The sequence below is a fragment of the Amblyomma maculatum genome, chromosome 11 (assembly GCF_055883805.1).
Source record: "Amblyomma maculatum isolate TAMU_Amacu chromosome 11, ASM5588380v1, whole genome shotgun sequence".
Taxonomy (NCBI): Eukaryota; Metazoa; Arthropoda; class Arachnida; order Ixodida; family Ixodidae; genus Amblyomma; species Amblyomma maculatum.
In genome coordinates, this window is record NC_139354.1 from 147,530,023 (window position 1) to 147,674,201 (window position 144,179).

General features: G+C 45.9%; 1 protein-coding gene across 1 annotated transcript; it reads left to right on the forward strand.

Moving 5' to 3' along the window:
* Window positions 1-53,360: 53,360 nt before the first annotated feature.
* On the forward strand, window positions 53,361-96,603 carry LOC146175141 (boophilin-H2-like). Its single transcript, XM_084584584.1, has 4 exons — window positions 53,361-53,477; window positions 74,752-74,907; window positions 80,058-80,225; window positions 96,333-96,603. The coding sequence occupies exons 1-4, from the start codon at window positions 53,408-53,410 to the stop codon at window positions 96,539-96,541; spliced, it is 603 nt and encodes a 200-aa protein (XP_084440710.1). The 5' UTR covers window positions 53,361-53,407; the 3' UTR covers window positions 96,542-96,603.
* Window positions 96,604-144,179: the final 47,576 nt, after the last annotated feature.

The following is a 144,179-nucleotide window of genomic DNA, read 5'->3' on the forward strand; positions in this document are numbered from 1 at the left end:
TGATAAATGTGGTGTTAATAATAAAAAAAAAAAACGACACCAAAACCAGCCTCTGCAATCATCCGTCATAGCCGATGCCGCTTTCATGCGTTAAACCCGGGCCAATGTGCATTTCTTTTCTTCTTTTTTTTGTTGTTGTTGAAGGCTTCTACGTGCATCCGTAAAAGTTTAGTGCAGCACATTTTGCTTTAGAGAAATGCTCGAATGTTTGAGAAACATATCCCCTGCACCTAATTGTCACAATAAATATTACATAATACACCTAGATTAATGTACTTTACTGGTAGCCTATTACAATCATTATAATCCCTTTTCGTCCAAGTGCTGTCTTCCGAGCAAACTTGTCGTTTCTGACAAGGGGAGTAAAACAGCTTCATGGGGCTTAAATATCAGTGTTTAGTTCAGGAATAAATACATCTTTATAGTCGCATGATAAGATGACCTCCATTTCTTTCGGAATAGTTTTATATCTGGCATCTGTTTTGGAAGCAACCCTAATATTTTACTTCGCATAAGATTTAGTCACTGTTAAATAATTAGTGATAAAGAAATTTTCAGCCTGTAAAATTGCTTCCCAGAAAATGACAGTGCCCATGCGCAGTTTATAACGATGTCTTCGCAGCGAGTAATTCGTTAGCTTGCACTTTAACGTTACTGAAAATTAATCGCTGATTATTGTAAATTCTGTCAAGTGTGTAAAAGTTCTCTCACACGGTGAAATTTATTGGCATTGCAAAACAAAATAATTACACTACTAATTTACCGTTATATATTAACATCACACACATCAGAAATCCCTTATACTTTTCTTGGTTTCAGGAAATCATATACAGGTAGTGGCGCATGCAGTAATACATTATCACATTCTTTGACAGTGGTCGCAAAAAGCATCTCGGCAAATTCAATCCACTCAGCGCTGTACACGTGAACAATCAGCTTTCCTGTGCGGCGAGGTTTCCTGTAGAGTGTCGGCGTGATCTCATTTTTGGGGAATACTTGTGCGTGGTTGTCTGGCACAGAGTTGATGTGCACTCAGTCTAAAGCAACTCGCCATGCAGTGCGCTGCCAGTGCTACATTTAAACATTTAACCTGCTTAATCCTCGAGTAAAGTGCGATATAAGGAACTAGGCTTTCTCGATTCGATCTAAAGTATAGCAGGTATCTGCGTGGGCTTGACACTAAATTCGCCGGTCTCACTCGCATGAGACACGCGCAAACTGTTTAAAAGTCGATAAGAAAAACAAAGCTGTCATTAGTCAGGCACAAGCATTAGGCGAGTGAGCGCGGTACAGCGCAAGAAACGGGCAAAGTAAATCTGTAAGTCTCTTTGTTTTCTTAAAATCCGCTGTTCTGCTGCATTGGCGGAATCCTTGGATCTTTTTCTGCAATATTGCAGAAATACTGCAGAAGACACGCTTTCATCGCCAAACAAACCCGCCTTAAACTCAAAAGCAGACCTACGAAGCGTGCGTTTCTGGGGGCGCCGCCGGCTGCCGATCCACACTACCGGAGTGACGGTGGCGCCACCTCTAGGTCGATCTCGCGGCCAATAGGCTGCTGTTGGCGTCTCTGCGCGAGCGGTTGCTTTTAAAGCGAAAACCTTTAATGCCTTATCGTTGTCGACAGAAGGCTGTCAGCATAGGTATGATGCTTTCCAGAACGAGAGTTAAAATAAATAATTAACTATGTCTTAAGCTATTCCTTACCATTCCTTAAACTATTGCTTAGATCCACGCTTAGCGCTTTAATAACTGCGTCATGCCCCGGATCGTGAAGCGCTCTTCATAATTCCCCTTGTCTACCGTGAGGATCATAGCGTGATTACGAGATTGACAACTGCGCCTGGTGGGGATGGTGGTGGTGAAAACTTTTATTGAATCTTGAGCCTTATTGATTGTTTTGATGGGTTGGTTCGATATTGCGTAGGGTGGCCGGGAGTTTGTGGCTCTCAGCGACTCTTAGAGCCCAGCCCACCAGCTCCTCTTATGCAGCTGGGTTCGAGCTGGACACCGCGATCTCCCATCGCTCTGTCTGTTAGTTGCGAATTGCGGGGTAGCTGGAGCTCAGAGCACATGTAGAGGATGTGATGTGTCTGCTTTGGGTGCCCCGCAGAGGGGGCATACAGGGGAGAAAAGGCGGGGGTGGATATGGGCAAGGTGTGCTGGAGATAGGAAGGTACGGGCCTGCAGCTGGTGCCAGGTCACCTGCTCAAGTTTAGATAGTGATTGGTGTGGGGGCGGATACTGGAGTCGTTGCTCCCTGTAGTGGAGAGTAATTTCGTTATAGGTAACCAGGCGTTCGCGTGCACTGCCTGTGTCTGTAGCTGGCCCTGCTCAGTTGACGTGCGCTCGAGCTGTGTTGTGGGCAGCTTCATTCGCAGGGTTGCCCGCATGAGCAGGTACCCATAGGAGTTCAACAGATCTGGTCAGGAGTTGGATAGAATTGATAATTTTGAAAAAAAGCGTGTGAATCCTGCCTCGTGCGAAATTGCGGATTGCTGTTTTGGGTCACTAAAGATTAGTGTGGCAGTGGTTGAGGTGATTGCCAATGCAATTGCAGCTTCTTCTGCCTCTAGCGAGGATGCAGCTTTAACCGAACCAGAAACTATATGGTGAAGTGTGTTGGAAACCACGCTCAAGGCATAGGCTTGATGAGTAGCATATTCTGCAGCATCCACATAGACTGCACTGGTATCAGCGTGGTATTGTTTGTGCAGCGCCGCGGCTCTAACTTCTCGCCGAGCTAGGTGATGGACCGGGTGGACGTTTTTCGGGAGTGGATGAATTGTTAAAAGATATTGAATTTCTCTCGGGGTTGAGTGCATGTGTCTGTGGGAGCTTATAGGGTTGAGGCGTAAAGACGAGAGAATATGCTTCCCTGTAGTGGTGGATGATAGGCATTCAACCTATGATGTGCGGGTGGCTTCGCTAAGCTCATCTAGGGTATTGTGAACCCCCATTAGAAGGAGACAGGCATTCGACGTGTGTCTGGGTAGATTTAGGGCCGTTTTATAGGCTTACCTGATTAGTGAATTTACTTTTTCTTCCTCCACCGTGGAAAGAAACAAATATCGAAGAGAGCACACCACTCGACTCACCACGAGCGCTTGTGTAAGACGGCGGAGGTCGTTCTCCCTCATCCCCCGGTGACGGTTCGCAATCCGTCTAATTAGTCTCATGGTCTGGTGGACTGTGTTTCTGAGCCTAGTAATAGTGGCAGTATTCTTGCCGTTGTTTTGAACAATGATGCCCAGTATACGCACCTTATCAACCTCAGGGACTTGTTGGTCGTCAATTTTGACTCTAATATTAGGCGGTGGACCCATGTCTGTGCGGCACCTTGAAGGACGCAAGAGCAACAGTTCTTATTTACTCGCTGAGCAGGTGAGGCCCACCGCCGCAGCATGCGCCGCGACGATGTCCGCCGCAGCCTGGAGGGTTTCTTCTATTTGACCGACATTACCCGTTGATGTCCAAAGAGTAATGTCATCCGCGTAGAATGAATGGGAGACGTGAGGGATAACTGTCAGTGCTTTGGCAATAAAAATGAGCATAATATTTAAAAGAGATGGAGGGTGGACTGAACCCTGAGGTGTACCTCTGCTACCTAGTTGTAAGTTTGGTGAAGATAGTGAACCGAATGTTAGTTCTGCCGTTCGGTTGCGAAGGAAGGCCGCAACATAGTAGTGTGTCCTTCCTCCCAATGAAATATCCGAGAGAGCATACATAATGGCCGAATGGTGAACATTGTCAAACGCCTTGGTGAGATCCAAGGCCAAGATGGCCCTGGTGCGCTTAGCGTTCCTGGGGTGTAGAATCTCTTCCGAGATCTGTAACATAACGTCTTGAGTGGAGCGGTGGCTGCGGAATCCAATAATAGACTGCGAGAATAGGTCTTTCTCTTGCATGTGTACCTGCAAGCGGGCCAGAACCACATGTTCAAGAAGTTTCCCTAAGCAGGATGTTAAAAAAGATTGGTCGGAGATTTTTGAGATCCAAAGGTTTTCCTGGTTTACCGATGAAGATGATTTTCGCATGTGTCCATTGCGCTGGGGCCATTACATTTTGCCAGCACTCCTTGAAAAGGTCTGTAATGGCCTGTATGAAGTTCTCATCCAGGTTCCTGAATATTTTGTTAGTAATTTTGTTTGCCCCAGGTGCTGATGTCGTTCTGAGCTTGTGCATGGCTGCCCGTACTTTCCATGGCTAAATGTATTCTTCCAATGTGGGGTTCGGGTTGCCGCGGTAGTCAGGTAGTGGAGTGCGAGTAGTGGCAGATAGGTATTGGTCTTTTAAGGCTTCGAGAAGGGCGTCATCTTGTTGGAGAATTTTTTAGAGGACTAGACACATTTTTCCGCTGGTTGTTCTTGGTGTGATCTGGATCTAGTAGAGAACGGAGAAATATAGTCAGGCTGATGGTGATGATGATGAAGACTGCAGGTAACAATTGTGATTGGCTCTGCTGTCGTCATTTCAATTTATGCGTGTCCATGTATCTTTCAAACCGAGATTTCCGCACATGCGGTTGCATAGCTGACCTCACTGCTGGCGTGTAACTGTCCTGCATAGGCTTCAGTTTCTTTTGCGAATGTTGCGATGCGAATCTTGAGTGTTCTGTTACGTTTGTTCGCTAAGCATCGTTTTTGCAAACAACTGCGCCTTTAAGGGGGGCGCAATGTACCGGCACGACAGGGCATGACGTCAGTAGGCGAGTCATGCATATACGACTCTTATCTGGTGGTGGCACCAGTTTTCTACTTTGTCTATATTTTTTACTATTTCTGTGTAATTTAATAGACGTTCGTCCATGTTCTGGCAATCAGGCGGCTCCACGGTTACCCGGAAGTAGAGATCTCGGGCTAACTCGTGTGCCACCTCGTTACAAGGAACAGGCGCGTGCGCTGGAGCCCATTGTAAGCTGACTTTTCTATTCAGCTGTTTTCCGATCAGGATTCGCACCGCTTCTGTGCGATTCTGCCCTTGGCGTAATTGTAGATGGCTGTTTTGTTCTCACTAATTATGAATTTTGCTTCCGTTCCTAAGCATGCGAGCGCTATCGCAACTTCTTCAGCTGTTTCGGAGTTGCGGCTTCTGATAGTGGCTGCCGATACTGGGGCGCCTCGGCCGTCCACTACCGAGGCTACCGCTGCACCCGACTTCCCACTCGCCGCATCAACATATGCAACTGCCTTGCTGTCCAGTAGTTCGAAGCGCTTTTTGAGTGCTTCTGCTTTCTTTTGCCTCCTTTCCTCGTTGTATATGGGGTGCAACAACAAAGAGGCGACCGCACGGCGGCGTCAACAGGCAGGGAATTACATGCACCCGGTCTGAGCCTAGCACGTCCAGAAGGATAAGCGACAAGACGATAAAGGCAAGCAATGTGGGGAGAGAGGGACCCTAAACCACGTAATTTGGCAATGCGCTAGCTCCCCAGGCGCTAAGACTCGTAGAGTCTTAGTACATAGTAGAGAAGTTTGGGAAACCCTTCTGCGAAGTGAGAACACAACTCTTCAGAAGCAAGCCATCCGCATGGCGGAAGAGGCCGCAATGAATAAAGACCACTTTGCCTTCCTCTAATCGCGAAGGTCCCGGCCCCCGTCCCCTAGGCCTTCGTGCCGGCTGTGGTGAGCTGGGGGCATCCATTCTAGTGGAAATAAAAGTTGTTCACACACACACACATGCATATACGAAGCTGAATCAGAAGTATGGGTGAGGTGGTGAAGGGTGGTAGTTTCTGGCCCTACGGGGCTGGGACGGTAGGTCAACGCCGCTTGCGGCGGGAGCTAGCCAGCCACCGAATTTTTATTTGTTGTAGGCCATCCTTGCACCCGCCTCCTCTTAGGTGGTGGACCATGGCTGTTGCAGCGCGTCTTTCTCTCCCTCTTCTTTTTCTTTCTTCGGTACTTCCTCTCTTCTGTCCGCATGAGGCAGCGGAGGTTTTTTTCCTTCTTCGGTACTTTCTCTCCTGTCCGCATGAGGCAGTGGAGCTAGCTGAGCAGCCCCGCCGGGTGGTGCAGTGGTAAGACACCGGTCTACTGTGCCGGAGTGCCCGGGTTCGAACCCGACCTCAGCGGCTGCGTTTTGATGGAGGTGAAACGAAGAGGCGTCCGTGTGTTGTGCGATGTCAGCGCACATTAAAGATCCCCAGGTGGTCGAAATTACTCCATAGCCCTCCACTACGGCTCCTCTTTCTCTCTTTCCACCTTCACTCCCATCTTCCTCCCTTCCCTTACGGCGCGGTTTCGGTGTCCACAGAAAACAAGTGAGACAGTTACCGCGCCTTTCCCTTCCTACAAATAAACCAGTAATAAACCAGGTGGCTCAGCAGCACCGTCGGGGGGAGGAGGTGGTAAAGAGTGGCAGTTCCCGGCCCTACGGGGCTGGGACGGTAGGTCAACGCCGCTTGAGGCGGGGGCTAGCCAGCCACTGAATTTTTATCTGTTGTAGGCCGTCATTGCACCCGCCACTGCTTCGATGGTGGACGACGGCTGTTGCGGCGCGCGTCTTTCTCTCCATCGTCTTTTAGAGCGGAGCTCTTTGAGGGTGAAGGATGGGACGGTAGGTCAACGCCGCTTGCGGCGGGGGCTAGCCAGCCACTGAATTTTTATCTGTTGTAGTCTGTCATTGCACCCGCCACCTCTTGGGTGGTGGACGACGGCAGTTGCGGCGCGCGTCTTTCTCTCACTCTACTTTTTCTTCTCTACTTTCTCTCTTCTGTCCGCACGTAGCAGCGGAGGTGGCTCAGCTACAGAGCCAGTTGCAGGCCCGGGCATTTTCTTTTTCTTCCTACAGCCACAACAAGAACCGCCGGGTGGTGCAGTACGTGATAAGACGCCCGACTGCTGTGCGGGGTATCCGGGCTCGAACCCGACCTCGACGGCTGAATTTCTATGGAGGCAGAAATGTACTCCCCTTATGGGGCTAGGACAGGTGGGTCGCGCCGCTTGAGCCGGGGACAGACCTGCCACCGGATTTTTCTGTTGTAGGCCGTCATTGCACCCGCCACCATTTCGGTGGTGGACGACGGCCGTTGCGGCGCGTGTCTTGTATTCCTTCTTCCTTTTCTTTCTCTATTTTCTTCTCTGTCTGCAAGAGGCAGCGGAGGTGGCTCAACTACAGAGCCAGTAGCAGCCAGTAGGCCCATGCATTTTCTCTTCCTTCTTCCTACAGCCTCAACAACCACAACAGGTGAAACGATCCGTGGGCTGTGCGATGTCAGCGCACGTTAAAGATCCCCAGGTTGTCGAAATTTCTCCGTAGCCTTCCACTAAGGTTCCTCTTTCTCTCTTTCCACTTTGACGGCAACCTTCCTCGGTTCCCTTACGGCGCAGTTGAGGTGCCAACAGAAAAGTGAGACACCGTGCCTTTTTCCTTCCTATAAATCAATCAATCAATCAGGTGGCTCAGCAACAGAGCCAGTATCAGACCCGTGCATTTCCATTTCCTTCTTCATGCAGCCACAACAACCGCTGGAAGTCCGATCCAGGCGTCCGGGCGGCGCCTTTCATTTGCCGCTTCCTCGAACGGCGCAACACACCTCAAACAAGCAGACTCAGATGTGTAAGAGGTGTTAATACAGCAGGCATCAGCTGCGTTTAAACAGATTTACAGGATAGAAACTTTGGAGGACGCTTAAGCTTCGCCTTCAAGAGTGGAACGCGATAGCGTTATTGCACCTCGTTCGCGCCGTCCACTCATTCACTCGGTATGCTCTTGAGTCACACAAAGACATAGTTTTCGTACTCAACACTTCTAAGTGCACTGTACAACGTTTTTCTAATCATTTGTTCAAACAAGTGCTTCTCACAATCTACATTATCGCACTGTGTTGTGCACACTACAACGTTTCTTGCTCCCGCGTTCCTTTAGCGTTCACACGCACTGAGTATGTCGGTCAGTCACACATCGCAGGGGACGCTTTCCCAGCAGAAGCGCTACGGCGCAGCGATCACGTCAGAGGCGTCCGGCATCAGACGCTGCACCTAGCAATCGCGCTGTGACCGGAAAGAGGAGCCGCGTTGCCTAAACACCACTGTTCGAGTGACGCACGCTGCATGTTGGAAGGGGAGAGAGCGAGAAAACCTAATAAACGCAAGGGTATTGGGACATCCTCGCACCGGTACCCTCGCGGCCCGAAGGGGAGAAGCGGGTGAGCGAAGATAGTGATTTAAAGAAAGGAAAGACGCTTGATTCTACAACCCGTGATGGTGCACGGCGAAACATCAGGGGCGAGTGGCGCGCCACGTGTCGGGGCAGCGCCACACATTGCGAGGAGGGGTTCTTCTGTGTTTGCCGCAAGATGGCTCTGGATGTGCGCAGAGCGCAGAAGAAATGTAGCGGAAACGTACTTCGCTACTCGTGTAACTGCGACTTCTGTAAGTAACATGCTCATAATTACCGATATACACCGCAGTATAACGTTCTACGGCACGTTTCTAAGGCAACACCGCATTCACTAGAAGCGCTTTTGTACCGCTTTCAAGCATCGAACTAGTGTGGCGCAGTGGTTAGGGCGCTCGACCACTGTTGCAAAGGACGCGGGATCGAATCCAGGTCATGGCGGCCGCTTTTCGGTGGAGGCGAAAACAAGGCGCCCGTGTGCTGTGCGATGTCAGTGCACGTTAAAGAACCCCAGGTGGTTGAAATTTCCGGAGTCCTCCGCTACGGCGTCTCTCATAGCATGAGTCGCTTTGGGACGTTAAACCCCACAAACTAAACCAAACCAACTCGTGGCTGAGTGGGAGTCTTGGAAATCAAACTAGCGCTAGTTTGATTTCCAAGATGATTTACCAATTAGCCCGTTCTTCCACTCTTGCGAGTAGGAGTCCACTTCCGGTCGCCACAGCGTACGGACGTGTAATGACGTGCTCCGCAGGAGCGGCTTCAGCGGCCATGTCTGGCCGCGGTAACAGGGCTATGGAACAGGATATTGACTACCAGGTTGTTCTGCCAAGTCTTCCAACAGGCTGTTCTGTGTTAAACACAGTTTTTTGCACGCGGATATCAGGGCCTGCCGTACCGGGTGGAAGATTTCTGAGACGCGTTGGCTCATTATTCGCTGCTCCCTGACGTTATCGCCATGGGGGCGTATCGCATGAGCCACGTCTGGGCCATCACCCTGAAAGACGCGGATGCTGTGAAGAAGATTGCTGGAGTGGGTGAGTTGTGTGTGAAGCAACGTCGCTGCCTCGTTATTGATCCGGCCAACCAGGATGTGAGGTTGAAGCTCCACTGGTTGCTTCACAACGTTCCGGATGAAGATGTGCGTGGGGCCTTCGCGCCGTATGGAAAGGTCTCCGAAGTGGCCAGGGAGCGCTGCCGCGCGTGCATGGCATATCGGATAAGGGTTCAACTACCAGGATTGTCACCTTGAAGATGAAAGTTGGGGGCAAACTGGACGACTTGCCGCACCAGCTGAACGTCGGCGGTGAGTTTTCGCTCTTCGTAGTACCTGGAAGGCCTGCGTTATGTCTCCGGTGTCGAAGTACCGGCCACATTCGCCGAGAGTGTAAGGTTTCGCGTTGTGGTGGATGCCGTCGTTTTGGCCACGAAGAAGGGCAGTGTTCTCGTAGCTACGCGAGCATCGCTGGTCCTTTGAACAGCGAAGATTCTTCCGAGCGTCTGATGGATGAGCCGGACGCGGAAGAGGCAGCCAAAACAACCGGGCCACCGGCAAGGAATGATGAACCGGTGTTGACCCCTTTGACAAAGAGGAGGACGTCCAGGGCCGTTGCGACAGCGGATTCTGCACCAGTGGAGAATGGTTCCCAACTGGACGCAAGTAACAGCGTGGCGGACGCCAGAGAACCTGTGCTCGAAAGCCAAGGCACCGCGGAATCTCCCAACTCTGACGTTATGGACTTCAGCGCAGGAGTAAGCGGCCTACCCGTTGGGAAGCGGCCCCATGATGAGAGCGCCTGTGACGATCTGCAGCCTGGTGGTGGCAGGGACGAGCCGCCATCGAAAGCAACGGGGGTTCGACGTTCGACGTTGAAGCTTCGGCCGAACGTTTTGTCCGAGACGCGGCAAGCGGGGAAACCGCCTCAGTAGTTTGGACGGGACCTAATGCATGTGAGTGCAGGTGGTGCGTCAGCCGTCATAGCCTGTTTTTGGCTTTGGCTCTTTGACTGTGTTTATTGAAGGTGCGGTGGTCAGGCACGCCTCAGTGCGCATTCAGACATCCCGTTGGGAGGCCGGATACGAGCGCGTACGCTTCGGAACCTCGGACAAGCAAGACACATGGACGATTGAGGTAGGTATCACATGGATCGGGCGCCTTTTTCTCTAGACGCATGGCAATTAAGCTAGATGTCCTATTACGTGTAGCAACATTGAATGTTAGAGGGCTTGGAGCCCGGAGGCGGCAATGCCAGTTGAATCGCCTGCTGCTAGATAATGAAATAAACTTACTAGCCGTTCAAGAGTCTAAGATAGAATCTCAGGACCATGCTGACCGCATGGTGTCTGTTTTCCATGCAAACTTTGATGTGTGTGTTTGTCACTCTGTGAGGGCATCAGGCGGATGCCTTCTTTTCATTCGCAATACCTTGGGTATAAGCGTACACTGCGTATTTGCATGCGAAAGTGGCCGACGCTTGGTTGTTGACTTTTTGTTCTCAAATTTATTTTGGCGTGCTGTCTGTATTTACGCCCCCAATGTTGAAAGTGATCGTCAAAACATATTTTATTCAGTCGAGCCGTACTTGAAATGTGACAAAATTTTGCTTGTATTGGGCGATTTTAACTGTGTGTGTGCTGCTACTGATCGAGTGAAGATTAGATCAGTGAAAGACAAGAGCGCTGAACTGTTGAATGTATTTGTGTGTGACTATTGCTTGGAAGACATTGGAAATGTGTTTTCTTCTGGAACCCGTCCGAAATACACGCACTTTCAACGCGATAGCCATGCGAGACTAGACAGGCTGTATGTATCTATTGAACTTGTTCCAATTTGTACCGACTATAATGTAAAACCTATTTCGTTTAGTGACCATTGCCTTATTAGTGCGACTTTTGGAATGAAGGATAAGAAATCTGTTTTCAACTGGCATCTATGGAAACTGAACGAGAAAATTTTGGAGGATGAAGAGTTTGTTAAGGCAATCACGAACGATTTGGAATATTTGCTTAAGGGGCATGAAGAATGCCATGCAGATAAATGGGAAAGACTTAAAGAGCAGGTAAAGATAAAAGCAATAGAAAGGAGCAGTGTTATTCGGTACAAACAGAAAGAAACAGAAAAGGAACTTCATGGACAACTTGAGTGCCTGTTGTGCATGGAAAGCTGTGCGCCAGGAAAGTTCCCTAAGCAAATAAGAGATGTGAAAGCTCATTTAGAAAGAATCGACGCTGAGAAGTACAGAGCCGCGGTTATACGCGCAAGAAGCGATAAACTGTGGGCTGGCGAGGCGCTGACAAAGCGAGCGCTATCAGATGAAAAAAGGTACGTTTGCCAGAAGGAAATCAGGCAAATAAGACATGAAGGGCAGATTACGAACGATGCTAAAGATATAAAGTGTGCGATTCCGAAACATTTTGCTGAGCTTCTGAGTAATACGCGCGAACATAGTGAAGGGTTTCCAATAGAATATTTACGGCTAATGCCAACGTTGGATGATCGTGTGAAAGAGAGCCTTGAAATGCCTATTACAATGCAAGAGATAGAAAAGGCCACAGATGACCTCCCATGTGGGAAAGCCCCTGGACCAGATGTGTTGAGCGCCTTCTTTTACAAAGCATTTAAAAACCATGTTTCCAGCCTTATGGTGGAAGTAATAAGAGAAACCTACGAACGCAAACAAGTGCCATCATTTACTACTTCACACATCGTACTTATTCCAATAAGTGATGATCCAGAGAAACGCCTGTTGGTGAAGTCTTATAGGCCAATAAGCCTGACAAATGTTGATTACAAAATCTTTATGAAGGTTTTAGCGAAGAGATTGCAGAGTGTAATAGCCAAATTAGTCGGTCCGCACCAAACGTGCGGCATAAAAGGTCGCAGCGTCGCCACAAATATACATGTGTCACGAACCGTACTGGAATGTGTAGACACGCTTGGAAGTCAGGTTGCCATGATTCAGCTGGATTTGGAAAAAGCGTTCTATCGCGTATCGCACGATATCCTTTTCTCCATTCTAGAGGAAGCATTGTAACCTGGGCTCGGTAATCGTCGAGGGAGTGAGAATGGCGTACGCAAACTGCTCGACGCGTATTATAGTGAATGGCAATCTCACTGACAGTTTCGCAGTGCGTTCTTCGGTGAGGCAAGGATGCCCACTCTCTCCTCTGCTTCTTGCAGCCTATCTCGAGCCATTATGCTTGACCATTCTCAATAATGAATGCATCTCGGGTTTCAAGCTTCAGTCGGCGCATGTGAAGCTATTTGCATACGCGGATGACATTGCAGTATTTTGTAAAAACAGAGAGAGCATTTGTGAAGTGGTTAACTTTGTTGAAAAGTTTTGTGACCAGACTGGATGTCGGGTTAACTGGGAAAAAAGCTCAGGATTTTGGCACGGCTTATGGGATGCTGAACCGGCTTCTTTCTCCCGATTGCAATGGTCTTCCTTGCCAATGCAGTATCTGGGTGTGCCCCTATAATGTTATCGCGATCCTAGCTTACACTTGAAGGAAGAAACAAATAGAGTGCGAGAGAAAGCGGAAGCATGGCAGGGAAGGCAACTGTCAATCTTTTCACGCGCGTTCATTTGCAATGTTTTTTTTATTTCAAAGATATGGTATGTAATGAATGTTCTATGTGCGTCACGAACTGCCATTCAAAAAATTCATCGTGTGTTTGCGGTTTTTCTTTGGACTTCGACCTGGGAAAAGACGAGGCGAACGAATTTATTTATTTCTTTAAAAAGCGGAGGAGTCGGTTTGATTCATTTGTTTCTGCGCCAAGTGGTATCGCGCTTTTTTTTCTTCGCGACCAAAATGACGCCTTTTTAAGAACAGTCATGCAAGTGCGGCTGCAAAGGCTGTTACCCGGATTTGTTGTCTCCTCAAGTGAAAACATGCGTGGTGCTGTCACAGGATATCTGCGCGAGGTAGTTCTCTCTTACATGTTGTTAGAAGTGCGTTTTTCCCTTGAATATTTGTGGAGTGTTGGCAAGAAAAAGCTTTATAAGGACCTAGTGGAAATCATGATGCCGGCACCTTTGTATCGGGAGCCTTACCGTGGAGGCCAAGTGCAGGATATTTTAAAACGAGTGAAGAGGATGCCAGTTCGACCGGCTGCCAAAACGTTCTTTATTAAGTTGCACTCGCACACTCTACCCGTCAAAACCTGGCTTCACGAAAAAGGAATCTATGTCCCTCGGACGACAAACTGCCAGCTTTGCAATAAGACAGAGACAATTGAACACATATTCTTAGACTGCTGGGGTGCAGTATTTGATTGGGACGTGCTACAAAGAACAATTAAAAAAGAGCTGCCACTTAACCCTTATGGCATCCGGTTTTTACCGGTGGAGAACGAAGACGTACCCTATGATTTATTAATGCTTCTGGGCCTCCACAGCTTGTTTAAAACACGAATGCAAGTAAGGCATGAAGATATTAACAATCGCAGTGTGCGTGAACATTTTGTTGAAAGTGCTGTTTATCTACGGGAATGTATCTGTGCGCTCCCTGACCCCCCACAGGGGGCAGAAGTTCTGGATGACCTGGTAAAATTAAAGAAATTTTAACCTCACACGCGCCAGCTCAAGGGCAGCTGAACTGTTTTAATAGGTGTGACAATTTGTTGTTCATGTAACTTCGGAAATAAAGAAAAAAAAATTGTGGCTGAGTGGTAGCGTCTCCGTCTCACACTCCGGAGACCCTGGTTCGATTCCCACCCAGCCCATCTTGGAAGTTGCTTTTATTTATGAAGTGCATGCCGGGATTTATCGCTCACGGCCAACGCCGCCGACGCCGACGACACCGGCTTTTCGGCGACACGAGCTCTTTAACGCTACCGCGTTAAAAGGCGCAGAAACTGTTACGATTCTCCGCGGACACATGTACCACGGCGTAAAAGTAGGCAGCAAGGTGGGAATAAAAGAATACAAGGAGATAGAATTGTAGTTGAGGGCTGCGATCCACCATGCTCTAATGGCTTTTTCCTCATCGCACTTGTGTGTGTTCTGCTTTTGCGGCATTCTGATTGGCCGAGGCGGGATGCGTCCCTGCAATCTACAATGGCACAATTGAACACGCTCCAAGGAACGCCCCCCGACAGGCGCGATGGTGTACAGTGCAAACGCACACATGATGGAGAAAATACTGGGCTTCCCTTTGCTGTAAACCAATTTTAATTATATGTAGCCCTGCAACGAAGGCCGACAAGAGGCTACCGATGGGAGGCAAATTATAGGATAGGAATGCTATGCTTTCACAGACCCTCTAATTTTAAGGCAAAAAGCCTTTAATGGCTCATAATATCGTGGACAAAGTGTGTCCCACTTTTGCGCCTGCTGTTGCGTGGCGTTGCTTGGCGCGCGTTCAAGTGTGGGATTGCAGATGGCAGGAACGCTAGGCAAGATGACACTTCTGGAGGAAAGGCACATTATCTGTCTCACTTTCTTCATCAAGTATGCGTTTCGATGGTACCCATTGTTCCTGTCGCGTGGCGTTCATTGGCGCGCGCTCAAGTGTGGGATTGCAGATGGCAGGATCGCTAGTAATTATAATAATAATAATTGGTTCACAGGAAGGGAAAGGCGCAGTATCTGTCACACTTATTCTGTGGTCACCTGAACCGCGCCGTAAGGGAAGGGATGAAGGTGGGAGTGAAAGTGGAAAGAGAGAAAGGGGAGCCGTAGTGGAGGGCTACGGAATAATTTCGACCACCTGGGATCTTTAACGTGCGCTGACATCCAGCTGAGTTGCTTCAAAACCTCAACCATGACGCTGTTAACATTCTGCATACATTATGTCAGAAGATTTGGACAACCCTGCAGTGGCCACAGGATTGGAGGAGGTCAGTTTACATCCCCATTCCAAAGAAAGGCAGTGCCAAGGATTGTTCCAACTACCGCACGATCGCGCTTATTTCGCATGCTAGCAAGGTGATGTTGAAAATCCTCCAAGGTAGGCTGCAGCAGTATGTGGATCGGGAGCTTCCGGACGTGCAAGCTGGGTTTCGCAAGGGCAGAGGAACTAGAGACCAAGTTGCCAACCTTCGCTGGATCATGGAAAAAGCAAGAGAGTTCCAGAAACCCATCTACTTCTGCTTTATTGATTATGCGAAAGCGTTTGACTGCGTAGATCACAGCAGATTGTGGCAAGCTCTCCAAGAGATGGGAGTTCCAATTCACCTCATCTGTCTCCTCAGGAACCTGTATGAAGGGCAAGAGGCCACAGTCAGAACTGGGCATGGTCTTACTGATTGGTTTCCGATTGAGAAAGGAGTGAGGCAAGGCTGCATACTGTCGCCCTGCCTATTTAACCTATATGCAGAGTGCATCATGAGGAAGGTCGGTCTGGACGAGTCTTCAGCTGGAGTGAAGATTGCTGGAAAACGTATCAACAACCTTAGATATGCGGATGATACCACTTTAATTGCAGAAAGTGAAGCGGAACTCAAGAGACTTCTGATGCGCGTACAAGAAGAGAGTGAGAAGTTTGGGCTTAAACTGAACATTAAAAAGACAAAGATCATGGCGTCTTGCCCTATCAAGTCCTGGAGCATCAAGGGACAAGAAGTGGAAGCAGTGACAGATTTTCTCTTCTTGGGCTCCAAGATTACCTCGGAAGGAGACTGCAGCCATGAAATTAGGAGACGCCTGCTTCTGGGAAAGAGAGCAATGGTTAGCCTTGACCGCCTAGTAAAGAGCAGAGACATTAGTCTGCCAACCAAGATCCGTATAACTCGTGCTATGGTCTTTCCAGTTGTGATGTATGGATGCGAGAGTTGGACTGTGAAAAAGGCTGACCGCCGAAGAATTGACGCGTTTGAATTGTGGTGCTGGCGAAGACTCTTGAGAGTTCCTTGGACTGCCAGAAGATCAAATCAGTCAATATTGTCGACCATAAACCCTGACTGCTCATTGGAGGGTCAAATTCTAAAGTTAAAGCTCAGCTACTTTGGTCATCTGATGAGAAGAGAGGAGTCGCTGGAGAAAGATTTGATGTTGGGAAAGGTTGAGGGTTGCCGGAGAAGGGGTAGGCAGCGAACGCGATGGTTAGATGGCATCCTCGAGGCACTGCAGATGAAGTTATGTGATGTTAGGAAGATAATGAGAGACCGGAAAGCGTGGCGTGACATGGTCAATAGGGTCACGAAGAGTCGGACACGACTGAACGACTGAACTGAACTGACATCGCACAGCACACGGACGCCACTTCGTTTCGCCTCCATCGAAACACAGCCGCCGTGGTCGGGTTCGAACCCGGGAACTCCGGACAGTAGTCGGGCGTCTTACCACTGCACCACCCCGGCGGGGCAAGGATCGCTAGACAAGATGCAACGTCTGGCGGAAAAGCGCAGTATCTCACACTTTCTCCGACAAGTGTGAGTTTGGATGGTGCATCATCACTCCTATCGCCTGGCGTTCCTTGGCGCGCGTTCAAGTGTGGGATTGCAGATGGCAGGAACGCTAGACAGGATGACACTTCTGGAGTTAAAGTTAAATTTGTTCACAGGAAGGGAAAGGCGCAGTAACTGTCACACTTGCTCTGTGGACACCCGAACCGCGCCGTAAGGGAAGGGAGGAAGTTGGGAGTGAAAGTGGAAAGAGAGAAAGAGGAGCCGTAGTGGAGGGCTACTGAGTAATTTCGACCACCTTGGGGATCTTTAGCGTGCGCTGACATCGCACAGCACACGAACGCCACTTCGTTTCGCCTCCAGGAAAGACGCAGTATCTGTAACACTTTCTCCCAGTGTGCGTTTGTACTGTACGCCATCGCTCTTCTCGCATGGCGTTCCTTGGCGCGCTTTCGTGTGGGATTGGAAAAGGCAGGAATGCTAGACAAAATGAGACCTCTGTAGGAAAGACGCAATAACTGTCACACTTTCTCCGACAAGTGTGCGTTTGTATGGTACTCCATGGCTCCTACCGCATGGCGTTCCTTGCCGCGCGTTCAAGTGCGGGATTGCACGCGGCAGGAACGCCAGACAACATGACACTTTTCAGGCTTTGCGCCTTTCATTACTTTAGTTGCTAAATCCCTCGTAATTGCAAGGCGAAAGCCTTTAAAGGCTTATACTGTCGTGGGCAAAGTGTGTCCCTCTTTTGCGACGGCTGTAGCGTGGCGTTCCTTGGCGCGCGTTCGTGTGGGATTGCAGATGGCCGGTACGCTAAAGATGATGCGACTTATGGAAGAAAGGCGCAGTATTTGTCACACTTTCTCCAAGTATGCGTTTGGATGGTACACCATCGCTCCTGGCGCGTAGCGTTTCTTGGCGCGCGTTCAAGTGTGGGATTTCAGGTAGCAGGAACGCTAGACAAGATGAGACTTCAGGATGAAAGGCGCAGTATCTCTTACACTTTCTCCAAGTGTGCGTTTGAATGGTACGCCATCGCTCCTGTTCCGTGCCATTCTTTGGCGCGCGTTCAAGTGTGGGATTGCAGATGGCAGGAACGCTAGACAAGATGGGACTTCACAGGCTTTCGCCTTTCACTACTTTAGTCGCTAAATTCCCTGGTAATTTTTTGGTACTTCCAGTGCACTATTGGGTTACCCATTCCAGTTGAGGCAGGTCTGGCTGATGTAAGCATTGGGAAATTACAGGCATAGACATCCGTATATGCATCAGATGTGCGCAGAATGCGAAGAAGAGGAAAAGCAACAATCACACAGCAATCAAACAAGCGCAGCCACTGTAAACGTGGGATACAGCGGACAATATTAAACACTGCAGTTAGGGTATGGACGAGCGGGCAGACAACAGAAAATATAGATAATGTAATTGGCCCAGCGCGTTACATTCTGCTGCAAGGCAATCCGTTCAAGGAATGCTGTTCTTTGGCCTCCTCGCGAAGTTATTGGGCGTTTAAAAAAAATAAACTTGATGCCTTGTATGTTAATTTCCACGTACTCGCCAAATCGGTACCGGCACTCCTCCGTTCGTAGAGCCGATGCTTGCGTTCCACACCTATACAATATGAGCCAATAAACGGTAACAAAACTGAATGCGTTGACATAGCCCTTTTCTCATTTAATGGAAAACTATTTACTTGCAATAAATATTGGTGTTGCATTTTTTCAACTTACACCCAGGGGCCTCGGTGTGTACCACTTGAACACTAAAATGTAGACTAACGACTACTAGAGTGCGGAGAAAAATTTCAGTGGCTGTGATACGACAATATTTGCACAATTCATAGAGAATGTTTTAACTTCTAAAAAAATCTGGTTGGTTGGTTTGGTTGGTTTGTGGGGTTTAACTTCCCAAAGCAACTCAGGCTATGAGAGACGCCGTAGTGGAGGACCGGAAATTTCGACCACCTGGGGTTCTTTAACGTGCAATGACATCGCACAGCACACGGGTGCCTTGCTTTTCGCCTCCATCGAAAAGCTGCCGCCGAGGCCGGGATTCGATGCCGCGTCCTTGGGAGCAGTAGTCGAGCGCCGTAACCACTGCGCCACCCCGGCGGGGGGTATATAATTAAAAGCAATATCCGGTGCCAGTATTGACTTGCAAAAATTACAGAAAGGAATATTTGTTTTCATCTGCACTTTGTGTGTGATGAGAACAAGTCAAGGACGCTCTTTTCGTTCAGCTAAAGAGGATGAATTGTTTGGCTAGCTTAATTTGCCGCTCATTCTGTCCAGCTTTGCGTTCCTATGGAGTTAACATAACTGTTTTCTCGACATTGTCCGAATATTTGAAAATTTCGGAACTCATCCGAACTCTTACTGTCTTCAGCAAGATAAATTCAAATCAACATTATTCAGCATTTTTGTCTCTCCTAATGAACAGAAAAGAAATGGTAGGATAGGAGCAAAAAAAGCTACAAATGCAGGAGCTTGACGAGGTTCCTACCCATGAATCACATGGTCAACAGACTGCCATGATCTTACATACGCAAACACACACGCACACGCATATATATATATATATATATATATATATATATATATATATATATATATATATATATATATATATATATATATATATATATATATATATATATATATATATATATTGTTACGAAGTGGCATGGCAAGCGATCAAATACGGCGACACAACAGAACGACGTACGACATGACGAAGAAAGATGCTTTTAATGGCCAGCGGGCCTGGCGCTAGCGCTCGGCCCCGCGCCTCTGCCCGCTTCGTCATCTTCGTGGCAATATATATATATATATAAGAAAACAATTATGGAAACGAATGTAAAATATAGGCAGGTGTTATGCCTAAAATAATTTTGATCTAAGCAATACTCATGTATCTGTATTACCTCGTCACGGACTATGCTATACATTTTTCGAATACATTTCAACAGTGAGAAAACGCAGGAAACATATTACACACGTAAACAAAACTCGCTCCAGCAGCTCCAAAAAACCAGATGAAATCGAGTGTGCAGTTTACGTTCGAGTGTGCAGCAGGAAAGTAGATGATGACAAAAGGTACATAGGCAATACAAAAGCGATTGGTGTCTGAGAAATTAACATAATTAAACAATATGTCTTCTAGAATAACATATTTCTGCCAGTTGTATTTACTAAGCTTATTTATATCAATATGTTTTTGCAGGAAATTCAAACAAACAGGCATTTAGTATTGCAGCATATATCGGCTCTGATTAGTTTGGGAAGAGGTTATAGACCAGTATTATCTGCTTCTGAATATGTAGGGTACTTCTAAAGGCTGCTAAGAATGACATAAGGTGAGGAAAGCATCGTGGTTAGTTTTAGCAATGTGATTATTTTTGTGTATGCGGTGTATGGGAGTGAATTAAACGAAGAAAAACGTTCTCTTGTATGACCGTCATATGAGCATTCGCTACATGTCGAATTGCTTTCTTTTGCAATAGCAATAAATTGGCAAATTTCGATTGAGTTTTGTCCGTTCATACAAGACTGAAGTAGTTAATATGGGGAGAAAAAACTGAATTATAAAGAATTAACCTGATTTTAGTCGGAAGCATTATTCTAAACACACACAGCACGCCACACCTTCTTGCCAGGTTTCCTCCATCGCGTTCCACGTGGGCATTCCAATTTAGATGTTGACTGAAGGTCACTCCCAACGTTTATATTCCCTAACTACTGTTATTTGTTCGGAACCAAGTTTTATGCTAACATCTCGGCTAATAACGTTCTCTATAGCAGTAAATAACGTAGCTTTTGTCTTGGCAACGATAATTTGTAAACTATTTATTTGAGTCCATTGAAAGAGTTTTGCGACTGTAACAATTTCAAAATCAATGCGTTCTTCGATGCTAGATGATTGGAAAATCCTTGTGTCGTCTGCATAAATGATGTAAGTGTGCTGGTGTTTAATATACCATTTACACAAATATATATTTATATAAGTAATAAATTAAACTGATTTGAGTATGCTGCCTTGCGGCACACCTGAAGTGACATTTAATAAGAGTCACCTTCGTTATTCACGACGCTTTGTTTATGATGGTTTAATAATGACTATAGAAGGTTACTAGAAACTCCACGAAACCCATAATGCTCTAATTTTGTAAACAAAATTTCAAGTTCAATTTTGCGAATGCTTTTAAGAAATCGATCAGAATACCTAAGACCAATTTGTTGTCTTCAAACCTTATATGTATTGTTTTCTTCTTTGTCAAAAAAGCTGAGTCAGTGGACTTGCCTCGACGGAACCCAAATTGCTGTGCAGATAAGAGATTGTGCTTATCAGAGAAACATGTGATTCGCTTGCATATTATTTTCTCTAGTCCTTTCGAAAGAACAGGTAACACGGAAAGCGGTCGATAATTTGAAAAAAAAATTTTTTCGTCTGTTTTATACATAACTCCTACTCTAGCACACTGCATAATATCTGAAAAGGTACTAGTGTGTAAGTACGTATTGTAAATCTGACAAAGAGTTTGAGTCAGCAGGTCTAAGACGTATTTAACGAATTTAATTCAAGATCATCAATGTCTTGGGCATTACTATTTATTAAGAACATAAATATAGAGTTAATTTCTTCATCAGCTGCCGGCTAAAAAAGGCAGATTTAGGATTGGGTGCACATAAATATTTTTTAATTGCAGCGCTTTATTGTATTGGTGTTCACTAGGAGAGATTTGTGGAATATTTATTAAATTCGTCCGCAAGGTCTCTTCCTTTTAGTGTTTTATCATTTACTATATGTTGAAGTGCTTGACTGTTTCGAGTACCAGCGTGCAATAGTTTGCTAAGTTTGCTCCATAGAACATCAGTCTGACTAGCTGAATTGTTAAATAATTTTACAAAATACGCGTTTTGGTTTTACGCAAAGTAGTTGTGACAGAATTTCTTTATTTTTTGAAAGCTGAGAGGTCATCCAAGCTCCTTGTCTTCACGAACTTTGCGTAAATATGTGTTCCTTTCTTTTAATTATTTTAAACCACTCATCTGTCATTCAAGGTTTGTGTAACGTTTTAGATTTGTTGTTCATAATTTTTAACCTAAAACATTTGTGATAGCTTGACTTCAATAATGACAGAAAGATTTCATACACTTGCTGAGCAGCTTTTCACGTAAACCCTGGCTTAAACTTGAAATTGCTTATTTCTTTCCTGAACACGTCTAGGGTCCTGGAATTTATATCTTACAGTGTAAGCTTCGGAGTGGTTAACCTTTTCTGTAATAAATACATTGCATCCGCAGATCATGTATACAGGAAACTGATCACTTTGTCCCGTAATTATTCTGCCCGACTTACCACAGTCACTCATATTATGAGTCACAAATAATTCTAGAAGGCTCTCTGAATGATCGATCATTCGTGTAGGCTCTGTTATGACATTGCCACAACATAAAGAATTAAGCAAATTTCAAATTAACGTAAGGCAGCAGTGTTATTCAACAGATTATTGTTACAGTCGCCACCTATAATAGTTTGCAGCTTATTTGTAATTGTAAAATTTAAAAGGGTTTGTAAAAAATATCTAAGATATCTTTTTGTGTTACCATTAAGTGGTCGGTAAATGACAGCAAACAACATATTTTCAGTTAGAGTCCTTATAACCTCGTAATCAGCATTAATTTCAGAAAATGTCTGACAGCAGCACATGCAAACTGTCTTGATACCAGCTTTAGTACACCACCACCACCACGTCGGTGGGATCTGTTTAGAAAAGAATCACCTATCCTGGGAGATTCAAAACATCAGCTGTAGAAAAATACCGCGTTTCGGTTATCATAATACCTTGAAACTTGAAACGGAATTCGGCAAGAAATATAACCTGTTCGTCGCTTTTCTTTCGAGCCGTTTAGGCTGGAAAGAAAAGCCTTGACATTAAAAGTAAAAGGCTCTGAGTTATTTTACGCCACGTTGTGTCGTCTTTTATCGTCATGAAAGTAAATTCCTGGCGATATTTCTTTAGTTTTATGGCCAGAATATTCAACTACAAATGTTTATTTGCTGTCATGTCCACAGTTCGGGTTAATCGTTTCTCATTATATTGGTGAAACTACGAATATCTTACAAATTGTCGCGTAAAATACAACCCTCGCATTGGAGTCTGAGGCGTGGATCAAGATGCAGTAATATGGTTCGACAGTTTAAAAAGGCCTCATGTGAACCACGGGGACCACTGCAGACTTTTAGGACGTCAGGGCTCTGGTTGTTCATGAGGACATCATAGTTGAGGTCACCAACGTGTCGAAGAACACAACACTGACTGAAATAACGGCACAAGAGTTTTTCACAATGCCTGTGTCTTCTAATAGGGTGCCAAACCCAGACAAGGTCACCTAATATTCTGCAATCCGTCACTGAAGGTTGTAGTGTTATGCATCTAGGTCTTGCTTTCTGGATTCGCACCCTAGCAATTTGGCGGGCTTCTTCGGCGCATTGTAGAAAAAAGGCGACATCCTCATTTGGACTTTTGTCAGGATGAATTAGCATGGCTTCGAGCGTGGTTGTGACTTCTCGTCCTTAGACTAGGCTGAACGGTGTCATGTTGGTCGTTTCTTGAAGGCCGGTATTATACACAAGGGTTATGTAAGATAAGACTTCGTCTCATGTCGTGCATGTCTGCAATGGTTTTGTTTAGACGGTCTAGACAGTCTAGACAAACGTCGTGACAGCTGTCACGACGTTTGTTAGGTGTGGTATGAAATCGTCCAGTGGTGGTTGATGCTTATAGCATATGTTCTACACTGCTGTGAACTTTCTTTCCCTTGCCGTTACTTCTATTGCTAATTTCATCCCTGAAAAAGCATGTTTAACTCTGTATACGTAATTCTAAGCGTTTATATCGATTGTTTCTTCACTAATGTTGTTGACAGCTAGATTTTTAACTGCGGTCTACTAACCATTTTGTGTATTCCTGGTTCTGAGCCTATAAACGCCTTCTTCTTGTTGTTTCAAATGGACACGTCTTCGTCTCATTCTCCACATTTTCTTATCGGCTACGTTATTGAAGGACCACCTCCCTTTTTGTCATTTCCCGGTGATGACCTCAGGTGATTACCGAGCGCGTGATAATTAACTGGCGTCCGCGAGCATGACGTTCCATGCAAAGGGAACATGGCAAATGGAGAGAGAGACGTTTTGAGTCTTAATATAGTGCTTCTGTAGAGTTGAGGAGTGTTGTGCGTGAACAGAAATTCTTGTGGCGCGCTTCTATGTGAGCTGTTGAAAGCATTTACGTAGATAGAAGCATGGATTTGAAAACGTTGATCGCGATGGGTAGCCAGAGCTTGGCCTAGGTGGAACTGAGTTTAAGAAATGGGTAGAGCATAAGCAGCGTGAGGAGCGAGCATTTCCTAGGCTGGCAGCGGAGGAGGAGCGTTCGACCGCAAAGGAAGCCGACGAACATCAGATTGAGATTATGTGCTTAAGAATAAAGTACCAGCAACTAGACAAGAAGACCTAAGAGAAGAACGGAAGCCAGTAAAAGGGTGGACGGAACCTAAACGCAAATACGAAACCTAAACGCAAATAAACTCCTTGTCCAATTTGGTGAAAAGAAAGGACGATTTATACGCATAAATATGACGCTTTTAAAGCCTTGCGAAAAGCCAGAAGTGGCCAGAGAGCCAGTGGTCGACGGTTCTGCTACGTGTTCGAGTGGGGAAGCACTCGGCGTTCACGGGCGTTTGCCACCTGGGGGTGCATTCGACTACGCCACGGTTGAAACGGCCCTTTTAAAGAGGTTCCGTTTTGCGGCGGACGGCTTCCGAGAAAAATTCGATCGCGGGAAACCGGCAGATGGAGAACCCGCAGCTTAGTACTCAGCGCATCACAGCCACTATTTTGAACTTTGGAACGAGCTGTCAGCTACGAAAACAGAATTCAAAGACCTGTGAAAGCTACTGATTAGAGGAAAAAGTTTCTGCGTGGATGTCCCACATTCCTACATGGAGCTGTACCTGAAGTAAAAAAAGGCGAAATAGCTGGAAGAGCTGCTGGATTTAGCTTATCCAGGATAGGCTGGATAAGTTCTGCAGAAACGGCACCTCCTCTGTAATCAGAAGACCTCGTGCGCAAAAGCGCAGGAGAATTATAAGAACGGAAAATGTTTGAAATTTAGGGGCAGTAGAACGAGGAAGAGCAGCGGTTCCCGCGTAGCGGGTGAAGTAGTAGCTATAATGAATCTACCTGTTCCCACAGATAGAGGTAGGGTACAGTTCGAATAAGTCCATTTCGATTAGTTGAAAATGTATGAACTGTGCTGTAATAGATTTTAAATGACCGGCTGGCTTCACAGCCGGCACCTTTCGGCGCTCGCAATCACAGCAAATTCGAGCATAATGCGCCACATAAGGCGACAGCAGAGGCCAGCAGTACCGTCCTTTAATTCTGGATACCATCAGAGTAGCTCCCAAGTGGCCGACTGCGGGTTCGTCGTGGCAGGCATGAACGTTCGTCCCGAAAGTTTACAGGTGCAACAAGTAGGTGTTGGCCACTGTTGGCAATAAATGTTTCCTTGACAAGAACGCTGTCACGTAGACACAGAGAAGACAAAGTGCGACGAAAAGATTTAGGTATCATGCTGCTGGCGCCTTGTACAAATTTATGTGGTGGATATCGGGATCGTTGCGTTGGCCATCGGCAAAATTGGCTGAATTGATCGCATTCAGGAATGCATCATCGTCAATAGTGGCTAAAACATCTAGTTGCATAGGAGCATGAGACAACCAATCCGCATCTAAATGCTTACGACCTGACTTGTACAACACAGTGATGTCATACTCTTGATGTTGTGGGCTACAGGTTGTGAGGAGCTCCACCTTTGAGGGTTGAAAAGCAGAAAGCGAACGATTATCACATAACTTTGAGGGGTGTGCAGCATAGGTATGGCCGGAACATCGAAATAGGCCACACAATTCCTTTTTAAAGGCACAGTATATTGCACGGCGTTGGACAAAGCCCGGCTACCCTCGACATTCACATGTTGTCTTTACTGTACGTGTACTAGGACGGTATCCAAATCGAAATTGATAGCATCGGTGTGCACTTCAGTATAGGTGCTTTCATCGAATTATGTCAGAACTGGAGGTGATTGAAGGCGAAGTTGAATCTTTATAGAGAGAGAAACCTTTATTATCGGGAGTAGTCTTACTTGGTCTTAGTGGAAGAGCCAAGTGGCCGTTAGCTGGTGGCTTGCGGCGACAGTTTCAGCGCGGTTTACGGCGCCCAATTGTATATCGGGGCTCGCGTTACGCAGCTCTTCTTCCCAGAATTCAAGTGCGGGAGCTTCTATGAGAGCCTTGGGAGGCGGGTCCTCTGAGAAATCCCACAGTATATAATTAAGGTCGGCTTATTCTCCGCATGTAGTGCATGATAAGCTTATGCTGCCCGAAAATCTGTGTGAGTAAACCGCAAGGTTGGGGAAGGAGTTGGTTTGTAGTTTTCTCCAAAAAATTTTTTGTTGTCTTGTTAGTGATTTGTGTGGTGGTGGGTATAGTCTCCTGGAGAGTTCGAAGTATTGTGTAAGGTCGCTGTCTGTGAGCAATCCTTCCATTTCAAGTTCCTCGGCATTAGGTCTCACCGCTCGGCGGACAAAATCTCAAGCGTGTCGATGAGCAGTTTGATTGCCTCGATTCCCCGAGTGGGCAGGTGTCCATACGAGATCTATCTCTCTGTCGAGTCTGTTATCCGCGAGGATGTTTCTGGCAGTATTTTATATTCTGCCACGCGAGAAGTTACGTATGGCAGTCTTTTAATCAGCGACAATTAAGTCCGCATCTGTTGTAGCGATGGCTAAAGCGATTGTGGCTTCTTTCGCCTGTTGCGAGTAGCGAACTTTGACCGAAGCGGCTGATACGCATTTACTGACTTTACTGTACTGCCTAATTACACAGATGACAAAGGCACCTTAAGCCATACTGTAGTCCGAGGCGTCGGTATACACCACCCTATCGTGATTTCGGTATTCTCTGTTTAGGGCCCTAGCTCTAGCTTTCCTCCTGCCTTCATGGAAGGAGGGATGAATGGTTTTGGGCAATGGTTTTGAGATAATGTTGTCGCGCACTCCTCTTGGTAGTGGCCTTGGTGGGTTGGCTAGTGGTTCGGCAATAATTTCCATGTGGTTGAGAATTTGTCTGCCTGCTTTAGAGTTCGTTAGTCTTCGTAGCTGTGCTCTCTTATGTTCTGTGATCAGCTCCTCTACAGTGTTGTGTATCCCAAGTTCGAGAAGTGTTTCGGTTGAAGTGTTTCCGGGTAGACCTAACCCAACCTTGTAGGTGCTTCTAATAAGTCTGTCTGAATTCTCTTTGTCCGATTGAATGAGAATGCTTTCATTTGCAGCTCACCTCTTGAGAAACGCACATGCGCATTACTAAGAGGTGTAAGAGGGGCGGGTATTGCCGAGAAGATTTCACAAAACATCCGTAATACGCACATAATCTAAGAAAGCAGCGAAAGTCTCTGTTCTTGTGGAGTCAGAAACATCGTTATGGCACCTGTGTGTTCAGGATCCGGCAAAACTCCTGTCAGGTTCGCAAATTGTCTTAAGAACTTCACCTGTTCTCAATTAAAACGGCATTTCTCTGCTTTCAGAGTGAGGCCTGATGACTGAGTAGGTTCTAGTTCCGCGTTTAGGTGACGAAGGCGCTTCTCTAAATTCAGAGCATATCAAAGTATACAAAGTATACTTTGATATGCTCGTCAAAGTATACAAGGGAAGTCGTCCATTTCAGATATGCAAGAACGGTGTCTATGAGTCGACGGGCATGACTTGGAAGTAGCAGAGTCTGCCGGGCGTGAAAAAAGCACTATGTTACAAAAGTATGATGATCACTTATCACCAACCAAATTATTTATTAGAACCCGACGTTTCGGGAGCAACTTGGTCCCTTCCTCAGGGGCGACTAACATTCGAGGCCCGCAGTAACAGGCAACCGCCTACGCTTCCCCTTTCTCAACACGTGGAAAAGTACAATTGTTTCAAGTACCCAACCAGGCGGAATTCCGCCGAAGATTTTCGTGTTCAAGCACTATGTTCGCGGTCCTCTCAGCGGCATCTATTTCCCAGTATCCATACTTGAGATACATGGATAAGAAGTACCTTGCGTTGCACAGGCGATCTGTTGCATCGTCGATTCTGGGAAAGGGGTAGCTGCCATTTTCAAAGAAATCAAATGCCTTGGCAACTGCTATGCCTCTTTCTATAGTCATTTTCCGTTTGGTCTCGGCGACATCTTCAGTTGCTTGCAATGGTTGGGAATTCAGTCGCCATAATACTCGAACGTGGAGGCACACTCGCATGACCATGAATAATGGAAAGCGTAGCGGGGAGTCTGCAATTGGTTTCGATGGCATCCTCAATTGAAAATATTACCGAATGATTTTGCAATTCAATAAGAGCGCCACTTTTTGTTAGAATGTTTAAACCGAAAATGACGTCATGGAAACACTGGGTCAGCACGACGAACACTGCCAGTAAGGTTTGCCCTTGCACAGTAATCCCCGATGTGCACATTCCCTTGGCATAATAATATTTATCTGAATCAGCGACACTACTGTCGACTAGAGCATGCAATCGAGAGCTGTGCCATCGACGGAGATCTATAAGTCGGCAGTTTGTTTCATCAGGTGGCGGCAGTTTCGAAGCGTCCCATTCGGAGATCTGAAGGAGGGGTAGATTGGAGTCGGTGTCGTGATTACGTTGAGGATCGGTGCATCGTAATTTCCGCCGGCTTCCATGTGCGATGAATTGTGGTGTGCGGCGAAGAACTGCCATGCGGCTGTGGAGGAGCTTGGGATTTTGGTGCTTGCGCAGCCGCAGCTACAAAGGCTGCTACATCTACTTTTTCCTGCTTGGACTTTGAGGTTGCTCGTGGTGCCCAGGAGAGCTGTACTGGCAACGCAACAACGCTCAGAAGCGGCTTGGGCGTCGGTTGCATACGAAATGTAGTCATAAACGGCGCGTAAGTGCTGTCCAGGCAACCGACGACGGGCCTAAACCGGAAACCCACGGAGGTCGAGTTTCCTGTATCGGCAGCAGCGACAGATGTGTCAAGCTTCCCCGCTATCATAGCAAAACGGCTGGTGGTCTGATGTTCACCAGAAATTCGTACTTCGAAAGCGGCGGTGGCGTACGTTTGGCTGGAAAGACACACAAGTGTCTTGGGCGCGTCGCTCGTAGCGTGGTGTCGAAGGCGGCAAGTACCGGCTGGTCAGTCAGTTCAGTTCAGGCGTTCAGTCGTGTCCGACTCTTCGTGACCCTATGGACCATGTCACGCCACGCTTTCCGGTCTCTCACTATCTTCTTAACATCACATAGCTTCATCTGCAATGCCTCGAGAATGCCATCTAACCATCGCGTTCGCTGCCTACCCCTTCTCCGGCGACCCTCAACCTTTCCCAACATCAAATCTTTCTCCAGCGACTCCTCTCTTCTCATCAGATGACCAAAATAGCTGAGCTTTAACTTTAGAATTTGACCCTCCAATGAGCAGTCAGGGTTTATGGTCCACAATATCGACTGATTTGATCTTCTGGCAGTCCAAGGAACTCTTAAGAGTCTTCGCCAGCACCACAATTCAAACGCGTCAATTCTTCGGCGGTCAGCCTTTTTCACAGTCCAACTCTCGCATCCATACATCACAACTGGAAAGACCATAGCACGGGTTATACGGATCTTGGTTGGCAGACTAATGTCTCTGCTCTTTACTAGGCGGTCAAGGCTAACCATTGCTCTCTTTCCCAGAAGCAGGCGTCTCCTAATTTCATGGCTGCAGTCTCCTTCCGAGGTAATCTTGGCGCCCAACAACAGAAAGTCTGTCACAGCTTCCACTTCTTGTCCATTGATGCTCCAGGACTTGATAGGGCAAGACGCCATGATCTTCGTCTTTTTAATGTTTAGTTTAAGCCCAAACTTCTCACTCTCTTCTTCTACGCGCATCAGAAGTCTCTTGAGTTCCACTTCACTTTCTGCCATTAAAGTGGTATCATCCGCATATCTAAGTTGTTGATACGTTTTCCAGCAATCTTCACTCCAGCTGAAGACTCGTCCAGACCGGCCTTCCTCATGATGCACTCTGCATATAGGTTAAATAGGCAGGGCGACAGTATGCAGCCTTGCCTCACCCCTTTCTCAATCGGAAACCAATCAGTAAGACCATGCCCAGTTCTGACTGTGGCCTCTTGTCCATCATACAGGTTCCTGGGGAGACAGATGAGGTGAATTGGAACTCCCCTCTCTTGGAGAGCTTGCCACAATCTGCTGTGATCTACGCAGTCAAACGCTTTCGCATAATCAATAAAGCAGAAGTAAATGGGTTTCTGGAACCGGCTGGTGACAGCGGCGTAACTCATGTTGTGGGGTGATGGTGTAGCTGCAACTGATGCGTGCACGCCCAGCCCCCGCTGTACTTCGACCTTTGGCTGCCATGTGACCTGTATCTTCCGGGAAGATCACCCGCATCGTAACCCGCAACGAGTCTACGGAGAAATTCATGCCTTCACTGATCGCCAACATGGACACAGTAGTGCGCTTGTACTGCCGGGCGTGCATGTCAAGTGCCTTTTCAATGGTGGTCGCTTCACTAATGAATTCACCTATTGTAACTGGTCTACTTCGCAGTAGGCCAGCAAACAACACTATATTACACCTTTCATCATAAGGCATACGTGGAGTGCTCTACAAATGAAAGCATTTCAAGAGCTTCAACGTCTCCTGCCGTAACCTAGAGTTTGGCTCATTTGGATAAAAACACCGACACCGAAGTGCAAATCAATTCTACCAATGTCGATTTGCATGCTGTCCTTTTACAGACTGAGTAAAAACATGTGAATCATTGACGTCAGTGTCGACTGGTGTGGTGATGTCTGCGCCATCGACGGAGACCTATAAGTTGGCAGTTTGTTGCAGCGGGCGGCGGCAGTTTCGAGGCGTCCGTTTTCGGCTTCGAAGCTCAGAGCGAGTGATGAATCGGCGGTTGGCGTCGTGGTTACGTTGATGATCGGCTGGTGATATCGAAACAACGGCGGTTGCAGTTTGGCTGGTGTGTTTTGGACACGTGAGGGTTGGGTCCTGGGCTTCGGTCGCGGCTTGTATGAGCGCGCGGTGCATGAAAGTCGCACCCAGCAGCTCCAGCAAATGTCGCTTAAACAGGGACTATCGCAGCTGATCCGAGGGAGGGCTTAGGGTGCAGTAAGAGTCTGTATCCAGAGAGCTTCGTTTGAAGCGAAAGTTTCAAAAGCGGACCGCATTACGCTTTACCATCGCAGACTAGTTTTTCATCTGCAAGTGACCTTGACAAATAATAAGCTTTTCCTTTCTTAGAAGCCAGTTTACAGTGTAAGCGAAACTTAAATACGCTAGGTGTAGCAGGTATCCGTGTGACACAAATTTGACCTTCAAGTGACCTTAACCTAATAAGTAGTGGGTGTCCACAATTTCGTGGCATTCGGATAACTGTACACTGTGCCTTCCTTTCCCCAAAACCTAACGTAAACGAAGAGGCACGCCTCGCCGAGGTGATACAGTTGTAAGGCGCCCGACTACTGTGCCGGAGGACCTGGGTTTGATTGCGACCGCGGCGGCTGCGTCTCGATGGAGGCAAAACGAAGAGGCGTCCATGTGCCGTTGATGTCAGCGCACGTTAAAGATCCACAGGTGGTCGAAATTACTCCGTAGCCCTCCTCCACGGCTCCTCTTTCTGTCTTTTCCCTTTCCTTACGGCACAGAAACAGAAACAAGTGACAGATACTGCGCCTTTCCCTTACTGTGCACCACCTAATATTATTATTGTCATAACCGGAGAGGCAGCCCTTATTTGTGCAATGACCATGCACGTTAAAGGGCCAGAGGTGGCCAAATTATTCCGAAACCTTCCACTACGCAACTACATTCTCACCGTTTACACTCCATCTTCCGTCTCTCAAGTCTGAGATATGCTGCACCTTCCCTTTATTATACACCATTGCAAAATATAAAAGAAAAATATGGAAACATGATCTTGACCTGGGTAGGCGCAAATCACTCCAATTCAAATGATGATGCTCATTGCGTTGCGCAAAACCCAATTTAAATAAAAATTGAGAAAGCCTCAAATTTAAAGGCGGGTGTTTAAAGTGACTCTCTGCAACATTCACAGCTCTCACTCTATCAGTCTATAGATTCAAGCCATGCTTAACCCCCCCCCCCCCTAATTCATTCTCACGATTCTGGACGTCATCTTCAGCGTTTGCTACAATAATAAAAAATGGAAGCACAGCATCAGCATAAATATTGTGATAGGGGTGCATATTTCACTTGCATGCACCTATTTCTTTTTTGAAGGAAATACGTTTCTCTATCTTATGATGGATGGTACGGTATGCACCCTAAACCCGAACTTTTAGGTAAAATTTTATTCCATTCTTTGTCTCTAAAATTCTCTCTACAATGTTAAGGAGAAGATATATTTGGTGCGCTTTTAGTCAGTGTTATTACATGTTATATCCTTATCCCCTGCTTAGTGTATGCTAGTAATTTGAAGTTTCCAGATTTTGTATAACAATTTGAGTTTTGTTCTTTTCATAATAGATTTCCTTGCGATTCTACCGCATTATTCTTCATTATATATAAATTAATCTCGGATGAAAAAATTGCTTTAAGCCTGGAGTTACACGAGAGCAATCAGCATGGTTACGCTTAGGTTCGGCTTGAATGTAAAGCACATGGTAATTTACTCTATGCTTTCAGCTTTATTTATGCCGTACGAGAACGACTTCACGTATGAACACCACTTGCCTCTCATCGTTGACCTTTCTCACTCGGGTGTAGAAGACTTCTAGTGGTATGTCATTGCCTCTAGCTCGAACTCCGGAGCACACCGCCGTCACAAATTCTAAAATAACCTTCCATCCTATCAACTGGCTGTTGTCGTTCGCCTCTAAGAACTATCGAGTAGTCTGTCTTCTTATTCCTCTCTTTTTTTTCTATTTATATATATATTTTTTTTCTTTCTTTTCCTTTTTGCTTATCTCTCTTCTTTCTCTTTTTCCTCGCTCTTCGGGCAGCCGCGGAGAGGCACTTGCAGGCACGAAAAGGCACGGTGAAACGGCGAGATGGTGGCAAATGTAGATCTGGCTATAACATAAACTTCATTTACAGTTATGTTATTCCATCTTTCTCGCTGATAGCGCCAATGAGTTTATCAGCTTTCTTTTTTCGAATGATTTCGTAAGTCCAGTTCGGTGTTTTTCCTTATGCTTCTACTAAATTAATTATTTTTATGCAACACCTCCTATTTTGCGTTTCTTTCTATAGCACTTTCCACTTCACCTCTCTTCCCTCCACTTCCTTATTTGTTTATTTTATATCCTATCTCAAACTCCCTCCTGATCTAGCCCCGATTTTTGGATGACAATTTAGGATTATAGAAAGGAAGGGATTATAAGAAGCAGGCGGTGCACAGTGAACGTGCCATCGGAAGAATTCAGGTCGTTTTCCCTCCACACTGAGCGGAAAATGTGTATGATAGCGAGACACGCTGATGTGGATGGTAGCTAAACGAAGGATTGAAAACGTTATTACGTAAAATTGGTTTGTATTGCGCAAAGCGAGAACACTCGTGGATTAATTTTGATTTTCTAGCTAATCTAGATCTGCCTTTATTTGCAGTGTTGCATTAGTCTCTGCAGCAGTTTTATGTGCTATTCTGTTGTCATTGGGATATTCAGCTAGCTTTGATAACACGAAAGCCCCATTGGCAATACATCCGACGTTAACAGCCGGCCACTTTAATATGGCCCATTAAGGTTGACGTCACTGCACAGGATAAGAGTGCATTTGCAATCATGAAGGGTGAAATCCAAAGCAACAAACCAGAAATTATTGTTCCACCACAGGCATGACTCAAGAATACACACATTAGAACTTAGCAAGGCTAATCGCAATAAATGCACTGTACAGTGAAGTGCAGTCACAGTACGAGTGCTATGCATGGTCTTGAACGTCTGTGTAACACCTCTGTATAACAAGTAGCATGATCTGAACAACTTATATTTCGTTCCAAAGCAACGAACTGTAACGTGATAAGTCTCTACAAGCATTACACAATATCATGGAGCTGTTTTTGACTGGCGGCCAGAGCTCTGAAGAAACAGTTTGGCGCAGCAATTAGAGCACTTTAAATCGTAAAGATATGGTGAAAGTTCATAATGTCAAGAAAACCTGTATGTAAAGTTCATGGCGCCAGGTGGCGCGCCAGCGCTTTGAAGGAAAAGTGGAGAGCGTTCTGTTCAAGACGTATGTGGTACTCGGCTTCATTACGTGCAATCAGTCTTTTCACAACTTTTCTGCACAATGAATATCCTTGATACCAATATTCACTTTCTGATTTCCCGTAGAGTTTGTGATACTTCTGTTTTTCATCAAGTAGTGCCTCAAATCGCGCGAAAAACCGGCAAAGAAATCTACACTTCTTAGATTTACGGCGTGGCAAAATTTTTAATTATACCCTGTACAACTGATGTAAGTAGCTCAACGCCGGTGTTTACATCCCCAATCTCAAGCAATTTTGACTAGTCGTAGGCCTGAAGATCATTGTACAGCCTAAGGTAAGGTATGGTATCATAATTGACTCCCATCTAAAGTTGCGAAAAGGTGTTGACGCGATTGTCTTAGTGCGTGTCAAGCGTCTCATTGTGATCCGTAGAACTGCAAGTGAGCAATGGGGAACCATCCTTCTTTAATGGTCAAACGTCATGAGGCGCTGGTGATCAGTCGCATAATGAACGAATAACATTTAATTTCCCCCTCGGCACTACAGGCTTGAACATCTCGAAGTTTTCAGTAGAAAGGGCCTAAGAAGTGCTATTGGAGTTCCTCAGGCAGCAGCGAACAATGCAGTACTTCATGAGTCACTATAAAAAGCTCTTAGACATGTCACTTCACAGAGACTACTAATGAAACTTTTCGCCTCGGAGACACGGTAGCTGGGAAATCCCTTCTTCAGCGGATCCGCAAGAGATCTGAGCCTAGAGCCTACTTGGCAGTTAATACATTTAATTCTCTACGCTTTATTGTTTGAAACCAAAGGAAACGATTGAAACTACCCTGGTCATTTTCGACCCTCGATTCCATGGTCGCGATTCCCCATGCGAGTGCCAAGCGCAGTTCTCCTTTCGCGGCAACGCGTTCGCGCGTACTTGAATATTTGAAAAGATAGTATGCCCGCCGTCTTCACATTTTTGCTGATGGTTCTGTAGACAAGGTCATAAAATCTAGAATAATTGCTTTTTATATTTCTTCTTTAGACAATACATGGTCTGCACGCTTTACTGAAGTAGTATCCACCACAGCGCACGAAAGGGTTGCTTTTGAGGTGGCTTTAGGGAAGCCATGGTCTTGTCCGGCTGGACATATCCTATCAAATTCAAAATCTTCCCTTCAAAGGTTAGAACGCGGGTTCCCTACTGATGCCTTGTTTATAAGCTCTTAACGCTTGGTTCAGATTTTGCAAAGTAGAGGCTTTACCTTCCCGTTACAATAGGTACCCTCAAACATAGGCGACAGAGGCAATCAGGTGGCAGTGTCGCCCATATAACACTGTCAGGTACTTCCTCAAAAAAGAGTCCTGAAGATAAAGTCTTCAGAGAAACGGTACACAATCATTTCAGTACCCTGTGGAGTGCTCTCTACAAGCCACGTGTGACTGAGGGACGGAGAAGATATCAGGCCACTCTACTAGATCGAATTCGCGTCGGCTCTGCACGTACATTTGCCTGGATTCATAAGACGGGCCGCTATGTTTTATATGCGGTATGTGCTGGGATATAGAACGTTGTTTTATGTGATGTCCTGAGTACAACGCTGAAAGGTGTGTGATGCTCGCTTTCTTCAAGAAGGCAGTTGAACTTGGCTCTGCACTTCAAGACGTTGTCTCCCGAGTGGGCATCAGACACGCAGAAGCGAGTCTTCACGCCATCTGTGACAATTTCTGCAAGACACTCACCTTGATGCTAGATGGTGACAGCTGGAATGGGCTAAGTTCTGTGAGGAAATGTGTGCGTAGATGTAAGTGGACTACGTCGTACTGTCAGTGACTGTGTGTACAGATGGTAGCAGCTAAAATGGACTGGGCTTTACTGTGAGCGAATGTGTGATGGTGACTTTTAGAGTGGACTATGTTGCACTGTAAGGGAGTGTGTGCATAGACGGCGACTGCTGGAGTGGAATATGCACTATTATAAGTGACTGCGCATAGTGGTGCAGGGGTCACATATATTAGAACTTTTTAACAGATAAGGGACGCTGCGTTGGAGCAATTGCCGCCGATTAAGCCAGGGTAATACCACCTGTATCATACAACAACTCAGCTCGCCTAGCGCAATACCGTATCCTGATTCTTACGAGGGCTTTTCATATTCGTGGTACTTGTGATGGGTGGAGTTTGCTGGCTTTGGCGAGCTCTCATTATTAAAACCGGTAATTTAAGGCTTGAGCTGCTGTAGCTTCGCGTTTTGAGGCGTTCTCCCACGTAGTGATTGGCCCGTGCCGCGCGGACACAGAAGGATGGTGGTTCGAGTCATGGTTGTGACCGGATTACACATCTTTATCTTCTTATTTGATTGTATAGAAAACTGGGCGAGTTGGATTGGATTTATCTTAAAGCAGCGCGAAACACACAGGAGACGACAAAGCACTTGTGTCGTCTCCTGTTCTTTTAGTTTTTTGTTTCGCGCTGCTTTAGGATTATTTGACTGTTTTATAAGCCAGACGACGCGACCTTGCAGGAAAGAAGCCAACAGTCGGCGAGGCCAAGGAAAGCATTGCGGATTGTACTTTATGCCTTTTTTTTTAATTTTTACTTCGATAATCACATAAATTAGTAATGTAATCTGTTCAGGGGACAGATATTTAAACGCAAAGTAGAAGAAAAAACAACGTGCCGATGATGGGAACCTGACCCACGACCTCCGAATATCGGAAACATGAAATTAATTGAAACATTGAAACATGAAATTGAGATTTTCGCCTTAATCTTAAAGAAGGCTCAATCTTCGCCACAGGATTAGACGCGATCGCACCTTTATCGGTGTCTTTTCTTTCTGAAAATACTTATATTTTGATTAGGTTGTGTGGGGGAAGGCAAGCCTCTGTATTGTTTTGCAGTGGATACCTACGTTTATCTGAGATAGATACGTGTTCGATGAGGATACCTATCACCAAAGTGACTTGAATTATATAACTAGCAGGACGATTTAAACTGAAATCAGGTTGCTATTTATTTAGCATAACCCTAGAGTTCTTTATGGCGCTATAGAGGGAAGTGGGTATAAAACATAGAAAAACTTTTTATAACTGGAATTAATGAAGCAGAACTACATATAAAGTATGGCTCCTTAGTATATATTGTTAGCGTTTGCGGGCAAGCAAAACAGCACCATTTATAGAATGTCTCACAATTATACAGCATTAGCTGTGACATTCTTGAACAATTGGTTGTCATTGGTGATGGCCGTCGAGGAAGGATGGTGATTCCCCTCATTCAATGTGCGCGGTAGAAATGACTGAAAGAAAGTGTTTGTTGTGCAAAAAGGAAAGCCGAGCACACCAACAGCATTCAACGCTGAAATTTCGATGAATGCAACCACACCAAATCCCAATAAGGCTCTTGTTAGCAAAAGTCAGTTTTGTACAGCTTATCTATTGTCTGGTTTTTGCCCGAAAAAGAAGCAATTTTTTCTAGGGAGCACGTTTAATATCAGATATATGCATTTGAACTAAATGAAATGGCATGGCATAAAATATTTATTGTTACCGTTTCGGGTGTGTGACGCATTTTCGCTTTAAAACATACTATGTCTTCAGAATAAAACAAGTTAAATTACTTTGGCCATGTTAACAATAGCTTTATTTTTTCGAAGTACACTGCATAACAATCGTGGATCGATCAACTCATTCAACTTGTAAGATAATGTCAAGCTCGCTCCGTTTCATCAAAAAAAAAACAATCTGCCATGGACACAGTGCGACGGCAGAATGCCTACAGCTTTTGGTTTCTTGCGTTTTAGCGAAGGCGTTTTCTGCTTCTTTCACCTTCAGCAGCGGGCCCGTACAAAGAGGAAACAATGCTGCACAGAGAATAGCCACATTCATATGGCTGTCTGGTAGAGCCTGTATGGCCTTTGTATTACAACATTATACGTACTCCCTTGAAAACGCAGCGTAACGGATTTCTGTAAAAATAGCCGAGTGACGTTTTCTAGAGGCAAATATGCATAAAGGACTGTTTTTCAAACAATTCAGAAGGAAACAATGGATATCACTATTTCTGGAGCTTATAGTGGTGATGCGAGAGCCTTATACGTTATTAAATAAAAAATTATTCTTCCATTGCGCATTTCTAAAGAAAAGCAGCTTCAAAAGATGTGCTTGACTAAACCTGATCAAAGCACCATTCAGGTATAATGGATAAATAAGGCAGCTAAATATTTTACCTAGAGATTGTAATTTCTGAACATCTTTTCCATACTATGGTCTCCTAAAACAAATCTGAGAGGAATAAATATTTCCGTCACCATGTAGCGAATATATGCTTTCCAACAATGCTGCGTATTTCGAAACAAATGCACTATATGCACTTCTGAGAATAAAATAACTTTTCACTCTGTAGTTTTTAGGCCTTGTTTTGCAGAAAATCCACCTTTGTCGGTTATACCGCGTGTTGGTGTGGCAAGCAAAGCGTCAGAGCACGCCGCAAGGAGATGGTAGATGGCAGGCGAGGTAGACAGGCACTCTGAATTCACTTAAGACCGGGTAGCTGGGAAGATTTAAAGCTCTGCGACCTCTTTTTAGAAGAGAAGGTTAGATAAGAATCAAGCCCTTCGGGTTCATGTGATTGTGTGACAGGCACAGTGCTCCAAGTAACCCAGCTATATTCTTAGGCTTTGCTTAAGTGCGGTCTTAGATCTATATTACGAGGTCTTGCAGATAAGGAATAGCCTATGACCAGCATGCGTACAATTCTGAGTGCGATATTTAAATAAAAATTGAAAGATAATGTAATCAACGAGCTCTTAGATACACATATGGGAGAGCGATCTTCAACGCGACCAAATGACCGGCGCATATTTGGGTATTTAAAGGTCACCACCAGGCATGCAATATGGCGGGCAACTTGATGATCACAGCTGCCTCACAGCTCCCACGAACCCATTTTTCAAAGGTTTTCTTGCTTGCTATGAAATGCCTGCGCGTTTCTTATATAAACGTCGCAAATGTACCGCACCACATGCGCACCGTATGGAAGGCGACGGCAATTATGTACCCCGCTACTCGACGAAACCGAAAGTGTTTGAAGAAAGTAAAGAATGCAAAAGCCGGATACGTGGAGTATCTCAGCGTAGGCAGTGTCAGTCGAGCGGTAGTATGATGTTGAGCTCGTCCTATTTTATTTCATGATAATTGCAATTACCTTGTGGGGCTCCGCAGCCCCTTTAGGTGTTGTAAACCGCGAGCGCGTCTTTCTATTTGTATTTTTTGCACGGGCAGCGCGAGTGCGCATGAGCAAGCAGATAATCGTGGGGAGGGCGTGATGTTAGCGGCGACAGACGAGGGTAGATAAGCGCGTCAGAAGCGAGGCGCGGGGCCTTTTTTGCCCCGGCGGAGAGGCCGGGGCGGGGCAACCGGCGAGCGTCATGGGTCAGCAGGGTGTGCACGGACGACTGAAAGAAGATCGCCGACGCGACGATGGAAGCAGTGCTTGCAGGAACAGCCTAGGCGTATTCCTGTGAGTTGCTGTACCGCGAGGAGCAATGTTTCTTGTGCCACCGTTAGCGCTTTGGTCCCATTGCTCGTTTTATTCTCTCCGCAGTGTGTTTGGTTTCGCCGCGATAAGACCCTGGCATTCTTCCCGCTTTCCGCTGGTGTTCAATTGTCGCGCTCATGAACAGCCTGTTCTCAGCGCCGTAGCGCCTTATGTTTCTTTGTTTTGCTTTTTTGTTTATCCGCAATAAGCCGGTGTTTTTAAGAGACTGGATTTCTCACTTGCGCACACGCCACAAGATAGGAAATGCTCTGCAGGATCGGAACCTGTCTGTTGGGTTCCAACAAAGAAGGTTGATTCGCTGTTTTCAGTCACGAAAAGTTCAAGTTTTGCGCCTGTGTGTATCCCCTTTCTTGTCCCCGTTTGGTGTGTGTGTTTGTGTGCGCAACAGGTTCCATAAGACACGAAGTAACTTTGATCATAATATCGCTGGTAAATTAGTTGAAAAATGCTTTACCCACACCGGAAATACAAAGAGAACAGAAAGCTCAGGTTTATCATCACTATCTCTCCGTCGTCGCACTTCAAGCCTTTCTTTATTTCATAAAATATTCAACAGTCCCACGCGGGCCGCCCCTTATATTCTTCCCACAGCACGCATATCACCCCGCACCAGTCATCGCCTGCACGTCGCCCGTCCATTGTCACGCACCTTTTCGAATTCCTTTTTTCCCCGCGCAGCTGCAGACTGGAACGGCCTTTCAGGTGACATCGCTGTTATCACCTGCTCATCAAAGTTCTTTGAAAGTGTAAAAAAATACGTGCAATAACAATTTTTTTATAATGTTTCCTACCCCTTATGTAACACCCCTTCCTGGGGCCTTTAGGGAAATAAAATGAACTGAAATGAAAGCAGAAAGCCGTCGTCACTCGCTGCCGCTACAACCGATCATTACGGAGACAGCAACGCGTTTGCGTCAGTTTGTGAAACGGGAATAACGCTGGTGAGTAACGATCAAAGAGGTGTAGTTGAGCGGCAACTACGACTTTCACTGCAGAATTTCGCTATTTGTATTTGCTTGCTTGATTTCTTTCCTTTTTTTAAGACGTGACTGGCACTGCATAAAGTTGCTGGCTGGTGGCATGAACTGCTCTTACTGATCGATATTTTTGTGATGTCACGAGACCGCACGTTATGGTCTAAAGCGCAGGCTTTAAACATCTGGGCAAGAGATTTGCGATGTGGATCAAACCTACTCAAATCAATGAGTATCGAGTCAGTGTCGTTAATATTATGACGTGTTGACATAGTGTACGGCTTGGTTGAAGCGGCGCTTCATACCTCTGTGTGTGGTCTTTCGCATAACTTGATCTAATACGGCTCCATGTCAAACGCTCACATATAGAACGAAATTTAAGAGATCTCCTGCCTAATATATAGAGCAGATACTACGGGATAGCCCCGCTCTTTCGAACATGCTTCGAGATGAATCGCTGGGCGCCGACCGGCCAGCGCATGTCCTGGACGATGGGCCGGAGCGCGAAGAGCTGAGAGTATAAAATGAAAGACCACAGCACGCCCGAAGCAGTGTGCTCTGGGAAGATTCAGTCGTCCGGGCTTCTATTGTGGCAGCTCAATCTGGGCCCTTATTTTTTCACCGAGACCGCGATCAACTCATCATTTCTTCTGTTTTATGGGCGCCGCTACCGATGAACTCTGTGAATACGGCGCCTCATAGAACAGCAAAGCCATGAATATTCCTTTTTGCAACAGACTCGTCGGGTAATTTGAATAGTGTTTTCGCCTTTGCTTAACCTTGATCTGGCTTATTAATTTACCCTGTGTTTTCTGCGCAACTCTTGCCCCTACTTATTATATCTGGAATACTTGCTTTGTTATCTTTATGGCCTTCTTTTATGGCAGTGATTGTTCACTGTCGTTTTCCCTCGTGTCGTTATCGAGTGGTATTTATTACTGTCGTGTCGTGGTGTTTTGTTTTTGTTGTATTATTAATATGCAGTTTAATTTCGACTACTTGCTGTAAATATTTATTTGCGTTCAAAAATGACTATTTGAACTTATTCCTCAATCACACACTGACTCACATAGTTCATGGGTTGTCCGGCCTAACTTTTAACTGTGTTCTCGAACCCCATACAGGGACGACGGGTCACCCTAAACTAGTTGCTGCGCCTGTGTTGACAGTAAAAGCGCGGTTTGTGGTATAATTGGCATCCGCGACAGAACTGGTCAACCAAGTATTGGCGAGAGAGAGAGGAGTAGGTGCAATATTTGAGGGTGTTTTCTAGCAATGCACAACACCTCCCGTCTTAGATGGCTACAGCAGAATTAAAACGACTTGCTGTCTATACGGCCTAACTTTTGGCTTTAAGGGTCAAGAGCTGCTTTAATGGGTTGACCACGAGGGAGCCCGTCGCAAAGAGGAACGCAGTGAGAAACGTACGCGATGGAAAGAGGAGGCAGAACAACAGTCTAAACTGCGGGCGGAGATAAAGAAAAGGAGTTACTGATGTTCCGGCGAGACCTACGGAATAGTCCCGCAACTGATGCTAATACTACAGGAGAGAAAAGGTTAAAAACGGGGAGGCTCAAGTTGCTCGTTCAGAAAGCATAAGACCGCACAAGCTGATGCCGGTTTTAATGGCAGGGGCGACTTTGACGCTTACCTCATGCATTTCGAGCCCGTCGCTGAGAGTCAGAGTTGGCCTCGCGACCAGAGGGCTGCAACCCTTAGTTTGTCTTTGAGCGGCGAAGCGGTCAGCGTTTTTAGTCGCATATCTGCGTCCGAGTACTTGGGCTACATTAAGCTCCGGCAGGCACTCATGGTTCACTTCCTTATAGCGGAGGAAGGGGAAGGGTTAAATAAATTTAGGTCTGCTGAGCGGCGAAGCCATCAGCGTTTTTAGTCGCATGTCTGCGTCCGAGTATTTGGGCTACATTAAGCTCCGGCAGGCACTCATGGTTCACAAAAAGCACGTTATGGTCTAAAGCACCTGTGTTAAATATTCTGGGCAGGACATTTGCGATGGGGATCAAACCCACTCAAATCATTGGTATCGAGTCAGTGTCGTCACTATTGTGACGTGTTGACACAGTGTACGGCTTGGTTAAAACGGTGTTTCATACCTCTGCGTGGTGGTCTTACATACCTTAACCTATTACGACACCTTGTTAATGAGCATTTGCCGCAAGATATCTAAATGCACTTTTAAGAAACGGAATGCCAGTATCCCTTATTCCAATTTGGCATCCGGTTATAATCACCTCTTTTTCTGGTTTTGCACCGTGCAACTTTTATTGGAACCGAGATTCCAACACGCTCAAAATAAGGTAGATTAGCAATTAGGTCCCGCGAAAACTACTGCTCGAGGTCATGGGTTCGACTCTCACCATCGGCTCGTTGTTTTTCCTTCCTGTTTCGCACTAAATATTCTTTATCCCGATAATTACCAGAAGCAAACACCAACAACAAACCATAAAAAAAAATCCCAATGTTTGCCTAGGACCCAAAAACAGTCAGCTTCTTTAAAAAAACAACTATAATAACGAGCCCCTCATTTACCTTGCAATTATCTGCATAATATTTTGCGAGGGTCTCGGTTCTGGCAGTCTGGGAGTCGAAAAGGCAGCATAAGTGGGTTCTCGCACTGCTACCGCGCTCCCTAATGATCACATGCGCGGTATAACTGGATGAACCACATCCGCCGATAAGGACGAGGGTGGCGCTGGTGATATTCTTCATCCCGATAATCACCATAAGACTAATAATTGTCCAATACCAAAAACAAAACATGAAAAAAAAAAACGATCCACAACGTTTGCCTTGGACTCGTACACTGCCAGATTCTTAAAAAAATCTACAATAATGAACCACCCTTTCCGTTTCAATTGTCGGCATAATAGCTTTCGAGGGCTCGGTTCTGTCAGTCTGGAGGTCGAAAAAGCAGCATAAGTGGGTTCTCGCCCAGCCGTCGCCTTCTCTAATGATCACGTGCTACGTGACTCTCGCGGTATATTTGAATGTGCCACTTTTGCCGCTAGAGACGAGGGTGCGGCTGTTGAACGATCACAGTTTTCGGTTAATCAACATAAATACCCAAGCAAGCGGAAGGTCGGACAGCCATCAATGTAGTTCAGTTGGAAGAGCACTGGACGCGATATTCGGAGGTCCTTCTGCAGTCTCGCTGATTCGCCACGCCTGACGCTCCGCAGCGAATTCATCCTGAGCGGCTGGATCCATCTGGGTTTACTGAATTAACACACCTCTACAATGGGTGGAAGTGCTTGGTACGATCCCATCCACCCTTGAACTCAGAAGCCGAACAACTTAGTCAGGCACAGAAAGAGAATGTTCGGCAATTATTTCGGCCATCAGAAAATTTCGTCCCTTTGTGTATGGCCGACCGTTTGGTCATGACCGATCAACACGCTTTGGGCTGGCTGGCCTCTCTGAAAGATCCATCCGGTCGCCTTGCTCGCTGGGTTCTCCGTCTCCAGGAGTATGGCATTCATGTCATTTATCGATCAGGCAGGAAGCATACGGCCACGGATGCTTTTTCCCGCTCGCCATTGTCTAGTGATACCTCGTCTGGCCATGTCTGTACTTACGATTTGTCGACTCTTGCCACTGACGACATGGCTACCTTGCAGCGGAGTGCCCCTTGGATCAATGCACTTTTAGATTTTCTTTCACGTCCTACTCCCAGTCATTCATTCAAAGCACTCGTCCGGCAAGCCCACCACTTCTCCATTCGTGACGGTCTTCTCTATCGCCTCAATTATTTGCTTGATGGACGGAAGTGGCTTCTAGTCATCCTGCGTCCTTTCCGCGCCGACATTTGTGCTGCGTACCATGGTGACCCATACTGTGAACACGGTGGCGTAGTTTACTGCGGTTTTACTGGCGTGGAATGTACCGCTTTGTACGACATTTCGTGCGCGCATGCGAATCTTTTCAACGCCAAAAAACGCCTCAGAAGTGCCCTATTTTGTTGCAACCTGTCCTGCTCGTTGGATTGACCGCGTTAGCATAGATCCCTTTGTTCCGCTTCCTACTACTCCCGCTGGAAACCGGTGGATTATCCTGGCTGTAGACCACCTTACTCGCTACACTGAAACATCCCCGTTACCTTCTGCCTCCGCAAGAGACGTTGCTTTGTTTTTTCTCAACAACTTGATTCTTCGCCACAGGACTCCGAAGGAACTACTCAGTGACCGCGGACGCGTTTTCTTGTACGACGCTTTTGAGGCCCTACTGAACGAATGCCGCATCATTCACCGCACCGCTACTTTTTACCACCCTCAGACAAATGGCCTGACAGAACGCTTCAACGGTACTCTGAGTGACATGCTGGCCATGTACGTCAACGACGCTCATTCCAACTGAGACCAGGTTCTTCCCTTCGTAACCTACGCGTACAACACTGCCATACAGACCACCACTGGATTCTCTCCCTTCTTTCTTCTTTACGGGCGCGAGCTAACCTGCACAATGGACGCGCTTTTTCCCTACCGCCCTGATGTCTCCGAATCGGAATGGAATGGAATGGAATATGGAATGAAATATAGGAGCATGCCCTTTGAAAAGGGGTGGTAGCAGTTGCTATCATGCTCAATTTCCTCCTTATATCTTAATAATTGTTTTAGATTGATTAACTATACCATCATTATGTTTATTGAATTTTTGTTTCTACATTACTAGCATTATGACACTTCTCTGCCTTTAAACCACCAATCTTCCAGTCGCTTTTTGCTAGCTTCCGCCGCAGGTTTATGCACCCGGCCAATGGTATCTCTAAATTCTAGAGCTTCAGGAAGAGCGACCGCGCCTGCATCGACTTCGGGATGGATACCATTAATTCGAGTATAATATGGTCAATTGTTTCTGTGGAGTTACCACATGCTACAGATGCATCATCTTCATTGTTGAATTTCTTTTTGTAGCTGCGTGGTCAGAAGGCACCCTGATCTAGCTTCAAAAAGTAGGGCACTGCCTCTTGAATTATCAAAGAAAGCTTCCTTCATGATCTGCCTTTTCCACTTTCGGTAAATTCCACACTCTGTTTCTTTTCCATCGAATTTATCCATTTTTTATCTTCTGTGTTTTTCACCTTTTGCTTAGCACTCCTTATTTCTTCGTCCTTGTGACCAGCATTTTTACTGGTTAGTTTCCTAGTTCTTCTCCATTCTGAGCCAACGCTTTTTGTATAGGTATTTAAATACCTTAGCTGCCCATCTGTTACTGTCACTTTCCTCAGGCGTTCCTGATGTAATATTTTGCTCTGAGATTCCCGTACTTCGAAAGGTGCCCAGCCCATATCTCCCTGTAGCGCCTCATTTGTGGTATTGCGGTGGGCGCCTAGTGCTAATCGTCCGAAGGCTCTGATTTATTTCTACTGTACCTCTGATTTAAGCCCAATACCGTATTTCCGAAAGTCAGCCCAGGCACCACAATTTCTTTCCAAATACCACTTAAAACCTCACACCTGTTGTAGCCCCACAATGCCCTATGCTTCATTATCCCGGAATTTTTTCGTCCTTTTGCCTTAAGTGATTGCTCATGCTTTTCAATGTATGCCAACCCTTCGTTTACCCATACCCCGAGATATTTATATTCTGCTTCTCTGGGTATTCCATGGCATTGTATTTTAAGACCGTGATCTGTTGACCTGTTGAAAATCATCACACCCGACCTAACTGCGCTGAAACTGAAGCCTTGAGCGTCCCCTTCGTCTCCGCAATACTTAACAAGAGTGTTTGCAATTCTTCTTGACTCTAAACTGGCAGCACATTATCGTCTGCATACATCAAACCGGGGAGGCGCTGCTCTACCGCCGTTTCGCCTAATCTATATGACACGTTAAAACCTAGGCTACTTTCTTGTGTCCACCGTTCCAGGTTTATCACATAAAGCATTACCAACAGCGATGATACAAGACAACCTCATCTTTTAATCCTTTGTATACCTTGACAGTTTTCGTACTTCTTATCCCGTCCCATATAATTTCTATTTTGTTATCCCGGTATATTTCCTGTAGGAACTCTGTTATCTCCATAACCGATACCTTCTTTTAATATGTTCCACAGGTGGTCCCTGTTTACGTTTTCGTACGCCACGTTTATGTCCAGGAACGCCAAATACAAAGGTATATTTTCCGCTCAAGATATTTCGTTGCATTGGGTAGGCATGAACAGGCTACCATCTAAGCGCCTACCATTTCTAAAGCCGTTCTGAAGTTCTCCGAATATCTTGTTACTTTCTACCCATGTTTGAATCGGCGCCTCTCTCAGACACCGCCCAGTACACAGAAGAATGCCGTCAGCTCGCTCGTTCGCTTACAACAGAAAACCAGTGGCAACAAGAACAGCACCGCGACACCGGCGAGGTTTCTTCATAAGCACCTAATTCTTTGGTGTGGCTCTGGGTCTCTGCCACAACCGCCGGCCTTTCAAAGAAGCTTTTTGCTCGATATTACGGTCCATACCGAGTCCTCTAACAAACACCTCCTGTCAACTACGTAGCTGAGCCCGTTACGCCCTATGCGGACTTGCGCCGTCGTGGACGCGAAATAGTTCATGTGAACCGAATAAACCTCTACTACCATCCGTCTCTCCTTTCGACTCCATAAGTTGCCAGGATGGCTCCTTCTCTACCCGGGGGAAAATGTAGTGTGATAATCTTTGTCATCATACCCACTAACATGCATCGCGTGCTGGCGCATTCGAGGACGAAGTTGCTCGCTGTCTTGCTGATTCACTACTCCTGACGCTCCGCTGCGAGTTTATCCTGAACGGCTGGATCCATCTGAGTTTACTGAATAAACACACCCCTACAATATATATATATATATATATATATATATATATATATATATATATATATATCAGGCTTTATGGCAGACCTGAAGCCTTGGTCGCACACTGCAGCCAAACACACTCCGCGATGACGATGGGTATCTACAAGAGGGAGCAGTATGAAGATGAAGCAGCACGTTCAGCCGTGTGGAAGATGAAGCGCCACACAGTGCTCACACTATATATATATATATATATATATATATATATACATATATATATATATATATATATATATATATATATATATATATATATATCAGTTCAGTTCAGGCGTTCAGTCGTGTCCGACTCTTCGTGACCCTATGGACCATGTCACGCCACGCTTTCCGGTCTCTATCTTCTTAACATCACATAGCTTCATCTGCAATGCCTCGAGAATGCCATCTAACCATCGCGTTCGCTGCCTACCCCTTCTCCGGCGACCCTCAACCTTTCCCAACATCAAATCTTTCTCCAGCGACTCCTCTCTTCTCATCAGATGACCAAAGTAGCTGAGCTTTAACTTTAGAATTTGACCCTCCAATGAGCAGTCAGGGTTCATGGTCGACAATATCGACTGATTTGATCTTCTGGCAGTCCAAGAAACTCTTAAGAGTCTTCGCCAGCACCACAATTCAAACGCGTCAATTCTTCGGCGGTCAGCCTTTTTCACAGTCCAACTCTCGCATCCATACATCACAACTGGAAAGACCATAGCACGGGTTATACGGATCTTGGTTGACAGACTAATGTCTCTGCTCTTTACTAGGCGGTCAAGGCTAACCATTGCTCTCTTTCCCAGAAGCAGGCTTCTCCTAATTTCATGGCTGCAGTCTCCTTCCGAGGTAATCTTGGCGCCCAAGAACAGAAAATCTGTCACAGCTTCCACTTCTTGTCCATTGATGCTCCAGGACTTGATAGGGCAAGACGCCATGATCTTCGTCTTTTTAATGTTCAGTTTAAGCCCAAACTTCTCACTCTCGTCTTGTATGCGCATCAGAAGTCTCTTGAGATCCAATTCAATTTCTGCCATTAAAGCGGTATCATCCGCATATCTAAGGTTGTTGATGCGTTTTCCAGCGATCTTCACTCCAGCTGAAGACTCGTCCAGACCGGCCTTCCTCATGACGCACTCTGCATATAGGTTAAATAGGCAGGGCGACAGTATGCAGCCTTGCCTCACCCCTTTCTCAATCGGAAACCAATCAGTAAGACCATGCCCAGTTCTGACTGTGGCCTCTTGCCCTTCATAAAGGTTCCTGAGGAGACAGATGAGGTGAATTGGAACTCCCATCTCTTGGAGAGCTTGCCACAATCTGCTGTGATCTACGCAGTCAAACGCTTTCGCATAATCAATAAAGCAGAAGTAAATGGGTTTCTGGAACTCTCTTGCTTTTTCCATGATCCAGCGAAGGTTGGCAATTTGGTCTCTAGTTCCTCTGCCCTTGCGAAACCCAGCTTGCTCGTCCGGAAGCTCCCGATCCACATACTGCTGCAGCCTACCTTGCAGGATTTTTAACATCACCTTGCTAGCATGCGAAATAAGCGCGATCGTGCGGTAGCTGGAACAATCTTTGGCACTGCCTTTCTTTGGAATGGGGATGTAAACTGACCTCTTCCAATCCTGTGGCCACTGCAGGGTTGTCCAAATCTTTTGACATAATGTATGCAATGTGTTAACAGCGTCGTGGTTGAGGTTTTGAAGCAACTCAGCTGGAATACCATCAATTCCGCTAGCTTTGTTCTTAGCAAGGCTGGCTAAGGCCCATTCAACTTCACTCTTCAGGATGCCCGGCTCGAGATCAGTAATCACAACCGTCCTATGTTGGGTTTGCACATCCGCGTCCTTCTTGTACAGTTCTTCTGTGTATTCCTGCCACCTCTTCTTTATCTCTGAGGCTTCAGTGAGGTCCTTGCCTCGTTTGTGTTTTATCACGCCCAGCTTAGCACAGAAGCTTCCTTTGATATCTTTGTCTTATACAGAGCTCTTGTGTTCCTTAATTTGCTGTTGTCCTCAACTGCTTGACATTGTATGTTCAAGAAGGCATTCTTATCTCTCCTTGCTATTTTCTGAAAATCCGCATTGAGAACCTTGTATCTTTCTCTTTCCCCCATACCTTTTGCCATCCTCCTTTCCTCAGCGATTTGCAAAGCCTCTTCAGATAACCAGTTTGCTTTTTTGCATTTCTTTTGCTTTGGAACTACCTTAGTAGCAACTTCTTGTATTATATCACGAACATCAGTCCACATCTCTTCGGGCTCTTTGTCTTCTAGATCTAATTCTTGAAATCGATTGCTCACTTCCACAGCATATTCTAATGGAATCTGATCCAGATCATACCTGAAAGGCCTTCTAGTTTTCTGCGTTTTCCTCAATCGAAGCTTAATTTTGGCAACAAGAAGCTGATGATCGGTGCCACAATCGGCTCCAGGCCTTGTTTTTACTGCTTGTATAGCGCTTCTCCATCTCTGCCGGCAAATAATATAATCGATCTGATTCCTGTACAGACCGTCCGGTGAAATCCATGTGTACAGGCGCCTCTTGTACTGTTGAAAATGAGTATTCGCTATGGTCAGGTTGTTTTCTTGACAGAACTCTACTAGCCTCTGCCCAGCTTCATTTGGCTCACCAAGACCGAACTTGCCTGTAATTCCGGATATTTCTTCACTCCCGACCTTAGCATTCCAGTCTCCTATGAGAAAAACGACGTCTGATGATGGGGTGCGGTCTAAAAGGCATTGTAGGTCCACATAAAATCTCTCAACGTCAGCATCTTCAGCAGCAGTGGTCGGTGCATAGACTTGGATAACTGTTATTTTGTTAGGGTGACCTTGGATCCGAAGTGAAATCATTCGGTCGTTTTTGGGGTTGTACCCTAGCACTGCTTTGCCCATTCTTCTGTTTACTATGAGAGCGACCCCATTCCTTCTCTTGGATTCGTGCCCACAATAAAAGACATAATGGTCGCCGGAGTTAAATTCTCCCATTCCGGTCCACTTGAGCTCGCTGATACCCAAGATATCAATGTTCAATCTGTCCATTTCCCGCTTGACGATATCCAGTTTACCTTGCGTCATAGATCTTATATTCCATGTTGCTATGTGATATACCTCCTTGCAACATCGGACTTTCCGGTCGCTTCCCGACACATCCACAACTGAGCGTCCTTTTGGCTTTAGCCCAGCCGCTTCATTCGTCCTGGAGCTACTAGGAATCGCCCTTTGTTCATCCCCAGTAACATGTGGGACGCCTTCCAACCTGGGGGGCTCATTTTCCGGCGCCATATCGATAATGGTATTGTGACAGGCCATAGGGTTTTCTTGGCAGGAAATACTGGAGTGGGTTGCCATTACCTTCTCCAGTAAATCACATTTTGTCAGAACTCTCTGCCGTGACCTGTCTATCTTGGGTGGCCCTACACAGCAGAGCTCACGACTTCATCGAGTTTCGCAAGCCCCTCCGCCACGACAAGGCAGGGATCCATGAAGGGGATATATATATATATATATATATATATATATATATATTACACAAAGCCAGAGAAAGAGAAAAAGAGGTGCAGGCGCGGTGCGGTTGAGGTGTGGGCCTCGCCGCCAGGTTATTTCTTTTTTCTAGGGACTCTCGATAACATTGGTCCTTCCAAGAGCTCTTCTTTGGGGACCACTTTTGTTTCCACCTTTCCTGTTAAGTAAATACCGTTTTTTATGCATTACCGAGGTTTAAATTTCTGAATACTAAAGCAGCGCAAAGAAACGTTCTGGTGCTTTAATATTTATTTGCGTTTTACTGCTTGCAGTCTTTTAAAAATTTACGGGAGTCGCATACCTGCGGCCAATGTATGCGACTTATGCAGAACGGCAAAATACACACATTTTTGAGCTGATGTATATTACGACGGATAAAAGCAGATAGCAATTTTTCAATTTAGGTGGCAATTATCTGTTATATTTCAAGAATTGTAAGCACCAGACGTTATTTAATTTTTAAACAAAATGCGTAATGAATTTTGTTTTCACATTATTATTGGTCAGTTTGTTTCTTTTTCAATATTTGATAATATAGAAGAGTTTTGATTCCAGGTTCGCGATGATACGACAATCAGAAGCAATGTTTTACAAGTTTTCAATGTCCGGCAGCTATTCTAGGACGTCATACCTGTGACGTTCGATATGTAGAACCTCTCCCGTGTAGGACGTCGTACTCTGACGTTCGATATGTAGAACCCTATTGTCGTATTTTCGAATGGGAAAAATTAAAATCTCGGTTAGCTCGATGTTGTGGTACGAGCATTAGTGCTCGCGAAAGCCGGACGCTGTGAGGCTTTCTCCCTTTTTCGTCGTTTGTGCGCACCCGTACTGTAGTTCTTCAATGTGATGGCAGGCACCCAATGTTCGCACTGTTCATCTTCGGTGTTGAAGTGGTTAATTTCGCTGTATATTCCTCTCTTACAATGGGGCACGAAAATGTTTTATGCCCTGGCTAAATATTTGACTGACAGTAAGCTTTATCTCGTGAGCAGCGACCTCATTTCTGTTATATTCGCCTAGAGAGACGCACTGACAATTTTCGGGTCGCTTTTTCAGCATATCTCAGAAACGCACTGCTGCAGACAAGCTGCTAGAACTATATGAAAATGTCGTTCAGTTTCCCTTCATTGCTTAGTTTAAATACCTGTATAGCTTGGCCCTGTGTCCCGTTCCAGTCAATTCTCCTGACGGCTACGCAATAAACGCAGTTCTACGCGCATTAGCGGTACTACTCAATCTTTCATCTGCACTGTCTTTGGCCGTATCACTGGGGCATGATCTTCTTAGAGTTATCGTTTTTGTAGCTAACCACGCCACATTTCGAGACACTTTTGGCCGACCGATACTCACAGAGATACCATTTATCGAAATAACGCAGGGTTGTGGCTTTCGGCTGATTCCTTTCATTTGTAGAGCTGATTTTGTTTGCTTGTGCAGTTTACGTTTCTGGTTTTTCACTATACTTTCCAGCGTTAACTTTTGATCTAACTTTATTTCTGAATTTTTTTTAAGCTCTTATTTCGTTTCCATGTCAGTGCGTTTCGTTAGTGCATAAATCTTATGTTACATTTCCGTGTGTATAAGTATACTCTTGTCGCTCTCCTTAGTCTACGCTGCGAGGTGGGGCCTGCAAGGTATTATGAGCAAATAAAAGCGAAGAAAGAAAAAAATTACAAAACGAAAATGCAATAGAATGGGCGACAACATACGTCTTCCACATAAAGGGGATGCTCACTACATTTACCTCCCGTCCTGAGTAGAGATGACCCTTCGAAATTGTCTTAGTTAATCATTAGATTTAATACGCGCACTTTGTATTCGGCCTGTTTGTAACTGCATAAATTAAACTGCAGATCTGTAAACGGTAAAGAAGGTTACTTTGTTTATATAGTGAAATGCATAGAAGTGTTTATTGACGTGTAGGTACCAGCACCCCTTTCGTTAAAAAGCCAAAACAGTGCAACGGACAAACATCGAAGCTCGAAAACCGAACAGGAATGTTTGGCTATAGTGATGAAGGGCCCCTATCTCTGAAAAACGTTCGTGACACATACGGCTCATTCCGTTTAGCAATTAAAAAAATTTAGACAAAACCATGCGATTATATGATCCTTTGAAACGAATGTACAAACACGACACAGACGCAAAGTAAACACTACAGGCAGCAGTTGTTTGAAGTTGGCGCTATCTATTTCATTATAGTTTCGCACGTTGCTTTTTTTTTGTAATGCCGCCCGGAGAAAATCTCATGGCGTTCTTTAATTCCATACATAATACATGTACTATTAAATTGCCGTGCGCTTTGGTGGCAGACGTTACAGAATTATTTTTAACTGAATGACTTAAAATGAACGCAACTAATGACTCTTGCGCTACAAGCAAGTTTTCCTGGGGAGCTTTAATATATTAGCGGTGAGCGCATTGCATTGAATTTTAGAAGTGCCCTGATTTTGTTGAAAGGAGGAGGACTTGCAGAGCAGTGGACAAAGACAGAGAAACCTTTTGTATTTGGGCCAAGCATGATCATTTTTGTCGTTCAATAAAACACAAAGCAAGCAGTGTAGCTGACGTTTTTATTGTCCCAGACTGCAAGCTTACGACTGCAGTTTCAATGCAACATGAAAAAAAATTTATATGGATATTTAAGCTTTTTCTTGAAATTCACTTGACGTACGTTACCATATTCGTAGAACGCATAAGGCTTATATAAATTGTTCCTTAAACTGACATCTAGCCCAGAGCAGCTAAAGCAACATGCAATTTCTTTTCCTTCTCGGTGTCTTGCATTTTGGTCTCTCGGGAGCCCAAGGAGAATTTCCGGACGGTAAGCGTCTGTTATTAGTGTCCTAATTTGAATTCATCTTGATACGTTTTAGCCAATCTCAACTATTTTATCTGATAGAAGCCCATATTTTGATGGCGGAACGGGTCTATACTGCTCCATTGGATTCGCCTTTATAAAATAAGAAATAAGGAGGCATAAAAGCAGGCCCTGGCCCACACTTACTCAGAATTCGCGTATAGCTGCATGAGCGTGTCCTGCTTGGCACTGTGTAGGTAGCGCTACGTACTCCTCATATTACGTACCAATAAACTCCAACCTTAACAAAGGCATATTGGTCTACATGAGGCTGCCAAACTGGTAGAATAAAGACCACAGGTGCAAACTCCTTGTTACGAAACATGACAATTTAACGTGCCATAAGGAAATTGAAACATCGCAGCTTAAATAATCATCATCATCGTTATCAAGCTTATTGTACACAAAAATATAAGACGTTCATTTTGAAGGAGGCCTCTGGATCCTTAGCCAGTGGCTAGTTTCGGATACATCACAAACATGCTGTATATTTAGGAGGCTGATTAAGGCGGCAACATAATATCACCACTACAGTAGCTGAAGGAGGTGTACTGCTCTGATAGCATGTGTATTTTTAGAAAAGATACAATATTCCAGGGGGACCTAATTCTGATTGGGATGGCGTTTCAAAGCGGTGACAAATGCTATGGCTCTACGTCCGTATGCACTGTGTGTTTTACGTTGTGATTTGTGAGGTTTAACTTCCCAAAGCGACTAAGGCTATGAGAGATGCCGTGTGTTTTACGTAAATTGAAGTTGCTCTTTTGAGCGTGTCTACTGTGTGACTTGAAAGAAGTTTCAGAAAGCCGAAAAACTATTGGGTATTTCTGCGATTATAATTCTGTTTAGCAAAAGCACTGCTTTAAAATCGCGAAATCCACCAAAGGCATTCACGTTCAGGTCTCTGAAGAGTGTTTCTGATAATGAGGGCCAATGAGCCCTACGAGGTGCGTTGAGTAAGTGATGTTTCCTTGACCTAAGGGGGGACACGGCTCTTTGGCACCGAAAATCAGCCTGAAAATCGGATTTTCAATTTTTTCATTTTCGTATTCCTCGCACCATTCAGCATCTGCACGCAAATTTTCATCCTTATACCCCGCGTATTTATGAAGTTATAGCGATTAAAAAATGCAGTACCACACCCACTGCCCTTTAAATTGTGGACAAACGACACCCAATTTCGATCGCCCGGCGCATGAGAACTACGCGCTCCACCGCGGCGATTTTGGTCTCGTTCGAAAGCGCGCGCTTTCGGCTTATTTTTTCTTTCGGAAAGCAACCCTGTGCGCTCCGCCTTCCCCATAAAAAACAAACAAAAAGATAGCATGCAGCGCGCGCTACTATTGGCCGGTTAAGGCACGTGATCAAAATGGCGTCGTTTGGTTGGTTCCGGCAAGCTAGCCCTGAAATGCGGACTCCCAGTGACGCCATTTTGTCTTTCTGCCGACCACGCTAGTGCAACGCGAGAGTCATGCCAGGCGCGAAGAAGTACCGCTCTTTGCACAAGTTCGGGCGAAAGCAACCAAAGAAACGCGTTAAGAATGCGACTTCGTTGCATACTGTGCAAGAAGCAAGTGCCAGTGCTGCGGGATTGTGTGACGATCACGTTGCGGGCGGCGACGCTTCTCCGATTCCGCTGGACAACGGCGCCGTTCTTCGTGCCGACTGCAGTCGTGTACGTATTGATACCGCGCCTGTCACTAACAGTGACATAACTCAAGTGAGTGCCCGTGAGCAGGCTACGCTTGATAGACTGGTATCGACGCCGGCGACGGCACGAAAGACCGCGCTGTTCGCCGATGCAAGTGGTGCGTCCGCAGAGTCAGATGCGGACGGAACAGCCTCCTATGCGGTAATTGACCTCAGCATTGTGAATATCCTTCTGGATGCCGTGCGGTGCAAAACGTGTCGTGGATGCGTGCGTTTAATTACCAGCGACCGGAGCTATGGCCTCGCCGTAAAACTGATCGTGCTGTGCGACAACTGCGGTGAGATTGCGGCCGAGTGGAACTCGCGGAGGGTTGACGGCGAGAAAAGGTGCAATCCTTTTGAGCTGAATATTCTGGCTAGTCGAGCAATGCTGTCGACCGGTAACGGCCAGACAGCAATGAACGATATCTTTTCGGCGATGGGGTTGTCGCGGCGCGGAATGCACAACAAGACGTTTCAACGGCATCTGAAGAACACACTGCAACCCGCTGCTACCCGAGCCGCCACGACCGCTATGGCACAAGCCGCGCAGGCAGTGGCGAAGGTCTACGATGACTTGTGTTTTGGGCATAGGGGGAACATTGCCGTGTGCTACGACGGCACATGGATGACGCGCGGACACTCATCACATATAGGCGTCGGTGCCGTGGTGGAACTCTTCACTGGTTACGTGCTTGATTATGTGGTGTTGTCAAACTTTTGTCTGGGCTGCGAAATTGGTCCCAAGCCAAACACTGACGGCTACGAACTTTGGAAATCACGCCACCAGTGCCAAAAAAACACCAACTCCAAGGCTGGTCAAATGGAAGTAGAGGCTGGCAAAATTCTGTTTGAAAGATCTCTGCAGCGCCACAACATGCGCTACACAACTATGCTATGCGATGGGGACAGTCGCACGTTCAGTGCTCTTAAAGATGCTGCAATCTATGGCTACATTGAAATAGTCAAAGAGGACTGCATAAATCACGTGCACAAGCGTATGGGAGCAGCTTTGCGCAACCTCTTGCAGAGACACAAGGGTGCAGGGAAGCAAAGTCTTGGTGGCAGAGGAAGGCTGACAGCTGATCTAGTTGACAAGCTGGCAATATATTATGGCCGAGCGCTTCGATCAAATGTAGGTGATGTGGATGCCATGCAGCGAGCTGTGATGGCGACATATTACCACATCACATCTACTGATGACTGCCCCAAACACAGTTTGTGTCCTACCGGTGAGAAGTCATGGTGCCGCCACAACGCTGCAAAGGCTAAAGAGGAGCCTGCACCAAAGCACAATTACAGTCTGCCAAGAGATGTGGCTGATGCTCTTTTGCCTGTTTATAGTCGTTTATCAGAGAAGAGCCTGCTGCAGAGGTGCATTCGGGGGAAGACCCAGAACTCGAACGAAAGCTTCCACTCGGTCATCTGGACCTTGATCCACAAAGAGCGGCACTCATCACTGTTTGCTGTGGAAGCAGCCACAGCAGAAGCTGTGCTGCGCTTCAATGCCGGCTGCAAACATACAGCAGCAGCAATTCTGCAAGAATGCAGTACAAATGTGACAGCAACTGGGTCCAGGAGAGCTGAAGAAAAGGACTTGCACTGTAGCGTACGTTCTGCAAAGAAGCGGGCGGCTTCGCTTGGCGTTGCTAAAACAGAAAAAAGAAAACACCGCGACAGCATGCACCCCGACTATGCTCCTGGTGCATTTTAATAGCATGAGGTCTTTGGGGTTGCCCTTCCTGATTAAATGCCGTGAGGCTTGAGTGCTTCCGACAATCCCCCAATTTTGGTAGTGTTGCATTTTTTAAAGATCAATATCTCTGGTCCTGTTCTTGCTATTGCTTTAAAAATTTTTTTTCTAGAAAGGGAATCCTGCGAGTCTCATGAAACCAAGGTAAATGCAGTGACGACAAAAGAAAATTTGCTGAGAAGGTTATGTTGTCTTCGGTACCCAAATGGAATTTTCCTTTCAAGCGTTTCCTATTGCGTAACTTTGGCTCAAATTGGCATAGGCCATTAATTTTCGCTTCAGATCACTTTCCACCTGTTTCTGATCTTGTTGACATATCAATCATTGACATAATTTACACCTACATGCTGTGAAGTGTTTTTCCTCGTTTTCTCAAAACTGCAATTTTGAGGGTGCTGCAATTTTGGAGGAGAGATATCTCTTAGTCTATTTGTGCTATAGCTCTCATTCTTGTCTTGTTAGAAAGAGAAAACCTTCGACAGTGCCGTAGGACAAAAATATGTACAGTTATTATGCGGCAACATTTACCGAATTAATTATCAATCTTAGGTGCCAACCTGGGCTTTTATTCATAAAAGTTTGACTTATTGTAACTTTGGTTCAAATTCTTCTACCACGTTAATTCATGACTAGCGGCACTCTATGATCCTTCTAGATCACTCTGGCAGGGCTATTCTCCTCATGCCATAAAGTGTTTAGTAATTAACTCACCTCCAAACGAAGAACATGAATTAGGGATTATTTTGAAAGCTATTTCATCTACAAGAAAACTAATCAGATATTTGAAATCAGCATGCAAAAGTACATTAATGGTGCAAGTTTCAGTCAGATCCACCCATAAATAAGGAAAAAAGTTTTAAGAGGGGTGTCCCCCCTTAATAGAGCATGTGAGATGCCAATGACGTACACTGAAATAGACCACACGTAACGTATCAATGCTTAAATGCTTGCTATTTTAATTAAGGTGGCGCATTCAAGGGTTAATTTTTACAGTGTTTCTATGTGAGCAGCACAGTTGAGATAGTCAACGAAGCTTACTTCTAAGTACTTGTAGTCTTTTACCTTCTTAAGGGGCATTCCTTCAACCTCCAGGACACATGTTCTAAGTCCCTGTCTTCCGCTAGAACAAAACCTATAAAATTAGTTTTTTTTTTGGTGTTAAGTAAAAGCTTGTTTATTCTTAACGGCAGCACTGTAGTCTACAGTTCATTATTTGCGATTTTCTCTCTTTGTGTTCTTAGGAAATTGGAGTAGTCGTTTATAAATACGAAAAACAAGTATAAGACCGAGGATGGAGCCATGCGGCACTCCAATTGTAACTTTGCCTAGTGAAGACTGCTAACCAATAATTTCGACTTATTGAGCACGATATCTTAGGTAACTTCTAAAATGCTTTGAGCGTTTTTTCAACAAGGTATAACTAGTACCAGCATCACAGAACCAGGGTTAGCAAACCTGCCATGACAATCCGAATTTATGTTTTGTTTCAAGGATGAGTCACTTTGTCTTTCTCGACCGGGGAAAAATAAAGCGTGAGGGCATGGCTATTCTCATCCAAATGTAGAAGGTGCTCATCACTTAAAAGTGTAACGCAATATTTGTTTTTGTGTTGCCTGTGTGGTGGTTTTCACTTAACTTCTGCAATTAGTGGGATTACGGGAACTCCGTAACTATTGTGGGTGCTCTAAATTTGTTTCCTCACCTGAATGGTGCAAACGCGGAAAGGCATGTGGTGCCTTGTATGCAGAGAAAAGTGCCAGAGAAAGCAGGTTGTAACGTCATATATATATAGCATTTGAGCGTGAGTGCAGCGGTAGTGCTTAAGGTCACCGAAAGGAAAATGTAGCTATGAATGTGGAGCGCTCTGATGCGAAGCCTTGAACTTAAGTGTAGACACTTCGTTGTAGAAGCCTTTCTAGGCACGACAACTGCTCTAATTCGGGTGCATGCTTTGTCCTTCTCTCATATGGCCTACGACCAAATAATAAAGTAGACATTTCATTTTGCTCGCTTCTTTTAATTGTATCATACCTCCTAAACGCTGCTACAATTTCTGACGATAAAATGGCGCCAGGATTTGACCTCTAATGAAGAAATGCTTTAGCTAGCCACCTAGATAAATGCCGTGGCAGTATTGTATCCCCGATTGCGTGAACATGTACAAAAAATATTAATGTCCACTCTTTTCTGCTGGATGTCAGTGCTTGGCCCTGGCTAAATTCAACATTTACTTCGGCCGATTGGCTCAAATTTTGATGTCGAGCTTATTCGGCTATAGGAAATATGATGGCTGCTTCTGAATGTTGCTTGGGCCAATCCTAGTTTGGCTCTGCCTACCTCCACAATTTTACCGCAGCCGATATATGCCAAAAGCGATATTCGCCGCAAATCGACTACAGCGAACATGACGGCGGCCTCCAAATTTGGTCTCGCCCAAAGAAACGTTTGGCCCGGGCCACTACAAATTTTTACCTCGCTGATCTGGTTTTTACTCGTAATATATTGTGTGCAAAATATCTTTATTAAACAATTTACGCAACCATGCAAAGCACGTGTCTTTCCGGATTCTAAGTAACTAAGATGTAACGCTCGATATTCAAGTTTGAGGGCGTCGAAGCAGTACTGAAAATTTTCGGTACCAAAGTCTCAGGTAACTGCGCTGCTAGGCCTGTTTGAAGAGCTTCGTTTGCTGATATGAAACGAATTTCTGCAACTCGGTCTGAGGAATGTGTCAGCAAATACACGAAGTGAAAGCGAACGAAGAGCTCTTTATATCTTCTCTTTCCCTTCCCTATGCCAGGTAAAATTCATCATTGCGAAATCTCGCTCTATTTCTAGCTCCTCGTTAAGAAATGTGAAACTTAAATTGTTGCCAGCACCAGTAGCAACTTGCTTTTAACGATGTGTTGACAGTAAGTAGTCACAGAGACTTGTTCCTTCAGTGTAGTAGCGAGCGTGGTGTACGGGGCGACGGAGTGTCTTACGAAGGGCGTCTTACATGTTCCTCCGTCTTTGTCCTTGTCCGGCTATGCGCTGCAAAACTATACATTATGTCCGTTCTGTTTCCTTTTTTAAATTATTACAAACCATTTGCTGTGACATCAATCTAAACTTCTGAAAATTACTCAGTGTTGGCAGCAGACACCGATTGCCACTACCAAAGCAAACTGTTTATCGATGCAACTTTGGGAACCATAGTAAATATTGCTTGGTGATGATGGTCGCTCCGCTACTCTCGTATATTCACTCGCAGATCGCGCATAATTTTTGGCTGTCGTTTAGGCTAATAAAAGAAGAATTTTGGCAGACAACTTTCCCGGATGCAGAGCTTTGATTTCATATTCAGTATCTTCCAGTTTTTAACATTATTGCCTCAGTTAAATTCTTAGTTTGGCAATTGAGTGGAATTACAGGAGAGAACATTAGTCAGTAAGAAGTACGAAAGAGTCATGCGACCGTGCGTCCGAAATCTATCATGGGTCCCCAAAATTTCTATTACTCTGCTCTAAATAATTACACTTTCCCAATATGAATGTCGCGGTGCCTAAAAGCGGTGTTTTGGGCATGTATTATGAGACGAATTTAACTGCTCATGCTGCCGTGATTGATTGCTCAACTGGCCTTTTTCGCTTAGACGTACTCTTCTCCCCCCAAATCACCAATATCAAGCTCAGCCTCCAATCCGTCGGATGTTTTCGTCTACCACCCGAGCTACTATCTATGTTTCGTTGGACCAGATCCCTGCACTCCCTGACGACTCATACGTCACTTGCCCAATCACCACGTTTCCATTCATCGAAACTTCATACTGCCACATGCCTTCGTTACTGTCACCGCTAACCGCACCTATCTTCAAATTCTTAACTTCAGCTGCTCGAGCCAGGTTTTCCCCATGGCATAGCACTCGCTGACCTGCTTCCTTTGGCTTACTGCGAAGTTGCTGCCCTAAAGCCTATACATCTGTCGGAGCAGCAGATATCGGCGTCTTCCATTAGAATATCTTTGGCATCATAACCGCGGATTTGCTAGATGACCAAGCCAGAGAGCGCTCCGACCTTTTGCTCCGACCTTTTCTGGGGACCGACCCTTGGGACAAGCATCGTTCTGACGCAGCGCATCAATACGGGTGACGCCCAGCCCTATCATCAGACTCCCTTATCGTGTCTCCGATGCCTAGCGGGCACTTCATTCAGAACGAAGTTTACAAGATGCTGTCGTAAACATTATTGAGCCTTCCTGCAGTCCCTAGGCATCCCGTGTTGAATTAGTCAAATAGAACAACCAAAGTTGGAGTTTGTGTGAACTATCGCCACTTTAATCAGATAGTTAAGAAACATTCTCATTCTTTTCCCAAAATTGAAGGCACACTTGACTGCTTCCATAGTGCTAGCTATTTTTCTTCCATTGACATGCGTTCTGCCTACTCGCAAGTTGCTGTTGACGAACGGGATCACAAGAAAACCGCTTTTATGAACCCCGACGGATTACATCAATTCAAGGTGATGCATTTGACCTTCTGTAACGCTCCTGCGACATTAGAGTACATGATGGACTTGCTCCTTCAGTGGATTCAATGGACACGTTTATGCGACTTAGATGGCATCGCCGTTTTTTCTCCCACGTTCGCCACCCACCTTAAACGATTTTCTACCATGCACTATTCTACCCATTATTCACTACGCCGGTCACAATAAAATGCCAAAAAGTGCAGCTTCCGCCTGCGCCAAATAAAAGTCGCTATAAATATTTTGATGAGACCGGTGTGCAGCTCGAACCTGACAACGGTTAAGCCGTGCGGAGGTTCCATACCCCGCTTAGCTCAAGTTACATGCGAAGTTTCTTAGGGCATTGATACTGCTTCCACTGCTTCATTGGAAACTTCGCACATATCGCTCGCCCGTTAACTCTCTTCTGCAGCAACTCAGACCTTTAACATGGGGCCATTACCAAGCACATGCCTTCACAAAGCTTATTTCCGTCCTCACCACTCCACCTGTCCTAGCGCACTTCGAGCCTTCTGCACCTACAAAACTGTACACAGATGCTAGCTGCCATGGTATTGGCGCTATCCTTGCCCAGTACCAAAATGGTTATGCCCGTGCAATTGCTTAGGCGAGCAGCCGGCTATCTGCCTCTGAGAGCAATTATTCAATTACTTACGGATATCTTGTATTTGTTTGGACGCTGACTAAATTCCGCTCTTATTTGTATGGGAACTACTTCTGCGTAGCGACAAACCATAATCCTTCGTGTTGGCTCTCCTCCCGAAACCCCACCGGTCCCTTAGGTCGTCAGGCGAAATACACAAAGATAATTTTTGCTTGTCCCACCATCCCATAGATTCTCCCTATTTGTCCGACCATACTGCCGAAGACTACATTTTTCGATCTTCAACTTTATCAACATCGACACTGCCCACTGCTACCCATTATAGACAAGCTACGAAACAACTTCGATCCTTCCGTTAGCATATTAGGTCTCCATAATGAGACAATATACCAACTGAATATGCATTCAGATGACAGTGACCTTTTACTGATAGTTCCGCGCTCTGCTGTTCTCGTCGAACATAACGACGCCCCTGATGCCGGACATCTTGCAGTGTAACGCCCGTACAACGGTGTGCGGCGATTATTTTTCTGGCCTGATCTTTACGGCTCTCTCCATCTATGCGTTGCCGCTTTAAGCTGTGTCAGTGCAGTAGACACCCTCGCTTCTACTTAGTAGGCCCCTGTAACCAATTACAGTACCGAATGAGCTTTTTGCTTGTGTGAGAATCGATCTTCTTGGGCCTTTTCCGACGTTGACTTCAGGGTGGCATAGCCTAGTCAGGTTCTTTCCGAGCCTTTTGCTATTGTGTTCAGAGCCAATTTGTACTGAATTGTCTCCAATAAAGATGAAAGAAAGAAAGAAAGCAAGAAAAAAGGAAATAAATAAAGAAAGAAAAGATTGCTGTGAGGACATTATACCACTCCGTATGCTATAACCTGTAATCGGTATGCTATATACGCCTGCGGCTGATCCTCAGACATTGGAGACTTTCTTCTGCATGACGTCAACTTGATTTTTGGCACTCTTCGTCAAATGCTCACCGATCCTCGACTTTATCAACACCTGCTCCGAACAGCGTGATACTGCTGTACTGCCACCCATTTTCGACCAGCTACACAACTCCGATCCTTCCGCTAGCATGTTCGTGCGCCATAACGAGACTCTATAGCGAATAAATATGCGTCCAGATCGCAATCACCTTTTACAGGTCTTTCTGGCTCAACTGCGCTCTGCTGTTCTCGCCCAACTTCATGACGTACCTAATTCAAGACATCTTGGAGTGTGACGCACGTATGACCGTGTGCCAAGAATTTTCTGCCCTAATCTATACGGCTGTCTCCATCACTACGCCGCCGCTTGTAAGCTGTGTCAGTGCCCTAAGACACCCTCGCTTCTAAATAGTCGGCCCCTGTAACCAAACACAGTTCATATTGAGTAGTTTTCTCATGTGGGCATCGATCTGCTTGGGACTTTTCCAATGTTGACTTCAAGAAAAAAATAGATTGCTGTGACGACTGATTATACCACTCTATGCTAAATCCCGTATGCTCTACAAACAACCAGCTGATCCTCATACGTTGGAGACTTTCTTCTGCATAATGTCATCTTGATTCAGGGCGCTCACCATCAACTGTTCACAGAGCCCGGCCACTGGTTCCTTTCTCAAGTGGGCAATGACCTTATTCGCTCATGCACTAATCATCATTGTTCATAATGGCCTCTACACCCGGGACCGAATGCGTCAACAATCTACGTCATCGCAGCCATGCAAGTCATGGAAGTGACGGAGCTGCCTCCAGAAGACTTCGTAGAAAAAGGTTAGATACAAGCCAACAGAACTCTACGTCGGCGAAAAGCAATGCAAATATAAGGTTCTTTACAGCCGGCAACGGATGCAACCAAAACCCATTCGCTGAACGCGCGCGTTTGTAGGCCGCCACGTCAACGGATGCCCCCGTAGCCACCACTGCCGGAAGAAGACTAAAATAATCATACGCCCTCTTGGCGGTTTAAATTTTAAAGCCTGGGGCAGAGGACAAGTGCTAGATAGCCTACGTAAAACGGCAGGTGTTGATACTACCACAACGCAGCAAGACCAAGTTTGACTCAACTACTACCAAAATTTCATTACTATAAGCACCACAGTGAACGAACGCGCTGCACTATATTTCAAGATCCAAACTGTAAAGTTTGGAGAAGTTACCTACTAAACTGCCACCTACATGGCTGCCCTCGACCACTACACCTAAAAAGATATCACCTTCAGCCTCACCAATTTCAATGACGACCGCCCCATCATAAAGGTCCGACGCCTTGGCAAGGCTAACTCAGTCTGCATCGTGTTCGAAAGGGACAAGGTACCCTTTTGGATCAAGTACGGAGGGGCACAGTACCAATGTCGCATCTTCAGAAAGAAAGTGAAAGACTGCTCTACCTGTTATACAGTGGGTCAACGCGCTAACATATGTCCGACACCTGAAGTACTCAAGTGCCCATGCCGCGGCCAAAACAACCCTCCGACCAACCACGAATGTAAACCCACCTGCGTGGTGTACGGCGGCCCGCACCTGACTTGCAGTAGCGTCTGTAAGAAGCGTTCCAAAATGCCACCCAAGAAAAAAAAACCAGACCCCCTATGCGGAGACAGACGCTCACCAACCAGCTGGCGGAAAGCACTGCAAAACTCCAACGAACGCCCATCATAGCCGCGGACCAGGAGCCACTCGAACAGCCGAAGAAAAGAAAGCCTCAGCAGGGGCCATGCCCGATCCAAATCCGGATACACCTAAACAAAGGGCGCAACAGGAGTTTGTCATCCTCCTCCTTCCCGCCCCACCCTGGCCAGATCACCCAGCCCGCTGAAAAACAGGCGAGCTGGAAAGCACGATCGCCTTTGCTCCGTAGGCAAAACGCGGAGCTCTGTGCACAACTACAGAGAAGGCCGCGAGATCACAAACAACAGCTACAAAAATTTCTCCAAAACGGTCTTCCTTCCAAAAGGCATGACACTGCATGCCCCACCCAAATATCTATCACACTCAAACAGACCACCTTACCGCCTTCTTCCACTTCCTCCTCTATGCGCATGACGTCTTCTGCTCCCAAATGTCCCCCTAGGCACAAAGCACAAGCAACGACTGACAGTTCTACCTCTATGGACATCGATCAGATTGCTGTCTCAACTGCAGCCATCGAAGGCGTGCAGGCTAGCCTCGCCTGAATATAAAAAGAAAACACAGCCGGGGTGGTCAACATATTCAACTGGTTGACAGCGCTCGAGCAGCGTCATGGTGCATAAGAGGCGACCATGGCTCAAATGCAGACCCAGCTTAATGGGCGCTTACCCCCCGAAATTACAGGATCGGCACAAGTAACCAGCCCCCACTTCAAAACCCCACAAAGCTGCACACCGTAATGAGATACAAGTGTGGCGGCGGAATCGTAGGAGTTTCCGTGCAATACGAGACAACTTTTAACTCCACCTGCAAACACTTTCGATTCGAACACTCCAACCATTATCGCCTTGCAAGAAACACAATAAAACAAAACTTTGCAATTACACTACGCATGAACCAGAAGGAACGACACTCCCACGGGTCGCAATAGTGGTCCATCGTAGCCTAACGGCTATGGACCACCATCTGGATTTGATGGATATAGACAGCCACCTAGCAGAGCTTCTCCCGAGAACTCGCCCAGGGAGCAGCCTATTCATTATAAAAAATTTGCTGGGGATTAGCTTTGTTAAGCCTGGTAGTTGCGAAAGCAATACCCTGTGGCTATGCCCTGGTTCAGCTGGTGGAGGGACTGGAGGTGGTGCTTGGTGACACTAAAGGGTTATTCGGGAAACGTCTGTTGATTCCCTCGTGGCTGACTCAGACTCAAACACTCGTATTTGATACTGTTCTCGACGCTCTTGTTCAACATCACCATTAGCTTGCATTAGGGCAGCATCGATCAAAGACTTCTCTCTTTTCTTCACGAGACGTTCTTCTCGCTCTTTAGCAGTTTCTGGTTCACGTCGTTGTCGTCTTGTTTCCGGTGCACGGGCCTGCCATGGACGCTCCTTCTCAAGTCGCTATGCTCGCTCTTCAGGGGTTTCTTGGGCACGTCGCTGTCACTTCGTCGCGTTCCAACGTTCACCACTAGACACAGATACACTACTCATTTCAGCGTCACTATCCATAGCGTTAAGCATACTCATCAAGCGAGGGCGTACTTCTATAGTTTCTTTAGTAGCTTCGGCAGTAGAGGCTGCACGTTGTCGCCGAGCCGGCATACTGAACACGCCGCTTAGCCAGTCTTCACGCGCTTCACGAATCTCCGCAGCTCGCCATTGCTTCATCCGCTCATTTCGGCGAGCGACCTTCGCGATAGGCGGCATTGCAACGTGTGGCTGAAGGCGCGCCGCGCGCAGGCGGAGCAGGAACTAGGCCAGGTTGGCGCGCATTGCCATGAAAGGCGACGGCATGAGTTCGGCGCCCGCTGTTGCTGCTGTGACGTCATACCGCTAGGCGCGCCATGCGCTGCAGGAGCAGGAACTATGCCCGGTTGGTGCGCACTGCCATGCAAGGCGACGTCAAGAGTTAGGCGCCTGGTTTTGCGGCAACTGGGATGACGTCACACCAAAGGTCAAGCTAAAGGCCAAATGGTATGCACCGCCATATCACGCGAGAAGCTGAAAGTGAAAGTAGTATTGCTTTCGCAATAAAATATGAAGTTCTTCCAAAGGCCCCGCAGCCCCTCTATTAGCATTCCCTACGAAAGACCCGTTCTATTAGCGGCAGACACCCTTTAATAGTGCTCGGTGGTTTCAATGCCGACCACACGGATTGGGGTTACACGAAGAACTGCAGAAAGGGTACTGCACCCTAGACATTCATCCATGATGAGGGCTTCTTCCTAATTCATGATTTAGACCACCCAACAAGGATAGGCAACAGTGTCGAAACTAATACCAGTCCAGATCCATTTTGAATAAGAGCATACCACACAGTCGCTGGACCAACGCATACAACAAGGATAGGGAACAGTGTCCAAAATAACTAGTCCAGACATCACTTTGACTAAGAACATACTACACAGTCGCTGAACCAACACATACAACACCTTTGGGAGCTACCACTACCTCGTAAATACAGAACATCAACTAAGTTCACTAGTTCGGTATACTCTGTGCCACATAGAAATTGTAATCTGGAATAAAATTCTCCAGATTCGCAATTTAGTTTCCAAAACCATTGACGATCTCGACAGATGGGCTCAATGCCTCTGCCAGGATGTGGCATTAGCTACCACCACCATCCCACTCACTCTTGATGCCGACATAGCAGACAGCCGCCTCCTTCACATGACGGAGGCCCACACCAGCCTACAAAAACGATGGTTAGCGAACAAACATAATAGAGCACTCAGGATTCGCATCGCAACACTCGCAACGCAAAAGAAATTGACACCAATGAAGGACAGTTGATACGCCAGCAGTTGGCCGGGTCAGATATGCGACCGCATCAGCTGAAATCTCGGCCTGAAAGATACGTGGACATTTCTCCACGGTCTGCTGGATCCAGATCACACCAAGAGCAACTAGCAAAAATATTTTAGCCGAATCCTCCACAAAACCCCCCCTACAAGCTAATGCTTTTCTCGAAGCCTCCAAAGAACGATACCTAAGCACCAGTACTCGAACACCACTCTGAATACCGCGGTAACCCGAATCCCAAATTGGACGAAGACATTTTGCCATGGGAAGTACGGGCAACCACGCACAAGCTGAGAACGACATCAGCACCTAGGGAAGAAAAAATCACTAACAAAATGCTCAGGAACCTGGATGAGAACTCCGTACATGTCACTGCAGACCTTTTCAACGAGTTCTGGCAAAAAGATTGCTCCCAGCGCAATGGACACATACGAAAATCACCTTCATCCCTAAACCAGGAAAACTTTGTATCTCAAAAATCACCGACGCATCTCTTTAACCTCCTGATAAGGGAAACTTCTTGAACATGTGGTTCTGGCCCGCTTGAAGGTACACATGCAAGAAACAAGACCTATTCCCTCACTATATGATTGGATTCCGCAGCCATCTTTCCATCCAAGACGTTATGTTACAGCCTCCTAAACGCACCAGGGCCATCTTAGCCTTGGATCTCGTCAAAGTTTTGAAAATGTTGGCTGTTCGACTATTATGGACACTCGAATATTTCATTAGGAGGAAGGACGCACACCAACGTAGCGGCCTTCCTTCGCAACCGAACGCCAGAAATAACATTCGGTTCACTCTCTTCAATACTCTTACAACTAAGTAGCTGAGGTACACCCCAGGACTGCAGTCCTCGCTCCATGTTTTTCAATAATACGGCCATTCCTATGGCAAACGCCCTGACAGTTATCGCCCCCTCTCCCACTCATTATACGCTGATGGCATTACTCTTTGGACATCAATGGGTAATATCGGTCAAATCGGGGAAACCCTCCGTTCAGGTGAGCCCCACCGCCGCGGTGTGCTCCGCGACGATGGGCCTCACCTGCTCACCGAGTAAATCAGAACAGTTTCTCTTACATCCTTCAAGGTACTGCACAGACAAGGGTACAGTGCCCAATGGTCTAGTCAACATTGATCACCAACAATTTCCCACAGTTAAGAAGGTGTGTATACTGAGCATCATTACTCAGAATAATGGCAAGAATACTGCCAATATTACTAGGCTCACAAGCACAGTCCACCGGACCATGAGACTGATTAGACGAATTATTAACCGTCATGGTGGAATGCCGGAGCACGACCTTCGCCGCCTTATACAAGCGTTTATGGTAAATCGAGTGGTGTACTTCCTTACGTTCTTGTTTCTTTCCAAGTTGGAGGAAAGAAAGTAAACTACATAAGCAGGCTAGCCTACAAAACCGCACTCAATCTTCGCAGACACATGTCGAATGCCCATCTCCTCTTTATCGGGGTTTATAATACCCTAGATGAGCTTAGCGAAGCCGCTCGTATAGCACAACTTGAACCCCTATCGTCTACCACTACAGGGAGCATATTCTCTCTTCCCTAGGCTTCAAACCTAAAGCTCCCTCAGACCCGTGCACTGCACCCCGGAAGCAATTCCATCTCTTTAATAATCCATTCACTCACAAAAAAACGTCCACCCGGCCCATCACCTAGTTCGGTGAGAATACAGAGCCTTCATCATCATCATCAGCCTGACTATACCCGCTGCAGGGCGAAGGCCTCTCCCATAATTCTCTACTTAACCCGGTTTGTGCTATCTGTATCTACTTGACCCTGCGAACGTCTTAACCTCATCCGCCCACCTAACTTTCTGCCGCCCCCTGCTACGCTTTCCTTCCCTTGCACTCCAGTTTGTTACCCTAAGCGACCATCGGTTATCCTCTCTTCGCCCTACATGTCCTGCCCATGCCCATTTCTTCTTCTTAATTTCCACTAGAATGTCGGTACTTTCGTAATTTCTCTGACCTACTCTGCACGCTTCCTATCTCTTAATGGTACCCATACCATGTTTCCTTCCATAGCCTCTGGGTTGTTCTCAACTTAAGTAGAACTCTCTTGGTTAGCCTCCACGTTTCAGCCCCATAGGTAAGTAAAGGTAAGATGCAACTGTTGTATACTTTCCTCTTGAGCGATACCGGTAAGCTGCTAGTCATATTCTGCGAGTGTTTGCCAAATGCGCTCTATCCCAATCTTATTCTTCTTGTTATTTCCTTTTCATGGTCCGGATCTGCGGTTACTACCTGTCCTAAGTAGACATCTTCGCCAACTACTTCCAGTACTTCGCTAGCTAATGTAAACTGCTGTTTCTTCCCGAGGCTGTTGAACATTACCTTAGTCTTCTGCACAATGATTTTCAAGCCTACCTTTCTACTTTTCCTGTCTTGGTCATCAATCATTATCTGCAGTTCATCCCCCGAGTTGCTTAGCAAGGCAATGTCATCAGCAAGTCGCAGATTACTGAGGTATTCTCCATCTACCCTTATCCCTAACTGCACCCAATCCAAGTCTCTGAATACTTCCTCTAATCAAGCTGTGAATAGTATTGGGTAGATTGTGTCTCCTTGCCTAACACCTTTCTTTATGAGAATTTTGTTACTTTCTTTTTGCAGAACTATGGTTGATGTGCAGCCACTATATATATCTTCCAGCACTTTCACGTACGGCTCGTTTACCCCCTGATTTCGCAATGCCTGCATCATCGCCCATGTTTCAACTGAGTCAAATGTTTTTTCGTAATCTATGAATGCTATGTATAAGGGCTGGTTATATTCCGAGCATTTTTCTATCACCTGATTGATGGTAAGAATATGATCGACAGTAGAGCATTGTCTCCGAAACCCTGCTTGATCCTTTGCTTGATTGCAGTTTAAGGTTACATGATTCTATTAGGGATTACCTTAGTAAATACCTTATACGTAGCAGACAGTAGGCTGATTGGTCTGTAATTTTTAATGTCCTTAGAGTCCTCTTTTTCATGAATGAGGATAATGTTTGCATTCTTCCATTGTACCATTACCGCTGAGAACACCGGGCACTGCGTATACAGGGTGGCCAGTTTTTCTAGCACGATTCCCCCCCCCCCCCCATCCTTTAGCAAATCTGTAGTTATCTGATTCTCTCCAGCAGATTTCCCCTTTTCATAGTTTCTAATGCTTTCTTGACCTCGTCCTTCGTCACTGGTGGAACGTCTGACTGTTTTTCCCTGCCGCTACTCTCGTTACGGTTCTGACTATTTTGGCTACTGTAGAGATCTGTATAGAACTCTTCGGCTACTTTTTCTATCTTGTCCATATTCGTGATGACGTTGCCCGCCTTGTCCCTTATCACATACATATGGTTTTTGCCTATGCCCGAATTCTTCTTTACCGCTTTAAGGCTTCCCCGTTCTTTGTGCAGGGCCATGGCGCTGCACAAACAATATCACGCATATACCGGTGTAGTCTATGTGGATGCCACAGAATATGCTACGCATCAAGCATATGTGTTGAGCGTGGTTTCTAACACATTTCACCCAATAATTTCTGGTTTGATTAACTCTGCATGCCTGTTAGAGGCAGAAGAAGACACAATTGCCTTTGCAATCTCATCAAGCACTGCAACTTTAATCTTCAGTGATTCAAAAACAGCAATCCGCTGTTTCGCACGAAGCAGGATTCGCACGCCTGCTTTCAAAATTTTCAATTCTATTCAACTCCTGACCAGATCAGTTGAGCTCCTATGGGTACCTGCTCAAGCGGACTACCTTGGAAAGGAAGCTTCCGACAGCACAGCTTGAGCGCACGTCAACCGAGCAGAGCCAGCTACAGACCCAGGCAGTGCACGCGAACTCTTGGCTATATATAACGAAATTACTCTCCACTACAGGGAGCAAGGACTCCAGTATCCGCCCCCACGCCATCACTATCTAATTTAGAGCAGGTGACCTGGCACCAGCTTCAGGACCGTACTATTCTATCACCAGCACAGCTTGTCCATATATACTCTGGCCTCTTCTCCCCTTTATGCACCCTCTGCGGGGAGCCCAAAGTAGACTTTCACCACATCCTCTACATTTGAACTGAGCTCCAGCCACCCCGCAATTGGCAACTAACAGACATACAGGGGGTTTACATGAGACCGACATAGCCGGGTCGGGGAGGCTTGTAGGGCTGAAAACCGGCTATCGGGCTCATGTATATGCTAGGGGGTCGAGCTATACGTCTGTCGAGTCAGGTCCTGCCAACCCAACTGCAGGGGGTGGGTTGGCTCGACACTACCCGATGGGCGAGGGGCATGCATACGCTGGCACGTCGGGCAGGCGCCTCCTCTTTTGCCTCCTTGCTGGTTGGAAACGGGATCGTGAGCTGTTCGTCTGAGCATTCCTCCTCCCCCTCTCCCGCCTGCGCCTAGTTCACTTGCTCAGAGCACGGTGTAGCAGCGATCTTTACCCGACAGAAATGAGCGCTAGTAAACCAGGGCGGGTCAGGCTGGCTCAGCTAACCCGGCTCCCGCCTACGCGACGCACTTGCGTCGGGCTCATGTATGCAAGGCAGTAGAGCGATGGGAGAGCTCGGGAATCTGGGAAAGGCCGGGCCCACTTGCACAAAAGGAGCTCGTGGGTTGAACTCTAACAGTCGCTGAGAGCCACAAGCTTCTGGCCACCCTACGCGATATCTAGCCGACCCACAAAATTAGACAATAAGGCTCAATAATAATAAATGCTTTACCACCATCACCATCCACAAACGAACTGTTTTAATGGGTGCCTTAATCGCACGCTGAACGACATGCTGTCAAAGTATGTGTCCGACCAACATTGGGACTGGGACGTATCTTTATCTATCGTTATGTTCACCTATAAACCCTTAGCGCATGATACCGCCGGATATTCTCCATTTTATATACTTTTCGGGCGCGAGCCTCTACTACCCTTCGACACCTTGCTGCCCTCGACGACTCTTCCTGCAGTTACGCTTGGCATGTCATCGCCTGTGCTGATGCCGTCCACAATATTCCTCGAGACCGGCTTGGTACGTCTCAGCGCTCCCAAAATCATCGTTACGGTCTTCAGCACCATGACGTCAACTACCCACCAGGCTCGCTCGTACTTCTTTGGCTTCTGGTGCGCCGTGTGGGCATGTGCGAGAAACTTCTGCCTCACTGCGCGGGTCCTTACCGCGTCTTGCTGCAACTCACCGATGTGACCTAAGCGATCATCCCTCTACAGCCCAGGTCATCATCATCATCATAATCAGCCTGAATACCCACTGCAGGGCGAAGGCCACTCCCATATTTCTCTAATTAACCCTGTTTTCTGTTAGCTGCGTCCACTTGACTCATACGAACTTCTTAACCTCATTCGCCCATCTAAACTTTCTGTCACCCCCTGCTATGCTTTCCTTCCCTTGGAATCCAGTTTGTTACCCTAAGCGACCATCGGTTATCCTCTCCGCCTTACATGTCCTGCCCATGCCCATTTCTTCTTCTTAATTTCCACTAGAATGTCGGTAACTTGCGTTATTTCTCTGACCTACTCTGCACGCTTCCTATCTCTTAATGGTACCCATACCATGTTTCGTTACATAGCCCTCTGGGTTGTCCTCAACTTAAGTAGAACTCTTTTGGTTAGCCTCCACGTTTAAGCCCCATAGGTGAGTACAGGTAAGATGCAACTGTTGTATACTTTCCTCTTGAGCGATACCGGTAAGCTGCTAGTCATAATCTGCGAGTGCTTGCCAAATGCGCTCCATCCCAATTGTATTCTTCTTGTTATTTCCTTTTCGTAGTCCGGATCTGCGGTTACTACCTGTCCTAAGTAGACATATTCGCCTACTACTTCCAGTACTTCGCTACCTAATGTAAACTGCTGTTCCTTCCCGAGGCTGTTGAACATTACCTTAGTCTTCTGCATATTGATTTTCAAGCCTACCTTTCTACTTTTCCTGTCTAGGTCATCAGTCATTATCTGCAGTTCATCCGCCGAGTTGCTTAGCAAGGCAATGTCATCGGCAAATCGCAGATTAATTAGATGTTCTCCATTTACTCTTATCTCTGACTGCTCCCATTCCACGTCCCTGAATACTTCCTCTAAGCAAGCTGTGAATAGTACTGGGGAGATCGTGTCTCATTGCCTAACCCCCTTCTTTAAGGATATTTTGTTATTTTCGTAATGCAGAACTATGGTTGCTGTGCACACACTATATATATCTTCCAGCACTTTCACCTATGACTCTACTTCCTGATTTCGCAATACCTGCATCACTGACGAGGTTTCTACTGAATGAAATGCTTTTTCATAATCAATAAATGCTGTGTATAAGGGCTGGTTATATTCCGAACAATTTTCTATGATCTGGTTGATGGTATGGTAATGATCGATAGTAGAGTACCGGTTTCGTAAGCCTGTTTGATCTGTTTCTTAATTGCAGTTAAATGTTGTACTGATTCGATCAGTGATTACCTTAGTAAATACCTTATACGTAACGGACAGTAAGCTACTTGGTCTGTATTTTAAGGTCCTCAGCGCCCCCTTTCTTATGAATGAGGAAAACATCCCAACTGAAAACAGCCCACGTATTCTTCCACAACCCATCACCCAGAAGTAGTACATGTCGACCGGCTGAGACCTTATTATTCGTGTTCCTATATGGAGTATACACCATGACTGTGCTTATCCCGCGCGGGGGTATAGTTACGGTGTGCAGTATTGAGACAACGACGACATGCTGGTGTGGTATTCTATAGAACACAAAACATGAAACTAGACTGGGTTAGTGTCTGGTTTAGACTGGTGTGTGTTCCTGACAGTAAACTGTTGCATTTACCTGTGGGTACTTTCCCCTAACAAAATACACTCAATATAACCTATTTTTGATATGACCTGTCCCATCAACAAGCATCGCATTCGAAGTGAATATTCGCTAAAGTTGGTTTGTTTCCCCAGGACAAATGGCTATTAGCTACCAGAATTCCTTAACTTGCTTGTTTGCGGGGACGACTGGCATTAAGAACTGAATAGTAAACAGGATACAACTTAAGTCTGAAGCAACTTTGCACACTTAGCGCGATATGTTAGGAAAGCTGGGAAATGCTCGAGAAGACGCAGTGCTCACGCTTTGATAAAATGCCACATAAGCCATGTCTGACAGTATATCGCCTGAATAAATGTCCTAAATCACTATTTGTCGGCTTCATATGCTTCGTTTGACTCTAAGAGCAATTATGCCTAAAGCAAGATCGTGTTTTTACAGATTCCAGATGCCAGTCATCGGACATTGTTATAACGACAAAGGATTGTGTTACTACTGGCTGGAAGTACCACAAAATTAACGGGGAGTGTCTACGCGCATGCTTCGGTGAAGGGGACTTCAAAACTGAAGAAGACTGTGATAGGACTTGCCGAAGGAGTAAGTGACATCCACAGCTTACACTGTGTTTTCTTTTCTCGTTCATTGCTTTTTACTGTGACAATGAATTTCAGCAACGCAAACAATACTGGCTTGACTTCAAGGAGAGCAACCTACTCGCCTGTTGTAGACCCGTGTGCAATACTGTTATTCTCTCCTCTCTGCTTGCAATCTTACAACGTGCAAAGTCTTCCCAAGGGCTGACGGCGTGTGTTTGTGGCTCTTCAATTTATTTGGTTTCTTTGTATTTGGAGCTTCTGACTTGTCAAGAGGGAGAGTGTTTTTTGCATATAATAGTGGTAATTATCCTCCCCTGCACTCATTTGAAATATTAACTATATGTGCAGGTCTTACACAAAATGCTCAACTGCAGTGAACTTGCGCTATCGAAGTGTTTAGACAACAGCAGTCGGTTGAAAGTTATGGTACAACCTCTCCATGCTAAACAGGGCAGTGTTAGGATGAGGTGCGGTAAAGTAAGCCACGGAGAAAAATAAGAGATGTCCCGCCGAGGGTCAACTAGCCTAAGCTCTGAACACCAAATGATCAGGTTTCTAACCCACTGTCGAGATGGCGATTGGTGTCCGCTCTATGTGGAGAGAAAACCGCTGGAAACCAAGGTAGACTGTTGGTAAAAAACCCTCAGTGAATCTCTCTGATCCTCCAAAAAGGGGCCGAATTCTGCAGCTAAGTTCTTTATCTGGATCATGTAGGAAACATATGTAACCTACCTATTAAGACATGGTATATATTTGCTTCGTTTATTTCGTAACTGCGTCTCAACAATTACATATATACGTAATTATAGCGCAATATAATGCCTTAATAAACACTCTAAAATTCGTGGGTTCTCTGTGCGGTTTTTTCCTCTAAGCCATGGTCTACATGAAATAAATTTGCGGCGGCTTTTCTTGGTTAATACCGGTTTTGATGCTTCGTCATTCTGTATTGCAAAGCCAGAAAAGACTCATGTAGATAGCTTACTGTACATAGCAGAAGCTCGATAAAAATGTTGAGACACGGGTCCTCTGGTTAAACTCCGTCATGGCTGTCTGCGAACCGTACGGACACCAAAGCCGGTTCTAGAGGAGACGAAGCTGTTTAGAGCATTTTTAAAGGTGAGATCTCAGGAGGCGAGTCAGGTGGGCAGCGGTGGCTGTGGAGGGAAATGGCAGGCAGTGGTCTGGAAAGCGATGTAGCATTGAGTCATCAATGTATATTTGTGGGAGTATGTACCGGTATCAAGTTAGCCAAGTACGTAAGAAAAAGACGCCGGTGTGCGAGACGCGAGGCAGCAGAAGAATTGAAAGAGGAAGCGAGCGCCGCCAGCTCAGCGTGTCACACGTGTGAAAAAGAAAACGGAGTGTATCCGCCCGTCGCCTGTGCGAAGAGCGGCCCGGTTCCTCGTGGCATACCTGGGGTCATACGGCGGCGCAGATGACCTCTTTCGCTTTGAAGGATATCAGCTATTTAAATTTTACCTGAGATTACCTGCAAATGAGAGAAAAAAGATTTGCGGCGAGTTCTTTGGAGGCCCTCTGCAAGAATCAGCTTGGTTCAAAAAGGCGAGTTCACTCAATGAAGCAAGCAGGCCTCGTTTAGGCCTATATTAGAGAGAGAGCTCTTTTTACAACTTAAAAGTTAATTATAATTGCCGCAAAGCAATGCCATGCAGTTACACTATAATCAAATGAAAAACGATAGAGAATTTGAAAACTCAGGTGGCAAACCTCGATGGGTTCCATCGCAGAAATATTTCTGTTAAAGGGCAACGTTCCGCTAAACCATTTCTACGTACCAGGTGTGATTTGGAGAGGCTGATAAGCAAAATAATTATCAAATACCAACGCGCATCCTTCTCTGCGTGTCTAACGCGCAATGTGAGACGAGTGAGCTGTACGAAGCGCGCACAAGGGCAAATGAAATGCAGATATAGATCCCCAAGTGCACGCTAAATATTTTTGTTTTTGTCTAGGTGCCTCGTTCTCCAACTGTGGTTGGAGGAAAGTGAAACAAGTGCGACTTTTTTGCAAATGATATGTATTCATAGTTATAATGATAGGAAATTTGTGTACATTACAAAGAACGTAGCAAATGTTCACATATTGGAAATAGAATAAGTTGTGTTAATTTGCAAATGTCAGTATATGTTTGACCCCCCTTGCTCTAAACTGATATAGTTTTGTAATTATAAACCTGAAAACAAACTAAGCATGTATCGACCCCGCGGACGCATATCACTTCAGAATGAAGTAAAGCCTGTACAAGAGAACCTCTCAGAGTAGGCGCGGTTAAAACAAAACAGACAAGGAGGACACTGAAATGCCAAATTGCTTGAGCCAGGGAAACCGATTTGTATAGTGACAAATTAAACAGGAGGGAGTATAGGAATCAGCATTGAGTTAGGCTCTCTGCACAATCAATGCCTGCTGCCAGGTCTTAAGAGCCGCATACTGGAAAGCGCATGGACGAAAGCTCACAACACCCCATAAATCCACAATTACCTCTAGAACACGCGTCATCTGCCTATTTTTGTTTACTTCTGACGCAAAGTTTTTCTGCAAAGATGCTCCTATACACGGTAGGTATTCCCATAAACCCTGTAGTAACCTTTAGAAACCAAGAGCCGCAATGCACCCGCCGCCGGACAGAACCTGCCGTCAGGAAACTATATATTTATCAAGCCAAAATCAATGTTGAGATGGTGAAAAGAGAGGAGGGAGAACAACAGAGCGGATTTTAGTAAATTAAACGGGGCACCAAAAAAAGGGGAGCTCAGGCTATTAGAACAGGCTTATCAGAGCACACATTATTTTCGAATATGGAATGGTGCCGTTAGTTAAATTTGTGTTTGCATATTTCATTAAATATGAAGTAAGACTAGAAAACGCTTAAACGAGTGTACGGAAAGAACACGCAAGTGAAACATTTAGATTAAAATTAAGTACAAAGAAACAAAACAAAATTTGACACGTTTTCTATTGAAAATGTCGAGAGGTGCCTTTGCTGTATTTGACAGATTTATGGGAAGCCCTGAAGAAACGCTAATATTCACATGACTACGAGGAAACAGTGCTACGCAGAAACGGATCAGGCATCCCAGTAGCTTAAGGACTGGCTGAAAGTTTTGAATAAAGGGTTTACTGATACACATGTCGAATGATTTTCACCTAATATGTTATTTTACGACTGTAATATTAACAGCATCTGTGAGATAACAGTGTCACAAATATGAAAGGATTACAAGTTAGGCGAATAGCAAAGTACATATATGCAAACCAGGGTCTCTAGATAGACGGTAAAGGGTAGCCAACAAAGCGCCGGCGTCCTATAATATAGGGAGAAGTTAGGAGTCCTTCCCTGCCACCCCGACCAAACTTTTCATTCCTTGTAGCTAAAGCTAATAATTACATGTTATTTATAAGAGCCATGATGCATAAACAACCTTGGTTGTTACCAACTTATAGATACCTACATTGTTTCATATCCTGTTTTTAATCCGTTGACTCGATGATTTTTTTACCTTACTGCAGAGCAACAATCCTCAGAGGTGCGTAATGACTGCAGAGGGGGAAATTACCTGAATGAAACGTTGTAAAACAACATCAGCACCGGCGTAATTTGCAACTGAATGTATCAGAGTAATCGAGAATTGAAGACTGATGTATTTTTCACACTATGACCTTTGTTCACTTGTATGTCACTACAACACCTTTTCCGCGCTATGAGCCCATTTGCCGGTTTGCCTCACTATGCATGTAGTCTCGTATGGTTCAACGTTAATTGGCAATTTAGAGGCTGCATTATATTGGTACGTGGTGACAAGCAAAGAGGAAAGCACAACATGGCGATAGGGTGAAGGATGATTTATAGATTGGCCTAATGCGAGCGCTCCTATCGCGCCATTGTTGATCGTCTACTTAACACTTCCCGGGGCCACCAAGCGATCGTGTCGATCGGTTCGCTTGAAGTTGATGGTGACGTGACGGTGAGGATGTTCACAGAAAGACAGGAGTGAATCACTTGCTTGCCACCACGATGTCTTAGGCGTGGGTGATCTGCCTCCCCTGGAGCTCTTCAACCATCCGCCACCAAAGCATTCATGGGACCGATGCCTCGAGGTCGCGTCGCGGGCGGCTTGGGCCGGGGTTGCGTGTTCGTGTCCATCGGTTCCTTCGGGTCATTCGGGTCTATCAGGTCCTTCGTCTCGGTTCTGGCTGGTCTGTTTGTTCTCCTTGTCTTCAGATCCGGGCTAGGGGTTGGGTGGTGGTAGTTGGTAGAGTCTGGGCTCGAAGGGCTGGTGCGATGCTGCTCGGCGATGTTCCTGGACCCTCGGTCGATGGTCCCGGCTCGCAGATGGCGTCGATGCTCCAAGACGAGAATGGGGAGTACGTATGCCGTACCTCCAACCAAAATGTTACGCGGTGACAACCAAAGAGGACAGCACAACATGGCAATAGGGTGAAGGATGATTTAATGGTTAGCCTAGGGCGAGAACTCCTCTCGCGTCACTACCGATCTTCTTCGTAAAAAATCTCCCCAACGTTTAGATCCTTTATTTTCAACAACTCTCCCGTTCTGTATTTCTCTCCCCTATTCACTTTTCTAGGCAGAGCAGTATGTCAGGGAATACCAAACGCTGGTTATATTCTATGCTTTTCAATAAAGAGCTCTCTTAGAAGTGAAACATGGTACTCTAGTACACCAATATTAGTCCGAAAAAAGAAAACAACTCGTCTTGTAAGCAGTAAACAGCTCTTGTTAGCAAGAACAAACCATAGTTTATTAAATTCTTTTTGTTGGCGTTAAATGGCATGACGACAAAGCAATGTTCAATCGTCTATGCTTTATTAAAAACATAATGAACAGTACGAAAAGGCAAAAAAAGCTTTTGCATATTATTCCAGCATGTGATTTTGTGCTAGCTAGTTTGGCTAGAGTGGGTGTCAATGCATGGAAAAGGAATGTTTGTTTACTAGGATGCTAACTTCTAAGCAGGGCTATTATCTAATAAAAAACTTGAAAATGCAAAATATGCTCAATTTCAAAATGATTGAACTCCTCTTTGTGGTACAATGCGAGTCGAAGTATAGTTCAGCTACTCAAACAAAATCAGATTTTCCTATACACGTCCTTTTCCTAAATTGCAGGTGTCGTTTGTACAGCTCCCCGACCTACACCTTGGTGCTCACCAGGGTCTCTTGTGGATGTCTACTATTACGATCCCAAAACCAAACAGTGCCTTTATGACCGCAGCTGCACCAATCAAGGCAACAACTTCGCAACTTACAGAGAGTGCAAAGAGACATGTAAAGCGGGTAAGCGTGTATGTCATCGCTATTGCACTTAGACACTTTGAAAACTGAACTAGGCCTCTGGAAGAAAGAAAAATGTAAACTGCTGCCGGAACAGCTTTGCTGCTTTCGCCTGCTCTCACCGCCTGTAGAGACAATCCGCTCAGTACAAACATGCACCACTGGGACTTGTCTTCGTTCACTGATATCTTTCTTGCAACCACTATTAGAGGGAAATGATGATTTTGGAAGATTTATGCATAGAAACTGTGAGCATGCTTTTATTGCTCATATACTTTAGTCACTTGGCTGAATGAGCAGATAATAAATTACATAATAAAAATAAGCTAGTAGGTAACATTTATTGTACCACCATCCATTTGTCTAGTAGCTCTATCGGGATTTTCACCAGCCGCAAGCCGCCGTAACACTTGGCTGTACATAATTCTTTGGGGTGAATATCAGTAGCAGCATTTACTTGAACTTGCTTGACCATAATAGACACACAGTTAGAAATATATATTATTATATGAAGGACCTGAAAGAATATTTTTACCCCGTCGGGGTGGCGCAGTGGTTACGGTGCTCGATTACTGTTCCCAAGGATGCGGGATCGAATCCCGGCCTCGGCGGCCGCTTTTCGATCGAGGCGAAAAGCAAGGTGCAACTGTGCTGTGAAATGTCAGTGCACGTTAAAGACCCCCAGGTGATCGAAATTTCCGGAGTCCTCCACTACGCCGTCTCTTATAGCCTGAGCTGATTTGGGGTGCTCAACCTCACAAATGAACCAACCAACTAAAATAATACTTATGTTCATTGTTTGTACCTAAATCTCGAAAATCAGTTTGACAGCACGATGTAAAGAAGGGCAGCAGCTTTTTGGAAGTATAAATATTTAACCCCGCGACGACATGTTTGTCCGTAGTACTTGCGAGCGGGTTAGTTGGCTATACGACTCCGACGACCTCCGGCGCTTCATGGCTATACACAAACACAACACACACACAAGAGAATTAAACCAAGACGTTAACACAGATGATGCGCTCGCTACCAACTGCCTGCTTTTGTGGTACGAAGAAGAACGCATCACAAAATAACGTTTGGTTACAATATGAAGAAGAAGTAAACAAAAGATTAAAAAAAATGTGAAAAAATTCAGAATGAAAAAATAATGAAAATAAAACAAAAATAATGAGAAATCAGGTCTAACTTCTTGTCACATTGTCCAAACTGAGATGTATCACCTCCTTGCTGTTTAGCGCCACCGACGAAACACTCACGCATTCCCCTTCTTCCCCAGAAATCATCTGTGTTAACATCTTGATTTTATTCTCTTGTGTGTGTATTGTTTTTGTGTATAACCATGCAGCGCCGGAGGTCGTCGAAGACATTTTTGTGTGCTTGAAAAACGCTTCAGCCAAACATACGGCGCAACAGTGCAACAAAGGCGGAACAATGGCTGCTTTCCTGTGTAAGTTGATTGCAACCCGCCTAATTCTCATTTTTATTCAATGCAATATGCAACTTTTGCAGGAGCATTTACTACAAGCCTCAAGTGAGATCACAATAGGTCTAGCAAGCCGATGTTCGTAAAACGTGCACCTGTGATGAGTACTAATAGTTTAAGCGTGAAATAGCCAGTAAACGTAATTTACACCTGCTTGCAAATGGTCACATATGTTTATGACGTTAGCTTCAAACCGTTGCGTGCCTGCTGACTTCTAACGAAGAGAGCCAGCTCCAGGTCGAAGGAAATCATAATTAACTAACGGCAATGAGAAGAGGAGAGATGTTTAAAAAAAGACCACCATTCCGATGAACGCTTCTTTGCAGCAGGATAGCAATAGTACTTCCGTATTGACTAAATAATTAACATTAGAGAATGAACGCAATGAAGTAATAAATGCGACCGGAACTTCCAAACGGCAAACGAGCCTGGAAATCTCTAGCACCGATCTTTTTTAAAGATTGAGGTGAAAACCTTTTACGGATCATGACTCGACAGCTTGTGCGTCCATGGGACCGCGAGACGTATGCCCCTTCATGAGATTCCACGGGATACTGCGGAATTGCGCTTGTCAATGACCCTGATAACGTCATCAGAAAAATAAAAATGCTGTATACACCAGGAGTTGAACCTCCATCGCTTAGATACCTAGTCGCGTGCATTAACGCACATCATAATTCTCTTTGCCTACAGTGAGGATGATAGTAGCGGTACTCCGCGAGTGACAGATGCAGCACGTTTTCTTTCCTAAAACCCAGTTATTTCCTGTAAATTATAGAACACCGGTTAACTTTGATGCGTTCAACGGAACGCCGGTTGTGTTCAACGAAGGGCTGTGCGATGTACCGTGTGTAGCAGCGATGCTCGGGCTTTTGAATTTGTTCCCTGGAGATTCCGCTGTGCTAATAAAATCGTTAGGGGTTGAAATTGGGAGTGATGCTGACGATCTCAATAACGTCGTCATTTATGCGCGTGGTGTACACATAACAACCATCAGTACAAAACTCACCCTACACTAGGCCACGTTCTTGTGCTAAACACCCTTATTGAGGAAGGATAAGGTGGCCGAAACCGTGGTCAAGATAGTAAGAGCAGCTGAGGACTTCTATATGACCTATACTGTATCCAAAGTAGTCTGGAGAATAGGATACAGGAGCGAAAAGCAATCAGAAGTCCCTGAAAAGAAGGACGAGGTCAACAAAGCTTTAGAAACTACGAAAAGAGGAAAGCAGCTCAGGAGGTTCAGGCAACTAGAGATTTGGTGGACGGTGGGAATATCGTGTTAGCAAAACTGGCGACCGCGTATTTTCAATACCGGACACCATAGACGGTGCAGAAATTCTGGAACAATGCCAACATTATAATGAACGATGAGAAAGGGACTCTAAAGACTTCCAATAAATACCAGTCAGCTACACCCATCACGCACAAGACACTGGCTAAGGCAATCGTTGATAGAATCAAAGGAAGATTAGACTTCAATGAAGCGAACCATCAAGCAGGTTTTACTAATGGATACATTACCGTGGATCACCAAATGATAGAATTATGCTTGGAATATAGCCAGCTGATATCCATAGCTGTGACGGAGGTAGGTGGGCACAGGATCATTGTGTGCTCACAGGTGAGGCGAGGGCTAGCTCCACTCGCCTGTGGTTGGGTACAGCTGGAGCTGATAGGGTTGCTGGTAGCTGCAGAGTTCTTTTGAAAAAAAGGTCCGCTTTGGTGCCTCTGTGGTTTTGCCTGCTGGTTCCCAGAGCTTAATCAATTCGGTCAAGCCCCGAGGAAAGATTAGCACTCGGCACCTTGCACACCTTTGCTTCTTCCTCCTCTTGTCTAATTCTACTGCATCTTCTGCTTCTGCTTGCAAACGCCCGCAGTATTTTTCTATTCAAATAATCACATTAGCATTAATTAAATTACGGGAAAGCATTTGACGCACCCTAAACCTCTGTAATGATGCGGGCGTTGCGAATTGAGAGGGTTTATCAGCCATATGTGAAAGTGCTAGAAGGTATCTAAGGATGATGCAAAACAATCATAGTTCTTTATAAAGAAAGTAACATACTCTCTATAACTGTGGATGTTAGGGAGCAAGACATGGTCTGCCCAGATTATTCACCCAGTGGATGAACACACTTTCAGAGAATTGGAATGTGGGAAGATAGCGATAAGTACCGATGGAAAATGCATCAGGAATCTCGAAATGTTTAATACAATGCCGTGGCATAGAAATACTCGAGCGTAAGACTGGGATGGAGCGAATTTGGCAAGCAGTCGCAGATTATGGCTAGAAGGTTGCGAGTATAGCTCAATCACATAACATTTCGAATTTTACATAGACTACATCATGGATATGAAACATTCTAATGGAAATCAAGAAGAAAAGATGGGCATGAGTACGATAGGTATTGCGAATAAAAGTTAGCTTATGGTCGTTAACTGTTACAAATTGCATTCCAAGGGAAAGAGAGTGCATGTGGGGGCGGCACAAATTTAGGCTGGCGGTTGAGAATGAGTAATTTGCAGGGGTCAAGGGAATGCAACTAGCACACATCCGGGTTAATTGAATGGGAACGGGAGAGGACTTCGCCCTGTAGTGGATATAGTCCGGCTGATGATGATATAGAGACGAAGCTTCGAAATAACGAATAGGGTTGCATTGCAGACATAGTGAACGTAACGCGGGAAAAGAGGACGAACAGAAAAAGGGCATGAGACAAGCGCTTTTCTCAGTTGTGCTTTCTTTGAGTTACGTTCCACCTGACTTCTTTATCGCAGGATTCAGGAACAGGCGTATCTCGTTTTGTAATTTTACTGCCTGCAAAATTCGTGGCAGCTGTGGTGACCTTCTTTTGGGCAATAATTCACTAAAAATAAAAGGCACATTCATCATTAATAGTTTTCATGGTAAAATCCTTCAATGTTTCAATTGCATCGTTCTCAAGGAACATCTCGACGTCCGCCAGTGCTCAAACCTTAACAAGCGAATAGGTAATTACAAAATATCCTTTAGCCGCAACTCCTGAATAGAAGCTTCGCAGCAACAATACAGGGAGCCTTTTGTCAAGATAAGGATGCTCCTGCTTGCTTTCCGTTCCCTTTTTCTTTTTTCTCGCAAGTTTTTTTCTTTCGCTACAAAATGGCGCTTTCATTATACCTTCATCGCACAAACTTGAGACTGTCTAATCGGCATCATGATAACCCATTGAAGTGAACTTACCTGTCTTTGTAATCCAATCTGTCTGGACTTGCAACGCTGATTTCCTGTTTGCAGTCGTCGCCAATTTATTCTTAAATTTTGAAATGGCGGCTAAAACCTTCCTTTACAACTTTTGAAGCATGCGGCGCTGTGATCATGTCTGTCTTAGCATCTTCCAATGCTATTCATTGAAATATTTCCATGCATGTTTGCCCTGCGGGCAAGGTAGAGTTCCATCGCCACTGTATAAATTAAGAACAAGGCGCTCAATGGTATCTTTGAATGCCAAGCAGAGGAAGAGTGCGCGACCGCGGCAAAGAACAAAAGGAGCAGTCGTTGCAAAGATAACCAAAATTTACACACATCGCAACAATCTACCTTGATTTAGAATGTGTGTCTACCTCTTCATCGCTCCAACTCAACTTTTTCTCGACATGCAATTTCTTCAAACGGCTTCACTATCAGCACCAGTGCATGCACAGGCGTAACGGAGGAGATGAGAAATAACATGTTAAGTATCATCATTGAGTGCGCGTCGAAGGCGGCTGAGCGGGATGACGTTCCGCAAATTAGTAAATACCAGTTTTGGGAAAGTGAGTGGCGGTAAAAAATAAATTTCCTCTGACTATTTCATGTGCGGGTGGAGAAAGTGCTTGCCTTTCACTTGCCCGGAGTTGCTCGCACCGAGGTGTTGACAGAGAAAATTTTAAAATATTTGTATGCAGTTTCAGCTGCCCAAGGGCAGATTACACTTTTTTGACCGTTGTGCAATTCGGCAAGGAGCATTGTCTGTTTCCTTCTCGCCTGATTTTCGAGACAAACAGTAAACAACTTGCCAAGTACTGGACGAATCTAATTTACCAATCAAGGGATTACAACCCAGTGACCGCCCTACTACCTTATGAACATTATGAGCTCCAATGCAGTTATTGAAACGAGAAGTGAGCTTTAATTTTTTGTTCAACATGAATACTAGCAAAAAACGTTTTTGCACAGAATCTAAATAATCGCCGCTTGTCGTGCCCCCTCTCTACTTCGTCTCGTGTTAGGGCTATCGAAATAATCATTTAGTGAGAATGCAACAAATCTGTATCTTATTCATTGCCCACGAATGTGAATTCGCTTTTCATGTTTGCACGTTTCACATTCCAATTTCACCTGCCAACGGGGGAAACGCAATATTGACCATGAGCACTAGACCCTCCGCTATATTGTCGCGAAAACCATTCAAATCTTTTCTTTTTGTTGATGCGGAAAGAAAGATCGGAGTCCAAAGTCCAGCTTCCCAACGAGCCCACTATCGCCAACGTTGAGGAAATGAAACGCTTGTTTCCTCAGACCACCCCAATCATGACTGGAGGAGAAAGTGAAATTTTTGAATGCTACCTCATGCGAACCCCCCCCCCCCCCCCCCCCCAAACCGTGACCGAAATTAATAGAGAAGCGTCGTCAATAGAACGACCTCTGGAAGCCTGGACTCGAAAGTACAACCGGCCTTCTCTCGTGTCCTCTGCAAAGAACTGCAACACCATCGCTACAAGCAGACGTATCCTACGTGAGATTATACGTGAAGTCGTCCAAGAACAACTGCGCCAGTTACTACCGGCATCCCAACAGTCCCAGGTAGCGACGCTCATGGACATCGTTCATGATGAAGGGCAGCAGGCGCTTGGGAATTTTACATTAACGATCATTATCATCATATTCATATGTCGTTCTATACCCACTGCAGTGCAAATGCCGCTTCCATATACCTGCAATTTACCAGACACTATGCTAGCTATATCCGCGTAGCCCCTGTTACCGTAACCTCATCCGTCCGCATAACTTTCTGCCGCCCCCTGCTACGCTTTTGTGTCCCTTGGAATCCAGTTTATTACCCTAAGCAACCATCGGTTATCTTCTCTTCGCACTACGTGTCCTGCCCATGCCCATTTCGTTTTCTTGATTTCCACTAGATTGTCTTTAACTCGAGGTAATTCTCCGATCCACTCTTTGCTCTTCCTATCTCAATGTTACACCTACATTTGTTTTCGTTCCATAGCCCTTTGCGTTGTCCTAAACTTAATTAGAACCCTTTTCGTTATGCTGCATGTTTCAGCCCCATAGTTGAGTACAGATAACATGCAACTGTTGCATACGTGCCACTTTATAGATACCAGGAAGCTGCTAATCATAGTGTGCGAATACTTGTCAAATTATTCTCCCTTGTCTTATTCTCCTAGGCATTTCCCTTTCATGGTCTGTGTCTGAGGTCAACACCTGTCCTAAGTAGACATGTTCGCCTACAACTTCCAGTGTTTCGCTGCTTATTGTGAACTGCTGCTACTTCCGGACGAGTTTGAGCATTATCTTAATCTTCTGCATACTGATGTTCAAGCCTGCCTTTCTGCATATTCATTTCAACATCATCAATCATTCTTTCCAGTTCATCTCATTAAGGACTTACAAGGCAACGCCTTCAGCGCACCGCAAATTATTGACTTGTTATCCATCAACCTTTATCCATAACTGACTTCATTCCATGTCTCTGAATACTTCCTCTAAACAATTCTGTGAAGAGAACTGTTAGTTGGGTTGGAAGCTTTTATACTTTGGTGTTTTTTAATTAAATCTTTCGTCTCCTTAGATAGTTTACCGGTATTCTTCGTAGCTATCTAACGCATACTTCTACTGCGCACTCAGTAATGAAATTATTGTGCATTGTTTTTATGCTGAGGTCGTTATTCTTGGGTTAAGCTCAATATCGGTTCTGTAGCGAGGTTCTGAATACGTCTGGGCTCCTCCTCATTTCTAATTCGTAACTGAACTTCATTCTTACGAATCTGTTTCGTTCCCTGTTCTGATCTGACTAATACAAGACGTTACCGTCCTGTATTCTTTTCATCGAGCCTTTCCAGCAGCATCTACGTCGTGCATAATTTCGTTATTAGGACCCATTATAAAGTCAATTTCATTTTATACTCTCTTTTAAGGCTTTTTTGTCCCCGTTTCTAGTTCCTTCGTTTGCTGAAGAAAATATACATGATTCCTGAGTTACTGAACTATGCAAACTCAACGACTAGCTCTCCCTGCTAACACTTGAACCAATGCCATGGTCACCCACTGCGTGGTCTCCAGGCTGCGTTTTTCCTACCTCGGCATTGAAGTCACCCGTTAGTAAAGTATACTTAGTCTTTACTTTCACCGTTACCAATTTTACATCTTCGTAGAAGCTTTCAACTGTCTGGTCATCACGTCTACACTTTTGGCTTATACCGCTTATTAGGCTTATTTCCAATATCTACCACCTCAATAATGCCATAATATTCATCTATGTTTGAGGCTATCTTCTTATTGACAAAGAGCCCTACACCTAGTTCTCGTCTCTGCGGTAAACCTCGATAACACGGTACGTGTCCGCCCTTCAACATAGAATATGTCTCAATTGGCCTCATAACCTTACTACGGCCTACCGCAACCCATTTCATACGAGTTAATTTCTCTAACAGTTTTGCTATTTGCTAAGCTAGCTTGACTGGCTAGGATTTGAGCGTTACACTCTGCCAGGGTCAGTTCCCACTGGCAGCCTGTCCAGATTTTCAGCACACTTTGCTGCATTGCATATCTGACCATCGCTGAGGTCAGGTGATTCGCGGCCGCTGGAGACTCAGGGCCGCGAGTTTGTTCGAGTATTCATAGGAGGTTGCGGCTGTTGAGCCGACCGATAGGAGAAGTCGTGCTGTGGACTCAATCAGCAAGCTGGGAGAGGCGGTCAAGGGTCACATCCTCCGCAGCAGCCAAGATGAGGCGGGTGGACTGCGGCAAGCGTTGAAGGAAGAGCTGCCTCAACACTGCGCCATTCGAGTCGGCGTTGCTTTCGCTCAGGAGCTGACGCATGCTAGTGAGTAGCTGGGAGGGGTGGCGGTCTCCAATCTCTCAGTAGGTGAGCAGCTGCTGGAGGCGCGCACTCTCGGACGCCATGGTGCGGTCCAGAAGGCCCTGCTTTAGTCGCTGGTACGGGGCATCGCCCAAGGGTCCAGCGATAATGTCCGCCACTTCTTGAGCCACCTCAGGAGGCAGGCTGGAAAGTAAATGACGAAACCGAAATGCCTCCGAGGTGATGTGGTGCAGACGGAAGATGGCTTCCACTTGAGCGAACCATATCTGAGGATACTTGGGCCAGAATGTTAGTAGGCGGAACTGGACAGCCGCGACGTCCCGTTGGCGCAAGGTAGCGTCAAGCGGAAGGTCGCCTGAGGGCGGTAGATTGCTGGGGTCTGCAATTTCTTAGGCCGTCCTCACCACTTTTGCAAATTTGCAGGATCGCAGCGGAGCACCAGGGCAAGATGACCAGTACGGCAGGCTTCTCATTGTGAACAGCCCGTGCCGAGCTTGCCCTCCGAGCCCGTGCTGTACATCTTTATTTTCCTGTAACACGGCTGGTAACGCTGATCTCAGCGCCTTCGCTTTATAGCGTAGGCGGGCGCTATACGGCCAATTACTACACAAGGTTGGACAAATGCTCTTCTGGTGGGGGGGGGGGAGCGTTCCCGGAGGTGTTCACCAGATAGGTCGCTATGAAGTTCCAAAGTCACTCGGATTTTTGTAATCCGTTGGGTAATCGCTTTGCCCCGGGATTCGCGCTACGGTCATCTTGCACGTGAGGCGCACTTTCTACTCTACGCTACCACTGCCCCTTAGTGCTGCCCTTTAACGGATACAATGCAGCCACATCAACCTATAAACTACACCGCTGCAGCGCGCCATCCTGCACCCCGACGAGACCCACCGCAATGTCCTCGACAGAAACAACGAGCTTGTTGCAATGTAGGGCTGTTTAGTAGGAGCTCCTGAATACCTCTTCATGGCACTCACCCGCCAATCTAACGAATGCCCATCCAGCCCCAAGATGTGTGCCGCCTGGAGGACGTGGGAAAATTGCCCGCTGTGCGTCCATTTCGGGGCGGCCAGCCACATTCTAAGCCACTGCCCGTACGCGGCTTCGCCTTGGACATCCCATTACCCAGCCCATGGGAATGACCAGATTAAATCCAGAACTACTTTTGCCGCACAGCCACTCCTTATCGCTCTACCGCGCTCGATTTGCGTCACCGTGGAATAGTTACGTCCACGGAAGCTACCCTAGCCTTCGTAAGGGAACTACAGGCAGCAGAATTTGGTGAGGTTCCTACGGCGGACTAAGGAAGATCGTCCGCCACGGAAATTTTTTAGGATGGGCTGCATAGAATAAATTGCGACAGAACGGGTTTAAACCAAATGAACAAGAAATAAAAAAATAGCAAAAGAGGGGCAATATTGCCTTGGGGGGGGGGGGGGGGGGTTACTACTATCAGCGAAACCGCAGCTGAGGGGCTGGGCGGCAACATCCAGGGGGATTTATTGTAATTTGTTAGTATTCTTTTTGTTTACAATTTCTGGTCTTTATCTTGACTCCCATTTAGTTGCTACTGTGTTACTCATCGCTTCGTGATCTTCTTTCTTGCTTCACAATTTTCCTGTGTTAGTTTCTCCGTTTTCCTCGTTTTCTTCTGATTTTCGTACCTGCAGTATAAATCAGGCCGTTCTCGTTGGTCCCTGTATTTGGGTTCGACGTCCCATGTTCTTCGTTCTAGCAATCCCTGGCTGTAAAGAACTCTAAAAAAAGCCTAATTTACCTTCATTACGCCCAGCCAAAGAAGAGAATAAAAAAGAAAAAAGAAAACCCTTCTTCCGCTCTTGTGTTTCTCCTCTCACTTAATCTACGTATTTAACAAAGAGGGTTCTGGGAAGAAATTGAATTTTTCTACTTAACATGTACTTCTAATTAGGAGTATTGACCACTTTAAATATACTGCATTTATTCCGTTTTCATTTCGCTTTGTTTCATCTTTTGTTTCTCGTCTCGCTCCTCCCCTTTTTGTGGCGACCTTCGTTTCATAATGTGATACTTCTTTTTTTCTATTTGTATTTTTAGATAATGATTTTCCTCTCTTCTCCTTTTCTCTCTTTTCGCCCCTTCTTTCTCGGTTGTTCGTTCCTTTTCATACTTTAATTGCATTTCTTAATTTCATAATGAGAAACGACAATCCAAGCATTATAACGCCGCTTTTCACTAAACGTCATCCACGGTGACGTGACCAAACTCCAAGCTGTCATTGCCGCCCCATCAAGTGCCAGCGGTGTGCCCTAGCCGCGCCGCGAACTCAGTGCACGACGGAGCCGAGATCGGACACCGAGGCCTACGCGCAATGCAAGCAAACGAACAAGTGACCTTGAAGAGGTTATAGGTCGTCGCACGGTTGCTGCCCTGGTAGACACTGGAGATGACTATTCTGTCATGCATGGACCGTTCGCCGCCTACCTCGAGAATTTGATTACCACTTGGGATGGCCCACTCATCCTCGCCACTTGTACTAACCGTTTACGCCGTCGGGGCGATTTACCGCAAGGGTTACGGTAAATGGACGTACTTATCCTATTAGCTCCGTCGTTCTACAGCAATGCTCGCCTCTTGGATGTTATTTTGAAAATAGGCACATCACCTACCTCTGATCTAAGCTCATCAAGCTCTCGGCGGACAAAGCCATACCTGCTACTACAACTTCGACGCATCATGGCGCTCTCAACGTCCTCGACGGACAATTGACCGTACAGCCTAGATCCAGGGGCATCGCCAAAGGCGTCGTCGAAGGAAACTTCCAGTTCTTATATGATAGTGGACTTGGCATCGCAAAAGGCATGGCCCATTTCCGGAACGGACAAGCTCAGATCATGGTGACCACCTTCCTGGAAGCATGCCGACGTCTCAACAAGGGAACAATGGTCGCCTTCCTCGACAAGTTAGCAGACATCAGAGACGTCTTTGCCCTCCACGACGAGCCCGCAAAGACCAAACTGACCCAGAGCGGCATCCCGCGTTCAATATCAATCGGGCAATATCTTGGTGGATAGAAGATGAGATTCGCACTCTTCTTTAAAGCTACGGTGAGTGCGTTTCGTCAGCGTCAAAGTTGCGACACATGGCATTGGCGTTGGCATTATTACAGACGAATTCTTCAAAGCCGCTATCATGTATCGTCACGAGAATGCCAAGCCATCCGGGAGCAAGTCGTTGAAATTCTTCGGGACGATGTCATCCAGCCGTCGAACAGCCCACGGGCAGTTCCTGTCGGTCTCATTGAGAAGACGGAACACTTTGCTTTTACGTTGATTACCGTCGCTTGAAAAGCACAACAAAGAGAGAGAGAGAAACAATTTTATTTGCCCCAGATGTCATGTGTTAGGGCAGGTGGGACTTGTGTGGCACCGAGGTGAGAGCGCCATCCTGGGCACACAAAAGAAGTGCAAGTTGTATGTTCTAGTCTGGCTTGGTGATGAGTAGATCCTAGTTTTTTGCAGAGGGAGCTGGCAGGAGTGCCCTTGGGTGCGGGTTATTTTCGCATCCCCAGAAAATGTGCGCCTTAGTGGAGGGTTCTCCATTGTTGCAATTTGGACATACTCAGTCTTATTGCCCGTTAGTAATTAGTCATAGCCTGGAGTGACTAAGAATTGAGTGTGTCTGTATTGACAAATAAGAATATCTTTCCGCTCCCTCAAATCGACGACTCAATGGATCGTCTCTGCAGCGCTAAGTACTTCTTGTCGACGGATCTGAAAACCTGGTTCTGGCAAATTTAGGTCGATGAATGAGACCACGAGAAGACCGCGTTCATTACGCAAGATGACCTCCTTAAGTTTAAGGGAATGCCGTACGGGCTGTGCTCCGCACCAGCGATGTTCCAGCGAATAATGGATGCCGCGTTGGCGTGCTTCAAGTGGGACACTTTTGTCGTGTACTTAGATGGCATCATTGTCTCCTCCTTAAGCTTTGAAGAACATCTGAAAAGGCTTCGGACAGTGCTGGAAACAATCAAATAATTGGGGTTAACACCAAAGCCCGAGAAAAGCCACTTTGCCTACAAGAAGCTGCGCTTCCTAGGCCATATTGTAAATAAAAAAGTGTTCGCCCAGACCCGCATAAAATAACTAATATCGCATAGTTTCCACAGCCTCTCCACAAAAAGGATGTGCGCAGATTGCGTGGGGTATGAGCTTACTACCAATGATATGTCAGGAACATTTCGCGTAGCGCCTAGTCGTTGACTCAGCTTACAAAGACTGACTTAACTTTAAAATAGAAAGCGCCGCAAGCACAGGCTTTCGACGAATTTAAGCACTGCCTACAGTTTCCTCCTGTCCTCGGACACTCTGATGAAAACAGCCAGACAGAAATTCACACCCACGAAAGCAGTGTTGGCTTAGGCGCCGTTCTAGTTCAGAAGAATGGTGCACCGGAGAAATGTATCGCGTACGCGAGCAGTTCCTCTCAAAAGCCGAAGCGAATCACTCGAGCACCTCATCTTCACCACCTCGATGTTCCACCCGCACCTATACGGTAGACCGTTCAAGGTGGTATGCTCTCATCACGCGTCGGCTGGCTATCTAATTTAAAAAAACCCTCTGGTCGCCTGGCATGATCGAGGCTACGTTTTTAGGAATTTGATATTTCTTTAGTCTACAAATCTGATGGCAAGGATTCCGAAGCAAGCTGCTTATCCCACGCCCCCGTCAACGTTCCCCAAAAGACGAGGACGTCGATGCCTTCCTGGCACCGGTAGCAACAGCAGTTGTGGGCTTGTAATCGACTTTGTGGACAACACCACATTTTGGCAGGTCCCCCATGTTGGGTGCGTGCCATTTTTCAAGAGGCCAACAACAACACTTTCGCACAACAGCAGCGATGAAGCCCTGAGCTGAAAGACATAGCCGATTGCCTGGTAGGCAACACCGCTTTCTTTCCTTCTGTTCAGGCGTTATTTGTCGTCATTCGCATTAATCAATGACGTTCTCGTGGAAAGGAAGTTCGCACCCAATGAGACCAATCGCCCAGCTTCTTGTTGCGCCTAAATGCCTCAGGCAGAAAATTCTGAAGGCGTTGCACAATGAGCCGCAGCAGGGCACCTCGGGTTTGGACGCATGTTGCAACGAACCCAGAAGTACCACTGGCCGTGGTCCCCTTCGACGCTGCCCATTACAAGAAAACATACCATCAGTGTCGGCGAAGCAAACCACCACCGTTCAGACTGACTGGGCTACTGAACAATCCACCACCCCGAATAGATTATTTCAGCAAATTGGGATGGATCTCCTCGGTTCCTTTCCTGGCGCAGCGGCAGAGGTCACAAAGTTTTTCTTCTAACGCGCACTTTAGCGACATGGCGGCCCGTAAATGCTAATCACAGACAGGAGAACATCATTTACGGCAAACGTCACGCATGCTTCGTTACCTACAGTCATATAAGCCACCGACGTACAAAAGCGTACTTTCCCCACACCATGCAATGGACATACGGAGTAACCTAACAAAATGATTGCTGTCATGATTGATATGCACGTCGACGGCAAACAAAAGACATGAGATGCCATCCTGCCTTACGTGAGCTTCACGTATAACACAGTTATCCTGGAAACAACCACTTCGACCCCGTTCAGCTTTGTGTACGGCAGGGAGCCCATGAAGGCGCTCGACACAGTTCTGCCGCACGTAACTGAGGAGGAGGGAGTGGAGGTCGCCGGCTACCTTCAGCGTGCAGAGAAAACCCTACGACTTAGCCGGTAGCACATGAGACCAGCCAAGCACTGACATTCGACGAGAGAACTTTTGACGACGCGACGCAGAGTACAGGCCGGGAGAACAAGTTTGGGTTTGGATGCAGATTGCCGCCGATGACTGCGTGAATAGCTTTTGCGGCGGTACTTTGGAGCGTCATTCAACGTGCAAGGGTGGAAGAACGGGCTAGTTGGTAATTCATCTTGGAAATCAAACTAGCGCACTTCAAAACAAAGACACAGGATGAGAACGACAACAGCGCTGGGTTTTCGTTCTCTTCCTGTGTCTTTGTTTTGAAGTGCGCTAGTTTGATTTCCAAGTCATTCAACGTATCGGACAGCTTGACTACGAAGTCATTCCTGCAGGCATGACTACATCCTAGCAGAGCCGGGTGCGGACAGAAATAAATGATCATACATGTTTTACGTGTTGTACGTCTGAAGCCGTATCGCGCGCGTAATATTATACGTGGTGTTTAAACTTTCTAATGTCTATTTTTACGTTTCTCCATGTTTTGGGGGAGTAATGCCGCGAGTCATTCAAAGCTTTATTTGTCTTTTCTTCCATAGCCAAGGTATGAGGCCTTATCAATGTGATTGCCGTACATATATCAATTCTGTATCATTCGGTTGTTATGGAGCATTTGTCGCCAGACGCCGCTTTATCATTTTCTGTATCTCGCAAGATGCGTCGAGATGGGTCTACAGGATTCCAGTCACTTGCATGTCTTTCTACAATGTCCGGGATTTGCTATTCACAGCTGCTTTATCTAAATTTTTGATCGCCTCCTTTAAACTGAGCGTTGAGCGGTGCGGCGAGCAAGGACAACGGGAGAGCAGATTTGTTTCTATCACCGCCGGCTATGAGGAGGAGGAGGAAGAAGATGAGGAGGAAAGGCAGGGAGGTTAACCGGTAAAAGATAGCGGATTGCTACCCTGTACTAGGGGAAAGGGGTGAGTCTATATAAAAGTTGTAGGTAAGAGAGGGATGGGTGAAGTCAGTACAGTCACAAGACAGAAATGTCACATCATATCAAGTCACAGTCATATCACTTAACATGAAAGCAAAATCATAGTCTTTCGATCAGACCTGTCCTTTTTATAAAGCGGAGCTATGCCTGGGAGGCCTTCACCGCAGACGATCGCCTGGCCAGGGACTTAATATCCCATTTTCAGTCAGGGTCGTTTATCTAGACGCTCCAGCGGACGGCATAGACACTGTCCCTCCTCGCTGTATATGGCGCACTCGCAAAGAATGTGGCCTATAGTCATGTTGCTATGTGCTTTTGCGGGCGGAAGTCGAGACAATCAATGGTTAATTTCAGAGCGATTACGTCTTTCGTCTCTTTTGGTACCTATGACCTTGTCACCACCAGATGAAATTATAACAACACCCGTTCCGTTCACATGAAAGGTAGCCTGGCAAGCTTAACATTATTGATATTCACCTCGCCCAGCTAAGGTTAACATGCAGACGGGAGTAGAATTTGTTCCCTTCAACGTTTCCGCTCACAGTATGCAGAAACTACCAGCCGCGAGATGAATGATTGGGATTCGTTATTGTTGGCTCATTTTTTGTAAAATTAGTGGTTGCAGGATTCATCCTACGTACATTAGCGATGACTACTGTTAGTGGTTTTGTGCCCATACTCGAAAAATCACAAAATTCCTCAAAGTGTGAGTAGCCGTTCATATGTGTCCGATTATACTCCTTAAGCTTGTAGGTTGGAGCTCTGCAAAAAATGTCTTGATGTATGCTCCCAAAGGCTGTAACTACCGCCTTATGTTTCAGATGCTGGCCCACCTGAATACTGCAAAGAACGTTTGGATCAAGGATACACCTGCAGCACTGCTCAACAATCTTATCGTTATTACTACGACCCGAACGCTTACCAGTGCAGATGGTTTCCTCATTACGGGTGCGGGGGTGGGCGGAACAATTTTATCACGGAAGAAATCTGCCGCAAGCACTGTATGGCTGGTGATCCAACTCAACGATAAATAAAAAATATTAGAAAATATTGTTCATTGAACGGAAGCAATAAATGTAATGGTCGTGTTCAGATCCTTGTTCAGAGAAAAAAGCGTGTCTCGTGTTCAAGAAGTATTTATTTTGGAATTTACTCAGGGAGAAACTGTGAGCCAAATTTGGAAATTTGTCGTTAAAATGTCCCGCGTTAAGATTATTTGTCCTCCCGTGCTACTGGGAACAAACCATGTGCATATAAAAGATATATCAAATAAACTAGAGTCAAGTAACTTGATTTTATGCAGCCTGTAGTTAAATTCTTCTCCAAAGCTGCATTTGTATAGCAGAGGCGAAAATGTGGCATAAAAATGAGTTGTGGTTTAACTCTTGTTACCCTAATTTACTTTCAATAGCAACGGCGGAAGATTCTTTTGCCTGCTACATTATTCCCTTATCACGCCCTATCGGTGTACGCTGCTAAATTATTGGGACACTTAACCTCATGCTTTAGGTATGACGCGAGAGCGTAAGTTACCAGTCTACTTCGAATTCTTCTTCTCCTCCTCCTCCACCTCGGCTATTAAAGGTCAAGCGTGGTCTCTGCCAGGACCACGCGACGGCTCAAAACCTGGTGCAGCATTGCTATTGCAATAAAAATGCCCTGCCCTGTCGAAATGCTCCACAATCAATGAAGAGAAAGTTTATGACAATTTCATTAAACATAATTTTGAAACGTTGTAAGCACATAGGAAGAAATGAAGCCGACAGCTGCAAAAAAAAACGTAGATTACACAATAATAAAGTGTATTCAAAGCCTGTGAAGCATTTTAAAGTGATCAGACTCAAATAAGCTTATTAGCCCTACACTTAATAGAATGTATACCCATTCAGAGAAAGAATTGAATATGTCGGAGCTAAGACGAGGAATAAACAGCTCCGATAGCGTTCGGGTTCTAATTGTTTTTATTTTTTTTATTGCGCTGCTCGCGCTGGGGCGCCTAGTGCCAAACTCTTCTCTGTCCCGCGCCGTTTCGCGGCTGGCGATACGAGCGCGGCTTGAGGGCCGCTTCAGGGCTCCCCCGTAGATGCGAAGCCACGGGATCTGCCCATACAGCGGGCGAGATTATTGGCAGAGTCGGCAGAGTCGAAGCGACAGTAAGTGGAGGGGTCACGCTTGGAGGATTGGCAACAGGTGTCAGCCTGTCAACAGACACATCTCCAGAACCAGTAATGTTTAGGTTGAATTTCTTCGTTCCACCCTGGAGCACGCGGAACGATACATCGTAGCCTGTGTTAGGGGAAGACGGACGTGGTCACGACGAACAAAAACATGGCAGCAAGATTCCAGATCCTGGCTCACAAACACGGATTAAGGGTGGCGATTAGCAGGAATAATCGGAGTGATGTGTTGAAATGTGCTCCGGAGGTCCCGGAAGTAGGGTGAAGCATGATGAATGAGTGAAGGGGGCGAATGAGAGAATTCCCCAGAGCGTCGCAGGGGAATGCCACAAACCAGCTCAGCAGAAGAACAGCCAAGGTTAGCCTTCAGTGCTGAGCGGATGTCCAGAAGGACGAGGGGAAGATGGACAGACCAGCGTTTCTCAAATGATAAGTGGTAAGGGCAGCCTTGAGTTGGTGATGAAGATGTTCCACCGTGTTATTTGCCGAAGGATGGTAAGCGATCATCAAAATGTGGCGGACGCCCAGGATGTTGCCAAAAGCGGTGAACAGGGCTGACTGAAACTCGCGGCCGTGGTCGGGACTCGGTAGTGACGACAGACGGGCAACCGAAACCAGACAGCCAGCTGGTCATGAAGGCCGTAGCAACTGTCTCTGCCGTAGTGTCAGAAATGGATATAACCTCGGGCCAGCGGGTGGATCGATCCTCATATGTGAGCAGGTACGAGGCCCCACTTGATTATGGATGGGGGAGTTCTTTATAGCTTGGAGCGGGGAGGTCGGTTTATTGCGACGGTTATCTGCCCAAGCTGCTTGTAAGAAACTTACCTGTGTTCCCGTGTGAACGAGAAAGCGAGCAGCCGTATCTTGTCCGAAAGATAAAATAGGCGGCATGTCCGTCCACCAGTACTACTTGCCGCCGGAAGTGGCCGATCGCAGTGTTTCCTGACCAGGAACACGGGTGCATGGACTTGCGGCCGAGCTGCCGAAAATATAGTGGTACCAGCGCGCAGCCGAGCTCGGAGGAGGACTCTTGCCGCACTTTGGATGGTATGAGTTCCAGCGAGGGCGGCGGTGCTTGAGAGTGGCGGTGGGACTAGAACCTCGGCGAAGAACCACTTTGTAGGGGCGCGAGGTCATCAAGCCACCTGGCTAAAACATCAAGTCGCTCTTCTACGCTCACAAGCTGGGAGGCTTTGGCAGTAGTGGAAGGCGGGGCGGTCACGGCGCTGACGCTGGCGTGGCTTACGGAATGGACAGAACGGCCCGCGATTTCGGAGAGCTTCTCGAGAGTGACATCACCGGCAGCTGCGAGGATGAGGATCTTCATCTGGGGAAGTCGGTTGAGAAACAACTCACGTAGTAAACTGTCCAGCCCCGACGGGGAGTCCCCAAACCGCTGTCGCATGCGATGGAGGAGCTGCGAAGAATCGCTATCTCCTAGTTCTGTAGCGGTGAGGAGCTGTTGGAGTCCGCTGCGCTCGGACGCTGGTTCGCGATCAACGAGAGCCGCCTTCAATGTGTCAAAAGGTCGGGCTATGTCCGGCGAGGCGATAATGTCCCCTAATTCCTCGATGGCGTGAGGAGGCAGGGAGGACACGAGATGGAGGAACTTTGTTTCCTTGCTAGTGAAACGCCGCAGAAGGAAATGCGCCTCAACCTGGATTAGCCAGGCACGACGGCTGTCGGGCTAAAATTATGTCATGTTGACTGGTTGAAACACGGCCAAACAAAGCGCCTTTATGCCGAGCGTCCTGCGAAGGGTCGCTGGCTGCAGTAGGGGTGGAGGAGCCAGCGCAATCCCTGTAGGAGGGTGGCGTTGAGTGGTTGATACGGGTAACCTTATATGTCGGAGATAATACGAGGAGTAAATTGCTCCGACAGCATGCTTTTTGCTCTTTATTGCGACAGACAAAGCTCTTTATTGCGCTGCTTGCGCTGAAGCGCCTGTTGCCACCCTACTCTTCTTTGTACAGCGCCATGCGGTGGCTTCTATAAGATAGCTTTGAGAGGGGTGGTGCAAACACACCTCTCTGAGAGAGTGTCGGGGCCAATTATTTCTTTTTCACAATAGGACTGTGAAGTTCAATGCACAATATGAGCAGAAGTAAAATATTGATACGTGGCAAGGTAAGGCTATAGTGCCTAAACTATACTTGCTAGTGTGCCGTGCGGAGGGCTCTCTCAATGGGAGGAGGTGGCCGCGCCCGCGATACCTTCCAACTTTGGCCGCCAGGGGCGCTGCTCATCGTAAAGGTGCCGTCGACGCTGTCGGGTGCCGACGCGCCCTTGATCCTCGGCAGTTGCGCTGGCCGAGCCATCAGTGGTTCGAGCGCTTTGGACGCGTCTACGCTGTTCTTTTGTTTTAGTCGTTCTGCTCCTTGCATTCATATCAGAGAATTAAATTTGCAACGACTAATGATGCTAAAAATAAAGCATCAGGGCAGGGAAAAGACATATGTTTCGTGTCGTTCTGTCGGGGTGGCTACCGTTCGAATCAGGACTAGGTTTCTATGTTCGGTGTGCCATCGGGTCCTGCGCAGCCTGCGTAGTGGAAACGGCTGATTAAAAATCAGGACCGCAACTTGACTTCAACGTGTGTTGTCTGCGAAAAATATTTTGAGGAGAGCTACATCGAGAGAACTTTCAAAGTGACGGTGAACGGCATCGTCAACGAGCTCGCTAGAGATAGACCACGCCTTAAGCCCGAAACCGTGCCAACGCTATTTGACCATTATCCGAGCCATCTTCTGCCTAAGAAGACATCGAAAAGGAAGTTTAGGAACCTCCGTGACCAACCGGCCACTGAACGACAAAAGCACAGTGCCAGTAATGCCAGTGGTGCAGACGACAGCCACGGACCGTCGAGGATGTTTGACAATGCTTCCCGGGAGCCGGCAGCAGAAGAGACGAGCGAGAACTCATGTCCGCCGCAGCAGACGTGCAGCTTTGAACCTCAGGATCCGTTTGACTCAATTTACATCCCTGCAACTTGGACCAAATTAACCGAAGCACCTGCTGGCTGTGTAGTCTACGCGCGTTCGAGCCGAAAAAAAAACTTTGCCACATTGTACATAAAAAAAATAATAACTTTTGGAAGCTTGAAGCCTGAACGCAGTTCTGTGGACGCTACAACGTATATTCTCAGAAAAGAAAAAAACAAGCACGTACAATACAACAATATCTAAAGCTGAAGAGCTATATAAGCAGACTGCACTGGAGGTTACGTTTTTGTTCCGGATTTGGCCTGCAACCAGCTGATTCAGGAAGCACATATCATTCATGGGAATGTATTTTGCAGAAAAAGTGTCACTTGACCGTCAACTCTGAAGGGGTTGGTTGCGCTTAATGCAAATACTAGCAAAGGCTTACACAAGATGCGCAGAAAGAAGGAAAAAGCATGCAACCAGCCAAACAAATGCTGCAACATTTCTCGCGCTCTGACAAGAGCTAGGAGAAAACTGGCGTTAAGCGCAGAAGCAAGTGGCTCTATTGAAAGCGCAAAATGAGGCGCTAATAAGGGAGTCTGCGGTTGATGCTCCATGACTACGCCCTGGTGAACGACCGCAAGAAATCGACATCTGCGTAGCGGTGAGATTGCGCCACCAAGCCTTCGGTTCAGGTCCCCATCGCCGTACAGGGCTCGCTTTGTGTTGCCAGGCCGTAACTACGAGGAGAGTGTGCGCGGAAGGTCCCCAAGCCCGCTCAGGGGAAACTAAATAGAGCAACCTTTGGAGGTGAGGTTGCTTCACGGCGGAAACATCGCCGACAGCGAGTCACGACGACGCAGCCATTAAATCACCGATCCGCAAGACGACAACGCCGACAAGATCAGGACTTGACTTCAAGTTGACACCGCCGCCCTGTGGCGTTACGACGGTGTGCCCCAGGTGCAACCTCCAGCACACGACGAAGCAGATATCGAACACTGAAGCCAACGTGCAATAATAGGACGCGAATAAGCGGCCTTGAGGTTGCTGTCGACGGACGCACGGTTACCGCCCTAGTGGACTCCGGTGCGGACTACTCTGTCATCAGTGGAGCTTTTGCTGCCTAGCTCCAGAAAGTGACGACCACTTTGGACGGACGCTAATCCGCACCGCTGGTGGCAACCTTATTATGCCATCGGGGCGATGCACCGCAATGGTTACAGTAAATGGACGTACCTACTCTACCAACTTCTTTGTCCTACAGCACTGTTCCTGTGATGTGGTTCTGGCCATGGATTCTCTCAACTAACACCGAGCGATCATCGACCTCCAATCCAAACTCATCAAGTTCTCAACCGACAAAGCCATGCCTGCTACGAGAACTTCGACGCATCACGTCGTTCTCAGCGTCCTCGACGGAGCATTGACCATACCGCCCTGATCAATCATCATCGTCCCTGTGGTTACAACAGAAGTCGAAATAAGGGAAGGGGTTATCGAAGGAAACGCTCAGTTGTTACTGGATAGAGGACTTGGCATCGCAAGAGGCATCGTCCGTTTCCGTCATGGACATGATGTGCTGGTCACGAACTTCACTGACGAATACCGACACCTGAACAAGGGCATGACGATTGCTTTCCTTGACGAGCTAGTGGACACCCGAGAAGCATTTGCCCTCCCCAGCCAACTTGAAGACGTTGCACCCAACCGAGCCAAGCAGCCCGATTTCGACATTAACCCGGCGCTCCCCCAAGACAGACAAGACCGGATTCGCACTTCTCGAAAACTACAGCGAGTGCCATTCTTCAGCGTCGAAGGTGTAGTAAACTTCGTTGGCAAACCATCGCATCATCACGGACAAAAACGCTCTACCGCTACGTGAAATCCCCTACCGTGTATTGCCGCGAGAACGCCAGGCCATACGCGATCAAGTTGAGGAAATCCTTCGTGATGACGCGATCCAGCAATCCAACAGGCCCTGGGCGGCATCAGTCGTTTTGTTGAAGAAAGACGGCCCACTTCACTTCTGCGTTGATTACCGCGGCTTGAATGACATAACTCAGAAGGATTAAGTCTACCCGCTTCCCCTCGTCGACGACACTCTGGACCGGCTCTGTAACGCTAAGTACTTCTCGTCGATAGAGCTGATGAGCAGGTACTGGCAAATTGAGGTCGGCGAAAGAGACCGCGAGAAGACGGCTTTTATAACACCGGACGGCCTCTTCGAATTCAAGGTAATACCATTTGGCTTGTGCTCCGCACCAGCCACATTTCAACGGCTAATGGACACTGCCCTGGCGGGCTTAAAGTGCCAGATTTTTTTTGGTACACTTGGACGACGTCGTTGTGTTCTCGTCAAACTTTGAAGACCATCTGAGAAGGTTTTGAACAGCACTTGACGCAATGAAGTCCCCAGGTTTAACGTTGAAAGCAGAGAAGTGTCACTTCGCCTAGAGCAAGATGTTATTTTTTGGTCATACTGTCAGCAAGGAAGGAGTTCGCCCTGACCCACAGAAAACAGCTGCGATCGCACAGTTTCCACAGCCAGGTGACAGGAAAGCTGTGCGCCGATTACTCGGACTATGCGCATATCACCGACGGTTCGTCAAGAAATTTGCCGAACCTTTGACGCAGCTTAGAACGGCAGACTTGCCATTTCAATGGGAAGCACCGGAAGCTGAAGCCTTCGAAGAACTTAAGCGCCGCTTACAGTCTTCTCCTGTGCTAGTTTACTTCGATGAGAACGCCGAGACTCAGATACATACCAACGCAAGAAGTCTAGGCACAGGCGCCCTTCTCATTCAGAAGAGTGCCGGACCCGAGAAAGTAATCACCTACGCTAGCAGGTCCCTCTCGAAAGCCGAAAAGGAATTACTCGACCACCGAGAAGGAGTGCATTGCGATCAACTGGGCCGCTTAAGAGTTCCGCCCGTACATATAAGGCCGACCATGCAAGGTGGTTAGCGATCACAATGTGCTTTGCTGGCTGGCAAATTTGAAGGAGCCCTCCGGACGCCTTGCCAGATGAAGCCTTCGTCTTCAAGGATTCGACATCACAGTCGTCTACACATCAGGCCGCAAGCACTCCGATGCCGGCTGCTTGTCATGAGCCCTCATTGATGCGCCGGCGAAAGAAGACGACGAAGACGCCTTTTTGGGACCGGTAAGCGCCAGCAGTTTCGCAGAACAACAGCGATCAGACCCTGAGCTGAACGCGCTAGCCGATTACTTAGAAGAAAAGACCGCTTCCCCTCATGTTGTGTTCAGGCAACATTTACCATCATTCGCGTTAAGCAATGGCCGCCTCGTTGCCATTGCTTAACGCCTCCACTTCGCAGCCAACAGGACCACGCAGTTCCTTTTTGTGCCTAACCAAATCCGGCAACAAATGCTGCAGGCGTTGCACGATGAGCCCGTACTAGACCGTCTCGGGTTTGCTCGCACGTTGCGTCGAATCCACGAGAAGTACTACTGGTCGCGACTGCTGCCGAAGTTGCCCACTGGAAGGTTGTGTGGCGTGGTGTCAGGAAATGCATATACGTGGAAGTATGTACCGGTATGAAGCTAGCCAGCTGGTTGAAGAAGACGCAGGTGTGCGAAAAGAAGCGAGGCAGCAGAAAAACTGGAAGCGGAAGCGTAAGTTGCCAGCTTCACGCGCCACATTTGCGAAGAAGATGCACAGAGCGGCTCTCCCGCCACACATGGGAAGGAGAGTAGCCCGGCTCCACCCGCCACAACTGCTGCGAATTTTTGGATCTGAAATCTTCTTTCACTTTAAAGGTTATCAGAGATGACCTGCCAACTGGAGAAAAATAAGATTAGCGGCAAGTTCTATACAAGCAAGACACGAAAGAGCTTGGTTCAAAAAGACGAGTTTGCTCAGTAAAGCAAGGAGATATAATTGAGCATACTTTATTTATAGAGAGATCCCTTTTTAGAACTTAGAAGGCAAAAGTATTTAAAGACGAGCTTTCCGTATAGTTACCTTATGTTGAAATGAAAGGAAACGGAAAATTAGAAAAGCAAGTGGTGAACCTCAATGTATTCCATCACACAAATATTTCTCTAGACGGCAACGTTCGGCTAATCCGTTTGCACGTAACAAGTGTGCCGGGAAGTAGTTTATACGGAAAACAATTATGAATGACCCGAGCGCATCCTTCTGTGCGGATCTAACGCGCAATGTGTCTCGAGGGGACTAAAAAAACGCACACAAGATAACATGAAATGCAGACATAGAACTCCATGTGCGAGTGAAAGATCCTCCGTACCCTGCGCCAAACAGGGTGCGCAAAGCGCACCTTCAAGTATGTGCAGGATTTCTTAAGCAACAGAACGGCAACAATCAAAATTGGAGAAGAGAAGTCGAAACCAATAACCCTGGGAGAGAGAAGCACCCCGCAAGGGTCTGTTCTTTCGCCGCTTCTCTTCAACCTGGCTCTCATCCCTCTCCCGACTTTGCTTCAAGACATAGAGGGCACAGATCACACTCTTTACGCAGACAATATCACCGTGTGGACGTCGAGGGCGGAGTTTGATGAAGGAGACCCTTCAGAGAGTGTCAAATACCGTGCACGAGTTCGCTCAATCGTGCGGCCTCAGACGCTCGCCCCAGAAGTCGGAGTTACTTATCATCAAACCAAGAAGAAAGAAAGGAGACCAAGAAAACGTCCGCATCAACATCGACGGCGCGAACATAACACCAACCACGCAAGCACGTATTCTGGGTGATGTGGTGACGCTGGGACTAAGTCGACCCGGCCTTCACTTGGTAGCGTGCAGAGACTCCGGGTTGAAGAAGGATTGAATCTTCGAAGTTGGTAAAATTATATACAAGCAGGTTTAATGGCACTTTCAGAAAACTTATTTACATAAAAAGGGTATATCAATAAAATAGCAAGCGTTAAGAGTTGATAGCGAGAAGCGTCTGGATGAGCCGTTTATCCAGAGCTCAGAGCGTCGTTACGTGCTCTGCAACGTTCTTAAAACCCCCTATGTCCAGCCCCTCTCTGAAGATGCTGACCAACCAGTTCCAGGGCACGCCCCTCAGATATCGGCATCCAATCGAACACATCACTTTACTGTTGGTCTGGTGCACTGACTGGTCGGTATTGTTTCGTAGGGCGTGGTCACTTGTTGGCGGGAGAGCTTGGGAACGGCGAGGAGGTACATTTCTATTCTTCTGCAAAGATCCGATATCGTGGTTTCGGCAAGTGGATTTCCTTCTCAGAAACTCAAGTGCACGTTCGCGCCACAAACTGCTCCCAGCATTGTCCCTTTCCGGCAATTGCAAATCTTTCCTGCATTCCCGGGAATTCTTCTAATGGCCGTATGCGTCATGCTCCTTTCTTGTCCTGTACGTCAGCGGACGTCGTCTCCTTTGGACAATAGGCATTCCTCACTTGACCATAGCGCTTCTCGACGGGAAGGGTGAACAATTGAACGAAAGCACTTCCGGCTATTTCCCACACGCGACATTTCTTTGTATTTTTCTAGACGTTCCCTTGACAGGGCCAATTTGGCATTTGCAGGTTCTCCACAAAGCAAAACAGGCTTACACAAAATGATTCATGGAAACAGGCTCACTTAGAGCCCTTGCACCAATAGCACGTATCCACAGCACATATCTATGCCCACAGGCGAACAATAGAGAGCGCAAGTGCGGACCATGTACGGTCATAACAGCCTCCTCCCCCGCCAGAAGAGTCTCGGAGGGCAGCAGTCGCAGCTGCTGCATAAAGAGACGACTTAATGGCCTGCACGTGAACGCTTGAAGCTCGCTGTTGCTTGTCGCGTTGTCTTGATTGTCGTAGGCCCATTTGCTTGAGCTGTCTCTGAAACTCAACCACATGTCTAAGCAAGCACTCGGTTCCCGTCTGAAGAGTCTCGGAGGGCAGCAGTCGCAGCTGCTGCATGAAGAGACGACTTAATGGCCTGCACTTGAACGCTTGAAGCTCGCTGTTGCTTGTCGCGTTGTCTTGATTGTCGTAGGCCAAATTGCTTGAGCTGTCTCTGAAACTCAACCACATGTCTAAGCAAGCACTCGGCTCCCGTCTGAAGAGACCAGGTGAAAAGAAAACTGCCATCGTTGTCCGAGAAAATCCCACACTCAAGACGTTCAGGACCCACGTATGCCTAGAAAACCAAACGTGCTACCTTACATAGTCACACATGTACAAGCGCACGAAAAAAAAAAGAACCTGAGTATCAATTTGGATACATGGTGAGGAACACCTCGGACTGCTTAGAAACAGCGGCTAAGCGCGTCCGCATTCCAAAAAATTGTGCTGCTGTAAAATCAAGCTCCACCTCAGAAGGCGACTGTTCTTCGATGTTGCAGTTTGCAGCCATGCCAGGGGACAATGGTTCGTCTCTACGGTGAATTTGACGCCTCCAAGATAGCACTGAAATTTTTGAATGGCCCATACAATGCAAGCGCAATCGTTCTCTGACGCGCAATAAGCCCTCTCTCTAGAACTCAGTTTTCTGCCCAGGTAGAGTACGGGGTGGTCATTACCGTCGTCATCTCTCTGGCAGAGAACAGCACCTAGCCCTCGATCACTTGCATCACACTGGAATGTGAATTCCCGGTCGTAGTCCGGAGCTCGCAAAACCGGACGGCTAATCAGCACAGCCTTCAGGTTTAAGAAGGAGGCTTCCTTTCGTTCGTCCCAGACTACATTTGTCGGCTCTGTCCTGCGGAGAGCGTCGGTCAGGGGGCTAGTCAAAGATGAATAGTTAGGGATGTAGTGATTGTAGTATCCCGTCAGCCCCAAGAATGCCCGAATTTCCGTCTTCGTGCTCGGCTGCGGGTAGTCTGCTACCGCAGAAATCTTAATCTCGCTGGGTTTCCTGAAACCTTGACCTACATTGTGACCCAAGTAGTCCACGGTCGCCCTTGCCAGGCAGGTATCCCATTCGCGCTTGTTTTCATAGCATAGTCCCCTCAGGACGCGTTTGAGAACGGAGTGCCATCTTTCTACGCTGTTGCTCTGCGGATGGTGGATCGAGCTATGCACTACCTTAATGCCGCATCGCTCGAGAAATGAGGTGGTGAGGACACTTGTGAAAACGCTACCCTTATCACTTTGGACCCCGGAAGGGAATCCAACTCGTGCAAACACTGACAGCAGCGAATCCACTACACTCTCAGACGTCATCTCGCGCAGCGGAACAGCTTCTGGAAACTTTGTGGCTTGGCATAACATAGTGAGGATATAACGGTACCCTGACTCTGTCACAGGAAGTAGCCCAACTACATCTATTACTAACCGGTGAAACGGCTCGGTAATGATTGGCACTAACACCATCGAGGCTTTCCACTTATCTTGCGCCTTTCCAAACCGCTGGCACGTGTCGCATGACCGTACAAAATTTTCCGTGTCCTTAAAACGTCCAGGCCAATAGTATCTTGCAACAGCCTCTGATTTGTTTTCCTTATTCCAAGGTGACATGACCCCGAGCTACCATGGGAAAGCCGCAGTAAGTCTTCGCGGTGCTTTTGGGGAACGACTAATTGGTTCCGCTCTACTCCGCGCTTTTCTTTGAATAAGCGATACAGCACTCCCTTTCTCATCTCGAAAGCAATATTCTTTGCTGTCTTAGTGGCGCGGTGGCGCTCCCTCATCTCCTGTATCTTGGGGTCATTGGCTTGCTCCATAGCTAAGTCCTCTCGGGTTCCACTTAAAAGTCTCGTGAGATTACTTGACACTGGCACCAAGAGGTTACTCTCAAGAACGTCCTCATTCCGCGTCTTATCAAGCTCACTTTCAAGTTGACTTATCTGAGATGCCTCGCTCTCAAAGTTTTATGACCGGCTATCTTCCGCATCGACCACTGTTTTAACTGCCGTTTCCTCAGCTGTGGATTTTTCTGGAATGAGCAGTGTAGCTAGTTCTCGCGCCTTTGAAAGTGTTAAAGCTTGCACAACTCTGTCTCCGAAAAGGATGCCCCTCTTTCGCAGTAGCATGTCCGATTTGTTGGAAAACAAATACGGATAGCACTTAGGAAGCTTTCCTGAAACGGCAGCCTCGGTTGTTAACTCGCCGAAAGGTCCCTCGATGACCACGTTCGGGATTGGCAAGCACACACTCTGTTCCTCCACTACCTGGCGGATCCATGCACACTGTCCTGTATAGTCGCAAGGCGACACATACGCTAGATGTACAACATCCATCGTTGCGGCCGAATCGCGCAGTACCTTGCAAGGCTTCCCGTTGACCACTAGGTCATGCAGGTAGGGTTCCTAAAGCTGCATATTTTCATCGCAGTCACTGACATACGTGAAAGCAATCTTTTCTTTCCGGCAGTTGACGGCAATGTGATTCTGCTCATTACACCTAAAGCATGTGAGCGGCTTCCCAGCCCCAAGCTTGTTCTTTGTGTTCCTCGCGTTGGTCACTTCCCCACTGCCGTCCTTTCTAGGGCGTTTGCCTGAAGAAGCCTTCCTTTCTTCGTTTGAAAATCTAGCAAAGTGCCTTTTCTGACGGTTATTCACACTCAACTTGGGATTGCGGGGCCTATCCACTGCTGAGTTGCTAAATGGTCGGCGCGAAACATACTCCTCAATGAGTTCGGCAGCTTCAGTTGCCGACTTAGTGTCGCCTCGGTCCTGTAACCAATTGCTTTCTTTTTCTTGGAGACTGTTATAAAACTGCTCCAAAAGAATTCGCTAGACTACAGCGTCCCTATCACTGTAGGAATCAGTGCTCTTTAGCCACTCGCCCAAATTGACTCTTAAGTTTTACAGGAATTCCGGGTAACTCTCGTGCCTGGTCTTACTAGCTTTCCGAAAACGTTGTCTGAACGCCTCAACGCTAAGCCTCGCGACAACCTCCGCTGCCTCGCAGGGCAGAACCGTCAATAATCTCTGAGACCAAGTGTCTCACTGGAAGGACAGTTTTTCGCAGTTTCGCTCAAAGTTAGCCAAATACAGACCGATACACCTGATATCACATATGGCTGCATGTACTTTGACATCTTGAAATCTGCCTCCTTGTTGAGAAGAGGTACCGCTATCTGGGGACAATTGCCCGACCTCTTGCTCAACTCTAGTTCTAATTTTCGGAGCTCAGTTTCTTGCTCCATCCTTTTTTGCTTCTTTCTGAATTTCACGCTCACGCTTCTTTTCCTCTTTTTCCCGCTCTTTCTGCTGTCTGAGCTGCTCCTCCTTTTTTTGTCCCATGAGGTTCCATGCTTCACTGAGCTCCTCATCATCGGTTCTAAAATCAGTAATTGCCTTTAAAATCAAGGGTTTTCGTGCCAAACCACTTGTATCAATTCCCAATTACTCACACAATAGCAACAGTTCCGGTTTCTGCAGCTTTTGTAGGTCCATGATCGCTCCGAGTGTCGGCTACTTCCAAAACAACTGTAACCTAAAGGCGTTTCAACACTCTTTACCAGTTCTAAAGTCTAACCCTGTTCTGGAACCTGGTCCACATCAGAAGAAAAGTCAAGCACTCACCCACACATGCGATCGATGTTCCGAGCTGCTTTCTTGTTGGCCTATTGTTGCTCCTGCTTGTTGCTTGAGATGCCACCTCCGATCACCAGATGTGGCTTGTAGATTTTGATCGACCTGCAATCACCAGATGTTGTGGCTTGTAGATTCAGATCCCAACGCTCGTCACCAGTTGTTGCGACGCTGGGACTAAGTCGACCCGGCCTTCACTTGGTAGCGTGCAGACTCCGGGTTGAAGAAGGATTGAATCTTCGAAGTTGGTAAAATTATATACAAGCACGTTTAATGGCACTTTGAGGAAACTTATTTACATAAAAAAGGGTATATCAACAAAATAGCAAGCGTTAAGAGTTCATAGCGTGAAGCGTCTGGATGAGCCGTTTACCCAGGGCTCAGAGCGTCATTTCGTTCTCTGCAACGTCCTTAAAACCCCTTATGTCCAGCCCCTCTCTGAAGATGCTGACCAACCAGTTCCAGGGTACGCCCCTCAGATATCGGCATCCAATCGAGCACGTCACTGCACTGATGGTCTGATGCACTGACTGCTCCGGTATTGTTTCGTTGGGCGTGGTCACTTGTTGGCGGGTAGAGCTTGGGAACGGCGAGGAGGTACATTTCTATTCTTCCGCAAAGATCCGATATCGTGGTTCCGGCAAGTGGATTTCCTTCTCAGAAACCCAAGTGCACGTGTGCGCCACATACTGCTCTCAGCATTGTCCCTTTCCGGCAGTTGCAAATCTTTCCTGCATTTCCGAGAATTCCTCTAATGGCCGTATGCTTCATGCCACTTACTTGTCCTGTACGTCAGCGGACGTCGTCTCCTTTGGAGAATAGGCATTCCTCACTTGACCATAGCCCTTCTCGACGGGAAGGATGAACAATTGAACGAAAGCACTTCCGGCTATTTCCCACAGGCGACATTTCTTTGTATTTTTCTAGACGTTCCCTTGACAGGGCCAATTTGGCATTTGCAGGGTCTCGACAAAGCAAAACAGGCTTACACAAAAGGATTCATGGATAACAGGCTCACTTAGAGCCCTTGCACCAACAGCACATATTCACAGCACATATCTATGCCCACAGGCGAACAATAGATAGCGCAAGTGCGGACCATGCACGGTCATAACAGTGTCATCTTCCAGAACAACGGCAAGGCGGGGGCGTCGCTAGCCAAGAACAAGGTTTCAACGGAACAAATTTTGCACATGATCAGAAGAGTAACGAACAGAAAAAGGATTCAAGGAGGACGATGCACTGACGCTCGCCCAGGCCTTCGTGACGTCGCGCATCGTTTACGCGGCGCCGTACCTGATGTTACTCAAAAAAGAAAGGAACCAGTTGACGATCATTAAACGCAAGGCCACCAAGATGGCGCTGGGCATACCGACGTATTCTTCCACCGACAAGCTTCTCGGCATGGCCAAGCACAACGACGTTGAAGAGTTAAAGAAGCTCATCTGTATAATCAAAGCGTCCGGCTCAGTCAAACTTCGGCGGGACGTCGCGTTCTTGCCAAGTTGGGCTGGCAAGAGGCAGACCGGAAGGAAACGGGACCGTTACCCAGGTTGTGGGCGCATAAAATCGTGAGTAAGCCGCTGCCTCGAAACATGAGGCCGGGTCGTAACGACAGCCGCAGAACGGCTCGCATAGCAGCCTTGACGGATACATTACAGAAAATAGAAGAGAAACAGGATGCCACTCTCTTCACAGACGCTTCGTTACCCATGATTTCATCGAAAGCCACGCTGGCAGTTACGACGCGGAATATGCTCGTAACCTGGGCCTCTATTGAGACGTCGTTTCCAGAAGTGGCAGAAGAGGGCGCGATAGCGCTTGCACTCGCGCAGCCCAAAGTGGGAAGAATTGTCACCGACTCGCAAAAGGCGTATAACAATTACAGAAAGGGATGGGTTTCTCTTGCGGCACTAAGTATTCTCAAAAGTAAACGCGACTTTCCTGAAAGGAAAGTTGAGTTGATATGGACACCGGCTCACTGTGGGCTGGAGGGCAACGAGCTAGCCCACCAGTTCGCTCGAGAGATGGAACATCGGGCAGAGGAAAGTGAGCCACAGTCCATTACTAGTTATAAGGAAATTACGAACTATTACAAGACGGAGAGGCGACGTTACCCCGAACCTCACAAATCGCTTACCAGAGAACAGCAAGCGATCTACAGGCAGATACAGGCAGGATCCTTCCCGAACCTTTACATTCAACACAAGATGTACCCGGAAAGATACCAGAACGAATGTGATTTCTGCAAGACTGAGATAGGCACGCTCCAACATGTCATTGGAGTATGCAACTTCATCAAAGAAATCTCCCACCTTTTACCTGCCCCACTACCCCACCACCCCATCCCTCATCCTCCCTTACCGAGCGATGGGAGACCTTGCTAACTTGCCCGCCGTAGAAGAGCAGCTCGTACTGATCTCCAGGGGCCAGGCGGCCAGGGATGCATATGGGTCCCGTGAAGAGGGACCCACTCCCATCGACGGCGTCTAAGCAGACGTCGTATTTAGCTCAAGCAAATAAAGTTGTTTTTCTCTCTCTCTTGCTCTCCCACTGTAGTAGGAGGAAAATGTGGGAAATGCAGGGTTTTACAACCGGTATATATTTATAATTATCATATTAGGACATTTGTATAGATTACAAATATTCCAGCAAATATTTTATAGCAGCCATTAGTAGCTATAGTACAGTAAATTACGTCATTTTGCAAATTTTCACATTTTTCAGTCCCACCTTACCCTAGAATGATTGTTTTTTTTTATTATATACGTAAACGCAACTGAGCTTGCATCGTCCCCGCGGTCAAAGAACAATTCAAAATGAAGGAAAGTACTGTACACGAGAACCACTCAGAGTAGGCGCGGCAATCTAAAACAAAACATACAGGGACGACATTAATGATAAACATGTATAGCCAGGAAAAAAGCTGTGTAAATGTCAAAATAAAGACGAGCAAGTAAAGGAATGAGCACTTAGTGTGGTTCTCCGCGTAGCTAAAGCCTGCTGCCAGTGAGATTAAGCGGGACCGGAAGACAGGCCTTGTCAGGTCTTCGGGTATGTTTGCGGGAAAGCGTATATGAGCATTATTAGCTCAGCACACTAATTAAAAGTCGCAATGATCTCTATCACTCGCGTCCTCTGTGTATTTTTCTTTATTTTTAGAGCAGGTTCCTACAACGATGCTAATATACACTCCAGGGTCATTCTTCCCGTAAGCACTGAAGCAGCCTGTCAAGACAAGTACGACAGCGCACTTGACCAAGGACAGCAACTGCCATCAGAATAATATCTGCTAATCCAGCTGCACCGAATGCTGATATGGTGCCACGAGAGGAAAAAGAGCTGATACAGTTTTAACCAAGTAAGTGGGGCACCAAAAAAGAAACGTTCAGGCCATATAGATTATACTTATCAGGGCGCACGACATTTTGAATTTGTAATGGTGTCTCTAGATACGTTTTTGTCGATTATTTCGATAAAAATGAAGTACGAATAGAAAATACGTAAACCAGAATGCGGGACGTTAGAATAAAATGAGTAAATAACGTACATCACGAAACAAAACGTAAAATCTGACACGTATTCTGTTAAAGATGTTGAGGAGCACCTGCGCTCTACTTTGTCGATTTATGAGAAGCCGCTTGCTCAACAGAAAGGCGGATATTCACCTGAGGATGAGCTAAATATACTATAGGGAAAGGCGTCTGGTATCTATGTTCAGGGCATGCCTGAATTAGTTTTTCATTAAAGGGGTGACTCATACACATGTTAAGTTCTTTTTTTTAATGTGGTATTTACGACTGTATTTTAAAGAGCATCAGTGCGATAACAGTACCACAAACATAAAATATTAGGAATTAAGCGAATAGCAAAGTACATCTATGCAAACCAGGATCCCAATAGATGGGGCAAACGGGACCGAACAAATTGCAGCGTCATATTCTTTAAGACGTTTTCAAGTCTGTCGCCCGAACTGCAACCAATTATTTTATTTCAGCGTAGAACAATGGTGATGAAAAATGTCGGAGAATGCCAAATTAAAATGACCTACATTGACTCATATCTTGTTTTTTTAGTCAGTTGAACTGATGTTTTTTATTTTACCTTTTTTACCTTACTGCTGAGCACATATTCCTAAGGGGTGCATAATACCGCACAGCAGATAATTACCTGCTTAAAACGTCGTAAATCAGTGTCGGCACCGGTGTAATTTTCAATGAATATATGAGAGTAATCGAGTCTTGGACCCTCCCGCATTTTTTACGTCATGAACGTAGTTTACTTGCAGGCCTCTCCAACACATTTTTCACGATGTGAACTTTGTAAGCCCATTTAAACGATTATGCATCTCATCAATTCGTTGTCTAATTTTACTCGACGATGCGCCTCGGTCCGCATTTATTTGCCGTAATATATCTCCCCTATGTTCACTTATTTCATTTGCAAATTATCTCTCTTTCCGCCTTTCTCTACCCAATTTCCTTTCCTACGCAGAGTAGCATGTCAGCGAAGCCTGCACGCAGGTTAAATTTTCTACTTTAATCAGGCTGTTCTCTCTCGAAGCAAAATGTGGCACTTTACTTCGCCAATATTAGTGAGAAAAAGACAAAACAACACACCTGGTTTTGACTAAACAAGCCCTTTTAGTAAGAACAAAGAATCCTTTATTTGTTTTTATTTTTGGCTTCAAATGGCGAGACAAAAATCAGCGTTCTGTCCAACTTTAAAATACTTCCCAACATAATCACGCTCCCGTTCTTTAGAGGTCATTTATGCTTGATGAAAAATATACTGAACGGTACGAATAGCAAAAACAACACATGGTGTCATATGATTCCAACAAAATTGTTTTGCGCTATGTACTTTGCCTGGAGTGGCTGTTGATAGAAAAGAAATCTTTGTTTAACAGGATACTAACTTCTTCAGGGATATTAGCTATTAGAGAAACCTTATAAGTGCAAAGTTCTTCAATTTTAAAATGATTCAACACCTCTTCGAGGTACCATGCGAGTCCAGAAGTAGAGTTGAGATACTGAAGACAAAACTACATTTTCCTAAAGACATCATTTTTTTTTCAACTGCAGGTGTTATGTGTATAGCTCCTCAACCTACATTTACATGTACACTAGAGTCTCGTGTGGATGTCTACTATTACGATTCTACCACCAAAAAGTGCCTTTATGACCGAAGCTGCACGTATTTTGGCAAAAACTTTGCTTCTTAGAGAGAGTGAAGAGACTCATGTATAGCAGGTAAACTTATTTGTCACTACTATTTCACTATGTGTTATTTGAAAAATGAATCTAGGCCTCCATGACTGAAACATTTTGGATTGCCAGCGGAACCGTGATGCCTCTTTCCCCAGCCGTCGCCGTCTGTGCAGACAATCTGCGTCCTACAAACATGCGCTATTGTGGCTTTCCTCCACTTCACTGAAATTATAATATTGTAAAAAGACGCTTGGCACAAAATGATGACCGTGCGAAATTGATGTATATAAACTGCTGCTGAATTTTATCTCTCATACTCCTAGGTAACATGAATACGTGGACGGATAAGAAATAATACGACAAAAACAAGCTCGCATGTAATACGTTTGTTTGATCGCCATCCGATTGTCTGGTAGCTTCACCAAAACTTTCACCAGCGCCAAGCAGCCGTAACACTGGGTAGTGACTAATTCCTCAGGTGCTAGATCTCAGTAGCAGTATTCACATTTAAAAATATATAATATTATAAAGAGGATAAGAAGGTTACTTTCATGAATTTAATCCTCGAGCTGAAAACGCAGTGTGACGGCACGCTACCATGAAGGGCAAATGCATTTCCAGACCTAATTATATCATCCCGCGGCATTTTTGTGTGGTTCAAAAACGATTCTGCCAAACATACTGCGTAATAGCGCAATAAAGATGGAACAAAGGCTGTTGTCCAATGTGAATTTATTCCAACTCACCCAATACTCAGCTTTACTCAATGCAAGTGCTGAAAAAGTGTCAAATGCGGTGCCTTTCAGCCTCAAGTGAGATCACGGTAGATATAGTGAGCCAAGGTCAATAAAAAGTATGAACGCGATGATTACCAATTTTCCGTGCAGTATATCAGCCAGTAAACATAAATTGTTACCTGCATGCAGTAACTGCACATAGACGGATGCCTCTAGCTTCAAACCATTCGTGCCTGCTTATTATTAAAGGAAATCCGTTCCAGGGCGCGGGAAAATATGACTTCACGACAGTGAGTAAGAAGAAAATTATAAAAAGGGCACAGTTTGATGTAACAAGTCTTTGAAACCGGAGAGTATTATGGCACCTAGATTGGGTAAAGCGTGAACTTGAAGAGGGTGAATTAAAAAGGAATATTTGTGAAAGGAAGTTCGAAACAGTGAATGAACCTGAAATTCTCTACCACTAAAGATTTTAAATACTTGGTTTAAATTTGCAGTCATACTCCTGCTCTCAAATAAGGTCATCATTTATGCAGGTGATGTGCGCAGAACAAATGTTTTAATGAAACTGACACCGCACTAGGCCCCGTCTTTGTGCTAAAATCTTTTAGAGCGCGTGCCATGTCATTAATAACGTGGTTAATAATTTGAGGAGTTCAATACTGACTTATACAGTAATTGATGTAGTCAGGAGAGTAATGCGTGTGGCAGTAGTTAAAAGCAATCAGACATTCCGAAGTAAGGAAAGGCGAGGTGAAGACAGCTTTTGTAGCTATGTAAATAAGGAAGTCAGCTTGGAAAACTTCAGGTAGCCACAAATTTGTTGAAGGAAGGTGAGAATATCGTGTAAGTAAAACTGGCCGCACACTATGCGCAATATCTGATGGCATATCCTTAGTGAAAAATCCTGTATCGTGCCATGCGGGTTTAATTGGTCCTTAATTATCCCGTATAAATTTCATACCGGTGTGACCAGGCCTGTATGAAGCTTTATACCGGTCACGTCCGGTAAAAATAGGTATATAGCGGACATGTCATGTCCGACATGAATCTCAATCCGGAGTGTCCGGAAGGGAGAGGAGCTAATACCGGACTCCCCATTTCCAGTGTGTCTCAAAGGAAATCCCAGTCCGGTATGATATGAAATAGGGAGGACCAATCTTGAATGGAGCTCCTATACAGGAAAGGTTATGTTCGATTGAACTGAAACCGGACAAGCCCCTCAATTATGGAAGTGATACGGGACAGAATATTTCCGCTTCTTACCTCAAGTAGGCCGGATTGTGAAGCTCAACCTTCTGACAACATTCAAACATGCCTTCGCGCTAAATAAGCATGAAACCATGCGTATTACACGTGACAACGTTTTGGTATATGTAAAGCACGCGTTGTTTTACAAATACCTAGAAGATATGAAGCTGTAGACGTGTGAGCTAGCAAGCACACATGTGCATCGCGCTGTTTTTGCGCGGGGAACAGTCGCTGCAGCATGTACGATCTTGCGGTGCATCTTTATATCTGTGACAGATCTGCCACCTTCAACACGAAAGTGCAAGTAAGAACGTAGCGTTTGTAAGCGAAGATAAAAATACGCTCAAAAATAAATGAAACACATCACTGACCATCGAATAATGCACAAATTAACCGGATATCGGCCGTCGCTTCCTAGAGAGTTTACGGATACAAAACACTTAGTCGGAAATGAATTCATTGACGTCACTGCTCGGTTGGCAGCAGGGTGAAGCTAAAACAAGCAGTAATGCAAGTGTTGGTGCATCGCTTATCTCTGCATGTAGTAAAAATTACATGCGTTCGAAGACGATGACAAAACACATCAGCACTAGTAAATTGCGACATTCAGAGGATTGCCTGCAAGAAAGCGATGCATTGTAAAGATGCCGGACACGTATAACCTTTCTTGATAGCCAGGAGAAAGATTCAGTGTGTTTAAAGGGCGATCGGTGAATTACGACCACAAAATCTACACCCCACAAAAATACACAAAGTATGAAAGAGCAATGTCGACTACACAGACAAATAATGTCACATTGCAAAAAGGCTCGCAGACCAAACCCAGACAAGATCACCCGTCTGATATTCAACCTCGCGGTGCTGCAGGTTGTAGCGTCGCGCATCCTGCACCTGCTGCTCACGGATGCGCAGCTTAGCGAGCTGGCGGGCTTCTTCGGCACGTTGCCAAAAGTACGTAACTACATCATTGCCGCAACGGAAGGAAGGAAGGTGTTTCCAGTAATATGATGTACGAGGTATAAGAGAGTCCAAAAACGTTTCAGTTCAGCAGACGGTGATGCCTACTTTATGTATGTTAACGGGAACGAGCAGCTCACGGCGAATCGATTCGTGATGAAGCATTTTGTGAAAAAGACACAGACGTGCAGTTTTGCGTCGTGATGCAAGTGAAGCTAAGCCCAAGTTACGTTTCATGGTGGCTACGCTTGATGTGCGCCGGTAGTCATAGAGGATAAAACGAGCTGATTTGAGTTGTGTCATTTCCAGTAGGTCGATCAAACGTTCGATCAAACGATCAAACCAGGATCCCAGACTGCTGAAGCGTATTCAAGCTGTAAGCGTAAGAGTGTGGTGTACAAAAGAAGTTTGATGTTTTCTGGCGCTGCGTGAAATCATCATCATCAGCCTGATTATACCCAATGCAGGGCGAAGGCCTCTCCCATATTTCTCCACTTAGCCCGGTTCTGTGCTAGCTGCATCCACTTGACCCCTGCGAACTTCTTAATCTCATCCGCCCATCTAACTTTCTGCCGCGCCCAGCTATGCTTTCCTTCCCTTGGAATCCAGTTTGTTACCCTCAGCGACCACCGGTTATCCTCTCTTCGCACTACATGTCCTGCCCATGTCCATTTCTTCTTCTTAATTTGCACTAGAATGTCGGTAACTTGAGTTATTTCTCTGACCCACTCTGCACGCTTTCTATCTCTTAATGTTACCCCTACCATTTTTCGTTCCATAGCTCTCTGGGTTGTCCTCAACTTAAGTAGAACTCTCTTGGTTAGCCTCCACGTTTCAGCCCCATAGGTGAGTACAGGCAAGATGCAACTGTTGTACACTTTTCTCTTGAGCGATACCGGTAAGCTGCTAGTCATAATCTGCGAGTGCTTGCCAAATGCGCTCCATCCCAATCTTATTCTTCTTGTCATTTCTTTTTCATGGTCCGGATCTGCGGTTACTACCTGTCCTAAGTAGATATATTCGCCTACTACTTCCAGTATTTCGCTGCCTAATGTAAACTGCTGTTCCTTCCCGAGGCTGTTGAACATTACCTTGATTTGAACATTGATTTTCAAGCCTACCTTTCTACTTTTCCTTTCTAGGTCATCACTCATTATTTGCAGTTCATCCCCCGAGTTGCTTAGCAAGGCAATGTCATCAGCAAATCGCAGATTACTGAGGTATTCTCCATCTACCCTTATCTCTAACTGCTCCCATTCCAAGTCTCTGAATACTTCCTCTAAACAAGCTGTGAATAGTACTGGGGAGATTGTGTCTCCTTGTCAAACACCTTTCTTTATGGGAATTTTGCTACTTTCTTTATGTAGAACTATGGTTGCTGTGCAGCCACTATATATATCTTCCAGCACTTTCACGTACGGCTCGTCTACCCCCTGATTTCGCAATGCCTGCATCACCGCCGAGGTTTCAACTGAGTCAAATGCTTTTTCGTAATCAATGAATGCTATGTATAAGGGCTGGTTATATTCCGAGCATTTTTCTATCACCTGATTGATGGTATGGATGTGATCGATAGTAGAGTACCGTTTCCGAAACCCTGCTTGATCCTTTGCTTGATTGCAGTCTAAGGTTGTCCTGATTCTATTAGCGATTACCTTAGTAAATACCTTATACGTAACAGACAGTAAGCTGATTGGTCTGTAATTTTTAAGGTCCTTAGAGTCCCCTTTCTTGTGAATGAGGATAATGTTTGCATTCTTCCATGCTTCCGGTACCGTCGATGACACCAGGCACTGCATATACAGGGTGGCCAGTTTTTCTAGCACGATATTTCCCCCGTCCTGCGTGAAAGTTACGTCTCAAATAACCGAGCATGCGATTAGCTTTGTTAGTAAGGTACTCTATGTGTGTGGACCAACTCAGATCAGAAGTAATATGAATTCCGAGATACTTATATGTTGTAACAGGTTCAAGAAAGACATCATTAAGGGAATAGTGAGGCAGATCATTATTAACACGAGCAATGCGCATAAGTTTTCACCTGTTCGGATTGAGTGTCATGTGCCAAATTTTACACCAGGATGAGATAGTGTTAAGGTCAGTTTGAATCAAGTGTTGGTCTCTGTCGTTTATTTCCCGAAAAACAACGCAGTCGTCAGCAAACAAATGCACAGAAGGGGAGAGATTTTTGGGTAAGTCGTTTATAAACATAAGAAAGAGCAGAGGCCCCAATACCCTGGGGAACACCGGAGAGAACAGGATGAATGGTGGAATTAACGTCGTTAACTGCAACGAACTGCTGACGGTGAGTAAGAAAACATTCCAGCCATTTTAGAATGTTAGTATCTAATCCTATCGTGCGCAGTTTTAGTAACAATAGGGGATGAGAAACCTTATCAAACGCCTTCGCGAAGTCAAGATAGATGCAAATGGCAATCGAGCGACGGTCTAAAATTTTGTGAAGTTTGTGTGTGAATAAAAGTAGTTGTATTTCGCATGAATAAGTCTTCCTAAAACCGTGCTGAGAGGAATAACAAAAAAAGTTGGATTCAAGAAAACTGACAATATGTGAAAACAGTATGTGCTCCAAGATTTTGCATGGGAGGCTGGTAATTGATATGGGCCGGTAGTTAGAAGGAGAGTGTTTATTGCCAGATTTATGCACGGGAACCACCTTAACATCTTCCAATCAGCCGGCAATTCACCATTGTCGAATGACTGCTGAAAAAATTTAGTTACGGCAAGAGATGAATACATTTTAGTACTTTTTAGAAATTTCGCAGTAATGCAGTCAACACCAGCAGAGGAGGATATTTTAACATTGTCAATAATTTTAGCTATACCATGAGGATTGATTACAACAGGATACTTTGGAATATAGTTGAAATCAGCCAAATCAGGCAAATCCGGCGTTTCAGCGCTTGAAAAAAAAACCCGAAAACACATCATTTTTTTCACTTGCGCATACGCTTTCAGATATCGGTTAGTCACTTGAATTCGTTAGTACTATTCTAGACGTTTCAGACGGGTTATTGATGTTCCAAAATTTTCTCGGATTATTTAGCAACATGCCCGGTATTGTATTATTCGGATTGTAGTGAACTCTGCGAATATATTATGCAGACGAGGATGAACTAGGCGAGGACATCACAAAGACGAGGAGAAGAACGACGAAGTGCCGCTGCGCTGCTCTTGTAGAGGCGCTTGTAGAGGCCTAGACTGGCTGTGCCCTTGTGTGGTTCTCTGTGCAACTTGGAGAGTGCTATTATCCCTGTTAAAGAACAGTAAACACCCCCTTTCACTTGGTGGAGGTCAGGATTTCCTGCCGTCCTGGAGCTTCGAAGCCGCACACTCCCGACAACAGTCATGACCGATGCTACCACTCCTAGTCCAACCGCCTCCTCGTCCCCCGTCTTCTGCGCTGGATCCTTGGGCCAACGGGACCCTCATACCTTCAGCGGAACCGGAGACCACGACGTGGAAGATTGGCTGTCATCATATGAGCGGGTCAGTACGCACAACAAATGAGACGACGGTCTCAAATTAAATAACGTGATATTCTACCTGACGGACGTTGCCAACCTGTGGTTCCGCAACCACGAGGCCGATATCTCCTCGTGGTCTGCTTTCAAGACCACGTTTTCAGATATCTTCGGCAGGCCTGCAGTGCGCAAGCTGCGCGCTGAGCAACGCTTGCGCCGCCGTGCACAGCTACCCGGCGAAAATTTTACGAGTTATATTGAAGCTGTTGTAGACCTGTGCAAGCGCGTGGACGCTTCAATGACAGAACATGCCAAGATTGGTCATATTTTACAAGGAATCGACGATGACGCGTGCCAGATGCTTCTGGCCAGAAACCCAGCAACCGTGGTCGACGTCATCAATGCATGCCAAAACTTTGAGGAATTACGCAAGCGCCGTCAAATCACTCGTTCTTGGCTCTCACACCAGGAGCCTCTTGCAGCTTTAACAGCTGACGCAGAACAGTCCCCCTTGCTGCAACAAATCAAGCAGTTCGTTCGAGAAGTTGCCCGTCAACTGTCCCTCGTTCCCCATCGTCCGGACGCTTCCTCTCCTTTGGCGCCAAAGTTGCAGCAAGTCATCCGCGAACAAGTCGCAGAAGTCCCACGCTTCCTGAAGCTCCTGCCGTCGCTCCCTTGACATACGTTGGAGCACCACTACAATATAGCCAACCATCTGTCCAAGCCCCTTCGACCTACGCGGCGACGCCCTTCCTTCCACCTACCGGACGCAGCTTGTGGCCCTTTTACAGACGTTTCGCTCCGCGTTCGACGACGCCCACACACCTCTCGGCCGCACTTCCACAGTCGCGCATCACATTCAGACCGGCTCTAACACGCCTTTTCGACAGCGCCCCTATCGTGTGTCAGCGGCAGAGCGTCGCGTGATCAATGACCAAGTTGAGGACATGCTAAAACGTGGTGTGATCCGTCCATCTCAAAGCCCCTGGTCTACACCAGTGGTGCTAGTAAAGAACCAGTGGTGCTAGTAAAGAAGGAAGATGGCTCAGTTCGCTTTTGTGTTGATTACCGGCGCCTGAACAAAATTACCCACTAGGACAATTACCCCCTGCCGCGCATAGACGACGCTCTTGGTTGCCTCCAAGGTGCCGAGTACTTTTCATCTCTTGATTTACGTTCCGGTTACTGGCAAGTACCAATGGCCGCCTGTGACAGAGAGAAGACCGCATTTGTGACCCCGGATGGCCTCTATGAATTTAATGTAATGCCCTTTGGTTTGTGAAACGCGCCCGCCACATTCGAGAGGATGATGGATAACATCTTGCGGAAGTTCAAGTGGCACATCTGCCTCTGCTACCTGGACGACATTGTTGTCTTTTCCACCGACTTCGCGACGCACCAGAGCGCTTGCGGCAAGTCTTGGTTTGTCTTACTAACGCCGGCCTACAACTAAATCTGAAGAAGTGTCACTTGTGTGCCCGGGAGTTGACCATTTTGGGGCACATCGACTCTAAGGAAGGTGTTCTCCCTGATCCGGCCAAGCTGCGCACAGTGGCGGAGTTTCCTAAGCCGGTCTCGCTCAAGCAACTTCGAAGCTTCATTGGTCTATGCTCCTATTTTCGGCACTTCGTGCGTTAGTTCGCTTCTATAATTTCACCCCTTACGAAGCTACTCGGGGGAGACAGTGACTTAACTGCGTGGTCGATCGAATGCGACGAAGCGTTCACCGCATTGCGCCGTCTTTTGACTTCGGCACCAATCCTTCGCCACTACGACCTAACAGCACCTACCGAGGTCCATACTGATCCGAGTGGCGTTGGCCTCGAAGCGGTATTGGCTCAACGGAAAAATGGCTTTCAAGAATAAGTCTTCGCGTACGCGAGTCGCGTCCTCTCCAAAGCTGAATGCAACTACTCAGTTACGGAAAAGGAGTGTTTGGCCATTGTGTGGGCACTAACGAAATTCCGACCCTACCTGTATGGTCGCCAGTTTGACGTCGTCACGGACCACCACGCGTTACGTTGGCTGTCCTCTCTTAAAGACCCGTCCGGCCGCCTCGCACGATGGGCTCTCCGCCTTCAGGAATTTGACATCCGCGTTATATACCGGTCTGGCCGTAAACACATGGACGCCGACGCTCTGTCTCGTTCTCCCCTATCCATCGCACCTGTTTGCTCCTAGGCGGCTGATCCCATCCTCTCGTCTCTAACAATCGCTGATAGGCCTGCGGACCAGCGAAAAGACCCGTGGCTCGCATCTCTTATCGACATCGTGACCACTTCAAGAAACGCTGCGCCTTCTCGGACTTAACGCCATCAAGCACCACACTTTGCCCTACGAGACGGTCTTCTCTACCGCCGCAATTATATGCCTGATGGTCGACGGTGGCTGCTCGTCATTTGCCGCCATTTACGACAAGAAATTTGCGCCTCTTTCCATGCCGACCCTCCGTGTGCCCATCCTGGTGTAGTCAAGACGTTTCAGAGAATTTCTCAACGCTACTATTGGCGCGGCATGTACGGCTATATTTGCAAATACGTCCGCTGCTGTATCACCTGTCAGCGCCGCAAGTCACCCACACCTCGTGCTTCTGGCCCCTTACAACCACTTCCATGCCCGGCCCGCCCTTTTGACCGCGTTAGCGTTGACCTTTACGGGACCCGGGTTTTCCTCAATATCTCCCGACAATAGAAAAAGAAGGCAGCAGTCAAGGTATTCATTGCACACGCTCAAAAGAACTCGTGGGCACGGGAGAAGCATTAAGCATCGATTGTCACTTCTTTTAGCATACAAAGGAATAGAGTTACGCACCTGTGTAGCAAACAAGGACGATCTGTTAGCCATTGCGGCTGATACGTTGCTCTCGTGCCCACTCAAGCGCTCTTGCGGGAACCAGCGCCTAAATACGGGCGCTGCACTTGCTGTCGATGACCATCCTGTAGCCAAGGAGGGATGAGGAACGGGCGGGAATCACAGAGGTGCCGCCTGGTGGACGAATGCAGGCAGATCACAGGTAGACAGCTGCGTCATTTGATGAAGGGAGACGTTGGCGCCGGCAGAAATGCTGATAAAGCCGATGCTGTACACCATGAGCGGAAACAGGACCTGTATAGCAAACGAGGACGATCTATTAGCCATTGCGGCTCATACGCTGCTCTCGTGCCCACTGAGGCGGTCTTGCGGGAACCAGTGCCTAAATACTGGCGCTGCACTTGCTGTCGATGACCTTCCTGTAGCCAAGGAGGGATGAGAAACGGGTGGGAATCCCAGAGGTGCAGCTTGGTGGACGAATGCAGGCAGATCACAGGTAGACAGCTGCGTCACTTGATGAAGGGAGACGTTGGCGCCGGCAGAAATGCTGATAAAGCCGATGCTGTACACCATGAGCGGAAACAGGACCTGTATAGCAAACAAGGACGATCTGTTAGCCATTGCGGCTGATACGCTGCGCTCGTGCCCACTGAAGCGGTCTTGCGGGAACCAGCCCCTAAATACTGGCGCTGCACTTGCTGTCGATGACCATCCTGTAGCCAAGGAGGGATGAGAAACGGGCGGGAATCCCAGAGGTGCCGCCTGGTGGACGAATGCAGGCAGATCACAGATAGACAGCTGCCTCACTCGATGAAGAGTGACGTTGGCGCCGGCAGAAATGTCCCAGACCAGGCCAGTAGTATTTTTCTGTAATTATCGCTTACGTTCTAGTGATTCCAAGGTGGCCGGAAGCTGGTTCGTCGTGGCAGACATGAAAAATTTCGTTGCGTACATTCGTAGGAACAACAAGCAAGTAATGTCGACTATTGGGGGCAAAATCCTTCTTGTACAGCACGTCGTTGCTTAGGCAGAGATGGTAAAGCGCGCCGGTAAGCTACAGGAACTCTGCCGCTAGCACTTTGAAGATAATCAATTATTCCCTGAAGATCAGGATCGGTGCGTTCTTGCACTTCTTCGCAACAACATCGGTGACCGATGCAACTTGCGGCTGCGCCGGCGTAGGCAAGTTTCGCCAGTTCTTCGCGCACAATGGCTCGAATGGTCTCACGCAGTGTCTCCTGATGACACGGTGGACCACTCAGCACATGTGAACAGCATCGACACGGTCGTACGCTCGAACTGTCGTGACCGCATGTCAAGCGATCTCTCGATGGAAGTAGCTTCCGTGACAAAAGCATTTACGCTCGCTGGCGGACTACGAACGAGGCCGGCGAAGAGCTGTTCTTTCACACCTCTCATCAATAATCGCACTTTCCGCTCTTCCGACATGTTTGCGTCTGCGCGGCGAAACAAGAGCTTCATTTCCTCCGCGTACATCATCACGCTTTTGTTCAGATGCTGGATGCGATTCTGAAGAAGATCGGCCTTTTCTTTACGAAATGTGCTAATAAATGCCTGAAGAAATTCCGCTTTGAACGTGTCCTATATTTGCAGGCGAGATTCATGATTGACGTACCATGTCCTGGCCGAGTCCTCCAGGGCAAAGTAGATATGGCGCATGAAGTGGACCGAATTCGGGAGATTGGCCACGTAGTCGCCGGCTGCCCTGGTGAACAGGCGTTTCTACTCAGGGAGTGCCTCCTTGGCTGCAGTCGCGGCTTGAATGGGGCGTCCTGTACATGAAAGATCTGCCCAGCACTTCACCACCAGATGTCACGTTGCAAAAAGGCGTTTGAAGGCCGCAGAGCCGGTAACGCAGAGAGCCCGGTGTGGGCGAAGTCCAGGGATGAACTTGTTGTTGTTGTCCAAATAACTTATGGCACGTACCCACAGATGGGGATTGGCCAAGAATTGGGTAGCAAAGAATTGTTTTTTTAAGTATACGTGCATAAAACATGATTTGAGGGGTAAATGAAAGGAAACAAAACGGGAAATAAGTGAAATAGAAAATGAAAAGTGGTAACACTCACGGGAGATTGACAGCACAATTGTAGAACAAGTGATGTTTAAATATTTAGCAAGGCAAAGGATTTGAATGCAGTAAAAAATTTTGCATGGCAGTAAAATTAGACCTGTGACTGTGCCCAAGGATGGTGGCGCCAAATGATAACAATGTCGGGCTGCTTAAACTAAGGCCAAGCTGATGCAATGGCCTTTCCATCAACTGTCTTCTCAACGTAGTGAAACGGCGGCAAAACAATAAAACGTTATCTAATGTTTTTGTTCACCGCAAATTGCGCAGACGGGAGACTGTGCGAAACCAGACCTGTAAAGATAGAAATTTTATGGTGGGATACGGCATCGCAGCCTTGTTAGAGAAATCTCAAGTTGCCGTGAATGACATAATTTTCTATTCCAAAAATAATTTAGATGCAGGTAGCCATCAGATCTTAAAAGATGTCCATTTTTCATATTTAATGAAACGTTTCTCCAAAACCTCGCTGCGGTGATGTACGCTGTCGCCGGAAGGATAGATAATACGGGGCCATCAAGGTACGCTTTTGCCAAATTGTCAGCATATTCATTTAAGGTGACATTGCTGTGGCCTGGTACCCATACCATATGTACAATTTTCAAATGTCTAGGGATCAGGGAAACAAAGGTTTTTACTATTGCAGAATCCACCGACGAAGAGAGAGATGAACACAAGGATAGAGACTCGGAAATTACAGCCACTTTAGAAAAAGAGGAGTCTAATTTCCGTAAAGCGAGTAGCACCGCCAAAAACTTCGCTTCAAAAATTGGTGTGAAGTCCGGAAGCCGGAAAGAAAAAGGCCAGTCTAAATGTGAACAATATATACCCACACCCACCTTTTCATGACTTTGAGATGCGTCAGTAGCTACTACTAAACTAGCGGAAAGGCTTCCTAAATGATCTTCTAATTATCCGTTTAGAATAACGGATGATAACATTACTCTGGAATATGTCGTCAAAGACAATTTCAATAAATGAACCGATGGTTTGTATGGGTAGAATACTAGGAAGGGAAACATTTAAAGGGTCCAGCAAATTTTTGACCATAACAACCTGCGGGGTGTGAAATTTAGGCCAATGGACACCGAAAAAGGAGGTCGGTTGACAGCAAACAATAGACATAGATCAGTGAAACTGATTCATATATCCTTAGATACGTCTGAATAGTTGGAATTTGTAATCTATATATCAAGGATGGAATCCGGACTTCAAGGTAGAACACATTGTTGGCAACAAATTTTGGAAGTCCAAGACACAACCGAAGCGCTTCTCGCTCCAAGAGAACAAGCGGTCGAATTCTATAAGCTGCTTATCCAGAAAACAAGACTGAACCGAACTCTAAAACTGGGCGCATATACATAACATAAACCAATAAAAGGAAATCTTCCGCATTCCAGACCTCCCTTACGGAAATTCCATATCTGGACTTATAAAAAAAAATCCAGATCAGGTATATCAGGAATGGGCAGATATGGTATATTAGGACAGATCTGGGCCAGATAAGGCATATCTGCCCAAATCCTGATTTCTAGTACCAGATAAGGCATATCTGTTTATATAGTCCTGATCTGCCCAATTCCTGATTTCGAGTACCAGATAAGGCATATCTGGTCAGAGGTGCCTTATCTACCCAATTCCTGACTTAAAGATCTAGCCTGCATGGCAGGTAGGTTTTTAACTATAGATCTATATATCTGCATATCAACATAACACTGTATTACAACACACACAAAACAATTTCAGTATTCCAGCTAAATGCACGCTCAATCAAGTTTGCCAAGGGAAACCTGAATTTCCCCTTTTATTTCGAACCTTGCAGGAGAATAGCTTTGAAACCACAGCTTTTCTTTTTTCCCTGCCTACATGGAATCGCTCAAAGACGGTCCTGAAAGCGTGTGTATACCGAGGGTCAAAGACATGCTCATCCGTTAGTAAATATTGAGATTCTACTCATTTACGCGCGTTACTATAATAAACTAATGAGATCTCTGAAAGAATGTCTCCACGAGAAGGTTAAGTGAAATACATTAACCTATTAAATTAGATATATACATTTTTATTCTGCTCTTTTACACACAGAGCTTCAACCAGTAAATGCTTTTAGTTTCAGCTGGTTTACTTGCGAAGCTAAATAAAATAAATGGCTATTAATCAAACTAGACTATTAAAATAAAATTTAAAGGTTTGTCGACACCCGGAAACGGTACCGCTAAACCGTAGGGCGATAAAACACACACTGCTGGGACTGCTGATAATACCTAAACCTTAGCAAAGTACATATAGGCTGTCAGGAAGTACTGGTGTTACCTTAAGCAGAGACTGCAGTGCAAAATGATCGAACGCGCCTAACTCGGGGTTGCTTTTCAAATTAGGAGAGAAAACAAAAAAAAGCATGTCCGATGGCATTTGTCATGACAGCGACAGCTCTGCCCCTAAACCAAATAAAGCATGAAGCTACTTAGGTAGTGCAAATAATAATAATAATAATAATAATAGTAATAATAAAAAACGAAGGACCCTTCACTCACTGAAATTTGCCAAATTGATAGAGCGAAAGACAAATTAGCAACGAAATGTACGGAAAAATATCACATACTGGCAATTACCATCCAATTTACTGATTGGGAAATTAATTTTTCATCAAAATAATAAAGTGAACAATATCCTGAGGCTGGGAAGTGCTAGTTCCCGACAAGAAGTCTCACGCTCACGGTTTTGGAGATCGGGCGTGAAGATGAGGCGGCACGATGAGGATGCGATCCGATACAATGGTGAAGATTTGGCCGGGCCACCCAGCGCAGAATCCCCGAAAAGCTCAATCGACCATCAGGTTCGCTGCCAAGGCTGGGGAGGCAGCTTCCACCCGCAGTGGGACACAGTAATTTCCTCTGTGCCGAGGGTCAGACTGAAGCTCTTGTAGGTTTGCTGTCGCATTTTTGTTACATGCACACAGCTAATAGCAAACAGGCGCTGGCACACGCACACACACCAGCATACACGACATGCAGCACGCCCGCCAGCCGCACCGAACCCCGATGTCTGCCACCGAAAAGGAACGAGATACCAAGTGCTTAGGCGCACGGAGTTGAAAGTGGGAGGGGAATAGAAGCAAGCACACACAAAACGGAGAGCGCGAGGCCTACGCGGTATAGAGTGTGGCAGCGAGGAGGAGAGATGAAATGCGAGCCAGCGACGCAGGGGCCGCCGCTGTCTGAGAGAGAAGAGGGGAACGCAGGAGAGGAGGAGTCACTGTCTAGCCACTGCGGCACTCGACGAAGCAACCGCCAGCTGTCTCTGAGGGTGAGTCACCGTCTCACAGCGCGGAGGGGGCCGTATACTGAACTGCCATCATTTTCTTGATATTTTGAATCACTCAACTTAACCGACCATGCTTTTGTGCACCGGACTGCGGCCGCATTTTAAACGAAAATGTGAGTTAGTAGGCGGAAAGAGGAGCATGTAGCTATAACCCAGCGCCCTCCTGGATTAAGGAACACATGGTGTAATAATTATAGTGCAGCGAAATCTGCAGAATATTTGAAATATGAGTCGTAGCTATTTTCTAAATTGAATACAATTAACACGCAGGCCATGCTGAGTGTAGAAAAATTGAAGCTCGACCACATGATGCCAATATTGGATATCTGCAGAAACTAGACGAAGTCCATATATTGCTAATATACAATAACTATGGCGCCTACATAATTAAGGCCCCGATGAGGTTATATAAAGTCCTGTTGATGCCAGGCATATGGCCCTAGCCTGTCTATATAAGGTCATGAAGATGCCATATATGCCCTTTATCAGGCCACATAAGGTCGCGAGGATACCATATATGCCCCTGATCAAGTCATATAAGGTCCCGTTAGCTGTTCAGATATGGATTATATGTTGCATGATATGCCCAATCTGAGCCATATAAGCGCAACATTTTGCACATATATGACCTTATCTGGACCAGATAAAGACTTATTTGCTGCCTAATATATTTGTATCTGGCAGCATATGTTCCATATCTGGAGCAGATATGGGATTTCCGTAAAGGCTGGGATGACTAATTCGGCGTAACATGCCCACGGCCTGAGCCCCTTTCGTAAGAATATGGTAATGTGGGGCTGCTATGAAAGATTATTATCATAAGTGACCCCTAAATATTTTAGTGATTTAACCTGGTGGTATTATTTGCTGCTGATACATTACAGACAGACTTACAGAATCTTTTATATTGAATACTAGGACCGCGCTTTTTTTCACATTTAATATGAGACGCAAGCCACACAACCAATTCTTAATAGATTTTAGGTACGTTTGCAAGTGCAGATAAAGGGATTGAATATCCGATGCTGTTGCAAAAAACGTAATATCATCCGCATTTACGTAAGTGCGAACGTCGTGATTAACTGGTACTGAGCTGAGTAGTATGTTGAAAAGGACTGGTGAAAGGACTGCTCCTTGCGGCACTCCCCTGGCTTGCTTATATCTGTCAGAATGAACGCCATTTAATGCACAGTAAACCTCTCGGTTACTAAATAATGTGGAAACTGAAGAGATTTTAATTTTTGCAATAGAATGCTATGCTCAACGATATCATAGGCTTTGGCTATATTTAGCTTTATCAAGGCAGCGTTCACTTTTTGGCGCCGCGCTAAAAGAACTTGACTCTCGAGATCAGCATGCGCATTCCAGATGGAACACTTTTGACGGAATTCAGTTTGGCAAGGGTTGAGGATATTTTCTTTATTTATGAATTCCGAGATACGTATAAGTATGACTCTTTCAATTTTTTACAATGTTTGAGGTTAATGCAATTGGTCTAATATTATCAATCGACAAGGCAACGCCTTTATTCTTAAGAAAAGGAATTATTTTCGCAACTTTCCATTCTGGGTGTATCCAAGCATGTTTGATGGAATAATTTACTAGCTCTAATAATGTATCAGGTGACTCGTCAAAAAGAATTTTTAACATTTTTGGAGTTACGTTATCAGGACCGGGAGAAGCGGCTGGTAATCTGATAACTATAGGAGAAAGCTCAGAAACGGAAATTTGAGGATCATAATTAACTGGATCCATTGGCATTACAAATATTGAGCACGAAGAAGCGCGGACGAGAAACGCTTCTCCAGTCCTTTGGCAATTGTTTCATTTTTGTCTATTGCTTCATGGGAAGTCAAAGTAAAGGAATGTAGATTTTCTGCTTGCGAAATCCTTTTCCGCGAGCGTAAAAAACCAAAAAGAGCAGTTCGGTTGCCAGATTTGGACAGGAAATCAAAATTCTTAACATCATACTTGTCCTTCGCTTTTGCAACTGTACGTTTAAAAGTAGCTGCAATGAACTTGTAATCCTGCCAGTTTTTCGGGCACTGGTTCTGGAGCAGCTTTTTGCATGCCGCCTTTCTACGTCTATAATCTCAAGAACAATCATCATTCCACCAAACAGCTGAAGTATTCACCTTTCAGCTCCGTACCAAGATATCAGACTTCTTACGGCAATCCTGAATCACCGAGCATAGGCGTTTTGATTTTTGTTCATCTGTGTTAGTCACTGACTCAAGATTAGAGCGTAACTGAAAATATATTATAGTTGATAATTGACTTCAACTGAGGAGTCGCTGGAGTTACAGGGCGATTAACATCAAACGCAATCAGTATGTGGTCACTAGAATTGCGACAATCAAGTGTCGACCAATTATTAACGAAAAGACTGTGAGAGGTAAAAGTTAAATCTAACACAGATTGAGTGTGTTTTTTTATGAAAGTGGCCGAACCCGAATTTCTACAGGAAATGTTATTATTTGTTACCCAATCCCAAAGACGCTTGCCACAACTATCTGTCTTGTAGCCCCATGACACATGATGTGAATTAAAATCACCAGCCAGAACAACTGAGTTTCGACATATATTTAATAGCAGATCTAAAGGTTTTGTATCTTGTACACCGCTAGGGAAATAAGCATTCACTAAGGAAAACGGACAGTGCCCTGGAATTTCAGTCTAGGGCCAATAACTCACTATCTATAGAAAGTAGCTGGAAAGAAATCTTAGCCCTGTGACAAAATTTTGTAGAGACAAATATAATTAAACCTCCTCCTTTTGATTGGCAATCTTGTCGGAATGAATGGTAATTTTGTAAATAGAAATGCTTTTCGGCTGTTAGCCAAGTTTCTTGCAAAATAATTATATGTGAATTATATTGAGAAGAAATGTAAACTAAATCTGTAGAAGCTGTTGGAATTGAACGACAGTTCCACTGTACAACTTTTGTGCCCCTATGATTGCGAAATCTGGGCAGCCGCAATTGCCTGCCCCAAAATATTATCCTTTGGCTTTAATGCATGCTGATGCCTCTTTGACTTTGGTTGGGACAGCGGAGAAGAATGGTTGGACATAGGAAACCCACACCGTTTAAGAATTCTTATATCTGATTCCACAATCTATGCGTCATTAATGTTTCCATCGTCATCTGGAGGAGTAGCCCTGTGAGGCGAAGCAACAGTAGTGCTTTCAAGCAGTTGAGAGCTTTCAGAGGGCATGTTTGCTATGAAAGGGGCTGTTGCTGTTTGCAGGACTTGCGGTAGCTGAACTGACAGAACGTTAGAAAAACACTCTGTGACACTAGCAACTATTCAGCCAGCCATTTTAGTCATTGATGCTTCTACTGCAGTCATTATCACCTTTGAGATTGATGCATCCAGAGGCACACCTGAATAATCGTGTAATCGCTCCTTAACTTGTTACAGCGTCACGACGCGAACAGTGTTTTCTATCTATTACTTCTAGAATTTGCAGCTCCTGTTGTCGACATGGACACTCCAAGGAGTTTGCAGCGCGGGCTCTATTGCAAAGGCAGTATTTGGCGTTTTGTTGTGGACATGATGACGAATGATGACCATCGCCACATTTGGAACACCGAACGGAGGACTTACAACCACGAGCACTGTGACCATATCGCCAGCAATTAGTGCATTGCAGTGGCTTAGATTCAAGAGGATCCACACGGAAGATCAATGACCATGCTTTTATCTCTGACGGGCATGAAGTTCCCGCAAACCGCGTATTATTAACCTCCCGGCTGCAACGATACACCGCTACCATAATAGCCGCCGAAGGAAGGTCGAGGGTTTCAGCTGGAGTTAAGGAAGAGTCTATTCCTCGGACCAATCCTTTTGTGCATGCAAAATGTGTAGGGATAAAGGTGCTCACCTGAAGCGATCCAAATGAATTGCATTTAGGCAGATCATTAACGCAGTTGAGGTCTGGAAATCGGCACAGTATCCCACCACGCCCAAACTGCCTCACTTCATGATAGAGTCGTACAGGGAAGAGGCTGCTGGAGAGCAGCTCGAACAGTCCCATAGTCATTCATTTTAATAAATGCGCCATCCTTGGGCATCAGCGCCACAGGAATGTTTGAAACGACAGATCGCTGGAACGCTTCCAGAGGTAGATCGTGAGGCGTAATGAAAGCCGACCAGGGGGAGCGCCCCTGGCCGGGAGACTGCGTAGACATCACTTTACAGTTACAATCTCCCTGCAAGCGTTATCAACACGGTGAAAAGCGCAAATGCGCAGGGGAAAACAGAAAAAGAGGACTAGCCACCGAATACTTAGCCGATTCACGCCTTCTGCTCGTAGCGGTGCCCTAATATGTTAGCAGGGTTAGCACAGCCGACGGATGGCACAGCAGTACGGTGCGAGCGCGAAACGTGAACTTCGTCGTCTTCTACTTCTCTTCTTTGTCTTCTTCACACTGGCAGCAATATAACCTCCTTACCCCTATCCCGCCGTGGTGTAGTGGTTAGTGTATCTACTTGTCGATCGTGCAGACCCAAGTTTGAGTCTCGACCTGTATATTTTTAACTTTCTTTTTAAGAAGTGTTTTCTCCTTTTCAAATGTAGTCGTGTTATTTTATTGCTCTACATGCTATTTGCTACATGAGCTAGAGAGAGATAGCCCGGGTGCCTATGTTCAAGGAATTAATAACGTAAAGGAAGAAGTTCAACAATTTGCGACGGAAAGATACAAGGGTGCCCTGATAAGATCTAGGACCCGAAGGTTTCTTGACGAGCAACCTTCACGGCGGGCCCTAAGTGATGAAAGAGGGAATGCTCTTACGAAGGAAATATTGGAAATTCAGTATGGTGATTGCACATACAGTGATGCTCCTAGTAGTATTGCTGCTTTCTATGACTATTATCGAAAGCTGTTAGTTGTGAAGATCCAAATCAGGGTTCCGATTAAAATTCCTTACCTGAGAACTTTCCTCGACTAGACAATGAGAAGTGTGCTGTAGCGGAGGGACCCACCACTTTGGATGAAATGAAATCAGCCATTTCATGTCTTCAGAGCTAAAAATCTTCTGGGCCAGATGGTATTACTAGCGAATTATATAAAACATTTTCGCCTTGCCTAATGCCTGTTTTGATGGAAGTTTTTTAAGCATCTTATGACGTGGGTTTCCTGCCTCCCACTTTCTGTTCAAACCACACAATAATAATTCCCAAAAGCCAAGATACTAATCGGTTGAAAACTGTTCAAGGATATCGTCAAATTTTCCTCTGTAATGTTGATTACAAAATATTTGCCAAGGTTCTTTGTTATCGTCTGCTGCTGGCTATAATGGGCTTGATAGGTTCGCACCAGGTATGTTTTATCAGAGGGCGCAGTATTCAAACACACATTCATATTGCACGTTCAGTAATCGAGACAATATCAGAGGAGATAGGCCAAGCAGCTCTGATTCAAATTGTCCTGGCGAAGGCGTTTGATAAAGTAGGGCTCGATTTCTTGTTCTCAATCTTGGAGCATGCCGAAATTGGTGTCATTTTGTTCAAAGGCTTAGGGCTGCGCTATATGAACTCGTATACAAGACTAATTGTCAATCAGGAGCTAACGGCTAACGAAACCAATACCACTGGAATCATCTCTTCGTCAAGGATGTTCACTTTCAATTTTGTTGTTTGCCTTAGCATTCATTTCATTTTTTCACTTATTTTTTCCTTAAAGGCCCGAGGGCATTACATAAGTGGGAGCAAACTCAATATACAATGCGAACAAGAACAGGAAAACATTAAAACAACAAGAAAAGAAAACAGAAACAAGAGAAATAATGCAAGGGCTAGACGAAACAAAATTAAAAATATAAATATCAATATACCATAAGTAAATGACGCCGAAAATCTTATACAAATTTGCATGAGAAAAACGCTTTCACTAAACTGGTGAAACTTGAGCCGGTTGGTACGTCATCGATGGCAACGTCAGCAGAACTACAAACGCATGTAAAAGAAGTCAAGACAAAAGCGCTGCCTCCCCCGCGCGCCCACAATTCTGCCTACGTCATCAGCGATTTCTTCATGAAAGATGGTCATTTAATTTTATCCTGAATGATTTGCGATCAGTGCATGATACGATGGTGTTTGGCAGGGCGTTCCACAGTACTATTGCGTCCGGAAAAATGAGGAATTTAGTGCTAAGGTGCGACAGTTGATAAGTGCAATGCTATGATTATGGTTTAGACGGCTAGATGTCCTGTGAGGGGGCTGTAGCTTTGCATGTCTCGTGCGGGGATGATAATAGAAGTGATGTAGAAGACATAGGCGAGATATGATACGGCGTGACATGAGGGATGGAATGGCGATGAACTGTCTCAGTTCCGTCATACTGGTTTTCTTTGAATAGCAAGATGTTATTTATTTATTTATGAAATACTGCGGACATTTCGAATGTCCAAGCAGGATAGGAAGGGTACATAAGTGACAGTATATCAGAATCAGCAAGCGCAAAAAGGCCAGCAATGGCAAGCAGTTATACAATCTATGCAATAATTTCGGATAACACAGCAGGTACATGGTGCAATGAGACAAAATAAGAAAATGCACAGCACCAAACAGCTACAGTACATCAATCAAGGAGGGTGAAAGAATTCAGAACTTGGGCGTAGAGCATTCCATTCAAACACTGTTCGTGGAAAAAAAGAGTATTTATATGTGTCGGTGCGCGCAAAAATGGGTGCTAGACAGAAGCAGCGCTTATGGCGTGAGGGTCGCGTGGAATCTTTGGCGATATAGTTTTCGGGTCGGATACGTAGTCGAGAGAAATACAGTGACTGCAAGAATCTGAGACATGCTTTCTTTCTTATATCTAGTGGTTCCAATTCTGCAAGCTGCAACATAGCGGACGGAGAGTCGAGGCGCCTGTACCGATTGAAGATAAAGCGAGCCGCAAGGCGTTGTATTTTTTCGAGTTTTTGGACGTCGTCTGTTTATAGGGGTCCTATGCGATGCAAGCATATTATAAATCGGATGGCGCGATTCTTTACGGCTTCAAGGTCGGTGGCGAGATACGCTTGTGATGGGTGCCAAACGGAGGACACATATTCTAGTTTGGGGCGAATGAAAGTTATATAGGCTAGTTGCTCTATATCCGGGGATGCGGCCTTCAAGTTACGTTGCAGATAACCGAATGTGCGTGAGGCTTCAGCGCAAATGTTTTGAATGTGGGTTACCCATGATAGTGATGGTGTTAGGTGGAGGCCAAGATATCTGTAGGATAATGAGGGGGTAATGAAAAGCGAGCCAATACTATACTGATGCTCATTCACAGCACGTTTCCTCATTAAAGTCATAGATTTACACTTGCCAATGTTTAAGGGAAGGAGGAATTTATTAGACCAAGAGGCGAGTGTATTAAGATCAGATTGAAGCAAACATGAGTCGTTGGTCGCCTAATCTCTCTGTATACGACGCAGTCATCCGCAAAAAGACGTAATTTTGATTTTATATTAAAACGGAGATCTTTAATGTAAATTAGGAATAGTAGCGGTGACAGTCCGGCGCCTTGTGGGACTCCTGATGTTACATTGGTGAGAGGTGAGTGGCTATCATTTGCGGAAGTGAACTGCTTGCGTCCTGTAAGAAAATTTTCAATCCAGCGGATTAGGTTGGCGGGAATTCCTAGTGATGAGTGTTTCTGAGGTAAATGAGTGTGGGGAACGCGATCAAATGCTTTGCAGTAATCGATGAATATAGCATCTATTTGAAGGGTATTGTTCATGGATTCTAGTAAGTCATGTACGAACATAGCAAGCTGTGTTTCACATGAGAGATGTTTTCTAAAACCATGCTGTTGAGGATAAAAGAAATCGTTAGATTCGAGGTGTGCCATTAGGTTCGTGGATATAACGTGTTCAAAAAGTTTGGATGGAACATTGGTTAGAGAGATAGGACGGTAGTTGAATGCTGATTTGCGGTCGCCTGTTTTAAAGACTGGATCGATTTGAGCGATTTTCCAAACGTCCGGTATTTCCTCCGATTGAAAAGACTGGGTGAAGAATAATTATAATATCTGTGACGAGGTTTCCGATGTGTTTTTCAGTAGTTTGCTATTGATATGGTCAGAGCCTACCGATGAAGACAATTTTAGAGAATCAATGAGGTTACTGATACCGTTTGCATTAATCTGTATCTCAGGCATTGTGACTGGTGGCGACTCTGATGGAGGCTGGGTCGAACAGTTGTGTGCGGGGGTGAAAACCGAAACGAAATATCTCCAACCCCTCTGTGTCAGTATAATTAACAGTGCAGCCATCCGTGATTTCTCTTTGACTCAATGTAAAGTTAAGATTTTAGCCTACGCGTACGATATCACCGTCTTTTGTTCTGACAAAAAAGAGTGTACTTGAGGCTTTACGCTTGACTCAACAGTTCTGCGAAGTATCAGGCGTGGCTGTTAATTTAGATAAATCTAAATGCTTTTGGTTGGTCCATTGATGCACTAGACTAAGCCAGTTTTGAGGCATATGTTGGGACTGTAGTCCTCTTCAGCACCTAGGTGTTCCGCTGCACCAAGTTTGCAACAGCGCAGCTTACTGGGATTCACAAATCGTACCTATGTGGCGACAAACACAGGATTGGATGGGCAGGGAACTCTCAGTGTTTGCTTGGGCACAGGTCTGTAACATATTTTGTTTGCAAAGCTTGCGCATGTCCATGTCCTGCATTGTGCGAGAATGAGTGTACAAGTAATACACAGAATATTTACAAAATTTGTGTGGCGCGCTCAATGGGAGCTCATGCGTTGTGACAACTCGTTCCTTCCCTTAGAGTTTGGTGGAGTGGGCCTTGTTTACCTGTTTGTGCAACAACTTGATTCGCGCCTTTTTTTTTCAAATTGGCAAACCACCCGTTTCTTGTAGCTGCGCTCATTAAGCGTCTTAGTCCTCATTTGCCCTACTTATTCGCACCAGCTGGGCAGGCTCGTGAGGGGCCTTTATGGTGATTCTTAAGGGAGCTTGCTGACACTTTCAAATTTCTCACTGTGCGTTTCTCTGTAGGCTACCCGTATAGCCTCTCGAGAAAGCAGATGACCCAGGTTCTCACTGAGTCTTTGTTCCCTACACCGTTGTATGGGCAGCCCTATCTGGGGTTTTTGGACACCACTGTTTGAAAGCATGTTAAGCAAATGTGAATTCAAGCAGCTGCATAAACGTTCTTCTTCAAACTACACATAGCGACATTGCTTGTCAAGACATTTCTTCATGATAAGATTTTAGTGCTTTACGGTGAATTGCCGCCTCTGTAACGTGCCTGAGACAACTGGTCATTGCTTTATTCTGTGCCGTGATGCTATGTTCTTTTAGGACATACAAGAATTCTTTAAAAGAATATGAAAATTACAACATATACTATTAGATTTTTGCCTCCTGACAAAAACTCTGTCGTGCCTTATGATCTATTGTGTTGATGGGGCTGTTCAGTTCTTTGGAAAAGCCGTATGATGGACAGGCATACTGAGCCATCAAGATCGTACAAATGCGCGTTAAGGGAGCAGTGTGCTTTGGTGAGGAGTGTATAAGCTGCCCGTGAACATCAAAATTCTGTTACGCAAACACATGCATCTAGATACGGCAAGCTGGATGCCGTATCTAGATGCATGTATTTGCGTAACAGAATTTTGATGTTTTGATGATGGTGCATTCTCGGGCTAGGTATATGGTAGGCTCTTATTAAGTAGCCCAGTAGCTTTAGACATGGACAAGTTTATGTAAATTGAGTTTATCCTTTTTTTTTACGAAAATTTCCCCATGCAATAAAGAAAAAGAGAACCCACCATAGAGTATTGGTTAAAGCCTCCGTCTCAAGAGCGTGAAAACCGAACTTTGAGTGTTTGCTTGTCGCCATGTTTTCTTTAATATTTTTCTTTAGGTTATTTGTCTTTATTATTTAAATGTATTCGTGTTATTTTATATTGTTGCATGCTTCTTCAAGCCTGGCAGCGAGTTTTTTCCAGAACCGAGGGCCATTAACCATACAGGAAATTCTGGTATTAGAGGCGCGGTTTCATTCCAAACTTTACTGCGCAGTACAGGAGTTTCCTGGATAGAACATATTCCTGTATCCCATATAATGCACAAAAACCTTTATAAGATTTCCTGTATGAATTTTATATAGGATTTCTCAGTAGAAATTGACGGTGCCGGAATTTAGGAAGAATGCCAACTTTATTTTACTTCGTAAAAATGGAGACCCTAAGGGCCTAGAAACAATACAGAATAGTCAGATTACTATCTGTCATGTACAAGGAATTTACTAAGAATCGCAAATAGGTAGCTCTGTGATTAGATTGCCATGCTATGTAACGCAGGGAAAGAATGGGAACAGAAGATTGGTGACCTCTAAATTAAAACCAGAAAGGAAAGCTTAAAATAATATGCCGAAGAATACGCTGATGCTCCTCGGCCTTGTAAAGGAACAGCGGTTTGCAGTAGGTAGCGAAGCAGCAGATGCGTTAGGCGAATATGTGTAATCAGGAGCAAAGGTAACCGCAGTTCCGGACCACAAAAGCTAATAAGTAGAATTACTTTTGGGAGGAGCAGAGTTGGCAAGAAGTTGCAGAATTTATGGCTATCAAAAAAAAAAGTCGACAGGTTACATAATGAGAAGAGATCTAGCCGATGGTGGCCAGTGGAAACAAATTGGATACCAATTGAAGGAAAGCGTATCAGAGGACGGCATAAAGTTAGATGGGCGAAGGTGGTTATTTTTGCCGTCGAAAAATGAACGAAGCTAGTACAGGACCAGGTAAGTTGATGGAGTATAGGAGAGGCCTTCGCCCTGCAATGGGTATAGTCCGGCTGATGATGACGACAGGTAACGTTCAAAAGGATGAAGAAGAGTAGGCAAGTGAAGATAACGCAAGAAACGAAGACAAACGGAAATAGGACATGGAACAAGTGCTTTATCCGGTTGTCTTCATTTCTTACACTAAGTTCACTGTAAATCCACCTGCGCTGGTACAACTATCGACCTGACTGATTTGCTGCAGAATTCTGAAGGATGCGAGTTATACAGTGTAATATTACTGCTTTTCAAATTCCCGGCCGCTGTCGTTACCTTTATTGAGTAGCAAATCATTATAAATAAAAGCTAAATCTTCAATATATTATCCTTGTCACAAAACGTCTATGCGTCTGCACCAGTGCTGAAATCTTAACCAGCGAGCTTTCGAGTATGAAATGTCCCCTATACGCAACTCGCCAGGAGAAACAGCGCACCAACAACTTGCCGCCGATTCCTTTTTTAGAGAACATACAGATATTAAAGAGGCGTTTCTCGAGTTCATCACAAGCCCAACCTAACTTCACACATGCTTCGAAAATAGTATAGGCTATGAGCAAACACGTCATTACCACAGAGAGCTTTTTTATTCAGATAAATGCTTCTGTTGGCTTTCCTTCACTTTTTCTTTTCGCTCAAACGTTCTCTTACTTCCGCTCCAAATTGCTGTCTTGATTAAACGTCCTACACTTTCAGGAATCCTAAGACCATCCAATAAGCATAATGAGAGCACATGGAAGTGAATATGCATGTTTTCGCGTTTTTAGGCTTCGCCCTTTTTTGTAAACTATGGAAATGATGGCACAAGCCTTCCTTCTCAAATTTTGAAGCTTGCGGCGCTGTGATCATTTCGCTTAACGTATGTTACGATGATATCCTTCATAATATCTGCTTAGAGTTTTGCAGTGCAGACAAGGAACAGCTCTATCCGCGACTCTAAGAACTAATGAAAAAGGCCGCTCCTTGGTAGCGTTGAAGGCCAAGGAGAGGAATTGTGCGCGACACCACCAGACAATGAAGAGTTCATTCTAAACGTTTTGCAAAATTAATAATTTCCACTCATCGGTACAAACTAGCGTGACTAGGATTGCGCATTTTCACTTTCATCTCCGGAACTGAACTTTGTTTCTGTATGCATTTTCTTCAAGCGACTTCACTATCAGCACGAGTGCATGCACAACCGTAACGGAGGAGTTGAGAAATTGCTTGCAAAGCATCATTATTGAGTTTAATTTGAAGGTGGCTACTCCGCGAAAAATATACAATGCGTGAAATTATGTTCGGTAAATTAGTAAATACCAGGTTTAGGAAAGTGGATTGTGAAAAGTAAAGTTAGGAAAGGAGCATAAAGTATTTCCTGGCATTTCAAGTGTGGAAAGAGAAAGTGCTTGCCTCTCATTTGCCGTTAGTTTTTCGCCCCGACATATTCATAGAAAATATTTAAGAACACTTCAACGCGGTTTCAGCTGTCTCAAGTACAGATTTCATGAGTATTTTAGTGGTTCTTAACTTCGGCGAGGGACTTTGTCGGTTCCCTTTTAGCCTGATTTCAAGACAAACTGTAAACGCATTGGCAATTTACCAAACAAGGAGACTACAACCCATCGAGCACCTTACTAAGATGAAATATTATAAGCTCTCTTACAGTTATCGAAAGCGAAAGTGGACTGCGAAATTTTGCTGAAAGTGAATACTCACGAAACAACATTGTGCACTGAGTGATTATGCAGCCCACGTAAGTCTTTGTCCTTGGAAGTAATTGTGAGTGTGCATTTCAAGAGCACACGTTTACCATCCAGATTTCGCCCGAAATTTGGAAAACATTGAACACAACACTACACCACAACGACCCAATTCTTTCACATGCAAGATAGAAGGAACGATCGTAACATTAAGGAAATTCAACTCGGGCAGGTTTGGTTCCCGTGAAGCTGAAAGTAAAATTTGTTGCCTTGAACGGTCTCAGTATGCAGATACTGGCCACGAAATGAATGATAAGGATTCGTTTTTGTGCGTTGGTAATTGGGAAAGCTCTTCCAGTTTCCATCTAGTCAAAGTTTACTTTACTAGTGTAATTGCGTTTTGCTTGTCCATGCAGGAAACGTCAGAATGCTTTTCCAAACTGTCTGCTAACTAGCTGATATCTGTAGCTTTTTACTGCTTAATGTAGGTTTGTTGAGCCCAGCAGAAAAAAACAGCATGTATGTTCCCAATGACCGTATTTATCACCTTCCTTTTCAGATGCTGGCCCACCTGATTATTGAATAGTACGTTTAGATCAAGGATACACCTGCAGCACAGCACAACAATCATATCGTTATTACTATGACCCGTACACTTTGCAATGCAGATGGTTTCCTCATTATGAGCGCCGGAATAGACTGAACAATTTCGCCTCGTATGACATCTGCCGGAAGTGCTGTATGGCCGGTGAGCCAAGTTGAAGAAAATACATATTGGAATATATTGTTACTTGCACGGAAGCATTAAAAACCAGTGTCGTGTTTGGAGTACTGTTCAGACAACAAAAGGGGATCTCGTGTAATGCATACTGAGGGCAAAAACTGTGAGCCACATTTGCCAAATGTTGTCGGCAAAACTCGACGTGTTCAATAGCGTTTTTTGGTCTACTACGCTAGCTGGAATAAACCATGTCCGTAAAAGATGTCTCTAATAAATTTGACTCAACTCACAAAATGTTGTGTAGCCTGTCAATAAATTACAGCTTTCTTGTCGGCAGGCTGTGGGAATTGTGCGATTGCAGCTGTTTTCTCCGGGTCTGGGCGAATACCGTCCTTGCTAACGATGTGACCTAGGAATCGGAGTTCTTCGTAGGCGGAATGACACTTCTCTGCTTTTAGCATTAGCCCCGATGATATGATGGCTTCCAGCACTGTCTGTAGTCGTTTTAGGTGGTCTTCAAAGTTTGACGAGAAGACAACAACGTCGTCCAAATATACCAAATTTGCCACTTCAAGCCTGCCAGGACTGTGTCCATTACTCGTTGAAACGTGGCTTGTGCGGAGCAGAGGCCAAATGGCATCACCTTAAATTCATAAAGGCCGTCCGGTGTGATGAATGCGGTCTTCTCGCGATCTCTTTCGTCGATCTCAATCTGCCAATATCCGCTCTTCAGGTCCATCGATGAGAAGTACCTTGCATTGCAGAGCCGGTCGAGAGTGTCGTCGATGCGGGGAAGCGGGTAGACGTCCCTCTTCGTTATGCTATTCAAGCGGCGGTAATCAACGCAGAAGCGAAGTGTGCTGTCTTTCTTCTTGACCAAAACGACTGGTGCCGCCCAGGGGCTGTTCGATGGTTGGATTACGTCATCACGCAGCATTTCCTCAACTTGATCGCGAATGGCCTGGCGTTCTCGCGGCGATACACGATAAGCGCTTTGGCGCAGAGGTCGGGCGTGTTCGTCC

Bases quoted from the DNA above. Each gene is read 5' to 3' on its own strand.
- LOC146175141 (XM_084584584.1), top strand. From the start codon at position 53,408: ATGCAATTTCTTTTCCTTCTCGGTGTCTTGCATTTTGGTCTCTCGGGA. The intron at 74,908-80,057 runs GTAAGTGACATC...CCTAAATTGCAG, and splicing joins TGATAGGACTTGCCGAAGGA to GTGTCGTTTGTACAGCTCCC. The intron at 80,226-96,332 runs GTAAGCGTGTAT...CTTATGTTTCAG, and splicing joins CAAAGAGACATGTAAAGCGG to ATGCTGGCCCACCTGAATAC.